Source organism: Carya illinoinensis, chromosome 11 (assembly GCF_018687715.1).
Source record: "Carya illinoinensis cultivar Pawnee chromosome 11, C.illinoinensisPawnee_v1, whole genome shotgun sequence".
NCBI lineage: Eukaryota > Viridiplantae > Streptophyta > Magnoliopsida > Fagales > Juglandaceae > Carya > Carya illinoinensis.
In genome coordinates this window covers 32,662,742-32,805,504 of record NC_056762.1, presented here as the reverse complement: position 1 = coordinate 32,805,504, position 142,763 = coordinate 32,662,742, and the positions used below count along the sequence as shown (strand labels likewise).

General features: G+C 35.0%; 10 protein-coding genes and 2 long non-coding RNA genes across 33 annotated transcripts; 4 read left to right on the top strand and 8 right to left on the bottom strand.

Annotated features, from left to right (window-relative positions):
* Window positions 1–1,784: 1,784 nt before the first annotated feature.
* LOC122281583 (probable cinnamyl alcohol dehydrogenase 1) lies at window positions 1,785–7,975 on the bottom strand. Of its 2 annotated transcripts, none has more exons than XM_043093201.1 (7): window positions 7,817–7,975; window positions 7,102–7,196; window positions 5,908–6,021; window positions 5,597–5,827; window positions 4,709–4,994; window positions 4,443–4,593; window positions 1,785–2,024 (listed from the first exon to the last, which is right to left on the bottom strand). In XM_043093201.1, exons 2-7 carry the CDS (start codon window positions 7,188–7,190, stop codon window positions 2,008–2,010), a joined length of 888 nt encoding a protein of 295 aa, XP_042949135.1. In that variant the 5' UTR covers window positions 7,191–7,196; window positions 7,817–7,975; the 3' UTR covers window positions 1,785–2,007. The 2 variants fall into 2 exon arrangements, with proteins under 2 accessions (XP_042949135.1, XP_042949134.1); XM_043093200.1 differs by lacking the exon at window positions 1,785–2,024 and adding an exon at window positions 3,554–4,122.
* Window positions 7,976–26,170: 18,195 nt separating this feature from the next.
* LOC122281572 lies at window positions 26,171–30,001 on the top strand. 9 transcript variants are annotated; one of them, XR_006230260.1, is made up of 8 exons: window positions 26,171–26,327; window positions 26,534–26,652; window positions 26,731–26,812; window positions 27,905–28,038; window positions 28,451–28,584; window positions 28,697–28,743; window positions 29,118–29,377; window positions 29,648–30,001. It is a non-coding gene; the product is annotated as an uncharacterized LOC122281572 (long non-coding RNA). The 9 variants fall into 9 exon arrangements; XR_006230261.1 differs by having other exon boundaries at window positions 26,192–26,350; XR_006230259.1 differs by lacking the exon at window positions 26,171–26,327 and adding an exon at window positions 26,328–26,457.
* Window positions 30,002–33,216: 3,215 nt separating this feature from the next.
* Window positions 33,217–37,629, bottom strand: LOC122280480 (probable cinnamyl alcohol dehydrogenase 1). Its single transcript, XM_043091381.1, has 7 exons — window positions 37,471–37,629; window positions 36,755–36,849; window positions 35,570–35,683; window positions 35,251–35,481; window positions 34,363–34,648; window positions 34,097–34,247; window positions 33,217–33,783 (listed from the first exon to the last, which is right to left on the bottom strand). Exons 1-7 carry the CDS (start codon window positions 37,528–37,530, stop codon window positions 33,587–33,589), a joined length of 1,134 nt encoding a protein of 377 aa, XP_042947315.1. The 5' UTR covers window positions 37,531–37,629; the 3' UTR covers window positions 33,217–33,586.
* A 4,758-nt stretch (window positions 37,630–42,387) lies between these two features.
* Window positions 42,388–44,114, bottom strand: LOC122282400 (probable cinnamyl alcohol dehydrogenase 1). Its single transcript, XM_043094353.1, has 3 exons — window positions 43,910–44,114; window positions 43,538–43,687; window positions 42,388–42,584 (listed from the first exon to the last, which is right to left on the bottom strand). Exons 1-3 carry the CDS (start codon window positions 44,112–44,114, stop codon window positions 42,388–42,390), a joined length of 552 nt encoding a protein of 183 aa, XP_042950287.1.
* Window positions 44,115–44,658: 544 nt separating this feature from the next.
* Window positions 44,659–46,816, bottom strand: LOC122282750. Its single transcript, XR_006230461.1, has 3 exons — window positions 46,730–46,816; window positions 46,139–46,236; window positions 44,659–45,087 (listed from the first exon to the last, which is right to left on the bottom strand). It is a non-coding gene; the product is annotated as an uncharacterized LOC122282750 (long non-coding RNA).
* A 2,139-nt stretch (window positions 46,817–48,955) lies between these two features.
* LOC122281676 lies at window positions 48,956–50,984 on the bottom strand. Its single transcript, XM_043093405.1, has 2 exons — window positions 50,590–50,984; window positions 48,956–49,520 (listed from the first exon to the last, which is right to left on the bottom strand). The coding sequence occupies exons 1-2, from the start codon at window positions 50,806–50,808 to the stop codon at window positions 49,293–49,295; spliced, it is 447 nt and encodes a 148-aa protein (XP_042949339.1). The 5' UTR covers window positions 50,809–50,984; the 3' UTR covers window positions 48,956–49,292.
* Window positions 50,985–51,339: 355 nt separating this feature from the next.
* LOC122281675 (dehydrogenase/reductase SDR family member on chromosome X-like) lies at window positions 51,340–56,076 on the bottom strand. Of its 3 annotated transcripts, none has more exons than XM_043093403.1 (9): window positions 55,723–56,076; window positions 55,571–55,637; window positions 55,108–55,136; window positions 54,814–55,022; window positions 54,157–54,275; window positions 53,577–53,672; window positions 53,420–53,495; window positions 52,739–52,892; window positions 51,340–51,809 (listed from the first exon to the last, which is right to left on the bottom strand). In XM_043093403.1, exons 1-9 carry the CDS (start codon window positions 55,927–55,929, stop codon window positions 51,657–51,659), a joined length of 1,110 nt encoding a protein of 369 aa, XP_042949337.1. In that variant the 5' UTR covers window positions 55,930–56,076; the 3' UTR covers window positions 51,340–51,656. The 3 variants fall into 3 exon arrangements, with proteins under 3 accessions (XP_042949337.1, XP_042949336.1, XP_042949338.1); XM_043093402.1 differs by having other exon boundaries at window positions 55,108–55,164; window positions 55,571–55,650; window positions 55,725–56,076; XM_043093404.1 differs by having other exon boundaries at window positions 55,108–55,164; window positions 55,725–56,075.
* Window positions 56,077–64,518: 8,442 nt separating this feature from the next.
* On the bottom strand, window positions 64,519–65,732 carry LOC122280589 (RING-H2 finger protein ATL79-like). Its single transcript, XM_043091551.1, has one exon. The coding sequence runs from the start codon at window positions 65,510–65,512 to the stop codon at window positions 64,910–64,912; it is 603 nt and encodes a 200-aa protein (XP_042947485.1). The 5' UTR covers window positions 65,513–65,732; the 3' UTR covers window positions 64,519–64,909.
* Window positions 65,733–83,632: 17,900 nt separating this feature from the next.
* Window positions 83,633–102,454, top strand: LOC122281040 (HEAT repeat-containing protein 6). Of its 7 annotated transcripts, none has more exons than XM_043092241.1 (27): window positions 83,633–83,997; window positions 84,143–84,238; window positions 84,335–84,516; window positions 84,813–85,086; window positions 85,158–85,225; window positions 85,333–85,402; window positions 85,505–85,921; window positions 86,780–86,859; window positions 86,962–87,013; window positions 87,899–88,052; window positions 88,191–88,278; window positions 88,868–88,970; window positions 89,068–89,155; window positions 90,776–90,873; window positions 90,992–91,174; window positions 92,332–92,577; window positions 93,684–93,779; window positions 93,891–93,985; window positions 94,095–94,158; window positions 94,238–94,325; window positions 94,426–94,499; window positions 95,212–95,478; window positions 95,599–95,672; window positions 99,098–99,186; window positions 99,404–99,522; window positions 100,630–100,707; window positions 101,811–102,454. In XM_043092241.1, the coding sequence occupies exons 1-27, from the start codon at window positions 83,791–83,793 to the stop codon at window positions 102,018–102,020; spliced, it is 3,660 nt and encodes a 1,219-aa protein (XP_042948175.1). In that variant the 5' UTR covers window positions 83,633–83,790; the 3' UTR covers window positions 102,021–102,454. The 7 variants fall into 7 exon arrangements, 5 of the variants coding, with proteins under 5 accessions (XP_042948175.1, XP_042948174.1, XP_042948177.1 ...); XM_043092240.1 differs by having other exon boundaries at window positions 99,080–99,186; XM_043092243.1 differs by having other exon boundaries at window positions 99,080–99,186; window positions 101,815–101,885.
* Window positions 102,455–106,509: 4,055 nt separating this feature from the next.
* Window positions 106,510–110,521, top strand: LOC122281839 (probable methyltransferase PMT18). 4 transcript variants are annotated; one of them, XR_006230327.1, is made up of 7 exons: window positions 106,510–106,813; window positions 107,765–108,456; window positions 108,681–108,891; window positions 109,069–109,366; window positions 109,474–109,938; window positions 110,046–110,388; window positions 110,471–110,521. XR_006230327.1 is itself a non-coding variant. In XM_043093645.1 (6 exons), exons 2-6 carry the CDS (start codon window positions 107,773–107,775, stop codon window positions 110,272–110,274), a joined length of 1,887 nt encoding a protein of 628 aa, XP_042949579.1. In that variant the 5' UTR covers window positions 106,510–106,813; window positions 107,765–107,772; the 3' UTR covers window positions 110,275–110,480. The 4 variants fall into 4 exon arrangements, 3 of the variants coding, with proteins under 3 accessions (XP_042949579.1, XP_042949582.1, XP_042949580.1); XM_043093645.1 differs by having other exon boundaries at window positions 110,046–110,480; XM_043093648.1 differs by lacking the exon at window positions 106,510–106,813 and adding an exon at window positions 106,844–107,058 and having other exon boundaries at window positions 110,046–110,480.
* A 3,363-nt stretch (window positions 110,522–113,884) lies between these two features.
* LOC122281076 (transmembrane protein 120 homolog) lies at window positions 113,885–123,315 on the top strand. Its single transcript, XM_043092328.1, has 10 exons — window positions 113,885–114,360; window positions 114,513–114,591; window positions 114,722–114,816; window positions 115,183–115,287; window positions 115,363–115,442; window positions 121,173–121,263; window positions 121,336–121,443; window positions 121,619–121,705; window positions 122,559–122,627; window positions 122,779–123,315. The coding sequence occupies exons 1-10, from the start codon at window positions 114,118–114,120 to the stop codon at window positions 122,908–122,910; spliced, it is 1,089 nt and encodes a 362-aa protein (XP_042948262.1). The 5' UTR covers window positions 113,885–114,117; the 3' UTR covers window positions 122,911–123,315.
* Window positions 123,316–132,617: 9,302 nt separating this feature from the next.
* LOC122281049 (trihelix transcription factor GTL1-like) lies at window positions 132,618–137,342 on the bottom strand. 2 transcript variants are annotated; one of them, XM_043092265.1, is made up of 3 exons: window positions 136,200–137,329; window positions 133,760–135,413; window positions 132,618–133,621 (listed from the first exon to the last, which is right to left on the bottom strand). In XM_043092265.1, exons 1-3 carry the CDS (start codon window positions 136,601–136,603, stop codon window positions 133,355–133,357), a joined length of 2,325 nt encoding a protein of 774 aa, XP_042948199.1. In that variant the 5' UTR covers window positions 136,604–137,329; the 3' UTR covers window positions 132,618–133,354. The 2 variants fall into 2 exon arrangements, with proteins under 2 accessions (XP_042948199.1, XP_042948200.1); XM_043092266.1 differs by having other exon boundaries at window positions 133,464–133,617; window positions 136,200–137,342.
* Between the last annotated feature and the right edge of the window lie 5,421 nt (window positions 137,343–142,763).

Below are 142,763 nucleotides of genomic sequence, written 5' to 3'. Positions count from 1 at the left end.
AATTGATATTTAATTGATGGGGTACAATTTAAACCTGAATTCAAATGCATTGTCCTGTAAAAGGTAATTTGACCTGATTTAACATAATATCTTAAATTTATTTTACAATTAAAAATTTATAATATAATAGATATTATACAAAAATGTTATAAAAAAGTCTTACACTATACATATTCATCTAATTAATATATAATTTATCATTTTTATTATGTTATTTAAACACATAGATATTTAAGTATTAAGATAGAATGATAAAATTGATAAATTATATGTTAATTAAGTGAAAATATGCGGTGTAAGGCTTTTATTTAGAATTTTTTTAAATTATATATAAAATATATTACTTAAAATTTCTATGAAAATTAAATATTTCTCAGTTATAAATTTAATTATTTTTAAAATAAAAAATTATTTTAATCAAAAATATATTTTATAAAAATAAATTTATAAATAACATTTTTTTACAAAAGTCTTGAACTATACACTACTTAGTTAGTATGTAATTTATTATTTTTATATTTATATCTTAATGTATGTATTTAAATAAAAGCAAAAAAATGATAAATTAAATTTATATGATTTAATATTATAAAATAAATATAAAAGGTATAAAGTCAAGTAAATTGAAAATAATATTTAAAGAGTGAAGCAGTATAATTTCTTTATTTAATAATGATAGTAATTAGTTTGAAATTTGAAAGGCCACTGTTGACGAACGCGCTGACGTCCTTTATGATGAAGTTTCCACTTACCTGTAAACTCTAAGAAGGGTAGGTGGCCCCAACCCAGCAGGGTAGTTGGCCCCGGTCCCCTTCCCCAGATTTTTCAAAAAATTATAAAAATTCTGGTTAGTGGGCCGCTCGCTCTGGACGTGTCGTTCAGTTTATTTTTTATTTTTTAATATATTTAAATATTTTTAAAAAATTAAAAAAAAATATTAATATATTTAAAATTACTTCCTTAATTATTAAATTAAATTTTTTTTACCAAACAGTACTGTCCAAGCAGTACAACAGCTCCCTGCAATTAAAAATAGAGTAATATTACATATAATTGTAGAGTGTGTAAACGTCCCGTAATTATTTTGAAAAAATGCGAGATCCACGATTAAAAAGTTAGTTCTTTTCCTGTGGATCCGTATTAATTCACTTTTTTTAAAGAGACTGCACGACGTTTACATAACTACGATTACAAATATTATTTCTCTTAAAAATATGTCACCAAAGTCCACCAACCACCCCCGACTGGATTTTTTTACTAGTGCATTTAATCTTTTTATTTTTTTTCTTATATATTTTTTATAATTTAAATATTTTTTTATTAAAAAAAATTCACAATATCATTAAAAACTATATTTTAATTATTAAATAAAAAAACAACCATCAAAAGAACCGAGACACAGCACTTCTCATGTCACTAAAAAGTTTGTAGTCCTCGTGTACTCTGTTACAAAACACCATCATACGCCCATTCACTTATTTCGGGGTGTCTGTCCACATGCAAAACACAGAAGCTGGAAGCCCAAACCCAGATGCCTTCTAATACACAAGTAAATTCCTAAAACCTAATCAAAGCCGACCATTGTGGGCTTTTGAGTTTAAATATTTGGTGAATGCATTCAACGTGCACATTTTCAGAAGAAGCATATCTCATTTCTTCAACAGTTCATTTAAGGGATTTTTCAATATCAATCAACAAATCAGCACTTCACATATCTTTTATTAGCCTCCCTAAATTCGATATATTATAATTAAAGGATATAGAAATATATGAATAAGGGGGTGAGAGACCTTGACAAACACCATTTATTAACTAGTGCAGCACTATAGAAATAGGAAAAAAAAAAAAGAGAAAAGAAATGGACACTAGAAACAAATAAATGTTTCCTACCATTCCCTGTTAAGAGGGAGCTGCACAAAGTGATTGTAGTGGCTGCATTTTGTCTTGAAGTGTTTGTTGGCGAAGTCCACTGCCTCATCTTTACGATCTTGTGACCAAGTAGGATAACTAGTCTAATAAAATGCCTGATAAAAAATTCTAATTTCATCGCATTATACATCATTGCAAAACTTCACTCTCCCAAACAAGTACAAGTGATTCTCGTGCCGGGGGTAAAAGTAAAAAAATTGAGACTTAAACAAGCATTAACACACTTTTGGTCTGGCATTTCTATAAAGCTTTTGGAATGGGTGGCGTGTGAGGCCTATGAAGATGTTGGTGGTGCACATGCGTGGTGTGTATCACAAAACCACCACTTCTTTCCAAAAGATTGGCAGCCTAGGAGCCTTCTCATATGATGCATGTCTCTCGGATGTTAACGGAAAACTACATATCTGTCTTTTTTTATCTTGGAGGAAACAAAACAATTAAGAAAGTAGAACTAACTTTATAGACAAATTAGGTAGATGGGAAAAAATGAGGAGGAGGAAGCCAAGTTTACCCTCATACTTTTAAATTATGTCTCATTCTAGCCAGAATAGTCGGAATTTTCCATTCCGATATAGTATCTAGTATGCTATACCTCCTAGTTCTGTTTTGCTCTAAATTCTGGCCCATTTCAAGCATTCTAGTAAAATTTTGTTTCAGACTATTTTAATGATAATTTTGTAATTGTCTTATACTTGGATGACATTTTTGTAAATTTTAAATTTAGATGATATTTAATTAATTCTTGAATATTAAAGGTACTTATATAATTATATTTTTTTTTTAACTTTAGATATGTCTCATCATTCTCTATTTTTTTTTTTAAATATCATTATCCTTAATAATTTATCTATTCTTTTTTATCTTTATTTTTTGTATCTCAACTCAAGTTTGTGATTTTTTCAACATATATTCATTTTATAAGTTGTCAATTCTTTCATACATATACACACATAAATGACATGCATTTACATATATATGTATTTATTATATTAGTTAGGTAATCTATACATATAAATATGTATAGTTAATATATAGTTATTCCCGAAACGGTACACCGAAACACACGGGTATCGAAATATTTTATTCTAGTACTTAAGCTGGAATGATCACCAAAATGGAATTTAACATATTGTTACCCCCTCCTCTCTGGCAACAGAAGGGGAAAAAAAAAAGATTAAGGCATTATTAATCGTTATTATAAGCACTTTATTAGATGTATTCTCCACATCGATTTATAAATAGAATTTTTCAAAATGATATGATGTTGTGTGTAAAATCAGATAAATAATAAATATTAAGGATGAAGTCAGGACACTTTTAAATATAATAATTAGAGTTTATTTCATATTTAAGGAATAAGTCTATTTATAGCCCTATTGTTTTGCGCACCTACACCTCATTAAAGTGAATTCAGTAATGTTGAATACGTACCATTAGTGTATAAACTTTTATATACCTATAATGAGTGCCAAAAGGTCGACAAATATGGGAAAGTGTCATTATAAATATAAAAATTCTATATGTAGTCACTTTTACGCACTCTTTTAGACATTATACTGATGTAATTGGCTTCGTATTAAAAAAAATTGATACAGTTAATCATATCAGGAGAGTGCGTTAGGAGTATGCAAAAGTAACCGTATGTAACATTAACAAAAAAATTCACTTGTAAACAAGACAAAATAAGGCAAATCCATTGTAAAATAGATTTGCCCAGCATACATGACAACAACACAAAATGACTAAGAATTTAGTAGTCCAAACTTCTAATTTTTAATGAACCATCCATGTCACAAAACACCACCTTACGCCCAGTTCACTTATTTTAGGATAGCTGCATGCTCACTTGCACAATACATGAGAAGATCAAACCCAGATGCCTTAATTTAATACACAAGTAAATTCCTAAAAACCTAATCAAAGTTAGCCACTGTAGACTTTTAAGACATTCAAAATGTGTGCATTCAGAAGAACCATTCCTCATTTCTTCAGCAATTCATTTAAGGGATTTCTCAATATCAATCACAAACCGGTACTTCACATCTCTCTTCAGTAGCCTTTCGATAGCTTCGTTTGCATACTTAATTGGAATTACTTCTATCATTGGGTAAATTTTACGAGCAGCACAAAAGTCTATCATTTCTTGTGTCACTTTTGTACCGGCAGTTACACTACCAGAAACAGGTCTCATTCTTGCCAAAAGTTCAATTCATGCAGCTCATTACACATGTTAAAAATTTGCGAAATCCTACTTGCAATAGTCTTAATACGTATGACATGGCTAGCAGCCACACTAATCATTTTTTATGGCTAATGCAACAACAAGATCATTAATGTAACAATATCATTTTTTATAATTAGATGAAAAAGTTGAAATTTTGAAATTAAAAAGTATTTGTATTTGAATTTGAATGATATTTAGATGTTGAGAAGATATGGATTGAGACCATATGTGAAACTAAATGAGGCCTAAGTAGAAGAGTACATGAATTTCATAAAGCTTATTTAAGTACCAGTATTTAGGCTTGCAGGGTTGAATTTGACTTCACTCGGGAACCCCACGAGAGTAAGTACACCACCAATCTTCAACAGTGACATGTATGGATCAAATGGGTGATCACCAGATGCCGCGTCGACTATAAAGTCAAAAGACTTAGCCAGGGCCTGCAAACATCGGGACAATCGTCAATCCAACAACACTCAGGATATGTCATTGATTTCAATATTGCTAATGTGAACAGAGCAACAGATGCTTTACAACAAGGTTATCTAATTCTACCTTTATCTGCTCTTGGTCAGATGAGATCACAAATCTGTCTGCACCAAGTATACTCAGGGCTTCCTCTTTTTTGGATAAGCTAGTGCTAAAAACTGTCACATTCAACCCAAAAGCCTTTCCAAACTTCACTGCCATGTGACCAAGACCTCCAAGCCCAATCACTCCTAAAGATTTACCAGGTTGGTTCATCTTGTGGCGTACCATGGGAGCATACACACTAATTCCAGCACAAAGCAAAGGAGCCGCTGAAGCCATTGGATAGTCGTCAGGTATGCTGAAGCAGTACCTATATTCCAACACTAAAATTGATATCCTTAATTTGTTGTCAAACCTTGACAAATTCCTTGGGTGCCAAGCTAGCTAATAGGTCAAAAGAATCTCAGCAATAAAAATTGTATCCACTTCCTAGAAGATTGCAAGCTCTAAAAACACAATCACAAGCAAGCAGATGTATATATTGATGTTGAGTAGCCAGACCTAACTACTTGATAAAGAAAATGCACTTAATTTCATAACCCTCTATAACTTATGTCTAGCCATTGGTGATTCTGACAATGGCATAGGTCCATGGGAAGCCTCAAGCCTTGTGTTACCAACATTAACAAGCTCCATGCGCGCAACATCACCACGAAACAAATGTCATATACATTGATAAGTAACTTCCACATTAATTATCACGTCAACTCTAGTTAGTCTGAATTTTGAATATTTCCTTCTACGCAAGTACATGAGGTCGAGAGTTTTAGATGTAAATACTTAAATGCAAATATGAGAAAAAGTATTATGCATTTAGCAGTAACTAGAAGGGGTTGATATTTTGTTCTATAATCGTGAACTTTATATTCCAAGGAAAATAAGATCAAGAAAATAGCTTCAGAGAACACTTACCTTTCATGCACAACAATATAACTTGAATATCCTCCTTTCGTAATAGTCCCATCCACATCCACACCATTAAAAGTGAATGTCATTCCTTTTGCACAATAAACTTCTTCATTATCATTGCAATACTCACAATCCCTGCATGAGTTGACATAGGTTCCCACTCCAATATGGTCACCAACCTTGAAGCGGTGAACATTGGAACCGACCTCTTTCACAATTCCAACAATCTCATGTCTGGTATGCAATTACAGATACATTAGTTCAAGGAAACCTAAGACAACGTACCCATGGTATACAATTAGTCCAGTAATTACCCAGGCACCAAAGGATACTTCGAATTCCCATGTTGATTCCTTGTCGAAGTTGCATCAGCATAACAAACTCCACAATGTGTAATTCTTATTGAAACATCATCAACTCCAAGAGTCCTGATAAGAAAGATTTCCAACAATATTGATTATCGATAAGAATATCATGTTAAACTAGAGAAAATGAAGCAAAATGTCTTCATGATGCAAATTTCGATTAATTTTCCGTCCTGGTTGCTCAAAATTGATAGAAAAAGGCATAAATGAGATGGTGATCATCAATAACTGATATGAGAAACCCATATCTGAGATTCACTTCCAACTCAAATTTTCAAATAATTTATATTAATTTAAGTAAAATTTCTCCTTCATGAACATCCATCCAAGACAATAAAAGACACCTCAATTTCTTTCAGCACACTTAGTTCTTTTTTTCTTTTTATTTCTTGTATGCCTATATTTCAAGAAAGGAATTGTCACATCTGGCGCACGTTGTATAGTTGTAATCTCTCATACTGGAATTAGACATTCTTTCTCAAAAAATGAAATCGGATATCTGTATAATTTGGGCAAAGAATAGAGTATAGAATAGCTCGATTATTTGGATAGTGGGATGGGATGAGATAAAATATTTTTATATGAAAATTAAAAGTTATATAAAATATTGTTAGAATATTATTTTTTTAATATTATTATTGTTTTGATATTTGAAAAAGTTGAATTAGAATTTGAAAATGTTGAATTGTTTATTATATTTTATGTAAAAATTTCATAAAGTTGTAATAATGAGATGAAATAAGATGAGCTGATATAGTTTTGATATTCAAACGAGCCCACATGTTGACAAAGTTGAGACTAGAACAAACACTAGTCAGGGCCACTCGCTCACATGATTTGATCTATACTTTTCGACGAACGAATATTATGGATTTGAATAATCCATCTTATACCATGAAAAGAAATTTTAAGTGAGATCATTTCATAAAATTAGAGATGGCCTATCCTTTCCATTAAAGTAATGCTTGGTTTTGAATGGCCCCATTGAAGATGATTGATCTATATGAATGGCAGGATTCAAATTCATGGATAACCACCCTTTATAGATTATGATGCCTGATGTTACGCAAATACGGGATTTTTCTTGTTTTCATTCCCTGATAAGAAGACCAATCCTCTGATCATCGGACTAAATAAACATACCTGCGGCTGAAGTTGTACGGTGATAGAACTCCAGACTCATCTCTTGCTGCCCATCCAAGGCAGTCAGCACTTGGACTTGAGGAGCTCATTGTTGACTGGTTAAGCACGAAACGATCAATCATCACTCATCAGTTTGTCCAAGAAGGAATAAATAATTGAAGAAAGAATCCCATGAAGGTTATAAAGCCAAGGCTCTGACCCAAAATAAAAAATAATGCATATATATATACACACACAAACTATAATTTAGTCTAATTTGTATATTTCCCTTCATTTTTTATACACTTGTTCTTGTTATTGTCCACAATTTAGAACTGGCATACTGGCTAGCTAATGCTTTTAAATGACCAGTCTTAAGAGATGTCTTGAGAATTGTCAATAATTTTTAATAGATTTTTCTTAGATCATCCAATTAGAATTTGGTCTCATTTAAAATTTTACGGGATTCTTTGTGCACAGCCGTTAATTAGGCAAATAATAGCTCAAACTGGGCAGAAACTGAGGTTCCTACGTAACTTCGATCAAACAAGAGATCGACTTTCAATATCAGCTAAGAAAAAATGCGACATATTTGGGTAAATATATTATAAAGACCCAAATCTTAAACTCTCGATTATCACTCATGTATTTGTCATGAGCTGATAAACACACAAAGAAGAAGCAACAGAGATGTACGTGGCCGGACATGAACTGCGAAGAGATTCTGTTGGCTTACCGGGGTTGATGGAGGAAGAACACGGAAAGTGATGAGAGACTCTCGATGATACTCCAGAAGCACAACCCCTGGCTGCAGCAGAACTGATTCGTACGAGCGGATGAATATCTGTTAGGCTGTTATCTCTATCTTTATTTATTGGTAGAGATTCGACTCGGATCCGTAGACTTTATTGCATTTAGAAGTTGTTTAGACATGGAGATAGAAGATGTGATTATGAATAAATGGAAAAAATAAAATAAAATATTATTAGAATATTTTTTTAATATTATTATTATTTTTAAATTAAAAAATTTAAATTATTTATTATATTTTATGTGAAAATATTAAAAATTTATAATAATAAAATGATATGATATGAATTAAGAGTATTTTTCAATCCAGATGACCTCTTTAATTAATCGCCTTTAATTTGTCAGTAATAATTTAAAAAAATGATTTTTTTTTTTTTTTTGTCTTTTTATACCACTTATTTTACTTTAATTAATATGTTCTCACGTACTTTATTAAAAAATTAAAATATAAATATTAAAAAGATAAAGTGAACTTAATATTTTAATATTTTATATGTTTTTAGATGTTATTTTATTTTAAATATAACTTTTTATTTTGTTTTAATAAACTATATCGCACCACATCGTAACGTTACAGACAAAATAAGCTATTAGTTAGAGGCATGATTGCAATTCTCAATTTTATTTATTTATTTATTTATTTTTTTGAGAAAACAATTCTCAATAATTTATTTGATAAGAGAAGTTTCAAATTGAGTTTTTTTTTTTTAACAAATTAAATCATAATACTTTCAAAAAGATGAGATGAGATAAGATGATTTTAGATAAAAAAAATAAAAATTAAATAAACTATTATTATTATTATTGTTTTGAGATTTAAAAAAATTGAATCGGGAGTAAAAAATTGAATTGTTTATTATATTTTATATAAAAATTTAAAAAAATTATAATAATGAGATGAGATGAATTAATATGAGATGAGATTACCTCCCAATCTGAACCAGGCAACATTGTCGTCCCCATCAACTTACAGATAGCATAAATCAATTACATCATGTTGAATGATGTTCATTATCTCAAATTATTTTTTCCCACGAGACTCGATATGTTTGAGTTGAGAGATATGGAAGGCGTGAATGAAATCTACTTCTTCCCTAGTAGTGTAGATCTTATATTCTAATAATTTTTAAAATTTCAATGTAATTTTAATTTTGTGTTATTGATTTACTATGAATTGCTTTGAATAAAAGTCACTTTATTCCCTTGTTACAATTTGTTTTTGTAATATCTAAAATTTATCATTCAGATACCCCTCTTGGCTTAGAATCATGATATGATATCATGTGATTTATTAAAAAATTTAAAAATATAAACACAAAAAATATATAAAGAATTTAGAGTTCCAGTCTTCTTCTTTTTATATTTTAATTTTTCAAATACCTTTTTGGCTTAAATATATTTTTTTGTATATTTTCTTAAAAAATTACATAATACTATATGATAGTGTCACGTTAAGAATGTCATCAAAGCGATAAGTTTCATATAACTTAGTACCAATACTCTTTGGATTACCAAATCATCAAAATTATGATAATGCAATAGTAAAATAATTTTCATAGTTTGAACTTTGGACTTCGGAGATGGCATTTAAAAATAATATCTTAGTAGTAAAATATAAATTCTTTTATTTAAAAATAAAATAATATCGTAGGCTGCGACGCCCTCGTGGCTGAGGTAAATGTCAGGATTAAGGCAGCATTATCACTCATTTGGTGATCTCATTCCAAGCCAGAATGAACTTTTCAACAAAGATAGTGATTGATTTTTAAGTTGAAGTTCTCATTTGGATAATAAATTATGGTAAAAGTTGAAAATTAAATAAAATATTATTATTTTTTAATATTAAATTATAAATATTAAATTATTTATTATATTTTATGTTAAAATTTAAAAAAATTATAATAATGAGATGACTTTACTATTTAAATTGGCTAAGGAAAGGCCAACCCCTGATGCATGCAATGACGTCTTTGAGATTAGAATAAGTTTTCCAGTCATTTAAAGAGAAGGTAAGAATAAGTGGGCAAGGCAATAAGTGAGGGATGCAGAGGAGGGAAAGCAGCTCCTACCAAACATATTTATTAGACGCATGGGCATGTCTGCAGCTGAATAAGACCCGGCCCCAGTCTTTCAAGTGCATTTGACATTAGTGTTCAGAAGATGAACTTGTCTGGTAATTAGTTACGTGTGATGCAGCAAATCTCCTTTTCTATGATCTATCTGCAATATATATATTGTCTGCTATATTATTTATCTGACACGAATGATAAATAACGAAAGTTCTAGTTCCAGAAGTAGGGCCTTTAAGGGGGCCAGTCTACGAATGATAATACATGGACCAGCGTCCTTGCACGGGGCCTCTGTTCTTTGCTCCAAGCTTGTAAGATGTCCGATTCTTCAAACACTTCCAGTAGCAAAGTATGGACATGGGGCATTAGAAGTGCCTACGTCTTTCTGAAATCTTTGATACCTTTCTCTCTCTCTAATGCGAACAAAAATGACTATGATCAGCTTCTGTTTGTTGAGCTTTAATGGTTTCGAAGCCCACTGGTTTATCAGCCTTTCGTTTCGACTGTTGACTTTAAAAAATAAAAAATAAAAAAAAAAGGAGAAAAAAAAAAAAAAATCCAAAACAGTGGCATATAAGGCTCACTTTACAATAAACGGTTTTTCACATTTAGTTTTAATATTGGCTTAAGCTGGATTGTTTATAAATTGTAATGAATTGAATAAATAAAATAAGTTATATAAAATTTATCTAAAATGAGTTTAAATATGTTTAAATGTTAAGATGAGTTTAGTAATATTTATAAAAATTTTAAAAAAATTGTGAGTCCTACGTATAAAGATATATTAAGTTAAAAAAAATTATAGATCTCACATGTAAGGAGATTTTAAGTTGAGATGAATTTAGTAATTTGATAATTGAGTATTTAAATGTTAGACTAGGTTTAAAATTAGACTAAATTGAGTTGATTTCAGTTGAGTATTATAACCAAATAAGGCCTAAAATATACATTCCTTGATGAGTTTTATTAACAATTAATTTATGTGCCGTTTGAATAATGAGTTAAGATGAAAGTTGAATAAAATATTATTTTTTAATATTATTATTATTTTAAAATTTTAAAAAAATTAAATTATTTATTATATTTTGTGTGAAATTTTAAAAAGATATTATAATAAAAAAATGGGATGAATAGAGATCTCTTCTCAATCTAAACGGGTACCAACAGAGACGGGATTTAGATGAATGAGAGTTGATGGACGACGAAAATGCATCCCTTTGGTTTTTTCCACCTCTTTACCAAAAAATGCAAAATTTGGTCGAACAAGGAAAACTGTTGTATAACAAATAGACCCAAAAAATAATAAAGGACAAAATAATTGTAAGTTGATTCTTCTAAGCATCCCATAGTGCTTAAAAGATGCTTGTTTCACGAGAAAGGCTTGCTTTTATCTAGGCTTGTTCATCCAGGCCGGTTTTTATCCGACCTGGACCAGAATCTGGATAACCGGGCGTCCGGTTGCAGTTTTCGGACCAGATTTAATCCGGTCCGAAACCCACAGTTTGAAACCCGGGTATACCCAGTCAGGGTACCGGATTTTAAACCCGATTTCGGGTTTAAAACTCGGTACCCATGTTTTTTTTTTCTTTTTTTTTTCTTTTTTTTCAAAAAACCGTAAAACTGTAAAACCCTCGTTCGATTCTCACCCCTCAGTCTCTACACCGAAAACCCAGTTGTCATCTTCATCCTCAATCTCTGCGAAAACCCAGCCATCGTCTTCATCCTCAGTCTCTGCGAAAACCCGGCTGTCGTCTTCACCGATATATGTAAGTAGAAGCTTCTGTAATGCCACCGTCTTCATCCTAGATGCTTTTGTTAGTTGATTTTATCTTGTTTTGGTTATCTGGTGCCTATAGTTTCCAAGTCAATTTACCTATTCTGGAAAGTTAAATGGGTTTGCTTTTAGGTTAGATCTGTTGTCTGTACATATGTAGTTTTATCTTATTGAAATTTTATATGACGATTATTAGAAATTATCTGGGACTGGTCTTGTGGGCTATTGTTTTAACTGATTTGGGAAGTGCTTTCTTCTTTCGACTTCTACTGTGAAATATGAATTTAAGCCGTATGGAGAGAGAGAACATTGAACGTTTGATCAACCAGTATTTTCACTCACTTCGGAGCTCTAATTAGATGGTCTACCAGGCTGGATCAAGGTCTCTTAAGTTTTTGGCTTGATTTGAGCTAATAGCTGTAAGACTATGCATCCGGACCAAATTTTTATCCAGTCCAGCCCGAAAACTGGATATCCGGTAGATCCGAGCGGTTAACCGCTCAAATTGTTACTGGGCGGTTAAAATAAATTTGTAACCGCCCGAATCAGTGTCCGGATTCGGTTTGGCCATGAGGTTTACCGTGACCACATTGTTTTAAAAAAAAATGCATTAGGTCAAGAAGCCTTTTTCGTCCCCGCCTCCAGCAACAATTACAAACCAACAAAGAGTAAAGACCATTTCCTCACTCTCTCCCTTGCTCTCTTTGGCCAAAACCCTAAGCAAAAGCTAAGCCATCTTCTATTTTGTATGCGCCCACCTTAAGCCATTTTCTCCCTCTCTTTAGTTTCGATCGTCTCTCCCTCTTTTAGAGTCATCAGCACAGACCCATCATGGCATGGGTTCACAACGACCAACTCATAAAGATGATGCTTGAAGGGGTTCACGATTGCAAGGGTGCTCAGAACAACGCCATCCTAGAGCACAACAAGAAAGAGGTCTGTCTTCTCCCCTTTCTGTTCCCCATCTGATTTGATTTCTTTATCTCGGGCCTCTATCTAGGTTTTTGTTTGTGCCGTCAGATTTAGTGGGTATTTCCTCTGTTTCCCATATCTTATTTTTGTTTTACATACACCTATGTGATGAACCGCCCAATATGCTTTCTTAAAAACATGAAAAAAATTGGAGATCTGGGTTCTCGATAATATTTTTTGAGTTCTAGATGTAGTTTTCCCAGATATAGGTTTTGTGTGCCCAGATCTGGGTTTACATTTTTGTTTTGAGTCCATATCCATATGAGCATCTCTCACTTTTTACATTTTTGTTTTGGTTTTTTGTTCTGTCCTTTCAATTTTTTGATAATCTTTTTGAGTTCTAAATGTGAATATGGGTTCTTGTGTTTAAGTTTAAATCTAGATGTAGTTTGCCCAAATCTGGGTATTGTGACTTTGATTGTAGTTGGAGGTTTGAAAAATATATTTTTTCATTGCAAGTATGTCTGTGGGTCTTTTTTCTATAAATTTCTTGCACTGAGGTTTGATTGTTCTCCTTTCCTCATATTCCTTACCAACATCATTGTTGTAATGGGTGGGGTAACTACTTGGAAGCTGGGATGTGATTGATCATGACCTTCACGGTAACGATTATAATTTTGTTACCATCGATTGTCCAAAATAATATGCTTGGAAGCTGGGATGTGATTGATCATGACCTTCACGGTAACGATTATAATTTTGTTACCATTGATTGTCCAAAATAATATGTTTGGAAGCTGGAATATTATCGATTGTCCAAAATAATTTGGTTTTAAAATATTGCGTGATTAGGTGTGATCCATAATTCATTGTAAAGTATGAATTAGTGAACCAGCTTCCTAATGGTCCTGTATATCAACTCCTCGATCCAAACCACCTTAATTTCTTTGACTCCACTCAACTACCACATTCCTGCTCAAATCCCCTCTGACCACTTTTCAATTTTCTTGGCCTTTATTTTTTGTCTTATCAATTCTAAGAGATGCAAAGTTATTGGGGGTAGACCTGTTTTTACATAGCATCAGTATTCTATTACAATTGCATATAATCAGTATCCTATTATAATTGTCTAACTCTGTACTCATTACAAGTCATAAGTCTTATCATGATTTGATCTTCTTGTCTTCATCCTAACTATATGTTTGATTTTTGGTTCCATTGAGTTCTCATACAACTCAATCTCTTCTAAATGACATGAGCTTAACCAGATCAACCAAACTTGAATCTACTTCATCTCCAAGTCAAGTTTTGAGAAGATCATGCAAGCATGCGTGGTAGGTGTTTGATTCATTACTAAAATGTTACTTTTTCTTTTCTTTTTTCCCATCCAATTGGATGTAATTAGTTTGAGTTTAGTTCTACTAGGAGTTGGATTTACTGGATAAGGAACATGTCTCTTGTTTTTCATTACGCATGTAACTTGTGTCTTTTATCTAATGATTCTTGGTATGTGGTTAATTAGCAGTTCATTCTTCACTTGCTTATAAGATAAAAATAACCCAGATTTGTTTTCATTTTGTTTTTCAAGAAAAGCTAGCACTAAGTCCTTCAAACAATGGAGCTACCTACAAATCTGCAGGATGATGGCTCTGAATTATGGGGGGCATTTCTTATTTGTTATTCGTTAAGTGGATTTTTTGCATTATGATGTAAACAATAATGTAATATGCAGTGTATTGTGTGTGTTGATATTTGTTATTAATTTTTTTTTAATAAAAATTTGAATGGGCAATAAAAAGTTTCAAATGCCTATAAAGATATTCATTATATAAAAAATGCTTAAAAAAAGTCAACATAATGGCCTATTAAAAAAAATCCTTTCAAAAAGTGTTCAAAAGATATTTTTAGAAGGCTTTTAAAAGTGTATGAAAGATATCTTTTAAAAAAAAAATCATTTTCAAAAGTGCTAAAAGAATATATTTTAGAAAGTGATAAAAAGGTTTTTTTTTTCAAAACAGTTTACAAAGTGTTAAAAAAATAATTGAAAAAAAAATCCGGATCCAGTTAAAATCCAGGTATCCGACATCAAATCCGATACCCACCTGTGTTTTTACTAGTTTATCCGGGCGGATATCCGCCCGGTTTTAAAAAGCCGGATTCGGATGCGGATGCACCACCCTAAATAGCTGATAGTTTTAGATGCCTTTTTTTTTTTCTTTTTTTTTTTCCTTTTCTGGGAAGAGGGGTTTAAAACTTACCCCTTTAATCTGTCTGCATTTTGTGGCTTTTCTCCAATGCTGCTCAAAATTAGTGAGCACATCATACGTAGCTGGCCCTTCTATTTTGCAATGCAAATCATGCAATGGTTGCCTAGGACCTTTACTTCCCGCTTGTGTTTTAAAAGAAATGAATGAGAAAGATCACTCATTTTTAAGGCATTCTCATGCTCCTAGTTATTATTAAAAAAAAATCCAGTTTCAACCCGGAATCTGGGTTTTTTAAAACCTGGATATATTCAAATTTCAGACCGGGTTAAGCCGCACTAGGTCTCACCTGGCTTAACCTGATCCAGGTTCCGGCCCGGATTTGAGACCCGGGTTCCGGTCCAGATGTACTTGTGTTTTCGAGTTGGAACCCGGATAAACAGTCCTACTTTTATCCGGATGGTAAATAAGTTTATAAAGCTAGGGGAAAAAAGGAAGAATGGTATATGCAGCCCCAATCCCACATAAGAAACGTTTTTGGAAATAAAAAAAAATTAAGTGCGGTCTGGATATTGAGTTGAAATTAAATAAAAGTTAAAATTTAATTAAAATATTATATTTTAATATTATTATTATTTTTAGAATTGAAAAAATTAAATTATTTATTATATTTTATATAAAATTTTAAAAAAATTATAATAATCAAATAAGATCAGATAAAACGAAACATTTCCACTATCCACCACATTTCCACTATCCACCTTTGTAGTGGCTACATTTTGTCTTGAAGTGGTTGTTGGGGAAGTCCACTACCTCATTTTCACGATCTTGTGGCCAAATAGGACAACTAGTCTGATAAAATGCCTAATAAAAAATTTTAATTTCATCACGTTATATGTCATTGCAAAACTTCACACTCTCCCAAACAAGTACAAGTTATTCTCGCGCCAGGGGTAAAATTAAAAAAGTTGGAGCTTAAACAAGCATTAACACACTTATGGTCTGGCATTTCTGTAACAATAGTTCTAGGTGCAACCGTGGTTGCGTCTCGGCTAAGCCACGTCAGCCAACTTATTGAAAAAAAAAATGAAACACAAAAGCCGAAAGTGAAAAATGAAATGGGTTTCACTTTCCACTTTCGTCTTTGTATTGATCGAGTCTTCAAAAGCATTCGTGCCAGAGCAAAGGGATCCAGTTGCCATCGGTCCAGATCTCCAAGTCGCGGTTGCCATCACCGTGGGACAGTCCAGATCATTGCTCAATAAACTTGTATTTACACTTCCCATTCTACTTTATCCCAATTGATTGGGGTTGGTTCATCAGTTCCTTTTATATGCATTTTCCAAACAAAAATCAATAATTTCCATCAAAAAATCAAATCTCAAGCACCTTCTTAGCCTCTTGCTATTCTCCATCTCCGTCCATATATATTTTTTTTTCTCCCTGATTTCAGCTTTCCTCATTTTTTATTTTTTATTTTCTTCTCCCAAACAAAAAAAAAAAAAAACAAGAGAAAGGAATGGCGCGCTTGTATAGTGAGTGCGGCATCTTCGTCGTAGTCTTGTCAATTATATGTTTCCAGTTGATCCTGTTTGGGCAAGTGGGTGCTGTGGGCACAATATGTGGCTGCCTTCGAAATTTTAATTTTTTTAAATATTTTCTTGGAGTTGTGTTTTGAGGAAGTGGATGGAGTAGTTCTTTTTGAGGTAGAAACTTTTTCACTTCAATGAAACGCCATTGTAGGGCGTGCAAAGTAGTCCCTATTAGAATTTTTCTAACAGTTCTATCATCAAGGAGATGAAATTTCGAGGAAGAAAGAGGGAGAACGAAATGGAGAGAAAGAGGAAGAGAGAAATGATATGGATGAAGGAAGGTGGGGCTAGATTGGTTGATTTGTCGATTTTGATGGTAAAAGATGGAATGGGTGAATCATATTAGGTCTAGAAATGGGGGGAAGGGGGGAAATAAGGGGGAAGGGAAGGAATCGGAGATGATAAAGGAAATGAGAAACAGGAAAGGGGGAAAGGAAGGAAATGGGGAAAACAAGAAAATGAAAAACGACGTCATTTTCTTTTTATACCTGGATGCGAGGCCGCGACGGAAACGCAAAAACGGTTGTCCATAGCATTTTTCTTTCTGTAAAGCTTCTAGAATGGGTGGCGTGTGAGGCCTATGCAAATGTTGGCGGTGCACACGTGTGGCGTGTATCACGAAACCACCACTTCTTTCCTAAAGATTGGCAGCCTAGGAGCCTTCTCATATGACACGTGTCTCTTGGATGTTAATGAAAAACTACATATATATCTTTTTTTTGCCTTGGAGTAAACAAAAAAATTAAGAAAGTGGAACTAACTTTATAGACAAATTAGGTAGATGAGAAAAAATGAGGAGGATGAGGAAGCCAAGGTTTTCCCCCATACTTTTAAATTATGTCTCATTCTAGCCAGAATAGCCAAAATTTTCTATTCCGGTATAATATCTAGTATGCGATGACCCGTTTTTGAGTGTATTTTCGCTGAAATATTTGTTTTTATTTTAATTAATATATTAGCTATTTATTTTAATTTATTCGCGTTTTTTAAAATTGGTTTTCAATTTAATTTAGTTTATTTGATGTTGTGTTTTATTTAGTTGTTTTGTGGTTTTTAATCTTTTTGGCGGGTTAGTTTTGCTTCCCGAAAAGAGGATTGGACCTCATCTTTTCCCTACATCTTTTCCCTTTTTCCTTTCTTTTTCTTTTTCCTTTTTCTTTTTTTTTTCTTCTTCTTTCTTTTTTCTTTTCTTTTCTTTTTTTTCTCTCTTTTTCTCTCTCCCCGATCGGCTCCCCCCCCGAGCTCTCTCTCTCCTCCCTCTCCCCCGCGTCGTCCCTCTCTCTCCTCCAGCCCAACGCCGTCCGGCCACCAACCGGACCCCCACCGGTCCCATTTTCTTCCCCTCCCTCCGGTGCGCCTCCCCACCGAAAACCACCCCCAACCGGCCGGCCATTTGGCCGGAAAAAGCCCAACAAGCCTCCACGGATTTCACTCCGATCCGCCGCCGTCGCTCCGCCTCCGGCCACCATTTCTTCACCACTTCATCACCGGTCCCTTGCCGTCCTAACCCACCCATTTTCGGCCTCCAACGACCACCGGAGCAGCTCCCACGAGCTTGTTTTCCGATTTGCTCTTTTTGGCCATTTCCGGCCATTCCGCCGCCACCCACGGCCGTCCGTCACTTCCTTTAGCTTTACAACCATCCCTTGACCACCCCCCATCAATCTCGTGTCCTAGTTTGTCCCCGTTCAAAAGTGGGTTTTTCAGACCCACGGCCACAGTGAATTTTCACTGTGACGTTGCTGTTTTTCCGCCGCTTGCAAAGCCGCTTGTTTTCTAAAATTGCCGTATAGCGCTGTAAGTATTTTCCAAACCCTATTTTCAGATTTTAATATATATTGCTCATTCAAATATTTTACTGTTGTTGGTTGTTGATTCCAGACTGAGTCCGAGGAGTTTCGGGGGTCGAATGGATGGAGGACGGAGTTGTCTGTTTAATTGATTATGTTGGTTGGTTATTTTATCATGCATTGATTTGGCATTTCATGGTGCATGCATGTGTGTTTTTGTTCACGTGTGAAAAGCCTGTGTATTGGCGTGAGTGGTTTTACGGGTGCGTGTGTATCACGAGCCCAAGCCGGGATGGGTTATTATCTCGGTGGAGCTCCTCTGGTCACTCGGGAGCGGAATAAACTGAGTGATGTCCCCTGAGTTGTCGAGAGAGATGACGGGAGCGGGGCTAGGGGATGCTTGGCTACGAATGCGCCGGGCGCGGAACCGGGCATCGCCCTACTCACCGACTCCGTGGCCCTTCGCTGGCGAGGGCTAGAGGATGCTTGGCTACGCACGCGCGGGAGGCGCGGAACTGGGCATCGCTCGTTAGGTGTCACATGCGTGGTGGTACTCTACGGTGTGACACCGGAGCCAGGGTGTGCGGGTGACCCCTAGGGGAGGTCATGGTGCATACGGTTAAAATTGGATAATGGTTTATGAGGCCAAATGGGACTTTTGGCGTGGGCCAGATGGACTTCTGGCGAGATATTGGGCCGGATGGACTTCCGGCGAGATATTGGGCCAAATGGACTTTTGGCGGCCAAATGTGACTTTTGGCGTGTTTTTTTGGAAAGGATATGCTTTTGGGCCAAATGGGTTTTTGGGCGTGTGTGGAAAACTTGGGTTTTTGTGGGCTTTGTGCATTGGGCATGTTTCATGCATCTTGTATGAGTTTTATGTGTTTTTATTTGGTAGTGTTTGGGTTTTACTTACCTGCGGTACCATTCGTGGTTCCGTAGCTTTTGGTGCAGAGTTAGAGGACGAAGAGGAGGAGGCTGAGCCCGAGGATGCGGCTCCGCCGGGTTGCTGATGCTATCCTTATATTTGTTTAAAACTGTATTCGTGTTTTGTAATATTTATCTATGTACGTTTTAAACAGCTTGTATTACGTTAAGAAAAATTCTGGTACCTAGTTATGACTTTCTTTATCAGCTGCGTGTTTCTCTATACACATCTGTTGCCTTGCACACACTCGGCACCCGTCGATGGGATGGTGACCCGGGTTGTCACCATCCGGACGTCTCAATTTCCCCGTGTTCGGACGTGGGGATTTGGGGGCGTCACATAGTATGCTATTCCTCTTAGTTCTGTTTTGCTCGAAATTTTGGCCCATTTCAAGTATTCTGGTAAAATTTTGTTTTAGACTATTTTAATGATAATTTTGTGATTTTCTTATGCTTGGATGACATTTTTATAAATTTTAAATTTATATAATATTTAATTAATTCTTGAATATTAAATGTACTTATATAATTATAATTTTTTTAACTTTAGATATGTCTCATCATTCTTTTTTTTTTTAAATATCATTATCCTTAATAATTTCTCTATTCTTTTTTTTTTCTTTATTTTTGTTGAACTCAAGGTTTCAAGTTTTGTGTAATTATATATCTACACATGAATTTTGATGATAACAAATGAATTCAAAGAATAAAGAAGTCTCAAGCTCAAGTTGTCTACACAATGGAGTCAATCACATCAAGGAAACAAGCATAAGCAAGAAGGGAACAAGTTCACATTAAAGTTATAGAGTAATGTTGTAAATCTCTTTAAAATTCGAAATAAGGATTAATGCTCAAAATTAATATTTTATCATAAAGCATTAAAATACATTTTCCACATGTGCATGAATATTTTTGAAAATTAAATTTGAAAATTTTGAAAGATGATTGATTGTCATCTTTTATATGTGCATGCCTTGATTAAATAGTTGAACTTTGAAAATATTAAAGATGATTGATTGTCATCTTTCACATGTGCATGTTTTATTTGAATATTTTCAAAAGTGATTGATGCTTTTTTAGACTTATACAAAAGGTAGATGATTTTGTTTGAAAATTTTGAAAAGTAAAGTGTGCTCATTTTGTCATATACAAAAAGTAAAAGATTAGGTTTGAATTTTTTGAAAAGGAAAGTGTGCTCCTTTTGTCATATGCCAAAAGTAAAAGATTAGATTTGATTTTTTTGAAAAAGTGAATGATGTTGTCTTTGACATGTGAATCTTTTTAAATTTGAATATGAAGTCTCATATGCCTATAAATAGATCATTTGAGAGCTTCACATTCACAACACCAAGAGCATACAACATTCATTCAAAACTTTCATTTTCTCTTCTCTAAACATTTATTAAGCTAGATACAATAACACCATAAAATAGTAAAGTTCTAGAAGAATTGTAAGAATTGTAGACAAGTTTCTCTACTGTTATGTAACGGATTTTGATTCCCTCTATACATGTATAAATACCACACACTGTGGCAATGAAATGTATTAGAAAATATTCCTCAAATACTCTCTCTCTGTTATGGTATCAGAGCAGCACGACTAGCTGTCTCTCTCTGATCCATGGCCGAATCTCCCTCTTCCCCCCCTTCTTCATCTTCCTCCCAACAATCACAGCCAACTACATCCATTATTTCTTCCTTCTCCCATATCGTCACAACAAAGCTTACAAATGACAATTATCCTCTATGGAAGGTGCAAATCAGCACCTATCTCAGAGGACAAGATCTATTTTATCTTCTAGATGGCTCACGCCACTCTCCACCTGAATTTCTTCCCGATAAACCAACCACTGTAAATCCGGAATACATGGTATGGAAACGTATCGATCAGTTGGTCCTCAGTATTCTTTTCTCCTCCATTTCAGATTCTCTTATTACTCATGTCCTTTCCTCAAGCACGTCTCGAGCTCTCTGGAACTCTCTTGCTGCAATGTTTTCCTCCAGATCTCAAGCACAAGAGTTCCACATCAAGTTTCAACTTACTCATCTATCACAAGGCAATCAAAATATCACAGAATATTTTGCGAAGGTTCGCTCACTAGCCGATACACTTGCAGCAACAGGAAGTCCTCTTCCTGATAAAGAGTTTGTCTCATATCTGCTTACTGGTTTAAATGCATCTTATGACACTCTCGTGACCTCCATCACAACTAGAACTGATCCTTTGTCTTCACATGAGTTATATCAAATGCTGTTAATACATGAAAGTAGGATACACCACAAGCTAAATCGGACCAACACTTAACCTTCTGCAAATTTTTCCTCTACACATGGTAGTAGTCGAGGCAGCGCTCCCCATCATGGTGGTCGACAAGGACGAAGCGGTCGTACTGGCAGATATGGCAACACTCGTGGTGGTGGTCGTCCCTACAATCATTTCCCAAATAGACCCACTTGTCAAGTCTGCAACAAGCAAGGCCATGTTGCTCTTCAATGCCGTTTTCGGTTTGATCATTCTTATCAACTTGATGCCCCACCATCATTCTCAGCTAACTTCACAGCTGCTCCAAGCTCCTTTTCTACTGAAGCATGGTACCCTGACTCGGCTGCAACTCATCATATCACAAATGACCTGAACAATCTCAACATATCTTCGGATCAGTATGCTGGCAGTGATCGAATTCACGTTGGTGATGGTAACACGTTGCCCATTCAACACTTCGGTGATTCCTCCTTCTCCACTCATTCTTCAACTTTCCGTTTGCAAAACTTACTTCATGTTCCCTCCATAAATAAGAATCTTATCTCTGTGTGTAAATTTTGTTCTGATAATCAGTGCTTTTTCGAATTTCATGACACCTTCTTTTCTGTGAAGGACAAAACCACGCAGAAGACCCTCCTCACCGGTCCCAACCATAACGGGCTTTATGTTTTCCCTCCAGCATTATCTGCACTTTCTTCAGCTCATCATCCCTCTGCCCAACTTGGAGAACGAGCCTCTTTCGCTAACTGGCATCATCGGCTCGGTCATCCATCACTTAAAATTGTGTCTCAAGTCTTGCACTCCAACCATTTGAAGTTTCTTCCCCGAGAGCATTCCTTCACCTGCCCAACCTGCCCACTTGCTAAGCTTCATCAACTTCCCTTTCGGCCCAGTCAGGCCCATTACACGAAACCCCTTCAATTACTTGTAGCAGACTTGTGGGGCCCATCTCCTCACATTTCTCGTAATGGCTTTAAGTATTATTTGTCTCTTGTTGATGCTTATACACGTTTTACATGGATATTCCCTATTAAGCTTAAATCGGATGTTCTCAATATTTTCACCAATTTCTTGCCATATATTGAACGTTTATTCAACTCTAAACTCATTACACTACAAACCGATGGTGGAGGCGAGTTCAAGGCTCTCACTCCTTTTTGTAAAAAAATTGGAATCACTCATCGTTTTTCGTGCCCTCACACGCATCAACAAAATGGACTTATTGAACGTAAACACCGTCATATCGTTGAGACTAGGCTAGCCCTCTTAGCTCATGCTTCCCTTCCCTTTTCCTTCTGGGCCGAAGCCTTTGAAATTGCTGTTTTCTTAATTAATCTCATGCCTAGCCCAATTCTTCAACATAAATCCCCTTATTTTTTAGTCCATAACAGAAGCCCAGACTACTCCTCCTTAAAAGTCTTTGGTTGTGAGTGCTGGCCCAACTTAAGACCATACAACACTCACAAAATGGCCTACCGTTCTGTCTCATGTCTGTTCTTGGGCTATAGCCCGACCCACAAAGGGTATAGATGTTTGGACCTTAAAACCCAACGTCTTTATACCTCACGGGACGTTCTCTTTAATGAAGAATCGTTCCCATTCCGAAATCACCCCCTAACATCCATTTCTTCCGCTAACCCCTCTTCAGCTCCCACTCCTACGGCCCATCTTCCTCTTCTTACTTCTTCTCTCCTCGGCCCAGGCCCATCCTCTCCACCACTTCCCTCCTTTACTTCTTCTCCTTCTCCTTCGCCTATTCCGTCTTCCAGCCCCTCCAGCACCTCTGTTTCTGTTCCCTCTCCTTCAATACCTCCTCGCCCTCCATTAATCCCTCCTCCATTAATTCCTCCTCGGTCTCCCATCATAACCAGATCTCAGACCCACTCATCCCGTCCCCGTATTCCCACCGACGGCACTGTCACCTATCCTTCCCGAAGTTGCTTCACTGCCACTATTACTGTTCCTGACTCTCCTTCTAGTTTTGCAATTGCCTCTAAATGGCCCGATTGGAAGCTGGCCATGTCTCAAGAATTCGAAGCCTTGCAGAACAACTCTACGTGGAGCCTTGTTCCCCCCGTTTCCTCAGCCAATCTCCTTGGCTGCCGTTGGGTCTACAAAACGAAGCTCAGGGCAGACAGGTCTCTTGAATGAAGGAAGGCCCGTTTGGTAGCAAAGGGCTACCATCAACAACCGGGAGTTGATTATGAAGATACCTTCAGCCCAGTAGTCAAAATGCCCACCATCCGTTTGATCCTTTCTCTGGCCGTTTCACAACATTGGAGTCTAAGACAAGTCGACATCCAAAATGCGTTTTTACATGGCTCCCTTACTGATACTGTCTACATGCAGCAGCCCCAGGGCTTTGTTGATCCGGTTCATCCCTCATATGTCTGTAAACTGCACAAAGCAATTTACGGACTGAAGCAAGCACCAAGGGTTTGGTTCGCCCAACTCAATTCGTGGCTCATTGCCTATGGGTTCCAGGCTTCCAGAGCTGATCCATCCCTTTTTATTCTTCACCAAGGTGATGTTCACATCTATCTACTTGTCTATGTAGATGATCTTGTGATTACATCGTCTATCCCCTCTCTTATTGATAAGATTGTTGCTGATATGGGATGTGCTTTCCCAGTTAAGGATCTAGGAAAATTATCCTATTTTTTAGGCCTTGAGGTTGATTATTTGCCATCTGGTTTACTCATTTCTCAACGAAAATATATCAAGGATCTCTTGCTTCGGAGTAACATGCTTAATTCTAAGCCCATATCTTCACCTATGGCAGCCTCTGTGAAATTATCCTTGCTTGACTCCCCTGACTTTGATGATATTCATCACTACCGTAGCATTGTGGGTGGGTTATAATACCTGTCTCTTACACGGCCCGATATTTCCTTTGCCGTGAACAAGGTGTGCCAGTTTATGCACAAACCGAAACAGCCTCATTGGACAGCTGTTAAGAGAATTCTTCGTTACCTCAAAAATACCATCAATTTTGGTCTGTTTTTCTCATCCAAGTCTTCTATTCAATTGCAAGCTTACTTGGATGTTGATTGGGCGGGATGCCCAAATGATCGGCGTTCCACAGGAGGATATAGTATCTTCCTTGGCAAAAATCTTGTTTCCTGGAGTTCAAAAAAATAGAAAACCGTGGCTCGTTCCAGCACAGAGGCTGAATACAAAGCCCTTGCTGCTTCTGCTGTAGAGGTTATTTGGCTTCAAACACTCCTTTCAGAACTTGGTATTCATCTGTCAACAGCTCCAATAATATTATGGTGTGATAATATTGGAGCCACCTTTTTGGCTGCTAACCCTGTGTACCATTCAAGGACAAAACATATGGAGGTTGATTTCCACTTCATTAGAGATCGAGTTGCTGCCAAGAGCCTTAGTGTCAACTACATCAGCTCCAAAGATCAAATTGCGGATGTTTTCACTAAACCCTTAGTGTCGGAGAAATTCTTTCATTTCAGATCGAGTCTCAATGTGTTAGATACCCCATTGGACTCGAGGGGGCGTATTAAGCTAGATACAATAACACCATAAAATAGTAAAGTTCTAGAAGAATTGTAAGAATTGTAGACAAGTTTCTCTACTGTTATGTAACGGATTTTGATTCCCTCTATACATGTATAAATACCACACACTGTGGCAATGAAATGTATTAGAAAATATTCCTCAAATACTCTCTCTCTGTTAACATTGAGCCTTAATCCTTGTTCATTTTTAGAGATATAGTTTGCACTGTATTGTTCTTATTTCACTCATTGATGAGTGTTTTCTGATAACCTACCCACTATCAGCTTTTGTACCAGAAAAAGGGTGTGTATAACCCTTGTGTGTGTAGAAAGTATTCTACACGGGGAATAGTTGAATCACCATGTGTAAGGTGATTGCAAGTGTAGAGGGTGTTCTACACGGATCCTTTGTAGCGGTGTTGTTCAAAGGTGTAATAGGTTTCTATCTCTACCTAAAGGAGGTTGAATAGTGAATTTGGAAATCCTCAGGGGGTAGCTTGAGGTGAGGACGTAGGCAGTGGGGCCGAACCTCATTAACATACTGAGTTTGCTTCTCTCTTACCCTTACTCTTTATATTTATTGCTATTTCATATTTTGTTTATATTTTATATTATATATTTGATTTATAATTGTTATTTTTTTAATACAACTCAATTCACCCTCCCTCTTATGTTAGTCATCTGGGCAACAATTTTTTATATCTCAACTCAAGTTTGTAATTTTTTCAACATATATTTATTTTATAAGCCATCAATTCTTTCATATATATACACACTTACATGACATACATTTACATATACATGTATTTATTATATTATTTAGGTTATATCTTATATTATATCTCCTATATTAATAAGTGCCAATACGCAGGCAACTGTTGTTCAATTTTTTTACCAGTTTTGCCCCTGCTTTATGTAACTATTTACTGTCACTCAGTCTAAGTTTTTGACAACTTTAACCCTGTTTTGTATTTACTTTACATTGGTGCCCTGTGCCATTCTTTTATGGAAAATTCTTTTTGTCATCCTCACACTTCACACACCATACTTATTCTATTTTTTTTTCATTTTTTTATAATAAATATGTAGTATGTAGATGATAAATAGAATAATTCAATTAGTTTAATAAGAATAAAATGAAATAAAAAATAAAAAAATAAAAAATAATATTTTAATATATAAAGTGTGTAGTGTAGGATGTTGTGTAGTTCTCTTCTTTTATTGTGTTTTACGCTTTTATTCTTACTTTTGTTCCCGTAGTTCTGGATTTTTTTGGGTTTCCCTCTTATCGGATTTCAGTTTGTTTAATTTTTCTTTGTTTTGTTTTTCCACCGCCTGCCGCTTGGGATAAGGTTCTTTTAAACCGCTTGGTGGATTTCCAGAACTGCTTGGTGAGCTCCATCTGTTAAATCACGTAATTCCAAAATCAACGCTTGCTCTCACCGACTGAAATCTGGAAACTAAATATTTTCTTCCACTTCTGCTCTTCTCCATTCTCACTTCTCTCACAGAAAAATCTCTGTATGTTTCAAATTGCTCCTTCGGATAGCTTATCTCTCATAGCTTATCTCTCTGCCTTGTCTTTTGGTTTTGGCAGGCTTGTGAATGTATTCCTAGGTTCGACGGAAACCACTTCTTCATGATCGACGGCAGCCAGCTCAACGGAAACTTTGCTCAGAGGCTTCAGAATTTTCATTGATGGAATCTTCGCTTAGCGTATCTCTCTCACCACCTCTCTCTCTCATAGCTTGTCTCTGTTTTTTTTTTCTAATCTGCTTGTGATTTGATGCTCAGAGACATGAAAATGCAAGACAATATGAAAAATCCTTAGCACGAGGAGATCAATAATTACAATGCAAGCATTCTTTGTTTTCAGGTAAATTACGAGCTTTTCATTGTTTATTCACATATGTATATGCAGAGTTATTGTTGTTTGGGTGGTTGTTAGTGAGCATTTTAAATTATTGAAAGGGAATTATTATAACGTTTTTTTTCTTGTTCTTTGACATTCGTTGTTTTAGCTTTCAAAGCAAAGGTATAGTGAACTATTATAACATTTATGCATGGGCTTTCGTAGAATTTATAGGTAATTCACTAAAATTCTTTTATGAGTGGTGGATGATATTAATCTCATACAGCTGCAAGAGTTGGATTCTAATTTCTTAACAGATCTAAAGCTATTGGCTTGATATCATGAGAAAGGAAATTACTGTTTCATGTGTTCCTTAATCCATTTTCATCAAGATTTTTCTATTTGAGTCGGCTGTTTGCAATACTATGAATGCTTCTCATTTTTTTGAAGGGAAAATAGGTGAGCCTTACTCTGTCATATGGCTTCTCTATCTTTTGAAAATTGCAAACTGGAAAGACAAATTGCAAGGTCTTGAATCTTTTGTAAATTGCAAAATCCTTTTGTCTTTTTGTACTCACTTATGGTGCTTCAACTAATTAGTTTTATCATGCAACTCATATGTTATTTATCTTATTGGAATTAACTTTTTCTTCACCTCTTTCCTTGCTTCTTTTATTACGGTAAATTCAAACTTCAAACATGTAAAAAGAAGCATGGTGGCACCTTCATTTTTTTATTTTGAGCATGCATCTCACCATCTTCGAACTTCAGTTTTATAGCTATGGAGCACATCTATAGTCTACCAAGCATGGTTATAACGTAGCCTGGAGATTATCATGTGGCTGCAATGTTTATAGAGTAGTTCCTTTTATTACCATGAAATTAATATCTCAAGTGGTACTGTTGAAAAAATAATAATTTCAAGTGGTGACTATCACTTCTGATATGTGGTTCTAAAGTGCTTGAATCTGTTGAAATAATGGTAAGACTAATAAGTTTTTCTAATTTGAATAAAAATTTTATCACGAGTATATTATGCCTAGAATGCTGACGAAGATGTTCTATGTTATTCCTTGAGGCATGAAAGTGCTTATGTCTGGATTAACTAACATGCAGTACAAGTTTTTATGTTGATGGTCAATGGCGATATGATGAATCCCAACATCATGAGCGGCGAATATCGTATGGTCAACACATTAATTTTGGGTATGGATTACATGGATGTTGGTAATGAAGCCTTTCAGCGTATGGTGAGTTGGTTATCCCATTTATTTGAAATCTTGGTGACTTGGCTACTTGTTACTCTTTTTGTTGTCTTGATGTCTTGTAAGGATTTTGTTGAAGTCAATGTCTTGGCTATATCAACCTGTGTTTATGGGCTTCACTTAATTAGTATGAACTGTGGTGTGCTTAATTCTTAGTGAATCTCCGCACATTTTGAAGACTAAAGCAAGCCTTTTTACTTTTTAGTCAATCATGGGAATTGAGTTCTTCAAGTACATGTGCATTTGTCATGGTTAAACATTTCTTTTGTGCTTTGCTATATCTTAATATTATGTTTTTGGCTCTTGTAGGATGTCTTTCTACTAAAATGTTGTTATTGTTGTCGTTCGTTTTTGTTATTATCTACCAACAACTTTGAACCAGACTGTTACAATTCAGGCCTGAGTTGCAGATGGTCCACCGACCGAGGTGGTGCCAGGTAGATCAACGCTGATTTATAGGCCTCCCATCAACGTATTTTTGTATTATTCTCTACTTACACTGCCAATGAGTTACTTCCTGACCCAGGCAAGGTTTGGATGCTTGACCATTTGCTTTCATTTGAGAGGCTCAAGTTCCTGTCTTTCTAATGGTAACGTGAATCAATTTCTAATCCAGAAACATTTTGCTTACATGTTGCCCTAGATGTTGATTTACCTGTGAAGCAAGCATTTAATATACTGCATGAACAGGTATTTTTTTCAAGTTTGAAATTAAGTTGAAATTGCTTTTGCTTAGTTTGAAATATTCTTTTAAGAAAATGAGATTTGTTATTGATAAAGGAAAATAATTATTAATCGATAAAAAAGGGAAAATACTTGTTCAAAAATTTATTCTCTTTCCCTCAAACCAATGTGCATTGATTATCTCAAATGGAAGAGAATGGCGGAAATATCTTAAATAAATCTATAGTGTTTTAAGTAGCATTCACTTTCTATTAAGCATTTTGGCATATGGTGAGTTCTTTTGCTTTTGGACACCTAAATCATGCATAAGTGTTGCTCTTGTATAATTAAACCCAAGTGTTGGTACAATTATGAAAATAATCAGTCCCTTGACTTTATAGTCGACACGGCATCTGGTGAAAATGCTTCAATTTAAAAAGCCTAAGAAAAAGAAATCCTTGTAGAAGAAAGATGAGCTGGATTTAGATGTCCTTGAAGCAGAGGCTCTTATCTGCTGGTCTGGGTGTTGAGGATCTTGGTTCCCAGAGGGATGAAAGGAGGCAAGCCACAAGAGAGGAGCAAGAAAGAGCTGAGGCTGAATTGAGAAACCATGCATACCAGTCAGCCTGTGCAAAAGCTAATGAGGCATCGCAATGATAATGTATTCTTCCATTTCGAAAATTTTACTTAATTTTGACACTTTTTTGGATGAACTGTAACTGCTATTGACTATGTATGTGAAGAGATTTTATTTTCTGTTGGGGTTTCTTCCATCTTCCATTGCATTACGTACATGGTGAATAACTTATTTAAAATTTTTTTATTCCATTTCTTATTTATATGCACTATAAATTTTATGTTGTTTTTTTCACTATAAATCTATCTTTGTTTGTTTTGATGTTTAACTTTAATTACTAATTCAAATTCTCAGGGCGGCACAAAACGATGCGTTACTGGAAGTAGTTTTGGATCAGCTTCAAACAGTTCTACCTATCCGATTACAAAAGTATCTGAAATCGCAGAAAGACTAATAATTGCTCTAGCAATGACAGTATAATTTCCTTTTTTTTAAGCCAAATATCTTATTTTAAAGAATAAAATTCGTTTTTTAACTCTTTTGAATGATTTTATTTTATTTTTTTGAGACATGGAGATTGGAGGTTGGTTGGGATGAAATGGAGGTTGGTTGGGATGAAATGAAGATGGAGGATGAGAATTTGTGAATTGTGGATTTGGAACTGTTCATATGCTTAAATTTAAAATATTGATTGTTTGTTGAGTTTAATTCATTTGGTAATAATGAATTTCGAATCCTTCTATACGGTATGATTTGGATGTTGGTTAATGCACGTAATTATTTTGTCTTAATGCAGAAATCCACATTTTTGGTTAAGGAAAACTCTGTTTGCAGTCTCCTGCCCTCAAGCGGCAGGTAAACGGTTGGCCCACTGCTGACATGGAAAAAAATAAAATGCAGTGTTTTGCGTTTCTTCCCTCTCCTTCGTTTGTACTTCAACCCGCAGTGCCCCTTCCCTCTCTCAGTCCCAACCCGCACGAGTCAGTGAATTTTTGAAGTCCCAAATCGAGCGACCAGGCCTCCCTCTTCTCAGTGAGTTTCGTTTTCCCCTTGCGTTTCACCTCCCTCTGCTCAAACCCACACGAGTCACTAACGGGCCTTAACGCCTGAATTACATTCAACCACAGGTGTAAAAGGCGGTCTAGGAGGAGTATGCACGGCCAAGTCATTTCCCGAAGGCGAGGGCACCTAATTCTCTGGCGTGTTCTCACCAACATCAGAACTGTTGGATCTTAAAGTGTCCTAGAACGAGGTTATAAACCTACTATTAGTGTTAACAATTGTGTTATTATTTCGATTATGCTCGTCTCCTCCACAGTTACCATTTTCATCAGCCCCGTTGCTGTTCCTGGGTCTTGTAGGTGTGTTATTGAGCCTGCTAATCTCGACGAAGCTGCCTTGGAGAGGGACAATCATGTCGGGGCAGAAGTAGTAAGCCCTTTCGCAATTGGGGCAGAGATTGGCGGAAGCTCCGGTGTTAGCATGAGCATCATCGAGAACATCAAGGGCACCTAGAGGAATCAGAGAAGCAAAATTGTGGCGATTGGGGAAGGAGAATAGAAGATCCATGTGTTTGAAGCATCGAGGGAAATTGGCATCCACACGAATCTTACGGATATTATGATGGTTGAGGCCATTGGAGTCGGAGCCACTGTGGCCCCACTTGTAACGCTCTTGGACTTTGATGAGGGATTCGCGCCAGCATTGAATGCCGAAATGGAGGTGGTTAAGGTGGGTCGAGATGGAGGACAATTGAGTGAAGCAGTGGGATAGGAAGGTATCTGAGGTCAGCAGCAGCGTCTTTCGCTCCACCTTGTTCCTCCATCGCAAAATTCTAGACATTTGATGAGAGAGAGAGAGAGAGAGAGAGAGAGAGAGAGAGAGAGAGAGAGAGAGAGAACCTTGGGACTGTGGGAGTTGGAACCTTCAGTCGCTGAGATTTTGGTCTCGCTGAGGAAGAAAAGCAGGTAAGAAACAACATGGGTTTCATTTCAATCCGCAGCTTTTTTTTTTTTTTAGCTGACATGGCATCAGCCGACTGCACAGCGTCTACGTGAGACGACTGTGCGTAGAAGAACTGTTTGGTTAAAGGCAAATTTAGAATAGTTGATTTTCATCAATCATTCCATTACATGTTATGCGAGAATTGTAATAAAGTAATTGGCTACGAGCACGGTGAAAACTTCCTATATTATAGTTGCAAGAATATGACGATTGCACAGTCAAGGTAAACATTTTCATCATATTTTGAAATTAAAAATTTTAAAATGATAATTAGAATATTTTAATTGCTTACATCAAAAAATAATAATTTATTCATTACTATCAGGTGTCTAGTTTACTTAGAGCATTGGCAATGGATTCTTTATCTTCATATATAAAATTACATGTTTTGAAGATTGATTTTGAATATGAAGAAAAATTCATATATTGGATTATGTATTTTTTGATCAAATAATAATAAAATAATAAAGAGAGAAGAGAAAAAAAAAAAAGAGAAAAGAGAGAGTTGGGAGGAGAGAAAAAAAAACAATGAAATAATGTTTGAAGAAGGAAAAGAACATCTTCAAAGATGAATAATCACTGTTTATAGTTATTTAAAATTATAAAGATATATAAGTCAATGCAGGTGATTTTAAGGCAACTTTATTCAAATTTGAGAATGAAAATGAAGATGAATAAACCATTGCTAGTGCTCGATGTGTATGATAACAGCACATCGACACCATTGGTTAGTTTTGAATTTTTGGTAGAGCAAATTTTGGGATGCACAACAATTGATCTGATAGAACATACAAGCGAGGTAAAATCTATACATTCAAATGCGTTTAAAAAATTTGATACACTATCATTTTATATGTTTTTCATCATTACAAGAATATCTACCTTATCTTGAAGATATTACAAATAACATTGAAAATAATGAATGGATCGTAGTGTTGGGCACACAGATGAATGAATCTGGGAGGCTACGTCAAAATAGACTTACTGTATTGTCTATTAATAACATCCCAAGAACAGAAGAATGAGTTTCCAGACCTTTCTTTTTAAACTTTCAACTGTTATAATATATAAGTACAAAGTACTCGTATATAATTGTAATTATGTTTATGGGAGTTTTGTATTGTAGCCATGAATATTTTGCAAACAGCATGTATAATGTTTATTATGAGCAAGAAAAAATTTGTTAGAATATAAATAAAACTCTGTCCGTTTATAGCTAAACTGGAAAATTTTAAAGTTGTGAAACCTAGGAAGAATATCAACTGGGCACACATGCATTGCACGTACTGCTTTACTAGTATACATATAAATATGTATAGTTAATATATAGTTATTCCCGAAATGGTACACCGGAACACACTGGTATTAAAATATTATGTTCCAGTACTTAAGCCAAAATGATCACCGGAACGGAATTTAACATATTGTTACCCCCTCCTCTCTGGAAACAGAAGAAAAAAAAAAGATTAAGGCATTGTTAATTGTTATTGTAAGCACTTTATTAGATGTATTCTCCACACCGATTTATAAATAGAATTTTTCAAAATGATTTGATGTTGTGTGTAAAATCAGATAAATAATAAATATTAAGGATGAAGTTAGGACACTTTTAAATGTAATAGTTAGTGTTTATTTCATATTTAAGGAATAAGTCTATTTATAGCCCTATTATTTTGTGAACCAACTCCTCATTAAAGTGAATTCGATAATGTTGAATAAGTACTATTAGTGCATAAACTTTTTATATACCTATGATGGGTGCCAAAAGGTCGACAAATATGGGGAAGTGTCATTATACATATAAAAATTTTATATGTAGTTATTTTTGCGCACTCTTTTAGCCACTATCCTGATGTAATTGGCTCCGTATTAAAAAAAATTGATGCAACTAATCATATCAGTAGAGTGCATAAAGAATATGCAAAAATAACTGTTTGTAGCATTAATAAAAAAATTCACTTGTAAACAAGACAAAATAAAACAAATCCATTGTAAAATAGATTTGCCCAGCATACATGACAAGAACACAAAATGACTAAGAATTTAGTAGTTCAAACTTCTAATTTTTAACGAACCATCCATGTCACAAAATACCACCCTACGCCCAGTTCACTTATTTTAGGATAGCTGCATGCCCACTTGCACAATACATGAGAAGATCAAACCCAGATGCCTTAATTTAATACACAAGTAAATTCCTAAAAACCTAATCAAAGTTGGCTACTGTGGACTTTTAAGACATTCAGAATGTGTGCATTTAGAAGAAGCATTCCTCATTTTTTCAGCAATTCATTTAAGGGATTTCTCAATATCAATCACAAACCGGTACTTCACATCTCTCTTCAGTAGCCTTTCGATAGCTTCGTTTGCATACTCAATTGGAATTACTTCTATCATTGGGTAAATTTTACGAGCAGCACAGAAGTCTATCATTTCTTGTGTCACTTTTGTACCAGCAGTTATGCTACCAGAAACAATTCTCATTCCTGCCAAAAGTTCAATTCATGCAGCTCATTACACATCTTAAAAACTCACATAATCCTACTTGCAATAGTCTTAATACCTATGACATGGCTAGCAGTCATACTAATAATTTTTTATGGCTAATGCAACAACAATATCATTAATGTAACAATATAACTTTTTATGATTAGATGAAAAGGCTGAAATTTTAAAATTGAAAAGTATTTGTATTTGAATGATATTTAGATGTTAAGAAGAGATGGATTAAGACCATATGTGAACCAAATAAGGCCTAAGTAGAAAAGTACATGAATTTCATAAAGCTTATTTAAGTACCAGTATTTAGGCTTGCAGGGCTGAATTTGACTTCACTTGGGAACCCCACAAGAGTAAGAACACCACCAATCTTCAACAGTGACATGTATGGATCAAATGGGTGATCACCAGATGCCGTGTCGACTATAAAGTCAAGGGACTTAGTCAGGGCCTACAAGCATTAAGACAGCCGTCAATCCAACAACACTCAGGATATGTTATTGATTTCAATATTGCTAATGTGAAAAGAACAACAGATACTTTACAACAAGGTTATCTAATTCTACCTTCATTTGCTCTTGGTCAGATGAGATCACAAATCTGTCTGCACCAAGTATACTCAGGGCTTCCTCTTTTTTGGATAAGCTAGTGCTAAAAACTGTCACATTCAACCCAAAAGCCTTCCCAAACTTTACTGCCATGTGACCAAGACCTCCAAGCCCAATCACTCCTAAAGATTTACCATGCTGGTTCATCTTGTGGCGCACCATGGGAGCATACACAGTAATTCCAGCACAAAGCAAAGGAGCTGCTGAAGCCAATGGATAATCGTCAGGTATGCTGAAGCAGTACCTATATTCCAACACTAAAATTGATATCCGTAATTTGTGGTAAAACCTTGACAAATTCCTCGAGTGCCAAGGTAGCTAATAGGTCAAAATAACCTCAGCAATGAAAATTGTATCCACTTCCCAGAAGCTTGCAAGCTCTAAAAACACAATCATAAACAAGCATATGTATATATTGATGTTGAGCAGCCAGACCTAGCTACTTGATAAAGAAAATGTACTTAATTTCATAACCCTCTATAACTTATGTCCAACCATTGGCGATTCTAACAATGGCATAGATCCATGGGAAGTCTCAAGCCTTGTGTCACCAACATTAACAAGTTCCATGCGCACAACATCACCATGAAACAAATGTCATATACATTGGCAAGTAACTTCCACATTAATTATCACGTCAACTCCAGTTAGTCTAAATTTTGAAGATTTCCTTTTACGCAAGTACATGAGGTCGAGAGTTTTAGATATAAATACTTAAATGCAAATATGAGAAAAAGCATCATGCATTTAGCAGTAACTAGAAGGGATTGATATTTTATTCTATAATCATGAACTTTATATTCCAAGGAAAATAAGATCAAGAAAATAGCTTCAGAGAACACTTACCTTTCATGCACAACAATATAACTTGAATATCCTCCTTTTGTAATAGTCCCATCCGCATCCACACCATTAAAAGTGAATGTCATTCCTTTTGCACAATAAACTTCTTCATTATCATTGCAATACTCACAATCCCTGCATGAGTTGACATAAGTTCCCACTCCAATATGGTCACCAACCTTGAAGCGGTGAACATTGGAACCAACCTCTTTCACAATTCCAGCAATCTCATGTCTGGTGTGCAATTACAAATACATTAGTTCAAGGAAACCTAAGACGTACAACATACCCAGGGTATATATACAATTAGTCCAATACTAACCCAGGCACCAAAGGATACTTCGAATCCCCATGTCCATTCCTTGTCCAGATTACATCAGCATAACAAACTCCACAATGTGTAATTCTTATCGAAACATCGTCAACTCCAGGAGTCCTGATAAGAAATATTTTGAAAAATATTGATTATCGATAAGAATATCATGTTAAACTGGAGAAAATGAAGCAAAATGTCTTCATGATGCAAATTTCAATTAATTTTCCGTCATAGTTGCTCAAAATTGATAAAAAAAAAAAAAAGGCATAAATATGATGATGATTATCAAGAACTGATATGAGAAACCCATATCTGAGATTCACTTTCAACTCAATTTTTCAAATAATTTATATTAATTTAAGCAAAATTTCTCCTTCATGAACATCCATCCAAGACAATAAAAGACACCTCAACAAAATTTCTTTCAGGGACAATTAGTTCTTTTTTTCTTGTATTTCTTGTATGCCTGTATTTTAAGAAAGGAATTGTCACATCTGGCGCACGCTGCATAGTTATAATCTCTCATACTGGAATTAGACATTCTTTCTTAAAAAATGAAATTGGATATTTGTATAATTTGGACAAAGAATACAGTATAGAATAGCTCGATCCTTTGGATAGTAAGATGAGATAGTTTTAGATGAAAATTGAAAGTTAAATAAAATATTATTAGAATATTATTTTTTAATATTATTATTATTTTTATATTTGAAAAGGTTGAATTATGATTTGAAAATGTTGAATTGTTTATTATATTTTGTGTAGAAATTTGATAAAATTATAATAATAAGATAAGCTAAGATGGTTTTGATATTCAAACGGGCCACATGTTGACAAAGTTGAGACTAGAACAAACACTAGTTGGGGCCACTCACTCACATGACTTGATCTATACTTTTCAGTGAACGAATATTCCGGATTTTGAATAATCCATCTTATACCATGAAAAGAAATTTTAAGTGAGATCATTTCATAAAAGTAGAAGTGGCCTATCCTTTCCATTAAAGTAATGCTTGGTTTTGTATGGCCCCATTGAAGATGATTGATTTATATGAATGGCAGTATTCAAATTCATGTATAACCACCCTTTATAGATTATGATGCATGATGTTACGTAAATACGGGATTTTTCTTGTTTTCATTCCCTGATGAGAGGACCAATCCTCTGATCATCGCATTAAATAAACATACCTGCGGCTGAAGTTGTATGGTGATAGAACTCCAGACTCATCTCTTGCCGCCCATCCAAGGCAGTCAGCACTTGCACTTGAGCAGCTCATTGTTGACTGGTTAAGCACAAACCGATCAATCATCAGTTTGTCCAAGAAGGAATAAATAATTGAAGAAAGAAACCCATGAAGGTTATAAAGCCAAGGCTCTGACCCAAAATAAAAAATAATGCACATTTACAACTAGTCTAATTTGTATATTTCCCTTCATTTTTTATACACTTGTTATCGTCCACAATTTACAACTGGCATACTGGCTAATGCTTTTAAATTACCAGTCTTAAGAGATGTCTTGAGAATTGTCAATAATTTTTAATAGATATTTCTTAGATCATCAAATTAAATTAGAATTTGGTCTCATTTAAAATTTTATGGTAACTACATGGTAACTAAATTTTACGGGATTCTTTGTGCACAGCCGTTAAGTAGGCAAATAATAGCTCAAACTGGGCAGAAACTGAGGTTCCTACGTACCTTTGATCAAACAAGAGATCGATCGACTTTCAGTATCAGCTCAGAAAAAATGAGACATCTTTGGGGAAATATATTATAAAGACTCAAATCTTAAACTCTCGATTATCACTCATGTATTTGTCATGAGCTGATAAACACACAAAAAAGAAGCAACAGAGATGTACGTGGCCGGACATGAGCAGCGAAGAGATTCTGTTGGCTTACCGGGGTTGATGGAGGAAGAACACGGAGAGTGAGAGACTGCCGAAGATACTCCAGAAGCATAACCCCAGCCTGCAAGACAAAAAGTCAGCAGAACTGATTCGTACGAGCGGATGAATATCTGTTAGGCTGTTATCTCTATCTTTATTTATTGGTAGAGATTCGACTCGGATCCGTGGACTTTATAAGCATTTAGAGTGGTTTAGGTAGTGAGATAGGTGAGGTGGTTTTAAATAAAAAATAAAAATTAAATAAAATATTATTAAAATATTAATTATTTAATATTATTATTTTATAATTAAAAAATAAATTATTTATTATATTTTATGTAAAAATTTTAAAAAATTATAATACTAAGATAATATGATATGATATTAATATGAGATGAATTAAGAATGTGTCTCAATCAGATGATCTCTTTGACTAATCTCCTTTAATTTGCCTGCAATAATTTAGACGAATGATATTTTGTTGTCTTTTTATATCACTTATTTTACTTTAATTAATACGTTCTCACGTAATTTATTTAAAAAATTAAAATATAAATATTAAAAAGATAAAGCTAACTTAATATTTTAATATTTTTTATGTTTTTAGATATTATTTTATTTTAAATATAATTTTTATTTATTTTTAATAAACTATATCGCACCACATCGTAATGTTACAGACAAAATAAGTTATATGAGTTAGAGGCATGATTGCAATTCTCAATTTTTTTTTTTTTTTTTGAGAAAACAATTCTCAATAATTTATTTGATAAGAGAAGTTCCAAATTGAGTTTCTTGACAAATTAAATCATAATACTTTCAAAAAGATGAGATGAGATAAGATGATTTTAGATAAAAGATAAAAGTTAAATAAAATATTATTATTATTATTATTATTTTGAGATTTGAAAAAATTAAATTAGGATTTGAAAAAGTTGAATTATTTATTATATTTTATATAGAAATTTAGAAAAATTGTTATGATAAAATAATATGAGTTACGATACGGTAAGATTACTTCTCAATCTAAACCAGGCAACATTATCATCCGTATCAACTTATAGATAGCATAAATCAATTACATCATGTTGAATGATATTCATTATATCAAATTATTTTTTCCTACGAAACTGGATCTGTTTGAGTTGAGAGATATGGAAGACGTGAATGAAATCCACTTCTTCCCGAGTAGTGTAGCTCTTATACTCTAATAATTTCTAAAATTTTGACGAAATTTTAGTTTTGTATCACTGATTTACTATGAATTGCTTTGAATAAAAGTCACTTTATTCCCTCATTACAATTTTTTTTTGTAATATCTAAAATTTACCGTTCAGATATTCCTCTTGGTGTGGAATCATCATGTGATATCACATGATTTATTAAAAAATTTAAAAATATAAACACAAAAAAGATATAAGAAATCTAGAGTTCCACTCTTCTTCTTTTTATATTTTAATTTTCAAATGTCCTTTTGGTTTGAATATATATTTTTTGTATATTTTCTTAATAAATCACATAATACTAAGTAATGGTGCCACGTTAAGAATGTCATCGAAGCGATAAGTTTCAGGTAATTTAGTAGCAATAGTCTTTGGATGACCAAATCATCAAAATTATGATAATGCAACAGTCAAATAATTTTCATAGTTTGAACTTTGGACTTTGGAGATGGCACTTAAAAATAATATCTTAGGAGTAAAATATAAATTCTTTTATTTAAAAAAATAATAATAAGGGCACTCGGCCTACGCAGGCTGTGACGTCCTCGTGGCTTAGGTAATGTCAGGATTAGGGTAGTATTATCACTCATATTTGGTGACCTCATTGCAAGCCAGAAAGAAGTTTTTTCAACAAAGATAGTGATTGGTTTTTAAGTTAAGCTCCGATTTGGATAGTGAATTAAGATAAAAGTTAAAAATTAAATAAAATATTATTATTTTAAAATTTAAAATATTAAATTATTTATTATATTTTATTTAAAAATTAAAAAAAATTATAACAGATCAAATATTTTTACTATTTAAACTGGCTAGCCAAGGGAAGGCCAACCCCTGATGCATGCAATGACGTCTTTGAGATTAGAATTAGTTTTCCAATCATTTAAAGGGAAGGCAATAAAAAGTGGGGAAGGCAATAAGTGGGGAAAGGGAAAGAAAATTGTATATAATAAAAAATACATATAATAATAATAATAAAAAAAGATAAGAATCCAGTTAATAACAGTCAATGTAACAATTATTATATGCATTATACTCTATGTCCATAGCAATCAAGATCTTTTTTTTTTTATTTGAAAGTGAAATGTTGTAAGAAAAAAAAATTATAAATTTGGACGAAAATTTCATCTCATGCTTGAAATTTTTTAGTTATAAGCTTATTTATTAACATATCAATACACGTTTGATGTGGAAGTCTGATATTCAATTAGCATAAAATTTTATATATATATTATTTACAAAATGAGAATTACTTAAAAAAGATCATATACAAATGCAAAAAATGGAAGAGTCAGGGCAGCTTCCCTGACCATAGGGTGGGATAAAGATGGAACGGCATGAGTGGGCCAAATCGTGGAAGCGGAGGTGGAGGTCCACCAACCACTTATAAGGATGTTGTGTAAAGATCTCACCGGATCAAGTTGAAAAAGTAAGAGCCGATATGTTGTTTGATGGTGGGCACAATTCAAAGGAGCACTAAGGGTAAAGAATACAAATCTACTCTCTAAATTATTTGTTCAATGTCACTCCCTCCATCTATGTTTATCAAAGAATTTAAATTTTTTTCAATTTGACGTACAACATTGCCGTTCGACTTAGGCTCCCACGCAGAACAAGTGACGCTCTGCTCGCACCTACTTTTCGCATGGTTCATGTATAAAAAGCTATTACAAGGGTTTTGTTTGCAAGATGAAATGGAAGTGTGTTTATGTGTGTGTGAGGAAAATAAATCAAATGAAAGAATTAAGGGTAATTTGGAAAGAAAACATTCCTACATAGTTTTGCAGTTTAAAATATGGATGGGGGCAACTTTTTCATATTTCCAACAGGAATGTGATTGCTGCCTCCTTGCTTGCTTCATTTAAACAGTGCCTTGGCAAAACCCAAATATTGGTATAAAGTTGGCAACAAAGTATTATATGATGTAAGCTCGACAAGATGTGGTTCTCTATCCGAATTGAACCATCTAATTCAAATAAGTAATCGGAGCATATCTCAAGTCTTCAAAATCTATCAACTTATATACATAGAAAAGGTATATTCTTACCTTCATTGCCTGTTGTTGGGCAAATCCCACGAGTTGTAAGTGAAAAATGAATAATAACTTAGAAAAGAAGTAGGACAAACCCTGAGTGAAGATATACAAAATGTACATTTAATCATGCTGCATTTCATAACATACGCACCCAAGTATTATTCAATAATCCAATTTCTTAATTCTAAATCCTACAACAGTATGATAATCAACACACTGGATCTTGGTAGTCCTTACTAGATGGATATGCATAGTGAAGGGAAGGGATATTTGGACGGCACTTAAAAGCATAAGATATTATTAGCCAGCTTCACAAGTTAATAATTTTACCAAAGATTTATATGCAGCACGTCAAGAAGTTAAGCAAATGAAGTCGAGACAACATGAGTTTGAGTCTCTATTATCGCGACAATCTGATTTAGAGATGTGTTTGTAGGAGTGACAGAGAGACTAGGAGGAAATAATTATATGTATTGAAGTTCAAGAACAAGTACAAAGTGAAATGATGGTCCAGATGGAGTGTATTATGTCACTGCAGCAGGATCACAGTGGACAAGGAAAGAAGAAGAAATAGTTTTATTAATACTATCATTTTTTATAATTTTTAATCTCTACTTTTGAAACTCTATAAGACATTATAGTTGTTAAATTTATGGTGTAATATGATAACAATTTGTATATTTTTTAATTTTATGAAATTATTATTTCTGATCTATACATTCGAATGTAAATCAGAAACGTTTAAACATAAGATACTTCGTTCAAACGTACTCACCCTTAAACGAACTATCTGTTTGAATGATTAAACTATAAACATTCGAACGACGGCCCAACATCTGAACGTTATAGACATTACATTTGAATGCTTTTTTATTAACATTCGAATGCGACATTCAAACGTCTAAGGCAGCTAATGTTCGAACGTAAATATTCAACGTTTGAAACATAACCAACGCACGTTAACTTTTGTAGTTCGAATGTCAATTGGTCGAGTTTACGTTTGAACATTCATTTGAACGTTTGAACGTTATTTTCTATGACAGATTTTAACTATCACAAAAAATTTTTACATTCAAATGTTACATCTCACGAAAGACTTCCCACCGTCACACCAAAAAAAAAAAAATTGTAACGGTTAAACAGTAAACCGTCACCAATTAGTTTATGTGATGCCTTTTACGTGACGCTTTCAAACCGTCACAAACTATTTTTAATGATGGTTTTGTTATTTTTAGTAACGGTTTTGTCCATCACAAAATTCAAATTCTGTTATAGTGAATATGGGAAAGTGTCATTATAAATATCCTAAACTAGTTGGTCAATTTTTTTTTTTTTTTTTTTAAATCACTAGTTTTAAACAAGACAAAATAAAGCAAATCCATTGCAAAATAGATTTGCCATGCAAGCATACATGACAACAATACAAAATGACTAAGAATTTAGTAGTCCAAACTTCCAATTTTTAATAAACCATCCACGTCGCAAAACACCACTCTACGCCCAGTTCACTTATTTTAGGCTAGCTGCCCACTTGCATAATACAGAAGATCAAACCCAAATGCCTTTTATTACACAAGTAAATTCCTAAAAACATAATCAAAGTTAGCCACTGTGGGCTTTTAAGGTATTCAGAATGTGTGCATTCAGAAGAAGCATTACTCATTTCTTCAGCAATTCATTTAAGGGATTTCTCAATATCAATCATAAATCGGTACTTCACATCTCTCTTCAGTACCCTCTCTATAGCTTTGTTTGCATACTCAATTGGAATTACTTCTATCATTGGATAAACTTTACGAGTAGCACAGAAGTCTATCATTTCTTGTGTCACTTTTGTACCCACGGCTATGCTACCAGAAACAGTTCTCATTCCTGCCAAAAGTTCAATTCATGCAGCTCATAACCGATGTTAAAAACTCACAAAATCCTACTTGTAGCACTCTTAGGCTACATTTAGATATTGAGCTGAGCTGAACTGAGTTCTTTATTATTAGTAATGAGTTGAGTTAGTGGAATAAGTTATGTGAGGTCTATCTAAGATAATTTTAGATATGTTTGAATGTTAAAATGAATTTAAATATATTTATAGAAAATTGAAAAAGGTTGTGGGTCTCACATATAAAGAGGTGTTGATTTGAAAAAGATTGTAGGCCACACATGTAAAGATGTTTTGAGTTGAGATGAGTTTAGTAATTTGAGAATTGAGTACTTGAAAATTAGACGCAGTTTAAAATTAGATTAAACTGAGCTCAGTCTAACAACCAAACAAGCCCTTAATGATAATACCTGTGACATGGCTAACAATCAAACAAATCATTTTTTATGGCTAATGCAACAACAATATCATTAATGACTATCATTTCAATGGTGTTACACTGGTAAGACGACTGACTTCATAAATTTAGAATGATACTAACCTTGCTTGGCTATATTTATAAGATAAGATGATATAAGAAATATGTGAATAGTAATGAGATAGTTTGTAAATAATAGTGAGATGATTTGAATTAAGATGTTTTATGGAGTTTTGAAAAATGAGAGAAAAAAAAGTTGAATAAAAATATTATAAAATAAAATTTTTGGTAGAATATAATTTTTTAATATTATTCTTGTTTTGAGATTTTAAAAAATTGAATTATTTTTTGTAGTTTATTTGAAAAGTTGAAAAAGTTGTAATGATTAAATAATGATTAGATGAAAAATTTAAAAATTTGAAATTGTAAAATATTTGTATTTGAATGATATTTGGTTGTTGAGACCATTTGTGAAACCATATGAGGCCTAAGTAAAAGAGTATATGAATTTCATAAATTTTATTTAAGTACCAATATTTAGATTTGCAGGGCTGAACTTGACTTCACCTGGGAATCCCGCAAGAGCAAGAACACCACCAATCTTTAACTGTGACATGTATGGATCAAATGGGTGATCACCAGATGCCGTGTCGACTATAAAGTCAAGGGACTTAGCCAGGGCTTGCAAACATCATAACAACCATCAATCCAACAACACTCAGGATATGTCATCGATTTTGATATCGCTAATGTGAACAGAGCAACAGATGCTTTACAACAAGGTTATCTAATTCTACCTCCATCTGCTCTTAGTCAGATGAGATCACAAATCTGTCCGCACCAAGTATACTCAAGGCTTCCTCTTTTTTGGATAAGCTAGTACTGAAAACTGTCACATTCAACCCAAAACCTTCCCAAACTTCACTTCCATGTGACCAAGACCTCCAAGCCCAATCACTCCTAAAGATTTACCAGGTTGGTTCATCTTGTGGCACACCATGGGAGCATACACGGTAATTCCAGCATAAAGCAAAGGAGCTGCTAAAGTCAATGGATAGTCATCAAGTATGCTGAAGCAGTACCTATATTCCAACACCAAAATTGACATTCGTAATTTGTGGTAAAACCTTGAAAAATTCCTCGAGTGCCAAGCTAGCTAATAGGTCAAAAGAACCTCAGCAATGAAAATTGTATTCGCTCTAAAAACACAATCACAAGCAAGCAGATGTATATATTGATGTTGAGCAGCCAGACCTAGCTACTAGATAAAGAAAATGTTCATAACTCTCTATAATTTATGTCCAGCCATCGGCGATTCTGGCAACGGCATAGATCCATGGGAAGCCTCAAGCCTTATGTTACCAATATTAACAAGCTCAATGCAACATCTCCATGAAACAAATGCTATATACATTGGCAAGTAACTTCCACATTAATTATCACGTCAACTCCAGTTAGTCTAAATTTCGAATATTTCCTTTTTTGTGAGTACATGAGATTGAGAGTTTTAGATGTAATTAAATACTTATATGCAAATATGAGAAATAGCATCATGCATTCGACAGTAACTGGAAGGTATTGATATTTTATTCTATACTTTATATTCCAAGGAAAATAAGATCAAGAAAATAGCATCAGAGAACACTTACCTTTCATGCACAACAATATAACTTGAATATCCTCCTTTTGTAATAGTACCATCCACACCCACTTTATTAAAAGTGAAAACTAGTCCTTTTACACAATAAACTTCTTCATCATCGTTGCAATACTCACAATTCCTGCATGAGTTGACATAGGTTCCCACTCCAATATGGTTACCAACCTTGAAGCGGGGAACATTGGAACCTACCTCTTTCACAATTCCAGCAATCTCATGTTTGGTGTGCAATTACAGATACATTAGATCAAGGAAACCTAAGACGTACAACATATCCTTGGTATACAATTAGTCTAGTATAACTTACCCAGGTACCAAAGGATACTTCGAATTCCCATGTCGATTCCTTGTCGAAATTACATCAGCATAACAAACTCCACAGTGTGTAATTCTTATTGAAACATCATCAACTCCAAGAATCCTGATCAGAAAGATTTCCAACAATATTTATTATCAATAAGAATATCATGTTAAATTGGAGAAAATGAAGCAAAATGTCTTCATGATGCAAATTTCGATTAATTTTCCGTCATAGTTGCTCAAAAGTTGTAGAAAAAGGCATACATGGGAATTGGGATGATGATTATCAATAACTGATATGAGAAATCCATATCTGGGATTCCCTTCCAACTCAGATTTTCAAATAATTTATATTAATTTAAGCAAAATTTCTCCTTCATGAACGTATCAATCCAAGACAATAAAGGACACCTAAAAAAAAACGTGTGTATATAGAACGTTACGGATGTTCTTTCAGGCACAATTAGTTTTTTTCTTCTTCTATTTCTTGTATGCCTATATTTCAAGAAAGGAATTGTCACATCTGGTGCATGTTGCAATGCTGCATAGTTATAATCTTTCATATCGGAATTAGACATATTCTTCCTAAAAAAATGAAACCGGATATTTGTATAATTTAAGCAAAGAATAGAGTATAGAATCAATCCTTTGGATAGTGAGATGAGATGAGATAGTTTTAAATGAAAATTAAAAGTTTAATAAAATATTGTTAGGATATTATTTTTTAATATTATTATTGTTTTGAGATTTGAAAAAATTATAATAATGAGATGAGATGAGTTAAGATAGTTTTGATATCCAACCAGGCCCACATGCAGTTGACAAAGTTGAGACTAGAACAAACACTAGTCAGGGCCACTCACTCACATGACTTGATCTATACTTTTCGATGAACGAATAATATTCCGGATTTTGAATAATCCAACTACCATGAAATGAAATTTTAAGTGAGGTCATTTCATAAAAGTAGAAATGGCCTATCCTTTCCATTAAAGTAATGCTTGGTTTTCTATGGCCCCATTGAAGATGATTGATTTATATGAATGGCAGCATTCAAATTCAAGGATAACCACCCTTTATAGATTATGATGCACGTTACATATAGGATTTTTCTTGTTTTCATTCCCCGATCAGAAGACCAATCCTCTGATCATCGGATTAAATAAACATACCTGCGGCTGAAGTTGTATGGTGATAGAACTCCAGACTCATCTCTTGCTGCCCATCCAAGGCAGTCAGCACTTGCACTTGAGGAGCTCATTGTTGAGTACTGGTTAAGCACAAAACGATCAATCATCAGTTTGTCCAAGCAGGAATAAATAATTGAAGAAAGAATCTCCACAATTTACAACTGGCATACTGGCTAATGCTTTTAAATGACCAGTCTTAAAGAGATGTCTTGAGAATTGTCAATAATTTTTAATAGATATTTCTTAGAACATCAAATTAGAATTTGATCTCATTTAAAATTTTATGGTAACTAAATATTACGGGATTCTGTGTGCACAGCCGTTAAGTACTAGGCAAATAATAACTCAAACTGGGCAGAAACTGAGGTTCCTACGTACCTTTGATCAAACAAGAGATCGACTTTCAATATCAGCTCCGAAAAAATGAGACATCTTTGGGTAAATATATATATAACGACAAATCTTAAACTCTCGATTACCACTCATGTATTTGTCATGAGCTGATAAACACACAAAAAAGAAGCAACGTACAGAGACGTGGACACGAGCAGCGAAGAGATTCTGTTGGCTTACCGGGGTTGACAGAGGAAGAACACGGAAAGTGAGAGACTCGCGCGCGAAGATACTCCAAAAGCACAACAATTCCAGTCTTCTTCTTTTTGTATTTTAATTTTTCAAATGCTCTTTTGATTTGAATATATTTTTGTTATATTTTTTAACAAATCACGTGGAAAGACTAAGAAGTAATCTAAGCGGTAAGTTTCAGATAATTTAGTAGAAATATTCTTTTGTAAAGGATGACCAAATCATCAAAATTATGATAATGCAACAGTAAAATAATTTTCATAGTTTGAACTTTGGACTTTGGAGATGGCATTTAAAAATAATATCTTAGGAGTAAAATATAAATTCTTTTATTCAAAAAAATAATAATAAGGGCACTCGGCCTACGTAGGTTGTGACGTCCTCGTGGCTTAGGTGAATGTCAGGATTAAGGTAGAATTATTACTCAGATTTGTTGAACTCATTGCAAGCCAAAATGAAATTTTTTTCAATAAAGATAGTGATTGGTTTTTATGTTAAGAGAAAAATTGAATAAAATATTATATTTTTAAAATATTATTATTATTTTAAAATTTGAAAAAATTGAATTATTTATTATATTTTGTATAAAAATTTAATAAATTTATAATAATGAAATTAAACACTTTTATTATTTTAATGGGACTAAGAAAAGGTCAACTCCTAAGGCATGCAATGACCTCCTTGAGATTGAATCAGTTTCACTCATTTAAAGGGAAGACAATAAGTGGGGAAGGAAAAGAAAAATTTATATAAAGTTATTCTATAAATTAAGATATTAAAAAATACATATAATAACAGTCAATATAATATTTATTATACAAAAATTTTATGTGCAGTCAATTTTACATACTCTTTTACGCACTCTATTGATGTTTTTGGTCGTGTATTAAAAAAATTACATCTAATCACATCAGTAGAGTGAGCAAAAAATATGTAAAAATAACTTTACATAGTATTACTCTTTATTATATGCATTATACTCTATGTCCAGAGCAATCGAGATCTTATTTTTATTTGAAAGCGAAATGTTGTAAATAAAAAAAATTATAGATTTCGACGAAAATTTCATTTTACGCTTGAAAATTCTTAGTTAAAAGCTTGTTTATTGACATATCAATACACGGTTGATGTGTAAGTCTGATATTCAATTAGCATAAAATTTTATATTTTGGTTTTTATTTTATATTTTTTTTTATTTTTTTTATTTTATAATTATAGTGGTTCCACGGTAAGCCAAAAATAAATATTATATGTACAAAATGATTTATAACCCAATAGAATTTTATTTAAAAATTTAAAAAAGATCATATGAAAATACAAAAAATGGAAGAGTAACAAAAGTTCCTCCTTCAGTCAGGGGAGCTGTGGGAAGAAGATGGAACGCCAGGAGTGGCTCAATTCGTGGTGGTGGAGTTGTGTAAAGATTTCACCGGATCAAGTTGAAAAAGTAAGAGCCGATATGTTGTTTGATGGTAGGCACAATTCAAAGGAGCACTAAGGGTAAAGAATACAAATCCAATCTCTAAATTATTTGTTCAATGTCACTCCCTCCATCTAAGTTTAGAAAAGAATTTAAAACTTTTCAATCTGATGTACAACATTGCCGTTTCACTTAGGCTCCCACTACTGAAATATATACGAGCATCAGCACCACCTTAAAGCAATTATCAAACAATAGCATCATCGCACCAACTCCTCGCGTGGTTCATGTATAAAAAACTACTACCTTTTTTGTAAGATGAAATGGAAGTGTGTTCATGTGTGTGCGAGGAAAATAAATCAAGTGAAATAATTAAGGGTAGTTGGGAAAGAAACATTCCTGCATGGTTTTGCAGTTTACAATATGAACGGGGACAACTTTTTCATATTTCCAACGGGAATGGGAGTGTTGCCTCCTTGCCTGCTTCTTTTAAAGAGAGCCCTGGCAAAACCCAAATATTGATATGAAGTTGGCAACAAAGTATTATACGATGTAAGCTCGACATGATGTAGTTCTCTCTATCCGAATTGAATCATCTAATTCAGATAAGTAATCGGAGCAAATCTCAAGTCTTAAAATCTATCAGTTTATATACATAGAAAAGTTGTATTCTTCCCTTCATTGCCTGTTGTTGGGCAAATCCCACGAGTTGTAAGTGAAAAATGAATAATAACTTACTTATAAAATAAAAATAAAAAATGAATAATAACTTAGAAAAGAAGTAGGACAAACCCTGAGTGAAGAGATACAAAATGTACATTTAATCATGCTGCATTTCATAACATATGCACCCAAGTATTATTCAATAATCCAATTTCTTGATTCTAAATCCTACGACAGTATGATAATCAACAGACTGGATCTTGGTAGTCCTTACCAGATGGAAATGCATTGTGAAGGGAAGGGACAAATTGGACGGCACTTAAAAGCATAAGATATTATTATAGCCAAAATGGTTTAAGACAACTACCACAGAAGATCAAAGATGTTCATTTGTGTCATGAAGGATCACAAGGGTATGCTCCCCGTTCGTATGTGGAATCCAAAGGAAAGGCCCTGGAACATACATTTTTATCCAGTTTTCTTTCTCCCCTTTATGGAAGGCTTCTCATTCTGAAGTTTCATTTCGGAGGGATGTTTCAACTGTTCAGTTTGTGGTTCTTCAGGCAAAGTGGACAGCAGAAATTTCTTGCTAGAACCAACATGGTTGCAGAATAGCTTCAGCATCTTCCTCCCCCTCATCCATTTGAGCATTAGTTTCATGTGTGTCTTGCTGTTCAATCCACTGATACCAGATTCCTGCAATGAACACAAGCGGGGTGAACTAACTGAAAGGCCTTTCTACAAATGCACAGGCATATAATTTTCATAAGAAATCTCATTAGAAAGTTATCTGTATTTAGACGTGCCATAATCATCAACATATGTTACCCTTCCAATCTATATATATATATATATATATATTTTGATAAATAACCCTTCCAATCTATATTAACTTGTATTTCACTAAAAGAGCTAGTTTGATTTGGCTTTGGAATTTTAAGAGAAATAACAATGACCAAAGAAAGCAATCAGCATTACTCTAAAAGGAAGAAAACATCAATCTTGATAGTAAGATAAGATCCAAAAGTACTAAACATACATACTGATGTTAGATTAACATTGGAGAAATGTGAAAATTGAAAGAGAACTCAAACAAGTGAAGTTCAGTAGTAAAAGACAAAGTTAGCACAACAGGCAAACCATTATTCATGAACAGCTTGGGTTCAGCTTCAGAAGGAATAAAAAAATGTTTATGATTGACAGTAAAGAATGAAACCAAGCTTAAATAAGTCTAAAATAAATGTTTCACGAACAAGCTTGTGATAAAAAGTATAGCTTGAGATTGGATTATCTATGCTAGTAAGTGGGATTACAAAGGCACATAAGTTTTTTGGTTCTAGTGAATTCAATTGATATTTCTGATTATAAAACCCAAGAAAATACAAAATTGATATTTGTATGAATTCTTTCATATTTAGAAATTAGTCTGCCTAACTAAGAGCATCTCAACTATAACTCAGGAGACAGAGAGGATGGATTTTGGTATAGGTCCAAAGATCAACTGTCAATGTTTAGAAATCAATACATTGGTGCAGTAATGGGTATTTTGCAGGTAGGACACATATCTGCATCTCCAAGTATATGCCACAAATTATTCAAATTATACAGAACACAATTGAACGTAGCTAACATGTTCTGGTTGGATAAGTATTTTAACACTTTTTTCATCGCAAACGACCTTCGCTACCCAAAGAGACAGATGATATCAGCACTAATATATAAATATAAAATATTTTTGAAGGAATGGAAATGGAAAGAAGAGGACCTGAACGTGAATCCAAGCATTGGAGACAGTAAGAGGACCGTTCTGCTTGATGAGATGGTAGATTTCTTGAGCAATGGAAGAGGCCTCTTGACGAGTCACCTTGGGGTTGATTTTCCTCAGATTCTCCGCGCGCTTTCGCGAGAAATGCCGCACGAACGTTGTAGCAGTAAGCATACCAGCACCACTGGTCCAAGAAGCTCCACCGCCTCCGAACCACATCTCTGCTCCGAGAGCGACACCTTCCCTCCCTATCCGCTCACTACCCACTATTTCTTCTACTTAGGGTTTATGGCTTTGGCACTGCACCGCCACCGGGACTCGCACTCGCACTCGCACAGCAGAGGATACAACAAAAAGAGTGAGGGAAAAACCCTTCGTAGGGAGGAGCACGTGATCACCACGCGGGATTCGCCACAATCTTGACGTGGTAATTCCGCCAGAGAAATACTTAATCCAATTTCAGTATTTCACCAAAGTAAAAATCAAGTCAGCACCTTCTAATATATTATATTAAACAAAAATAATAATAATCTCTTTTACATATTCTTTATATACTTCATTATTATGATAAATTATATCAATTTTTTTAATATAAAATAATTATTTTAACCACTCCCGTCAATTGAATACATACGTAAAACAACGTAAAAATAACTATATTAAATTATATTAATTTATTTTTATAAAAAAAAAATTATATCACTTTTCATTCCATTATCCGGACGGCTATACTCATTTTTTAGCTCCATGAAACAAGGAAGGGATATGTAAAATACATTGTAAAATAACATTTCCCTGACCGTTCGGACTTTTTTCATGTCTCTTTAGCCTTGGCTTTAGAGAACCATGACTCCTGAAAATTTCTCAAGGCTTTGACAAAGATTTCATCTTAACGAAGTTCCCATTGCATTTAACAAAACATCCATGAAGTAAAATAATTGAGAACACATCTCGTGGAACAGGCCATCAACCCACTTCACTCGGTACCAATTCACTGACACTGAAGGAACGCCCATCCTCTTTTCTTTTGGTTGATGAAGAGATTACTCCCTATTGCAATCCAATACTCAAGTGGAAATTGGCTCGACAACAAGCTGAGACTGCAAAAACAGATCACATGAAGTAGTCCAAAGCTCTTGTGCAAGTTTTGTGTTGTGCGACAGCACCGAAGAGTTGAGAGTTCTACCCTTTCCACCAAAAAAGTATACCCCAGATTTGTCCTTGAAAAAAAGAAAAGAAAAAGTAAACTAGTTAGCTCAGTAATCAACACATGACTTGGATAACAAATACAGTTTCAGAAAATGTTTATGCTAATGCTGCTTGCAAGGAGAAATGGAGAATCATACCCAACTCAGAAGTTCTCAACCTCAACAAAGGTAAATAATGTCACCACTCATCAAGAACTTTCTACAGACTCTCTGACTAATGTAACTCAAGAAAACATGCAGAGAAACTGAAATCTTCATTGCTATATACTCTAAGTGCTCAACAGCCGGTCATCGTCAATCTTATTTTGGATCTCTCATGTAAAAACTAAAAGAATAAAATGCAATCCACACTTGCCCTAAACAACAAGGGTTGCATAATCAGAACCAATAAACAATGACTCTTAAAGGCCATCACATCAATTCTCATTAACCTAAATGTTCAAGATATAAAAAGTAACAGTGAAATGCCAATTTCCCCTTTTTATAATATACTTGTATATTTAAACCCAAACGTTTTTAAACTTCTTGAACCCAAAATTTTCCCTTTTTGAATTTAATAAAAGAAAAGGAAGAAAAGAGGCCTGCCTGTTTGACCAGAGCCCAAGTCACTTTCCTTAATCTCACTAAAGAAAGAGCCTTTATGAAAATATGCAAGTGCTCCTTTATAGCTGTGGTAATATTACACCCTAGTATGCCAAATTCTGGAAATAGTTATTGCTTTGGCAGCACAACTAATTTTTTTTTTTTTTTTTTTATTGGCAGCACAATTAAATAGCTACACAAATACTGGCGGCGGCATTGGACTGATGCATGAGACAATAGGCACACAAGGTTTAATTAATTTATAAAGATATAAATAATTAATGACAACATATTTTTCTATTGAAGAATGTCAACATTCAATTAAAGAAGAAACAAAAATTGGTGCGTGTAAAACTCACTGGTGGGGCAAGGGCTGCATCAATGATAGAGCTGATGCCTTTTTCAGGTGATTGCAAAAGGCCCAGAAGTTTCAAGACCATAAAAGCTACATGGGAAAGACATGGAGGAACTTCACGCATAATATTGGTTTGCACTACTCCAGGATCCGCAGCACTTCAAATCAAACAGATCAGAATTCAGAAACAGAGATGAAGCAGAAACTATCATTAATAAAAGGATCTTGATTAGTATGATGGATGACAGCATAAAGCTAGAAATTCTTAAATATGGCTGATGAGAATAGGTCGCATTAGCATAACAAAAGAAAAAAATGTGAGTTGTAAGAGAGTGACAGACAATAAGTTCTTTATACAGTTCCTTCTATCGTTTCTAGTTCCTAAGTAAGTGTAATCTCTTGTATACTTTGTATGTATTTGGGCTATGCCTATTTCGATATCAATAAAATGTCTTCTTATAAAAAAATATATATATATATATCTACAGATAGTCAGAAGACAGATGTAGATAGAAAAAACAATTCTAGTTTCAATGCATGAAGACCAGAAAATATCGAAGATGAATTCCAAAAATTAAAATCAAATAAATTTTCCCATAAATATTAATTCAATATATTATGTTTTCAAATATATACGGAGCCCCAAAAAAATGAAAAATAACAGAAGAAGTTTGTAATCACATACATGACAGAGACCTGATGAGGTTTTTCCATCAAACCAAGTTGTCGGTGAAGCTCATAAGAGAACAACAGTAGGCATACTACAACAGACAATCAAGTGAGCATGTTAGGATTCAGATCAAAAGTGATGCAGCATGTCTGATGGGGCCTTTATAACTTACATTTGGAGTTCTCATAGATACGAGCACATGGGTATTGTTTTGGTCTTAAGAAGCACTTCCCAGTGACAGTTTCCTTGTCAACCTGCATATTAAAAACTGAAGAAGAACGAATTAACAAAATGTTTTATCATATAATCTGTTAGCATTCCAAATGTATCAAGCATTGGGTGGAAAATATAATACTGCAAGCACTCTCATCACAACATATCCTAATTTGATGGATGATCAAGATGCACTCAAGCACTGTCATCACAGCATATCTTATCTTGATGGACCATCAATATGCACTCTTCTTTGTCCATTTTTGGGGCAGGAAAACAATCATTTGTTAGTGAGTTAACACATAACATTGGTTTGCCACATCGTTGGAACTTTACAACTAAGCTTGGTGGCCTCTTTGACGCATCAACGAGTCAGAAAATTTTGGGCACTAACATTCTTCTACAAGGTTAAGCAAGTAGTAACAGACAGCAATTACAAAGTTTTTATCCTAATAAAGATAGTTCTGTTAAAGACTAAAAATTGCCACTAATTGTCTGATTGAAAATGTTTTGCATACGCAAACAGCAATCAATATTACCACTTCGATGCGTAAAGGATGTAACATTCACAATCCGGGAAGGAACAGGACTGTTTGTGAGGAGTGGAAGTAGAAGTTTGGCCAGGCAGAATGCACCAATGTAGTTCGTAGCCATCATCCTGGAAATCACAGGTAAACTTATCATTGAACAACCCAGGATTCTGCATCCAGACAGAGAACCGGGATGTAGCTCCAGGCACCAAGATGAATAAGATATTTGCTTCAACAATTTCTAATGAGATAAGATGCATATAAAACCAGAATATGCTGAAAAAGTAGCACAACTAAAACAAACATTTTCTGAAACAGAAAAGGATATGATACTGAAGATTAAAATACAAAAGAGAGAGAAAAAAAAAAAAAAAAAAAAAAAAAAGAGACTTCCGAGAAATCTTTAGGGTCTCAATTCCATGAAGGTCAAGTTTAATTGAGCACGGTAATGTTGCTTTTTTTACCTCATTAAAAAGGGAGCTGAGCTCACCAAGCAACTTATGCAAATTAGATCAAATTAGACAAATCAACACAAGAAACTCATCTAACTTGGCAGCATATGGTCCGCTAGTCCGATCAAATTAACATGGGCTTATCATAAACAATTCTTGTTTCAGGAGAGCAGCCAAAGTCCATTAAAAATAAATAGCAGGTATAGATATTTACTGATCATAGCCTTCAGCTGTGAGTCTATACGATGTTCCTAGTATCCCAGCATTGTTAATCAATAATTGGACTGAAGAATGCATTTTTGTATCTGAAAGCCACTGCTGAAGGGAGCGTTTGAAGTTCAATATTGACTGGAAAGATGATATGTCAACCCGAAAAGCTTTGAGTTGGGCATCTTTATTCGAACTTGTTATCTCAAGAACAGTCTGTCACACAACAAGTAAGAGAAAATGTAAGAAAAGGCTTGAAATGGAGGCGTGTTAAACAATAAACCTGATATAGAAGTTATACCTTCAATAACAAATCAGAGGACCGTCCAACTGCAGACAGAATGAATTCAGCTACACGCTGTTAAAATTGTCAAATAAAACTCGCTCCTTACTTAAAAATAGAGCAAAATGTTTCTCTCATGATCCAAAGAAAACAATTGTGATTTGGATATCCATTTACATTACTCAAAACATCAAAATAAATTATATGTTCAGAGATCTCACAGTGCCAAACTATCAACAGACAAGAAGTCGTGTCCCGTAACAAGTTTGTTCACTTGTGTGTCAGAACACGAAAGCGTTGAGCAAGTCTCGGAAAAACTTTGGTTGTAAATCAAAGACGAAGCATGCTTGAATGGTTTAAATATAAGGAAACTTAAAATAGGCACGTGTTTTTTTGGGTTAAACATGTCATCCGATTATACTTTGTGTGAGCAGCCACGCTAAGCTAAACAACATGTCAAATAACGAGAAGAGCAAAGTACCCAGAACAACGCAGAAACCTTCCTTTGAAAGAGCATAAGCAGCGGCCTTACCCAGCCCAGATGTAGCCTGCAGCCAAAAGCTAAACAACAATCACACAAAAAGTAACGAGTAAATCCATCAGGTCGGGAGAAAAATACGAAGATGAAATTACACCGGTGATAATGCAGACGGGCTTGTTATTGATAAGAGTTGCAGGAGGACATCGTGGGTAGGACTGGGATTTAGGAGCGAGCAATAAGCGGCAATAGGAGACGAGGAGAGAGAGCGTCCAAAACACCGACATCCTCCAGAATTCTACGGAGCAAATGAATTGCAGAGCGTTCCACAATTCCTTAATCGCCATCATTATACCCATCATCAACCCTCTTACTCATATATTAGATAAGCCAACTTCAGATTTCAATCAGCCTAACCCCGCCCCGGGGTGTCTCACTCACTCTCACCGTCTGTCCAGCGCTCTCCGCAGAATGGTTCTGTTTGCTGGGCCAGAGACGAAATAAGCCCCGTTTAGTTGCATAGGTGAGAGTGATATGATATTTTAAATAATAATAAATAAAATATTATTATAATATAATTTTTTAATATTAATTTTGTATTATGATTTGAAAAAATTAGATTGTTTATTATATTTTATATGAGAATTTGAAAAAATTGTAATAATGAATTAAGATGAAATGAGATGAAATTTTTTATTTTGGTTAAACAGGTTGGTTTGGTAACAAAATTTTTTTATCTCAAATTCAAAATTCTCATCTCATTATTACAATTTTATTAAATTTTCATACAAAATATAATAAATAATTCAAATTTTTTTAACTTTTTTAAATTTTAAAATAATAATAATATTAAAATATAATATTTTAATATTTTATCTTAAACTTAAAATTTTCATCCTATTTACCAAACAAAACCCGAAGAGTCAATGAGGAGAAAATCTTAAAAACAGGACCCAGTGTGCCCCCATCTTGCCCATTTGGTGTGAAGTCTAGTGTAAATGGTTTTTTTTTTCTTTTTTTTTTCAAATAATTTTTTAGATATGTTTAAACATTTTTAAAAAATATAAAATATATAAATACACTAATAGTCATTTCATTAATTAATAAATAAATAAATTTAAATACATGAGCGGACTAAATAAGTGGCATACATTATTCTTAGGGTCAATATTGTTCGAATTTGGGATCAAGGTGATTCTTGCTATGGTATCGAGGATTAAAAATTTAATCAAATTAATATTTAATAGTTTTAGAATTTTAAATTAATGGTTAGGTCTTTAATAATTAATATTAGAGCAAAGACGACACGAATTCAACTCACGGAGGTGGCTACCTATAACCTTAGATTAAAATGAATTGATACTATGTATGGGCATGAACCATAATGTTAAGTTATTGAATACTGATAGATGCTTGAAGTTGCCAAAAGGGAAAGAACTACTACCGGCTTATTGTCTATAGAGTGGGTTACGATAGATGTTGGTTTTAGAAGCGTGGTGGAATATTATAATCCTGAGGGCTAAAATTTTAACGAAATTAGCATCCAACAACCTTAAAACTTTTGGATCAATGGTTGAGTTTTTAACAATTTCCTTCCATTATCCCTTTCCTTTTCTCTTGAATTTTTAGTGGCAAGTAAGATTAGACCACCATGCTCGAACCAGATCAACAAATTGAAGAATAACATAAAGAAGGAAAAAAAATCTAAGTGATAACACAAAAGACTTCATTTCAATAACCAAAAACCACTAGAATTGTTCAACCCCTAGCACCTGGATAAGAGACCCCGTCCCGGTGTGCAAAGGTGGGATGCGGAAAGAGGGCAATCCCACTCCATAGGGTGCAGGCAATACCCCTACATTTATATAACCAAACGAGGCCTAATAATAATAGTAATATCAGTACTCATTCAATTTTTAGTTGAAACTTAGACTTTGGAGGAACGAAGGATATCAAATAAGATTTTTGCAAAAAGTGAAGTCCTGAATTGTTAGGATTTTCTAGACATTTCATGGATTTGAGGATACAGAGTTGTTTGCATCTCATGCAAATATTAGAAGCAACACGATTCGGCTTGCCTCCAGTTATATTTTTTAATATGATATCTTTGTTAAAATTCAACTGCCAGTAATGAATGTAACTTTAACCTTTGGGTAATAGTAACAAATGTAATAGTAATTAAATATTTATTTTTCTCCTAAATTGTTGTGTTTCACGTCCATCTCTTCCCAGATTTCTTTTTCTCCCCTTCTCTTTTGTACGTGCAATAGCAATGACAACTAAAACCATGACAAGAAGCAGTGTAGCAACCAATGGGAAGGATTATATCCCAGCAAAAAGTTGAGACCTACTGGGTTATAAAATCAAAAGCAACCAAGCTGAATACTCTCGAGAAAATCAATTAGAGGACATTACAATCGTAGGTGTTAGGTGTTCAAGAAGAAGCAGTGCTGCTATGGATTCCCAATAAGAGAATAATTTAAGGAAATATTACAATATTTTTACGTCGTGTTTGTAATCAGTTGTTTATTATGAAATAGTCTATATATTATGGTTGTCGATCTAGTTTTAATTGTAAGATCGGTGTTTGTAAAAAGTACTCTTAGAATGTAAAGTGTTCTTATTTGCAATATAATGTTGTTGAATGTGGTGATACTCTCAAAGGTGTAATTAATAGTTATATTTATCAAGTTTGACTTTCAAGAATTCACTTCTAAATAATACATATGTAAAGAATAATGATAGGGTTACTACTCTATTACTACCCATTTACTATTCTTTTGTATTTCATTTTTTTAATTTTTTATTTTACTTAATGATTAAAGAAGTGAGTATTAGTAAAGTTATATATTTCTTTTAATTTTTTCTTAATGATTAAAGATGTTAAAAAAATACTTAAAAGAAAATGATTAAAAAAAAATTGAAATGAACTTGGGTAGTAGATGTGTAGTAATAGGATAGTAATCCTATCACTGTCCATATGTAAAACCTATCTTGAGCATCAATACACTAGTACTCAAAAATTAATACTAAACCAAAATAAAATGTTCAATACTTGCTCCAATATATATACTGAAAAGAAAAAAGGCCTAAAATCTTCTCCATTGTATCCTTGAACCTAGCATGATTAAAGGGTCGTCTAATTGCCCATTTTTGAGCTGTGGCCATATTTCTTGGAAGCGAGACATCATTAATCTTGGAAGAAATCCCAAGTACTTGTGTCATTAATGTTCGAACTTGCATGAGGACATGATTTACTCTTGGTATCCTGTAATAATCCAAATTAGATTCCACAAAGTTGTAATTATTCAATGAAGATGAAGAAAATTACTAAGTCTAACAAAATATAATAAATAAGTTGGTTTTTGAAGGACACCTGATATAGTGATGAAGGGTAAGGATTATAAGAGTCATTAGCACTTGCAGAATGAGATATATACAAATCCTACGATATTTAGGCTTCCCATATATTGAGACAACATATTCATAAGATGAGTCTCTTTCACTACGCTCTTTAATAAAAGCTCCTTGCAACTCTTTAAGCTTTTGAAATTTCAAAAATAATTAAGAAGTATATGTATTTGTTGCTTGTATCAACATAGGTGATGCAATCTTAACTTTAGGCAACTTTTGCATTAAATTGTATTCTGCTTGCAACTCTTTGTAGCGTTTAGCATTGAGTAACCTTTCAAAATGTGTGAAGAATTTTACAATATCATAATCTGACTGTAAATAATCCTTCAGGCCAGAGTTCAAACTTTCACTCAATTGTATTGAAGTCATTCTTGTAGAAAATGACATCTTCACATATGCTTTTGGCCATTTTTCTTTCAATTCAAATAAATGTTGTGGCCAAGAATTGTCACATACATTGTACTTATGAAGCATAGAATTCCAAGCACCGGATAACTTCTTCCTATTCCAAAATTTTAAAACATGCATTGAGATCATGATTTAGTTCTAAAGCCACTGTCACCTCTTAATGAATGAACAACATGTTTCATAACATTTTGCATTAAATGCAACTTCCACAGCCGATGATAGTTACTTGGCATTTCCATTGAGATAGCTTTTGTCATTGCTGGATCTTGATCAGTACGGATGGTGTTTGGTTTCTTCCCTAACATTGCTTCAAAGAAAGTTTCAAACAACCATTTAAATGACCCTACGGTCTCGTCATAAAGAAGTGCAGCACCAAATATCACAATCTCTCTTTGATGATTAAACCCAACAAACATTGCAAGTGGTCAATACTCCTTGTTAATCCTATATGTCGTATAGAAAGAAACTGCATCACCAAATAAATTATAATCAACAATCATGCCCAAAATAGATTTGTTATCAACTTTTTAGCATCTAATTGTACAACATTATAAAATGAATGATTCTCTCATTTTTCGTAACACCCATACTCAACACCAAGCTCAGGCCAAGACCACATATTATAAAATTTTATTTATTATTCTATTTTTATATTTTTTTAATATTGGATTAATATATTAGGAAGCCCAAATTAGATTAGTCGATTGATTTTGGAAATACCCCTGGCCCATAAATTATTGCGGTAGAATAATCGAGTAATATTAGGCTCAATAATCGAATGGAAGCCCCATTTAGCATTCACAGATCAAGTGGGCCTTATTTAATTGGTGATAGGCTCAACTATTATTTTATAAATCAAGAATTTGTTTAAAGCCCAAGATTATTTTATTGGACAAGTTGAGTTCATTTTAGAAATTAAAATCGAACCATTAAAATTTGTTGAGTGATTAAGGTCATAAAACAAGCCCAATAAGAACCCAAGAGAAAACCCCAAGGCCGGTTTGTGTATAAATTCCAAGCCATGGATAGCCGCATCACCCCCAACAACTTCACAGGATCTTCTTCAGTTTCCCACGCTTGAAACCTCTGAGCCTCCACGTCCTCTGCCCGCAAATACCTACGTCTAGGAAGCGCCACAAGCAATCAACAACCAGTAGCCTCCTCCTGCAGCCACATTAGAGTAATACCTAACGAGCACTATGAACCAGCTGCATCCCGCATTCACATGCTAAGGCCATGTCTCACGTCAGCCAACCCCACACCCACCCAACGTTTTGTTAAGCTGCGATGTTTGGATAGAGGTCTCAAGCCAAATCCCAAATATCTAGGAGGAGGTTAGACGTGCAATGCAAAAGTGGATGTAAAGACATAGTGCATGGGGATGGCGTGCATGGATTGGGTCATAGCAGTTGGAGAAATTTATGCTTGATGTTATTTTTTGTTGCATTTTATTTCAGTTAGTACGTAGAGTCAATTTATGTTATTTCATATGTTAGGTGTTGGTTACTGGTGATAGTGACCTTACATTGTTCATTTGTTTTCGGCATTTTCTATTTTCAATATTATGAACATGGTTTGCTATTTAAGCAACGATGGGTTATCAATAGAGGCAGCAAAAAAATTATTCCATAAAACTGTGGTACATTCTCACCTGAAGAGAATATTTTCATGAGTGTTCTAATTACAATTACGCGGGACCTATCATGGTTGCTCATCCCCGTCACTTTCTCTCTCACGTTTTTATTTTTCTTCTCACCTAACATGTACATCTCTCTAATTTTTGTGAGTTCTGCCTCCCAAGCCATACCCTAGCCCAGCGCCTCTCTCTCCCGCCTCACTCATGTGCCTCCTGCCTACCAAGTCTGCCTTCCAACTCCTTCTTGCATAGCCATGCAGTGTTGCTTGACGGATACACCCATGAAGGAAGTAAACTTGTGACCCTACAACCAGTAGATGTGTAAGACCTGACAACCGTAAGCCCTCTTCCCATTACAAACCACCATGCCCAACCACTGCTCCTACACAACGGAAGTTGCCCTAGCACCGCCCAACACAAAAACACCATCCTCCACCCACGGTCAGCCAGTCTCCATGTTGCCACCAAGTCATATGTTCAACAATGTTGAAAACAGAGTGAGCTTTGCACTACCTTAAGCTCCGAATGGTTATTTTAGTATTTCAAGTTTAAGTATTGAAATACGTGTTTAATTGAAGTTTTACAAAAGTGATGTGACTATTTTTATAGGTGACAATTAATATTCGTTTGGCACTGTTGTGAAAAAATTCTAAAAAGTAAAACAGTGAAAATAAGCGGAGTTTCTACACTAGATTCTGAATAAAAGAAAATGACTTAGGTTGATTTTGAAAATATACATATTGATTTGAAAAAAAAAAAAAAAACCTAAAAACAACTTGAGGTATGTGTTTTGCATACTCATGAGATCTGTATAAAGAGAAAGTATTTTTATCAAAACTGATATAGACATAAGCAAGTTTTTGTTGACATTCTGTTTCTAAATTGTGCAAAAAATAGCAATTATGAATATGTAAGAATTTGTGCAAAGTTTATGAAGATGGTCTTGTTCTATTTATGAAAATGCGATAATGATCTGAATCTATTTTTTGTACTATGTTTGATATGATATGGCATATAAAAAGCTTTTGCTTAGATTCGATATGTGATTGTGATCTAGTTTTGATTCTGTTTCTAATCTGTTCCGTTAGGGTCTTACCACAAGTATAATAGTGGTATACGGCCCTACCATGAGTATAATATTGGTATACGGTCCCACTATGGGTATAATGGTGATTTGTAACCCTATCTCGAAGGTTAAACATAGTCTCTATCCTGATGTGATGCTTAATATGATATGAAGATGATGTCTCAGATTATAATATGCCAAAGGATTTTTTTAATAAGAATGTTTATCAAAGTTTCACTTTGACATTTTGATAATATGTTTTGATTTTGCATTCTGAAAGTAAATGTTTTGTTCTTGATTCTGAACTTTGTAAATGCTCATATTTACATACTAGATATGTTATCCACTTACTGAGTTATTGATAGCTCACACTTTATCTCCACAATATTTTTCAGATAATTTTGATGGATCAGTTGGAAATCAATACTAGAAAGCATGAGTAAGATTTGATGATCATAGAAGAATAAATGCCAAAGGGTACAAATAATTATTGGAGAGTCTTATTCAGTAGCTTTATTATTTTATGATGATTTGGGCTATTTGAGACGTGGATATTTTTTAGGCCTTATAGAGGTTTTACTATATTATGTTGAGGTCTATATTTGATATCCCTGTGGAAATACATTTATATTTGGTTTGAACAAGTAAATATATATTTGATCAAGTTTTTTGAGTATATATAATTGTGACACGAGAGATGATTTTAGGTGATAGGAGCTAACTCCCTAGACCTCCAGAATTGAGACGTGACATTTTTGCTTTTGTAAGTATCTCAATAAATTCCCTACCTCGCCATATTTTAGCTCTCGTTCTCGTTTGTTGTGAATGTAATTCTTCAAATCTTGCTTGGTGTAACCAAGAGCATCTTCCCCACCAATTTGCCTACCAATGAACTTATAGGAATCCTTCAGTTTTATACCACTATTATCTATCACATCAATTTCCAATGCTTGTGTTGTTGAGATCTTTCATTGTGATGGCATCATGTGGGTACATTGTGGAATATGGAGAGCATGATTATGATTGAGCTCAATACCATGTATGTAATATTTTTGTTTTTCCTTATTATGTCAAATTATCATATTTGCTTCGTAACTTGTGTTTCAGCTTGCTCATATCTTTTTTGTCTATCTCGGCTCGAATTCCCTCTTTTTGACATACAAATTTTCTTGAAGTCACCAAGCTATTTATTTTTCTTTTATTATATGGCCACTCTCTTCGAATACTAAATCTGTAGTTTCGTCCATGCTCATTATAGAAGTTGCATGCCTCTTGTTCAGAATCAAACTCAATTCCAAGCTTTGGCGAATGATCAGTAACCAAAGTTTGATCACTATTCTTGCTTATATCTTCCATGTGTATTTTGGTCTCATAAAAATTACTGCAAGCATATGAACTTTTGGATTCATATATAAGTACTTAAAATTGACGTATTTTTTCAAAAGAAAAAACAAAAAGAACTAAAAACCAGCAAAAACCATGTCTATAATAAGGTAGAATGGCTTATTGGCAAACACAAGCCACAGAAATACAATCAAAAAATAAAAGGCAAGCACAAGTGACAAGAAAATAAAAAAATGGCTTAATCATAGAGATTAGAAGACCAAATTGGCGATTTCAGTAATGTCACAGTCATGCAATGCGCAAGTGCTACGCTATTATTTTGAAAAAGAGTGAGATTCATTACTAAAAAATTAGTTTTTTTCATGTGAATATCATATTTACTCACTTTTTTAAAAATGAATTGTACGGCACTTCTATATTTCACGACTGCAAATATCATTTATCTAAAAATTATAAAGTCGCACATCTCACCAATATCGCCACCTAAATCAAACAACCTTACAAAGAATCACCTGATAAGAAGTCAAACGCGGTTAGGGCTCAAAATTCAGCTTCGTTACACAGTCAGTAATTTCTATGCCAAGTATATGTTACTGAAGCATTACAAAACATACGACACTGAGTTTTGAATGCCTTTCGAAGTTCAAAATTAGTGTTCCCCTTCTTAGTAAACTCGGTCTTAAAAGGCGTTCAAAACCTCAGCAAAATGGAACTTAAAAACAGAATTACGTTGCAACTTGTCTATGCTAGAAAGAGACGAAAATGAAGGACTACAATTACAAATATATATTATAAAAGTAGATTCACAAATTGATGTAATTTTATATTATATTTTAGATTTATTTTATAATAAAAATAACTTTACAATCTGATATATTATATGAGATCATGTTTATAAGTTAACTTTGATAAAATCTTATTGTGACTATAACAGATGTAAAATGAACATGACTGCTCTAGCATACGAGCAAAGTTTTACTGAAAATTGATATGGTATTAGATGATTGAATTTTTTTTATTATATTTTATTTATAAATTTATCATTTAATATCACGTTATGGCATAATGAGAAGATGATGAAAATAGAGATCAGGAATATATTTTTTACCTAAGAAATAATTGTTCAGAAACATCCAAAACGCTTATCTCTGTTACCCTGAAACGATTAAAACGATGGGGAAAGCAAGTTAATGTACACACCAGCCGGCAGCCGCAGAGGCGATGGCATGATGCTTGTAATTGATGATCAGATTCCATGTGGATGAGTCTGATTGTCATACTTCCTCAAAGACGCGAGAGAGAGAGAAGCTTGCTAATTTAACTATCTGTAGATATACGCATGTGAATTACTGCATCCCACCAAAGAAAAAAACATGACGAATTATAATTAATACTCCTGTTTTTGGCTATCTAGCCTAGCTGCAGCGGCGGCGCTTGGGAGTTTTTGCTGGGATGCTATATTCCTTTGGCAGGGTTACGTGGATGGTAGCTGTGAAGATGGCGAGGCAGGGAGACAGCTGCTGCGGCAAGTGGGGCACGAGGCTTGGGAGGAGAACCATTCCTCGATGCAGTGTGCGTGGAACCCATGCGTACACTTTCCCAACACCCGAATGCGCTCTCCGTCCACGAACTCTGACAAGCAAATGGCACACTCGGCCTCTGTACCAGCCAGCTTCATCCCAGCCGAGAACACCAGCGTGGGAGCTGCCACCAACGGATCATCAGCTGCCCCTTTCTCCATGGCATCCTTCCGTTGATGCCGTAGCTGTTGTTCTCTTTCGGGGAGGCTGCTGCTGTCATTTGGTGGTGGGTGGCGATCATTACCACCGCGTAGAAAGCAGCGGATGGCGCCATTGAGAGCCAGAGCACATATAAGTGCGCAGAGGAGGACGATGAGGACTATAGCCACGTTTGCTTCAAAATCTCCCGAAGAATTTGAGTGGGGTTGTCGCCTGCAAGCGTGTGTTTCACATCTTGATGTTGTCGTTGTTGTAGAGGAGATTGGTGGAGGGATGTGTATTACATATGGAGCTGCGGCTGCCGCAACTACTGCTACTGGTTCTGGTACTGGTCGCATTTTGGGTATGCGCCCTTCCGAGTTTTGACGGTTGAAACTGAGGAAAGAAGGTATCTTTCTGGACTTTCAGGCTTTTGGCTTTTGAGTTGAGGTACTTATGTTCGGAGAGAGAGAGAGATTGCGTAGGAGTAGAGGCATGGTATCATTTTAAATGCTCTGGATTCTGAAAGCATCAAGAAATGCATATCGTATACTTGAGGACCTGTGGTTGTTACCATCTTACTTTTCGAATTTGCCTAAAAGGAAGTTGATCTTTTATGATGATAAAGTAACTCAAAGGTGGATAGTGGAAATATTTCTTTTATCTAATCTAATGTAATTTTATCATTATAATTTTTTTAAAATTTTATATAAAATATAATAAATAATTTAATTTTTTTATTTTTAAAATAATAATAATATTAAAATATAATATTATAATAATATTTTATTTAATTTTTAATTTTTATCTCATTTTAACTCATTATCTAAACCGTATATTTTTTTTTTTCCTTAAAAACGTTTCTTATGTGGGACTGGGCCTGCATATACTGTTCTTCCTTATTTTTTTCCCTCTAGCTTTATAAACTTATTTACCAACCGGATAAAAGCAAGCCTTTCACGTGAAACAAGCACTTTTAAGCACTATGGGATGCTTAAAAGAATCAACTTACAATTATTTTGTCCTTTATTATTTTCTGCGGTATATTTGTTATATCGCAGTTTTCCCTGTTTGACCTTTAATCTTCAAATGCATTTTCTGGTCAAGAGGCGGAAAAAACCGAAGGGATGCATTTTCGTCGTCCATCAGCTCTCATTCATCTAAATCCCGTCTCTGTTGGTACATTATGGGACACTAATTGGGACTTGATGTGAACACTATAAGCCCCGTTTGGATTGAGAAGTAATCTTAATTCATCTTATCTCATCACATCTTTTTATTATAATTTTTTTAAAATTTTTACATAAAATATAATAAATAATTTAATTTTTTCAAATTTTAAAATAATAATAATATTAAAAAATAATATTTTATTCAACTTTCATCTTAACTCATTATTCAAAAGGTAGATAAATTAATCTTTAATAAAACTCATTAAAGAATATATATTTTAGGTCCCATTTAGTTACAAGACTCAATTGAGATCAACTTAGTTCCGTCTAAATTTAAGCCGAATTTAATATCCAAATACTCAATTTTCAAATTATTAAATTTATCTCAATTTAAAATCTTCTTACATATAAAATCTACAACTTTTTTTAACTTAACATATCTTTATACGTAAGACTCATAATGTTTTTTAATTTTTCCTAAATGATACTAAACTCATCTTAATATTTAAATATATCTAAACTCATTTTAAACAAATCTCAATAACTTACTATATCTATTCTATTGATGGTATTCAATTCATTACCATCAATAGAGAATTTAGCTTAACTCATCCTCCAAACGAAATCTAAAACACCGTTCATCTTGTAAAGTGAGCCTCATATGCCTATGTTTTGGATTTTTTTTTTTTTAAATGTCAACAGTCGAAACAAAAGGCTGATAAACCAGTGGGCTTCGAAAATCGAAACCATTAAAGCTCAACAAACAGAAGCCGATCATAGAGTCATTTTTGTTCGTTTTAGGAGAGAGAGAGAGAGAGAGAGAGAGAGAGACGTCTCAATATTTCAGAAAGACGTAGGCACTGATGCCCCATGAGAGAGAGAGAGAGACGTCTCAAAGATTTCAGAAAGACGTAGGCACTAATGCCCCATGTCCATATTTTGTCTGCTGCTAGAAGTGTTTGAAGAATCGGACATCTTACAAGCTCGAGGCAAAGAACAGAGGCCCCGTGCAAGGACGCTGGTCCATGTATTATCATTCGTAGACTGGCCCACTTAAAAAGGCCCTACTTCTGGGACTAGAACTTTCGTTATTTATCATTCGTATCAGAGAAATAATATAGCAGACAATATATATATATATATATATATTGCAGATAGAAAAGGAGATTGCCTGCATCACACGTAACTAATTACCAGACAAGTTCATCTTCTAAACACTAACGTCAAATGCACTTGAAAGACTGGGGCCGGGTCTTTTTCAGCTGCAGCCATGCCCATGCGTCTAATAAATATGTTTGGTAGGAGTTGCTTTCCCTCCTCAGCATCCCACATTCTGATTAGCAGATTGTTTATATTGTCAATGTTCGTTCTTAAATCGAATATGGAGTTACCCATCTTTGTGCATGTAAATAAAAGAAACTTTGGCCTTGTTTTTCCACCTAGTTTTGCAAATTGCCAATGGCCAACTCAGTTTTGAGCAAAGGATGGAAATGGGCAGAAAAGGCGTTACACAAAATTAATCTACATAGAGGGAGTTAAAGAACAAACAACCTATCGAGTCATGTCGGCTTGCAAATATAATATAATTTTTCGGGTTCTAAAGCCGAACGTGTTGATCAAGTGTTGGGATGCTGTTTATGCTGCCGATCTGTTCAGGAGGATGATGTAGTTTTGAATTATAGTGAACTTTGTCTGCACTTCTCCTCAATGGATGATAAGTCGTATTCATTAGAGATCTTCATGATGGTGGGCCTCTAAATTCATTCAGCACCCTTGGTTGTGGGTAACTTCTGCCGTTTGAGCAAAGGCGTTTCGGTTGCTCATCAAATGTTGGTTGGAATAGGAGCTAACCCCTCTTGCTGTCATTAAAGAAACTTCATTTATTTGCTTACCAAAATTTTGGCCCTGAAATTGACCTTGTGATTTATCCCAGACGGCATGCAGCTTGATCCAGTTTTCAGGTTTTTAAGGGTGGCCGTAGCTCTCTATCAAAGTATATATATAGGGAATTGTTTTCTCAATTGCATTTACCAAGAGGATCAGTGGCATAACAAGGAACTTTTACTAGGGGTGCCAACTTTTTTATTGTGTGACACGTTTATATAAAATAAAATAAAACTATAAAATTATAAAAATATAACTATATATAAAATTAAATCTCAATAATTTGTTATGTACATATAGAAATAAAATTTTAAAAATGCAACTTAATATATATTTTAAATTTTTGACTATAATATTTCATGAAATTATATTAATCCGTTATTATTTTTGTAATGAAATATTTAGAATTTATTTTCTTTATAGAAACTATCAAGCTATCTCTTAGAAGAATATCTTTTATTCTTGTATATAAGCTAGTTTATCAAGTTTCATACAAAATCTAGATATTTTCGTATCACATTAAGTATATAATACTATAATTAAGACCTTAATTAAGTTTTTTTTTTTTTCGCTCAATGAAGTTTAGAGGATAAAACTTTTCAACTATTTTTCATTTAAATCATCAATTTTAAATGATTTTTCTTATATTTTCACTTTAGATTCCATATTAAAAAGTCTAATATTGTACAACAAAAAAATTTAAGATCTATATTAATAAGTTTATTATTTTTCTTAAATTTAATTTTAATTTAATTTTAGTGAGGCCACATCTTTAAAAATAAGTAATACATAAAAATTATATAAAATTTTAGAACTACAGGAAAAAAATGGAGAAAAACATTTCTAATTATATTGAAATTTTAGAAAATCTGAAAGGACATATAGGGATTGTAAATTTTTTTAGGGTGGTCATTTGTTTTATTTATAGAATTATAAATAAAATATAGGATATATTTTAAATTTTTTAAAAATTTTGGGAGGCTTTAGTCATAACGTAGGTTCGCTGTTGAAAACGATACAGATAATTCATCAACAAAACTAACATTTATAGTGTTAGTCACACCAACACAATAAGATGTAAATAAAATGAAAGTATAACATACGTATCTATCTTTCAATTTTTATACAAAATAAGAAAACAGTTAGATATTGCACCTTTATCTCACTTCCATTCGACGTAGAACTGTCTATCAACTCTTAAATGAGCTATTGTCTCTTTAATATATGAAAATGCTATATACCATATGTCACAAGCGGATCCATGAAGGGTGTGGAAGCAGAGCAAGAAGGGTAGTGTATCGAGAGAAGTCTGCGGAAGTGAAGGAAGAATATCTCATCTGTCGGTCAAAGAGTCAAAGGGAGATATGTTTCAATTTAGTCCAAGTTCGTAGCCGTTGGATGATTCTGATCTAGAGCATCTGGTGAAGACATGTGGCATAATTATAATTTATTATATTTCCGTTTTGATTGCAAGTTGTGATTTTATTTTTATCATTTCCATATCGTCTCTAATTCCCGTTATATCCATTTAGCTGTCAATGGTTCATTGGTTGGGACCACTTGGATGGAACGTTCGGTTAGTTGTTACTGCTGTAGTAACAATATATCAGGGATCTGCATTAAGGTTGTTTTATGCGAAAATGAAATGGGTGTGTGTGAACTGTTACATTATACTGTCAACCTATTTATGTTATATTATGTTGATGTAACATTATACATTTATTTATGTAACAATTGATCTAATGATTGATGGACAATTTCATATTAACATAGTATAATAAAAGTGAAACCAGGGTCAACACATTAAGATTAAAAAAAAAAATAGTGAAGCACTCTTTTGCCCCAGTGATTTTTTTAAAGTATTTCCGACTTATGTCACATAATATATAATATTTTTTAAATAATTCATATGATAGTTGTGTATAAATTGTATTAATAATATGTGTTATAATTTGAGAAGTGATATAGCTACAAAGAATATTAAAAATATAATTCTACCATGGTAATTTGGAACCGGAAATGTGGGAGGAAACAAGAAAGCTTCGATAATAGGGATAACAGAGAGAGAGAGAATATCTTATTTTATTTCATTTGAGTAAAAAGTACTATCATCCTGAATGTACATGTGTTAATGTATTTATACTTACAACAAAGTAAAAGAAAGAGACCAAACTAATTGTTACATCATCACAAATGATAGTTACAAATGCACATTTAGAAAAATATACTTATAAAAGTCTCCCTCAAGATGGAGTATAGATATTTAGAACACCCAGCTTGCCAAGTAAAGAATAAAATTAAAGAGAGCCTAAAGCCTTGGTAAAAATGCCATTCAACTTGAGAAGTAACATGAAGTGTTTTGATGACGTTGTCTTGCAATTTTTCTCTCACAATGTGACAATTTATTTCTATGTATTTTGTTCTTCAAGGAAGACAGGATTTGCAGTAATTTGGAGTGCAGTCTTATTGTCACAAAATACAAGTGCTGGTTATGAATGCAATATATGAAAATCCTTCAACAAAATAAGCAACCATGTAAGTTCACAAGTAATAGAGGCCATAGCCCTATATTTTGCTATCTTGAAATAGTTTATTGCTTCTTTGACTTCCAAGAGATTAAGGAATCTCCAAGAAAGAAACAAAACCCAGTGGTTAACCTTCTAGTATCAACACATCGAGCCCAATTCAAATCACAAAATGCTTTGCGATGAAAATTAGAAGCTACAGGAAAAAAAAGATCTTGTCCAAGAGTGCCTTTCAAGTATCTAAGCACTATGTGGATAGCATCCAAGTGAGGTTGCCTTGGTTTATCTATGTATAGAATTAAGACTTGCACTGAATATGCAAGATCTGATCTTCATATAGTTAAGTGAATGAGTCTCCCAATCAGTCTGCAATAGCTAAAAGGATCTTCTAGAAGATCACCATCAGTTTTAGAGAACTTCACATTCTGCTCCATAGGAAATGTTACTGATTTTGCAATAAAGAAGCCCGAGTATTGTAAAATATCTAAGGCATATTTCCTTTGTCATAATGTAATGCCTTTAGAAGATCTAGCAAACTCCAACCCAAGAAAATATTCCAGATCACCCAAATCCTTTATTTTGAATCTTCTATCCAGAAAAGTTTTCAATTGAGAAATAGAATTAAGTCATTACTAGCTAGGATTATGTCATCAATATATACTAGTAAAGCATTGAAGGAACTATTTGTTGACTTGATGAATAAGGAATGATCAGATTTTGTGTGCTGAAATCCATAATCAACAATAGCAATAAACAATTTAGAAAACCAATGTCTAGAAGCTTGTCTTAGGCCATAAAGAGAATTATGCAATCTACAAACTCTTGAGTCCCCCTGCTGTGCATAGTCAGGTGGAATGACCATATAGACCTCTTCATTCAAATCCCATATAAAAATGCATTATTTACATTCAGTTGATGTAAACACCAGTTTTTAACAGCTGCTAGAGCCAAAAAGCATCTCATTGTAGTCAGTTTGCAATTAGAGAAAAAGTCTCCTGAAAATCAAGACCCTCAATTTGGTTGTAGCTCTTAGTAACTAAATGAGCTTTGTACCTTTCAATGGTACCATCAGCTTTGTACTTAATTCTACATACCCACTTATAGACTATCGGTTTCTTTCTTACAGGTAAAATAGTAAATGTCCAAGTCTCGTTTGCCTTAAGGGTTTTAATTTCAGCATTCTTTCCTTCTTGCCATTTAGAAAATTGTATAGCTTAAGAAAAAGATTGAGGTTAAGAATTAGAGGAGATAGCCAAGGAAAAATGTTTATGAGAATGAGAGAGTTTATAATAAGAAAGAAGATTAGAAAACATAAATTTGATTCTTGAAGAATTATTTGCCAAGGAAACAGATTGTAATGGAGAATGAGAAGCTAGTTGATAGTGATAATCTTGCAAATAACTTGGTGGTTTTCTTAATCTTGTAGACTGTAGAATGGGAGTTGAAATGGATTGATCTATGGGGTTTGGAGCAAGAAGAGAAGAAGAAGAATATGATGGAGAAGAGGGAGAAGAATTTACAGTGTTCAGAGAATAATTTACTATGATTGAAGGAGAAAAAATTGAGTCTAAAAAATCAAAAGCAGATTTTAGAAAGACAAATGAATTTGAAGAGGTGGGCAAAAGAGAAGAAAAGGAAAAATGAAAAACAGTTTCATGAAATATAACATCTTGGGATACAAATGTTTTGTGTGTTTCAAGGTCATACAATTTGTATGATTGTATCCTTTGATTGCAAAGGGGTAGCTAATGAATATGCATTTTCTGACTCTTGAATCAAACTTGAATCTGTCTCAAGTTAGGGTAGAGGCAAAGCAAAGGCAACTAAAGACTTTGAAGTGACTGTAATAAGGAGGTGTAGAGTACAAATTTTCATATGGAGATTAATTAGAAAATAATGGAATTGGTGTGAGATTGATCAAGTGAAGGGCAACTAGGATACAATCACCCCAAAAATTGAGTGGTAATGAAGCTTAAAATTCTAAGGTTCGAGCAACATTTAACAAATGTTGGCATTTTCTTTCAACTACACCATTTTATTGTGATTTTTTAAAACAACTTTTCTTATGTATAATACCTTTAGAAGATAAAAATTATGGCATGTGAAATTCAATCCCATTATCAGTTCTTATTTTCTTGATTTGGGTTTGAAATTGAGTCTGACCTAGATGAAATAAAGACTGCAAATAAGGTATAGTTTGAGACTTATTTTGCAGAAGGCACACCCAAATAGATTTGGAATAGTAATCCAATATGGTAGGAAAGTATTTGGTCTAGTTGGCCCTAATATTCTAGAGAGAGAAGCTCTCCCTTCTCTCTAGAAGTCCAAGCCGTAAACCACCTCAGAGAAGGGGGGGGGGGAGCTTTGGCTCCTCCTTCCAGTCAATGCATTTGGGTTTTAATTTTTTTTTTCCTGTCTAAGCATGGAGAAGTGGCGTTTGATGTTTCTAGTGACCAGCGAGCACCATGCACCCTACCGCAGGGTTCTTTAGCCGTTGATCTTCTAGACTACCAAAGAGTTAGCAAAAAGGAGAGGCACGTGCGCGCATGGTCTCCACATGCCACCACACAGAGGGCTTTGCTGCCACCACGCGCAGCATTTTTGGGGTCAACAAGTCTGGAAGTTTCAGGATTGACGGTTCGGCACACTCCTAGTGTGGCACGTGTCCTTCACGGGCCACTATAGTCTCCTTGTGTAGTGTTTTTTCGGTTTTATTTGTATTTCTAGTTTCTGTTTTGTTGTATTTCAGTTTTTTCGATATTTTCTGTGTATTTCCATTTTGTTATTTGTTGTTGTTTGAGTTTACGTTAAAATAATAAGAAATAGACTATTAGACTTGTGGTCTATAGCAGGAAAACCCTCTCCTCATTTGGAGAATGGGAGATGGTTGTCCCACTCTTCCTTAGAAGGATTGGAGTTGGTGTTATTTCTCCTCCTTTGGAGGATGGAGGATGAATATTTCTGTTTATACAGAGTGCTGTATTTTCAAATAGACCGGGATGGACACATCTGTTGTTATAAAGTCTCACATTTCAGAAGGCCTTGTCATGTGAGAGTTTATAGAAGCTAAGAAGATGCCTGTTACAAAGAAATTTGTATGCAAAAAAACCTCAAATAAAGTCTTATAAAGTCTTATAAACCTCAAATAAGAAGATGAGTAGTTTGGCTTATAATATGGATTTTTTTCCTGTATTTATCAGTTATAGCTGTAACTTTGGTTTTATTTGAATGAAATAAAGTCTATTTCCTATATATATATATATATATATATATATATATATTTGGCTAAATTTGGACCCCACAAATCACAGTGTATCAGATCAAAAGCAAAAGTAGAAACAGTTTCAATAGATGGAAAATGTAAGCATTTTTGTTTAGTTAATGGAAAAATTGTACAAATAGAAGAATCTGAAAATTTTGTTATGTTCAGATCTGGTACACAATTATTGAGAAGTTTCAACTTAGAAAAAGTAATATGACCTAGCCTACAATACCACATATTCAATTTTGATTTATTGAAGAAGAAACAGAACAACAAACCAAGGATCTTTACAGTCGTTGATATCAACAAGCTCTCTCTTCACCAATTCCAATCATTGTCCTTGTAGATAGGTCTTAAATGAAACAAAAATTTGATGCAAAAACAAGGCAATAGGAAGAATCATATGTTAGTTTGCTGGTAGAGATAAGATTGAAGAAAAATGAAAGAACACAAAGTATATTTTGTAGGATGAGTTGGTCAAATAGGTGAATAGTTCCAGTATGTGTTACTTAAACTGAATCACCATTTGGTAATTTAATAGAAGAACTAATTCAAGAATTTATAGAAGAAAAATAACTAGTGGGGTTAACCATGTGGTCTGTTGATTGAGTATCAATTAACCAGGGTATATATTTACTTGCAAAATTATCAGAGGGAGGCATTTGTGGATTTGGAATAATACCAGAGGTTGGAAGGGAAGTGACTTGATTGACAAAATGGTTGATGGTTTGTGGCTTTAGCATGGCAAGAAGTTTCTGGTATTGATCTTGAGTCAATGAGAGTTATAAGACATAATCACTTGCTTTACTAGTAGAAGAAGAAGTCTGATTTACTAAAGGAGTAACTCGTCTCTTTGACTTGAAACCATGAGGAAAACCATGAATTTGATAATACTTCTCAGATGTATGTCTTTTGTATACAAAATGACTACACACAGGTTTGTCCTTGCGAAAACTGATTTGCCTTGAGGTAAAATTTCCAGTTTTGGCTGGCTTTGCTGTCAAAGTAGCAATTGACTCAAGACTAGGCACAATAGTGTTTACAGTAATTTCTCATTATTTCTCTTCTTGTAATACTAAGACAAGCACTTTATTAATGGATTGAAAAGGATCAAGCAACAAAAGCTGACTTCTTATGCTGCACGATATATTCTTCGTGTTGTGTCTCCTACAAAAAATTGTGGCAAATTTAAGGGTTTCAACTGAACATTGTGGCAAATTATGTATGTAATTTGCCAACTCATCCTAATGAGACTTCAAATCTATTTAATAGTCATACACATATTTGTGTTCTTGCTTTAAATAACTAATGGCTTTTCTTAATTGAAAAATTCTCATACGGTTACCTTGCAAAAATCGATCCTTTAGATCCTTCCACATGTCTGCTGCGTTGTCAATGTAAATGCTCGAACCGATGTTCATAACAATTGGGTTTATGATCCACAAATCCACCATATCATTGCATAGGACCCACGCTGAAGAGAGAGGGTCAGCTTTATAAATCGGCTTCTTAAGGATTCCAGTAATAAATCCTATTTTGCTTTTGGCATTGAGGGCTTTTGACATCAATCTCATCCATGGATGATAGTTCTCATCAGTTAATCGTTCGGTCATGAGCAAAATCCTAGGATTTTCTCCATGATGAAGAAGATAGGGTTTGAAGGATATTTGAGTGAAATTTGAGAAATTATAGTCAAAGTTTATGGCAAAAATATTCCAGAACAATTAGATTACTCTAATACCATGACAAAAATGGAACTCTGCCATGGTGATTTGGGAACCTAAGATGTGGGAGGAAACAAGAAAGCTTCGAGAATAGAGATAACAGAGAGACAGAGAAAATATCTTATTTTATTTCATCTGAGTAAAAAAGTAATATCATCCTTAATGTACACGTGCCAATATATTTATACTTACAACAAAGTAAAAGAAAGATACCAACCTAATGGTTATATCATCATAATTGATAGTTACAAATGCACATTAGAAAAATATACTTTTAAGAAAGAGATCTCATAAAAGTAAATCTACAAATGAACATGGCATCATATGATATATTATATCTACTTTATAATAAAAGTAATTTTATAATCTAATGTATCACATCAAATCAAGTTTTTTATGAGGTTGAAAAGGGGTCCTCTCATTCTTTGAGGGGTGAGGTGCTGTCTTTGCCTTGGCAAAGGGCTGTCACTTAGACTTTGTTTGAAATGAAAGGATGAAAGAAGAACTAGAAAGATTGTGGGAAGGATTCGTTTTATCGAACAAGAGAAACATGAAGTATTGTTGGATCCAACAACAATGGACAGATCATTAACAAAAAGAAAGTCTTGTCTTTTAGCATTGATAATTGCAAACAAGATGATTAACAAAGAGGCTTTTAGGACAACTATGTCCAAAATATGGAGACCAAAAGAATGGATATAGCTTAAAGATGTTGGGGAAAATCGTGTCCTATTGAAGTTTCAATATAAATGTGACAAGTGCAAAGTTATAAAGGAAAGGCCTTGGTTTTTTAACAGATGTTGGTTTGCCTTTAGGAATTTGATGGTAACACTCCATTGAAGGATATTCCTTTCTCTACCAAAACATTTTAGATTCAAATCTATAATATGCTTCTTGCAAGTATGACAGTAAAGGTGGGATTTCAAACAGGTTCTAGTATGGGGAAGGTAATGTAAGTTGAGACAGATGAAAAATGGTTTGGCTGTAGAAAATTCCTACATGTCAAAGTGGAGATCGACATCTCCAAGCCATTAACAAGAGGAAATTTTTAATCATTGATCAGAAGCAAGTATGGATTTCATTCAAGTATGAAAGACTTCATTCGTTTTATTTTCAATGTGGTGTCATCAAACATATATAGAAGCATTGTTCAGGCATTAATCATGATAGAGACACTGCATAGGGGAAGAATCGGTATAGTCCTTGGTTACGTGCAAACCCTACTAAGTCAAATGAAAATGCAACTAGGAGGTACGATGGAGACACTGATCAGCAATCACAGCACAGTCGGCAGCAATGGAGCTGAGGGGAGGTGCTCAATAAGGAAATTTATTAAGCCAGAATTCCAGGGTTACTCACTAGAAAAGATGGATGAAATCCTTGTAAAGTAGGAATTGAGGGAACAGTTAAGAAAAGTTGCCAATATTGAAAAGTTGTCAAATAAGGATAGAGAGGGAATAGTTTTGACTTCCTTTCCCCCCATTATTGTGGATCTAGTACTTAATGGGAAGGAAATGAAGAAGAAAAGTCAACATAGTACGAGGGATAGTGACATTATGCATGAAGAGGAAATTGAGGAGATGGAGGATCAAGCACAAAGGGCAAATTCACCTACAATTGTCATCTCTAAACCAAGTTTGTCTATTGCAAATCAAGCAAGTTCTTTGGAAAAATTCCTCTGTCATCAAATCCAAGAACTTGCTAATTCCAAAAAACAAGCCAAATGGATAAAGAGAGCTAGAGATAAGTTCTTTAATAAATTGTTTTCTAATCCTATGACTAATAAATTGTATATTGTCACCTAGTTTTAACAAAAGATATGGTAGTAATTTTGTGGGGGAAGGTATCGATAGTAGCTATTGTTGAACCCAAGGTTTTAAATTTTGTGTAATTAGATATCTACACATGGATTTTGATAATAACAAATAAATTTAAAAAATAAAGAAGTTTCAAACTCAAGTTGTCTACACAATGGAGTCAAGTACATCAATGAAACAAGCATGAGCAAGAAGGAAACAAGTTCACATTAAAGTCATAGAGTAATGTTGTAAATCTCTTAAAAATTCGTAATTAGGATTAAGGCTCAAAATTAATATTTTATCATAAAGCATTAAAATATATTTTCTACATGTGCATGAATATTTTGAAAATTAAATTTGAAAATTTTGAAAGATGATTGATTGTCATCTTTCACATGTGCATACCTTGATTAAAGGGTTGAACTTTGAAAATATTAAAGATAATTGATTGTCATCTTTCACATGTGCAGATTTTATTTGAATATTTTTAAAAGTGATTGATTTTTTTTTTTACTTATGCAAAAGGTAGTTGATTTTGTTTGAAAATTTTGAAAAGTAAAGTGTGCTCCTTTTGTCATATGCAAAAAGTAAAAGATTAGGTTTGAATTTTTTTAAAAGTAAAGTGTGCTCATTTTGTCATATGTCAAAAGTAAAAGATTAGTTTTGAAATATTTGAAAAATGAATGATGTTGTCTTTGACAATTGAAAAAAAAGAATCTTTTATTTGAATTTTTTGAAAAAGTGAATGATATTGTCTTTGACATATGAATCTTTTTAAATTTGAATATGAAGTCTTATATGCCTATAAATAAATCATTTGAGAGCTTCACATTTACAACATTAAGAGCATACAACATTCATTCAAAGCTTTCATTCTCTCTTCTCTAAGTATTGAGCTTTAATTCTTGTTCATTTTGAGAGAAATAGTTTGTGCTGTATTGTTCTTATTCTACTCATTGATGAGTGTTTTTTGATAACCTACCCACTATCAGCTCTTGTATCAGTAAAAGGGTATGTATAACTCTTATGCGTGTGAAAGTGTTTTACACAGGGAATAGTTGAATCACCACGTGTAAGGTGATTGCAAGTGTAGAGGGTATTCTACACGGATCCTTTGTAGCGGTATTATTCAAAAGTGTAATAGGTTTTTATCTCCACCTGAAGGAAGTTGAATAGTGAATTTGGGAATCCTCAAGTGATAGCTTGAGACGAGGACGTAGGTAGTGGGGCCGAACCTCGTTAACATACTGAGTTTACTTCTCTCCTACCCTTATTCTTTATATTTATTACTATTTTGTATTTTGTTTATATTTTATATTGTATATTTGATTTATAATTGTTATTTTTTTAATACAACTCAATTCACGCCCCCTCTTGTGTTAGTCATCTGGGCAACAGCTATATTAAAAGACCCAAAACAATGGCTTCATCTAGTGAAAACTTGTACCAGGAAGAGTTGGTGGTGGCTACTAAGTAGCACTATCAACAACCATGAATTGTATAAGTTGAAATGACCGAGGGCTTGAAAACCCTCTGATAGTTCGAGAGCTTCACCTCATGGTGAAGAACTAATATCCAAAGTTCATTTTCCTTATTGAAACCAAGTGCGGTAGAAGCAAAGTTGAGAAAGTGAGAAATGTTTTAGGCCTAAAACCTAGTTTTGTGGTGGATAGTAAAAGTTTATGTGGTGGAATTGTTTTTCTATGGAAAGATGATAGGAAGGCAATGATAGAATCCTATTCTAAATACCATATTTAGAGTTTCTCACTCTGATGAGAGGGATTAGGGGTGAAAAAAAAACTGATGAACTAGTAAATCGGATTGATCGGACCGGTTTGGTCCGGTATCGAGTTCGGTCCAGTCTAGTATCAGTTTCTTTTTTCTCAAAATTGATCAAAATCAGTCCAGTTTCAATTTTCCTTTTTTTGACATCGAACCGATTCATATATATATTCTAATTTTTTATATTTTATAAAATGTTATATATATAATTATATATAATTTTTTTTTTGTATTATATGAAAAATTACCAATTAATATAGTATTAAATTTTAAAATCCTATATAAATAAATATATTTTATCATTATAGTCTAATGCTATATCACTATATATTATAACATACAATAATATAGCACTATATTATATATTATCACTATATTATTATAAAATATAATATATATAGTATATTATATATACTACGTAATAAATCGGAAGTGCTGGTTTAGGGTAGCCGATACAATATCGGTTCTTCAAATTTCATAACCGATATATATCGGTTTGGTTTTAAAATATGTCCAAAATCAAACCAAACTGGACCGATTACACTCCTAAGAGAGAGGAGTGCATGGATGTTAATTGGTTTTTATGGAAATCTAATGACTAATAAAAGAAAAGACAGTTGGAGACTACTTAGAGCTTTGAAACCAAAGTTGAGATGGCTTGGATTTGCATGGAAGATTTCAATGAGATTATGCATTAGAATGAGAAGTTTCAAGCAGCTGTGAGACCCTTTATAGTTAGATGGAAGATTTGAGATTAGCAATTAAAAAATGTGGCTTAAGCAACTTGGGCTTTCAAGGTGACAAATATACTTGGTACAACAATAGAGAAGGGTCCCAGTTTACTAAAGAAAGGCTTGAAAGAGCTTTTGGTAACTCTAGATGGCATGATTTATTTGCTAATACTACAGTGAGAATAGAAGCAACTCAGACCTCAGATCATAGATCTCTCATAATCACTATGGATTCTAGAGTGCAAGGTGAAAGAGGAGGAGAAAGGCCCTTTCGATATGAAGCCAAATGTGCCTAAAGAGAGGATTGTCACAAGCTGATCGAGGAAGTTGGGAAAAAGCCAATACTAGCAGCTAATAAGTTAAATATGACTCCTGAAAGTCTTCTCAGATGCAAAACAAAGCTAAAGAAGTGGAGTAAAAAGAGCTTTGGGAACTCTAAAAAGCTTATTAATTCCAAACTTCATCAGGTTTCAAATCTCCCGAAGTCTAACAAAGTTGATCAGGTAAACAACATCAAGGTTTTACAAACGGAGGTTGACAAGCTTCTTGAAGATAAGGATATAAACTGGAAACAAACGGCAAAGCAGAAGCAGTGAAGGGAATGAGATATAAATACAAAGTTCTTTCATCAATGTGCTAACCAAAAAGGGAAGACCAATTCTATAAAAAAAAATATTAAAGATGAAAGAGGAAAAGAAGTTGTATCTCCATAGGCTGAATAGTTCCAGAGCTATTTCCAGGAGCTCTTTTCCACATCTCAACCAGAAGGCATTGCTGACTGCTTGAGGACTTTGAATGTTAGAGTGAAAATTTACATAAATAACAACCTCATAAAGAAACTAATCACTTAGGAAGTTGAGGAGGCCATATTCCAAATGAACTCTTTTAACTCTTCTGGACCAGATGGATTTCCACCTGCCTTCTATCAGAATCATTGGAGCTTTATTGGCAAAGAGGTTAGTGAAGCTGCTCTGCATGTGGTGAACTCAGATGGTTTGGTTGCTAAGATCAATGAAACCCATATGGTTTTAATTCCCAAGATAAAATCTCATTCCAAAGTAACTAATTTTAGACCTATAAGTCTGTATAATGTCCTTTATAAAATCATATAGAAAACTCTTGCCAATACACTGAAAAAAATTCTTCCATAGATGATCTCCCATACTCAATCTGTATTTGTGCCTGACAGATTAATATCTACTAATGTTATTGTTCCTTTTGAGGCAATGCACACTATGAATAGCAAGCTCACAGGTAAGTCTGAACATATGGCCTTAAAACTGGACATGAGTAAAGCATATGATTGAATCGAGTGGAAGTTTCTCAAAGCAATAATGATCAAGTTGGGTTTTGCTTAAAGATGGGTTGATGTGGTAATGAATTGCATTGAGTCTGTTTCATACTCAATTATGATCAATGGTATACCTCAACAAGCCTTTAAACCATTAAGAGGAATTAGGCAAGGTGACCTCTTATCACCTTATCTATTCTTCTTATGTGCAAATGTGCTGAGTTCTATGCTAAACCATGTAGAAAGGACAGGAGCTATCACATATATTCCAATTGTTTGATGCAAATTACATATTAATCATCTTTTCTTTACAGATGATAGTTTGTTTTTTCTATAAAGCAAATTTTCTTGAATTGCAAATTGATTCATATTCTAAACTTGTGTGAAAAGGCATATGGACAAAGGTTAAATAAGAAGAAAACTTCCATCTAGTTTAACAGAAATACACCAGGAGAAGTTCAGGAAATCATTATGAACATAGCAAGAGTCAGATCAACTGCGTCTTATGATAAATATCTTGGTTTGCCAACTTTAGTTGGTAAATCTTGAGCCCATTCCTTTAAAAGTATCTTGGATAGAGTTAGATTCAGGATTTGCATCAACAAAGTCAAGACCCTTTCTTAGGCAGGCAAAGAAATCCTTCTTAAGTCAATAGTGCAAACTCTTCCTACATATAATATGGGAGTCTTTAAACTTCTTTGCAATCTTCTCAACAACATTAATGGAATTATTCAGAATTATTGGTGGGGTCAACAAGATCAAGGAGGAAAATTCATTGGAGTTCATGGAGTATAATAGGAAACGCAAAATCAGCGGGAGACATGAGATTTAGAGATCTAGAGAGCTTTCAATCTAGATATGCTTGCAAAGTAAGGTTGGTGCTTATTACAGTACCCTCAATCGCTAGCATATCAAGTTCTAAAGATGAAATATTTCCCAAAGGATACATTTCCAAGCTAGAATTGGCAGCACCTCTTTCATATGGAGAAGTATCATTGTTGCCAGACCATTACTGGAACAAGGCACAATTTGGAGAATAGGGAATGAAGATCATCCATCTCTAATTGATGAAATCATTTTTAGACAGGAAGCTGATATTATAAAAAAAAAAAAAGTCCTCAAGCTGCAGTATTAGCCTTGATAAACTAACTTGGAAAGGATTTGTGATAGGAAATTCACAGTAAGAAGTGCTTATCATTTTCATAAAGAATTGGAAGAACAATCAAAGGGCCAACCATCAAGTAGTGTTTATAGTAGACATGTGTGGTCTGACATACAGAAGCTGAATATTTCCACAACAGACAAAATTTTCTTGTGTAGAGCTTGCTGAGAAGGACTTCCTATCAATCCAAACTTGTTTAAGAAGAAGGTTGTGGAAAATCCTAATTGTCCTATTTACATAAAGGGGGAGGAATCAGTAGCTCATGCTTTATGAAGCTATCTAGTAGCACAATATATCTTGGGCCAATGTTAAAAAAAGATTCAAAAAAGTTATTTTTCTAAGAAGACTTTTATGGAACTGATAGAAGACATGTGGACTAATTCAGAAAAAGAAGTAATGGAGGATTTAGTTGTGGTGTCCAGAAGAATTTGGCAAAGAATAAATACTTGTCTTTCAAAGTGTTCAAGCATCCTAATGCAGTGGTGAAGTAGTCACTAGAAGATTTGCAAGAGATAAAGGCCTTACCCTCCATGAAAGTTAGTCATTCAAACATTACCATATCTATGGAATAAAGATGAACTCCTCCTTCTATGAACACTTTCAAGATAAATTGAGATGTTGCTATTAATAAGACTCATTGCAAAATTGTAATTGGAATCATAGTCCAAGATGAGAATGGATCAGTAGCTGCAACTACAAGAATGTGTCGATCCTTATTTCCTGATCCTCTATTGTCAGAATCTCTTGGTGTCCTTAAAGCTACCAATTTTGGTTTAAATTTGGGCCTTAATCACATCATGTTGGAGGGTGACTTACTACAAATTGTTAAAGACATAACAAAGGAAGAGGAATCCTAGGCTACAACAGGAATGCTTGTTGGTGATATCAAGAAGCAAATTTAAAACTGTGCAATGTGGTCAGTCCATCAAGTGAGACGAGCCACTAACAAAGCAGTTCATGCTTTAGTTCAAAATGCTTGAATCATCTCAGATGCAATTGTGTACACAGAGGATCCTCCTTCATGTAAAGAGTCATTTATCCAATATGTTTTGATGAATAATACAAGTTTATTTTTTAAAAAATTAATTTATTTTTTTATTTTTATAAAATCTATAGTGTATTTTTATTATAAGTTATGAAACTTCCTTACTTTTTTATTTTGAAACCTTAGCCGTAGGCCACGTTTGTTTCGTAACACGTTTCAAAACTGGTTTTTGGATTGGAACCAAGAAACCGATATCGTAGGTAAATGTCGCGAATGGTGTTCTTTACTATTCGGTAGTTCTGTCTTTGCTCCGGTAATGAATGGCGTCATCGTCTTCGTCGTCGGCAGCGGTCAGGTCATGGAGGACTGCGTTTCTGACACTGAGGGACGAAACCCTAACAAGTCCTCGTACCGCCACTGCAGTCGGCGCCACCTCTTCCTCTTCCATTCCCCAACTACTTCAGCATTTTGTCTTCTCCCATTCTCATTCTCTCGTCTCTGCCGCCCCGGAACTTCCTCCTCACGAGGTTCATTTTTTACCCCCACTCCAATTTCCCCCATTTCATTTTCTCTCCATCATTGCGTATTGCAATAACAAAGGAAATTCACATTGAACAAGGATTTCCATTTTTATCTCTATGAATATGAATACATGATCTACGATTGGTGTAGGTTGCATCCGACGTATTTTTCCTGCTGGAATTGGTTGCCAATAGTTGTCTCGGCCCGCAAGATATGACCGCTACGTTGTCTCATACGTCACAATTGGTATTTCTTCGGCACTTTTTCTTTTCGAACTCTCTGTTTCTTCTCGGTCGTTAATTCTTATTTTACATGATATGTTTCTTTTTTCGTTTGTTTCAGATTCGTGATTTATGTCATCGTGTTTACTTTGAGATAAATTCATCTTCTTGGACCCTCATGTTCGACTCTTTTGCAACGATGCTTGATTATCTTCTTGACAAAGCTGCTCCTATAGCTACCGCTGATTCTTCCGCTGATGCTGCTGTAATTACACCTATCATGGACTGCTTGGAGACCATAAGGTTAGTTTGCCCTTTGTCTTTGAAGTTGTCCTGCGAGTTGCTCTTCCTCATTTTTGGTCCAATAGATTTTATGCAATTATATTTGCTATTGCTAGTTGCACCGTTAATCAGGCGTCTTTTCTTTTCAAGCTTCTCTTTATTATGACCTCTGTTCACTTCCTTCTCTGATTCACTTACTTATGACCTCAGTTGCAAGTAGTAATTGCAACGGTTGCTAATTGCACTATCATACAATTCATATCACATAAAATGTGGTTGTAACAGTGATGGTCTAACTTCCCTTTTTCCCCGCTCAGACGTCTTATCATTGTTCATCATAAAAAAAGTTCACCACCTGACGATACCCAACTGGTGAAATTCCTTCTCCGTGTCATTGAGAGCTCTCATGCAGAGTTCATTAAGTCATTTCGTTCAATCACAAACCAAAGATTTGCTGCTGAAATAGGAAGGAGATTACCCAGATACAGCAGTTTATGGGAGCTCCAGACTCTCGCCTTTGCTATGCTTGGTGAAACTGTCTCAAGATATGGGCCATCCATTCCAGTTGATGTCTGGAGATCATTGATTGAGGTGGATATACTTTCTTTGCCTATTTGGTGATATATACGTGTATAAATGCTAAGGGTAATCTATATTGATAGATTCTTAGGAAAGTGATGGATTTCTTGGCATCTAAGAGCTTGCTTGTGGAAGACAGTGTCATGTCCAGGTATTCCTCCTCTCCATTATTTAGTCCCAGGAAAGGAAAAACAGAAAAAAATCCCTCAGGTTATTCATTCTTATGTAGCATTTAGTGGTGGTACTTCTGCTCTGCAGGTTTTATTCATCTCTCCTACATTGTCTGCATTTGGTTCTTATGGATCCTAAATATCCCCTTTCTGACCATGTAAGTCAATATCTTTGTGTCTTGGGATTTTAGATCAAAGTGAAAAACATTTCTGCTGCCATTCTGTTTTACAAACTCTGGCTCTGTGATTTTTTTTTCCAGGTGGCAAGTTTTGTAGCAGCATTAAGAATGTTCTTCACCTATGGTCTTAATAGTAGAACACAACTTACATATCCAGATGTTGGTCATCAGCAGAAGGACCTCCATATATTGAATAAGACAAGTTTGGAAGAACCTAAAAGAGTAGAACCTGGTCCGTATAGGCCTCCACACTTGCGCAAAAAGGAAATTTCAAATATGAAGCCGAAGAAATCTTGGAATCCTCAAAGTTCATCAGATTGTGAATCTTCTTTGGTTGATTTCATGTCATCGGATTCAGATTACAGTGACAGTGACGGATTTGTTCAAGACACTGAGACTGTTCGGAAAGCCAAGGTCAGAGTAGCTGCAATTGTTTGCATTCAGGTGAGCTCACAACATCATTTTTTAAAAAAAGTAGCTGCGATTGTTTGCATTCAGGTGAGCTCACAACATCATTTTTTCTTATTCCCATTCTTCTTCTGATGCTTGTGCTATACACTTTGGCATCTTGATTTTTGTATTTGTTATTTGTTTTTTTTTTCAAGATCATATGGCAATAGTAGCCTGCAAAATCAATAGCCCTCCCTCCTTTAGGTTGGACCCTACACCTCTTTTGGAGGAGAGGTGGCGCTTAAAATAATGTATAATATCCCATATCTATATGTGTCACTAAACTCGTTGATGTATTAAACGTGTTATTAAATTCTTAGATTGAGTAAATATGATGGGAATTGGTTAAGGTAGCTTAAGTTGTCCATTGCACCTGGAATGGCACTCGTGTGGTGGTTTCAATATAGGTTTGTTTCTCCTGTATCATATAAACCTATTTTAAATGAAGAAATTTGAAGAACTAGTCAAAAAAAAAAAAAATTGTCTGTTGTGAAGATAAGAGTCTCTAGCTGCCATGCACATATTTGGGTTTAATTCCTCGGATCATCCTCTTCTTATGAGAATGCTAACATGTGGACGTATTCATGTCAACCCTTCTGGAGTGGTTCTCTTTCTTCTTCTTCTTCTTCTTATTTTCAGTTCATTTGTATTTGTTACTTGATTTCTAGATGTCTCATTTGTGTGTTCGCTGCCTTTGATATTTTTATTACTACCCTCGGTGGGACCTTTTTAACAATGCGTCTTTTACCAATCTAAAAATATAATTTTATTACTACCTATCACGAAGCAGAAAAGTTGTGCTGTGCTGGTTAGCTTAGCTTCTTTTATAGTTTCTTTATCATTTCCTCTGGTCAAAGCTATTTTTTTAATCTATTAATAATTTAAACTTATACCATTGATGGGAAGGATCTCTGTCAAGCTGATTCCAAATCATTTACTACCCAGTGGACACTGCTTTTGCCAACCAGCGATGTACTACAACCGAGGTGAAGCCTTGGTTCTACTCCTTTCTTTGTTGACCTGTTTCTTTTTTTCTTCTACCCTCAAGTTCTCAACCCTCCACTTCATTGCTACTTTCTTATTTACAGGAAGTTTGAAGCAACTTTGATGACTTGCTTGATGTACGATCCTTATTTAAAGGTATTGTTATTTTGTTAATATGCAATCACCTTGTTGTTTCTTCTTTGGTCATTTAATTAGAACTAGGCCCCCGTTACTGACTGAATTTCTTTGTAATTGTGATATGATGTGAAAAGCTTCCTTTTCTATTATTTGCAGATTTGTAGATCTTTTAGGAATTATATGACTTCTTTTTATAATTAATGCATCTTAATAAAATCGCAAAGGGGGGCAACCCAAGTACACAGTATACAAAAGGAAATGCCCAACTAACAACAAGATGAAAAAGAGCTAACGTCTTTGAAGTCTAGAAAACTAAGAGATACAAAGTTGTGGTGAACAGCCATCCAAACATAGAGGGTGCTGAAGATTGTGGCTTTTAACTTTGACACAGTCCTTTCTCGGCCTTTGAAAGTTTGAGAATTGCGTTATTGCCAAATACACCACATTAAGTGTGGGGAGACCATCTTCCAAACATCTGAATTCTATGGCCTCCATAGAGATTCTGCTAACATGCCAACAACTCCACTTGGGCCATAACCCATTTATTTCCAAAAGTGCTAAAGATCGCCACCCACAGCTCCCTAGCCAACTCACAATGTAGCAAAAGATGATCGATGCTTTCCCCATTTTGCTTACACATGGTATGCCAAAAACTACAATGTTCCTCTTTCTCTGATTATTATTGGGATATTTCCAAAGTCTGCCAACCAAACAAAAAAAGCAACCTTCTACGGTGCATAGTTTCTCCAAATACACGTCTAAGTAAAAGAAGAGCCAATTGAAGGGATGAGCTCATTGAAACAAGACTTAACCTCAAAAATACATCTCATATGAATTAGATTATGATTCTAGTTAAGTGGTGCCCCTAACTAACACGCTCATGCATGCTGTTTTGCTGGCTAGGCTCGGATTGCTTCTGCCTCAGCTCTGGCAGTCATTTTGGACGGGCCTTCTTCCATTTTTCTTCAGGTAGCAGAATACAAAGGATCTTCTAAGTTTGGATCTTTTACTGCACTTTCAAGTTCCCTTGGACAGATACTAATGCAACTACATACAGGTATTGAAATATTGCACTCTTCATTTAAGTTGGTGAAAGTTGTACCTTCTTTTTGGTGTTGATTTCGATGTTTTTTGGTTCTTTCTATTCTATTTGCATGCTTGATTATTATTTATGTTCCAAATCTATGCTGTGTAGGGATTCTGCACTTAATCCAGCGGGAAACTCATAGTAGATTGCTGGCCTCCTTATTCAAGATTCTCACGCTTTTAGTAGCATCCACACCGTATGATTCTTCTCCTCCGTTTGATCATGTATTTGTTAAAATTTGCTTTTATTGCACTCGATACACTGCTTCTCATCTGGTCCATTTTGGTGCTCAACTTATTGCAAAACCTCATACGTGCAAAACATATGTCATTGCCAATCCATACCAAAATGTGGCATGCTTGATTCAAAATGCCACCTACTTGTTGGATTTGGATATCCTTTTGGAGCATGGGTTTCATTTGCCTATAATGATCCAGTGAAAATGTTGCTTCGCATTTAGAATGTTGTTACAATTCATCATTTGAAATATAAGTTACAAAAAGGAATAGGATCTTCTACCTAACTCGTTCCTTGTACAATAAGTGGGCCTAATGACAAGATTAAGCATATGATATCAATTTTCTTTTTTGAGTGATGGACTAGTGTTGGTGGGTGCTGAAATTTCTTGTTGATAGCATGCAATGAATCTAATTCGGCATTTCCAGACACCTGGAGGCTCTGATGCCGCATGTTTGAGACTTTCAATGTGATTGTACTTGGTCTCTTCTTTTGAGAAAATGTGCATACTTAGATGATTTTTGTTTTTATTCATGACTATTCTTCAGATATTCGAGAATGCCGGGAGAGTTGTTGCCAACAGTTATTACTTCTCTACAAGCAAGGATCAATGAAGGGTTTTCTTTCAAAAATTATCAGACTGGTCTTCTGGTTAGTCTCCTCATGTGCGTTGTGTAAGTATTTGATGAACCCCACATCTCCTTTCTCTGTCAGTAACGTCTCATCAATTTTCTGCATCCTTTAACAGGCTGCTGCTGTTGGTTGCTTGACAGCAGCTCTGTCTACTTCACCTTCCTTAGATGTCAGAGAAATGCTTTTAAAAGAGACATCCACAGGTTAGATTCACTTCCATTTTTGTTTAGGTAAATCAAAATTTATGGAAAGGTCAACATTGGTAGACTTCTTCAAAACTCTTCGAAAAGAGCCTCCAAAACCTTGGGATGGGGACCTCTGTAACACAATTGCCTAAACACAGTCTCTCCTCATTCAACAAAGCAAATCTTTAAGAGACTTAAGACTCTATAGCAGAACTTCTGAGCTTCAATGAATAAGAAACTCAAAATTCCCGGCACACTGCATTTAAAGCCAAAATCCACCCATCTCCATGAGTATCAAGGAGAATTCTGTGTCTCCAACATTGTTTCCATATAATTACCTTCTTGGCTTTGATATGCTTTATGATATCCTGAATGCTGCATTCATCTCCTTGCCCATGTCAACCAATTCCTAAAAATTCTAAATCAGCTAACCAATCAATCAATTATTTATTTAGTTAGAACTATCAACCTGGTGCACCTTTCATTTCTCCTCATTTCATCCTTCAAAGCTTTTGCTTTGTCCTTTATTGTGCGCTGCCTTTTCTCGTGACTGTATTCTGATTGGCAGTATCACTAACTGTTAAGCCAAGTTTGATAAAATTAACATTCTTCCAAGAGGCATAACTTTCCTCTTCACTCCCCATAGTTTTCATTGGGTTTGGGGACCATTCCCTTGAAATTTGAATCACTATTCATCAACAATTTGTCGAGCTTGAGTTCGAGCATTCTCATCTTCTTGCTTTCTATGAATGTTAATCATTTTGTTATTCAAACCAATGCTCAAATGTAAGGAATTATATATTTTTGGTGTGATAATTTTCTTAAACACATGAAAGTTATATTTGTCTATGTATAACCATGTATAGTTACCATGTCATGTCCGTGTCAGAAAGGACCATGGCCCTTTATCCAACACCTGTTTTTTCCCAAGTAAAAGTAAAACTTTATCGATGGTAAAAGGCACAGCTCAACACCTGTTTTGTGACCTTTATGATTCTCAAACAACTTTGCAAACTTATGTCAATTAAAATATCCATCTCGTTTTGTTTACTTATAAAAATAAGATGGTTTTGCTCCCAAAACATAACCTATTGAGGCATTTTCCCATGCTTGGATTTTTTATTCAACCTTCTACTCATTGAACCTAAAAGCATGCTAACATTTGCTTTGTCGGAATGTAATCCAATTTGCCAGTCTCATTTTTTTCTTTTTGCCTATTTATATCCTGGCTCAAGTGGTAAGGCCTTGGTCTTGGTGGTATGCTCCCTCCAAGATTCAAGGTTTGAATCCCACTGGGTGCAAACAATCTCTAGGGGCTATCAGATTGGGGGATTTTCCCCTTGAATTACCTGAGGTACACTTGCGTAAAACTCCTTGTCAAGAGTCTGTGCACCCTCAGGATTAGTTGAGATGCAGTTCCTGGACACCTGGTGCCAATAAAAAAAAGAAAGAAATATTACATATGTGGCTAGTATAGATTACCTCTCTCATTGCCACTGCCTATAGGGTTTTTTTTTTTTTGTGATTTCATTATGAATTTAACGAATTTTATTTAGTCCTTTGATGTTTTCTTTGTAATTACCTTTGAATTCAATTACCTTTGAATTACCTTTGAATTCAATTGATGCTTTTATTCAGGTTTCCCGGAGACTGAAAAGAAGTCAAGTGTTCTTTTTACATTATTACAGTACTCAGAACAACTAACCAGCCCAAATATATGCTTCGAATCTCTCCAGGTAATGTCTTAAGAAACCTAATATATTTAATTTGTGTTGATTGAATTCTAACAATTATGCTTACTGGTTATCATCTTGTCATCGTCTGTTCTTACCATTTTCTCCTTACTGGTTGCAGGCACTTAAAGCTGTATCACACAATTACCCAAACACTATGTTTGCATTTTGGGAACGAGTTTCTACCATTGTTTATGGCATATTGATGGTAGCAACTCCTGAATTTCCTTCAAGGCCATGGAAGGGTCACACTGGAGACCCTGTTGGGTTTATTGGGGAAAAAGTCATTACAGCTGCTGTCAAGGTAGAATTTACTTGTCAGTCTCCCCCCAGCCCGCCCCAAACACACACACAAAGGAAATAGAAGGCATAGCCTTAGTCTGTGTTTGTAAAGAAAAAAGGGCAGAAAGGATCGTTCAGTTTCAATCAGTTTCAAAATTCCCGTATGATTGGTAGATCGTGTAGTATTGTTACCAATGCTCAAAGCAAGCATGTCCTCCTTCAATTATATGTACAATGCATGCTAGTCTACTTGGGTTTGCCTACTCTTGTATTAATAATATTTTTACCCAGGAAGAGTTTTAGGAATGACTGGAATTTTTAGGATCGAGAGCACTCTTTGTAAGAGTTTTTTCTGGAAGACTATTTATGTGGACCATTGTTATAGACTTTAATGGCCTCAACTTTCATGATTTTTCCTTGTATTCATTTGTAGTTCCCAACTAGATGTGATCTCATGTATACTTCCTGTGTACTTGGGCTATGCCTATTTCAATATCAATATAATATCTTCTTACTTACAAAAAAATAAACTAATATTTTTACCTATAAAAAAAAGTAAGCACACTGCGTACTATATGCTTTCTTTTGCAGCTCATTTCTCTCTACTTGTAATCAAGTCTTCACCATTACAGCTCCTTCCAAGGGACTTTAATGCATGAATTTTGGCTGGTTTGAATGCAAACTTCTCAGTATTAGAAGTTATGAGGATATCTGGACATATAGAGTAGAACCTCAAGTTCCATTGAATGATTCTCATTTTAAATATGATAGAGATAACCCCAAGGGGTTGGCCCAAGTGGTTAAGGCTTTGGTCTTGAGGTCTCACTCCCTTCAACGTCCAAGGTTCAACACCTCATGGGTGCAAACAATCCTTTGGGGCCACACTCCCTGGTAAAAAGCCAGCGATTTAACCAGTTTCGTGTAGGGAAACTTCCGAGGATGCGGTGCATGGGACCGGGGTTTACTCTGCATGGGTGGGTCCAAAGGGCCCTACCTTGGAGAGGTTCCCAGACATCAAAAAAATATATATATATGATAGAGATACAGATGTCATATTTTCCCTCTTGGTGGAACGTCTCTTCTGGATGATCTGCTTGAAATATGTTTTTAATTTTCTATGACAAGGATACCTTCTTGTTCTCATCATCTTTTCATGGTTTTCTATGTTGATATTTTCAGCTTTTGGATGAATGTCTTCGTGCATTATCTGGATTTAAAGGAACTGAAGATCTCTCAGATGATAAACTTACCCCATTTACTTCTGACTGCATAAGGATGAAGAAGGTTTCATCAGCCCCATCTTACGAACTAGATAGCAAAGAATTTAACAACAACGAACCCAAAGCATGTCACTCGGGAATTGAGCAGTGGTCTGAGGCAATTGAGAAGCATCTGCCTTTAATTTTGCGGCATACTTCTGCAATGGTATGCTAGTTTCTTTTTTGTTCTCTCATCAGTCTTTTGAACAATTGAGTGTCATTAATATTTTTGGTTAATGAATTGTTTGAATGTTGTATTTGGCTATGCCTATTTTTTAATAAAGCTCATATTTACTGATAAAAAAAATTGTTTAAATGTTACGGTTGCTTGCTTTACAGCTGTTTAAAAATTGTTCTTATTTACGGTTGCTTTGCATAGACAGACCAGTGAATTTTTATACAGCTGTAACCTTTTTCAAAAGCAATCTCATTTTAACAATGATGGTAAAAGTTTCGTCAATGACTTTTCACAATCCTTGAAGCTACATTCATTTCTTCTCCAAAGACACCACAATACATAAAACAGGATTATTCTTCACAAGACAGGATCATTCTTTCAAGCTCTGAAGGACGTTCCCTATGTGATTTGTATTTATGTTCACTTTTATGTTACAAAGTGAAACATCAAGTGAAACCTATCTTCCTTTATGATGAGCTATTTGTAGCATTTCTTGCATCCTTCAACATTGCAAAGGAGAAATTATATAATAGTGGTGAAACTTGATGCTTTTGCTTCCATCATTTTTTAGCTTTTCATGGCTAGTTGGTGCAGTTTGATGCGTTATATCCATGTTGGACATTGACAGCAAGGTTATGAGATGCAGTTTAATGCTGAGAAAGATCAGGCACCATACTATTTTTATTGTTTTAATGCATGGACAAAGGCCATTGATCATGTTTTTGACAAGGATCTCCTCCAAATATCATTCGACCTGCCTCTTCTTTTACGTGCTCGTTCATTTTATTTTGTGAAAATGGGATTTATGTTTTCTTCTGTCTAATCTAAATCTATATGGATAATTTGATCCAGCATCAACTAATGTTGAACAAGGGATGAGAGCCTGTGCAAGGCGCAACTATTATAATGTTGAGACAGTGTAATTGACACTGCTCAAAAAGTCTCTCTGGACCCGATGAAACAATGGGCTTGTTATTTTCATAGAATGAAGTTTTTTAAGAATTTACTAAGGTGGCATCAGCTATTGATATGGGTGTTTCTATTTACCGTTATGTATCACTAAACTGTTTTTTTTTTTTTTTTTCTCTGGGAAGGTGAGAGGTGCATCAGTTACATGTTTTGCCGGTATAACTTCCCATGTGTTCTTCTCTCTTGTGAAGGAAAAACAAGATTTCATTCTCTCTTCATTAGTAAGTCTTGATGCGACATGTACTTAACTGTATTTGCTTTTTGTTTTAAGATGAATGGAACAGAATGCCTTTTCTAATTAGGCTATGGATTTAATTGTAAAATCTTTGTAGATTAATGCTTCTATATGTGATGAGGTGCCATCAGTTAGGTCTGCTGCCTGTCGAGCCATTGGTGTCATCGCATGTTTTCCTCAAGTTTCCCAGAGGTGATTCTGAAATATTGTTAGATGGCATTAAAATCTTATGATTTTTTATCCAACTTTTTTTGTTCAAGAACCATGGCTAACTATTTTAGTAAACGTTTAAACCATATAGTGCAGAGATCCGTGACAAATTTATCCGAGCTGTTGAGATTAATACTCGTGATCCCTTAGTCTCGGTATATATTTTTTCCTTTTAAATTTATATTTTGGAAAACACATTTGAAATCTGTTACTGATAAAAAGTACTTGTTTCAGGTAAGGATAACAGCCTCTTGGGCTTTGGCCAACATATGTGATTCAATCCATTCATCAATAGATGATCTTCCATCACAGCAGTCTAAAGGTGGGCTTGAGGTTACAACAGTGATTTTGTGAGTCAAGCTCTTGGTTTTTTGGGGGAGTATCAATTCACTTATTTTTTTTAATTGTTATTATCATGATAGAATCAAATGTGGACTCTCCATCAATTGCATCATTAACTGAGTGTGCTTTGCGTCTAACAAAGGATGGAGACAAGGTAAAAGTTGTTGTTGATTGGTAATTTTTTGTCTTTTACATCTTTTTCAATTATGTGTACTTGTAGAGGTAGCACCTAATCTCTCTCTCTCTCTCTCTCTCTCTCTCTCTCTCTCTCTATGTGGGAATGGATGAGTAATATTTATATTCCTTTTGGTCTTTCTTGGCCTGTTGTAGCCATTGAGTTATTTTTTAAAACAAGAGTTGATTCAAGAGCTAATGGGTGGTGTCACTTCATCATAGTGGGATGAAAGTAAGACGAGGATATGATATATAGTGTAACTCAAGCCAATATGGGGAGAGAAATGAGTTTTTTTCCTGGGAGGGGAGGGGGATTTGGAAGTCGCCCAAGTACAATTGCTTTGTACTAACATATTGATGCAGAACATCCGTCCTAAGCTACATATGCCACAAGATGGATATAGTATAAACACTTCAATTTCATTATACATTTGTCTTATCTGCCTGCTTGTCTCGCTTTTCAATGTTTAAATTATACGAGTTCTCCCTGGTGCTTGGTTTTCAGGTTTGTTGTTCTTTCTTTCTTCTTCTTTTCTGTCCTCAGCAGATACAATTTTAAGTTGAAAAGGATTTGACTGTAGCTACCAAAACTACTATATCGATTATTTTATTTTATTTTTGTTTTTTATTGTTCTATAATCTGTAGAATCGTTCATTTCCTTTATTAGCTCTTTCCTTTCCCTGCCCATCAGATAAAATCAAATGCTGTGAGGGCTCTTGGGAATCTCTCAAGATTTGTTAACTATACATGCTTATCTGGTTCTCATGATAAGCCAATGGATCGCATGCGGTTATCTATAAATACTAACAGTAATGAGGAGTCCACATCAAGCAATGATATGAAAGGCAGCCATGGAAATGCATCAAATTCATTTCGTCCAGGTTCTATGGGAGATTTATGCTGGCTTGATAGAATGGTCCAAGCTTTTATCTCTTGTGTCACAACTGGGAATGTTAAGGTATCACATCCTTCGTTGTTACGTTTGCAGAACCACCTTTCTAGTAGGACTGGAGAAGTATGCATTTCTTTTTTTAATATCAATTCTGTTGGGAAATCTTAGTGACTGCTTCTCTTACAGGTTCAGTGGAATGTTTGTCATGCATTGAGCAACCTATTTCTAAATGAGACATTAAGACTGCAAGACATGGATTGGTATGCTAATTATGCTTACATGATTGAGATGCTGTTTGTTTACATAGCTATGCTCCATATTGTATGTTAACTGAATATACATACATGCTGATGCTAAAAATAATTATAAGCTGAGTAAATTGTGACGATGAATTTACCTATAAAAAAAAACAAAAAACAAAATAAGTGATGGTGACTCGGTCTACTATTGGAAACTTTATCTTGATATAGGCAATATGTCACATACTTCATCTAGGTGTTTTCGGTTGCAAATCCTAGTTAGGTATTACTCATGTATACGTCTTGTGTACTTGGCTATGCCTATTATTATGAATAAAAGTAGAGTGCAGACTAGCAGGATGGAAGAGAATGTACCTATCGAAGGGTGGTAGGATTACCCTGATCAAGAGTACATTATCTAATCTACCAACTTATGTTTTGTCTCTTTTCCCTATCCCAGCAAGTGTGGCATTTCGTATCGAGAAACTTCAACGTGATTTCTTGTGGAGTGGAGTGGAGTGGAGTGGGTGAGGAGTTCAAATTCCACCTAGTCAAGTAGGAGAAGGTATGTAACGCTATATCCAATGGTGGTTTGGGAATTAGAAATATGAGAATTTTTAATCGGGTGTTACTTGGAAAATGGTTGTGGAGATACATTAAGGAATCAAAAGCCCTATGGAAGATGGTGATTGAGAGCAAATATGGAGGCTTTTTTTGTTTTTTTTTCTTTGGGGGGGGGGGGGGGGGGGGGGGTGGGGTGGTGTACTAAAGAAGTGAGAGGGGTGTATGGAGTGGGGTTGTGGAAACACATAAGAAGAGGGTGGGGGGTCTTTACTTGACACACAAGATTTTGTCTGGTAGAGGGTTCCAGGATTAAATTCTGGAATGATATTTGGTATGGTAACAATGCTCTAAAGGATTTATTTCTTTCACTTTTCCGGGTTGCAAGTGCGAAAGATGTTTCAGTGGTGGAAGTCACGGTGATATCGGGGGAGCAAATCCAGTGGAACATCAATTTTAGTCGAGCTGCACAAGATTGGGAAATGAGTAGTTTCAAAGCCTTTTTCAGCCTTTTGTACTCCATAAAACCAAGCAACCTGCAAGAAGATATGTTGTGGTGGATACCTATAGGTAAAGGCTCTTTCTCGGATCACTCTTTTTATAAGTCCCTCACACAAGTGCCCAATATTCAGTTTCCATGGAGAAGGCTTTGGAGACATAAGGCGCCTCCCAAAGCAGCTTTTTTTTTTTTTTGTGTGGACAGCTTCCTTGGGTAAGATCCTCACAACCAACAATTTGAGGAAGCGTACGGTGATCATCTCAGATTGGTGTTGTATGTGTAGGAACGGAGGTGAATCTGTGGACCATCTCCTACTACACTATGAGACAGCTAGAGGGTTGTGGAATGAGGTATTCAGTAGATTAGACTTGGCCTGGGTTATGCTTGAGACAGTGGTGGCAGTTCTGGCCAGCTGGACAAATCTAAGAGCATCTAACAGATTAAAGTTGTGTGTAAGATGATCCCTATTTGCATCATGGGGTGTTTGTGGTAGAAGCGCAATGAACGGATGTTCAAAGACAGAGAGATCGATGGAGGAACTAAAAGCTTTCTTTATTAGAACTCTATGTACTTGGGTCATTGGCGTTGATTTTAATGGCTTAGATCTACATGATTTTCTTGTCTCTATTGCGCCTACTTAGTTAGGGCATTCTTTGTACTGTACCTGCCTATTCTTTGATCAATAAAATTTGTTTACTTATATATATATAAAGAAGTTCTTGATTACCTATCAAAAAAATATATACTTCATCTAGGTGTGCAACTGTAAAACTTCTTGATTCAGCATTTAAGAAACTTACATGCACCTGTACCTGATGGTTGAATGTGGGGGGATAGGAACTTGCACAGTTTATGTATGTATATCTGCTGAGATGTTAATTAAATGATTTAAGTCACTATTTCCCTTTATATTGAGATTTTGGAGAAAATTAGTTATTTAACTTGATATCAAAGCAGAAATCCTGAGTTTGAACTCCAACTTCATATTATTCCTCCCATTTGAGTTAAATATCTCAAGTGATAGGCCCCACTTATTGAGGGGACTCTGGCTTACACGTAAAGGGAGTTTTGATGAAAATTATCAAGTTCATTGTTTCCCATAAGTTTTAAGTTTTTGAGATGATTGCTGATTTAAAAATAGAGAGACTGTAAATTTAAGTGCAAATTGGGGAATGGTTTCAGTGCTAGCTATATTTGTGTATGAAAAATTTGTTGGTGTATCCATGACCAGGTAGTGCAAGTGTCCCATTGGTTTCATTCCAATACTTGTCATTTTAGATATTTTGGTAACCAAAATTATCTTCTCTCTTCATCATTTGCCACTTGAAGTCATGGTTGTATTCAATGGTTTTCTATCTTGAGAATACGTGGGGCTAGATAACACCATGCAAAGTAGACTACACTAGTTTGCATGAAGAGAGCAGAAGCTAGTGCACTAAGTGAACGGCAGTATATTACACGAAACATTTGAGCCTTTTGTACATTTAAGTGGCAACTTGTGGGTCCCCATCATGCTACAGAAAATTAGTTTATCATGTTCACTGTTTGGCACGTTTTTTCTTGAGGTAGTGTCACTGATATATATCTCCTGATTATCTTTCCTCTGAATAGTTGTATGCTATAATGACAATAGACGCTAATAATTTGGGAAAAAAGTGGTGATGCAGACCTGCCTTAGGGACTATTTGGATACTTAGAATATCTCAATTACCTATGAATAGTAGTAAAATGGTTTGAGTTAAGATGCTTTATTGAATTTTGGGAAAGGAGAGAGAAAAAGTTGAATAAAATAGTTAAAATATTGTTTGTTTTGAAATTTGAAAAAGTAGTGGGGCCCATCACTTGAATAGTAGTAAAATATTTGCTTTTTGTGTTTTGTTTGGGAGTTTGGAAAAGTTGTAATGATTAGATGAAAAAGCTGAAGATTTGAAATTTTTTGTGTCTTGTGTTTTAGTGATGTTTGGGAAGGAAATATCTTAGATTATCTGAGAATACTTGAAAACAGTTGTGTTGCCAAACAGACCCTTAATTTGTGCTTGTAGTTGTCCCAAAACTTGGTAGATGGTTTGCCTGTCTCTATTTTCGTGTCTCTGTTGCTGCATTCCCTCCTGCCTTTTCTCTTCCCATTCAACGGTTTAATCAGATTGAAAATGTCTTATTTTCACAGTTCTGCCACTCATCCCCCCTTTGCCTTGAAAGTGGCACATTCAATTACGTTTTTGTTGTTCCTGAATTCTGTGGCAAGTTGCAAGTGTTTATGGTAAAATCAGTTGTAGTTAACATCTCGCCCACCCACTTAACGCGTCATTAATTTTCTTTTGAATATTGAATTAAAATTGTAATATAATATAGTTTTGCATACTGACAGGGCTCCATCTGTTTTTAGTATTCTTCTACTCTTATTGCGTGATTCTTCCAACTTTAAGATCAGGATACAAGCTGCTGCAGCTTTGGCTGTGCCGGCATCGATACATGGTGAGTGGTAGGCTTGATCCCTGCTTCCATTGTTGTGGTCAAACATGTGATTGTAGTTGAGGAGTAGTAACTCAAGAATTGCAACGGGTGATAACATTCTTGTACTTCCTGCTTTTAAAGACCTTGTTTTGTTAAATTTGACCTTGTCTGTCATCTTCTGAATTGAACTACTTGGATGGGAAGGTTACTTAAACTTTTCCCCATTTTTTTAATGCAGATTATGGGAAATCTTTCCCAGATGTCATCCAAGGTGTGGAGCATATAATAGAGAATCTAGGTTCAGACCAGATTTCAGCACCATCTAGTTTCAAATATAGGGTTGTGCTTGAGAAGCAGGTCAAGCTCCTTAATCTTTTGTATTTAAGAAATCTTTTATATTGATATTATGATGGGTCATCCTATTTGGTTTTAGTGTGGATTGACAATGAAGTCATATTTTAGTGTGTATAATTTGGGTAACTGACAATGTGGCTCGTATAGAGCTGAACCACTGAGCACCACTCTATTGCTGAGATGAATTCATATAGCCAATCCGTGGCAGCTCGGCTGAGTTGAGAGTGCGTTAAAAAGTTTTAGACAAGTTTCCAAAATAATAAATGGTGCATGGTATACATTCATAAGATTATACATATAAAAATTTGAACAATTTGAAAATTCAAATTGCTTGAAGTGTTGTTAGTTGGTATAAGAAAAACATTGTTCCACAATTTATTATATAATAGTTAGTATTTCTACACATTCTGAAGTTATTTTATTTGAAGTTTGAACATTTTATTATTTCAATTGTACGGGAAATTAAAATTTCTCTATTAGTAGGACTGTTATCTACTGTCAAACATTGTGCTGCATGTATCTGCAGATAAGCTGCATCATGTATTAGTATTGGTATCTGCAATCATAAACTGTAAACAAGATGGGTTATAATGTCGTACAGTATGAATAAAAAACACCTGCATTCATTTTGAAAGGTTTGATAAAAAAACTAAGAATCCAAATATTATCTATAAAAAAAGCTTAGAATCGAAATATTTCTTATTAGTAGAGATACCGCATTTAATTAAATAGCGCTAGGGGCACAACCTAAGTATATTGAGGCTATCCATAGGATCACAGCTAGTTAAGGAAGAGGAGAGGAACAAGAATTCAGAAAATCTAAAGAAAAGTGGGTATGGTTGGGTTGTTGTCCACTCATACAAAGGTTTAAGCATAAGGTTTAAAACTCTAGCAATGTTTTCTCATAATCTTCAAAGTTACAGGTGTTGTGCTCCTTTCAGATATTGCACATTAAAAAAAGGAGTCATACAAAATATGGTATTCTATGCTTGGCTAAGATATGTATTGAATCATGGAAAACTGTTATGTTTCTTGGTAAGCATTTTTCCTTCAATTTGTCTCTCTGTATTTAATCTTTATTTTTATTTTTGTTTTGTTTGCTTTCCACAGTTGACCTCGACCATGTTGCATGTTCTTACCCTTGCTTCAAGCACTGATCATGAACCTCTGAAAGATTTTCTTGTGAAAGTAAGTATTTCATATAGTTGGATAGTACTAACTCAATGTGCTGTTGAAATTTATATTGAATTATGTCACTTAATTCTTCTCTTTACATCTGGAACTTAATGTTTTTTTACACTTGTTGGACGTTTGTTTACGCTTCTCACCCGTGAGTCACGTCCTTAATATTTTAACGTCAATCATAATTTTGGACTGGTTGTTATTTCATTTTAGGCATAGAGTGCTTAATGGAAGTTATTCTCTAACTGTCTAGTGTGGGGGAAAGGGGTGGGAAAGGAAAAGGATGGAGGGAATTGGGAGGGGGATACCAGTTTTTCGATGTTTGATTCATATGGTGGGGTGAAAAGGGAGGGAAGGACCAGGCCCACCATTTTGTTTTCTCCCAAATTGAAAGGCAATTAAGGAACAAGAGAGAGAGACTACGGATGCCACAAAACAGTCTCTCCTTTCTGCACTTCCCTCTAGACAAACAAAAAACTAGAGGGAAGGTAGCATTCTCTTCCCATCGTTTTTTCCTTCCCTCCACTCTCATGCAACCAAAGACAACCTTAAGAACCTGTGTCTTTGTAAAGATTCAATGAAGTGATTTGTAAATTGTAATTATGGCACTATTGGAGGAGAAAAAGATGATGAGTGCGTGTCTGCACAACATTGATTTCTCAGCATGTTCGTTGCACATGTTAGTTTGACTATGGCTCAGACACGCATTGATTTCTCAGCATCTTTGTTGCATACGTTAGTTAACTATAAAAAATGGTTTTTTATATTAGAAAAAAACTGAACAATACAAATAGATGGAAATGCCCACCATGAATCTCGTTAGAGTTGTATCAAATGATCAGAACTTTAGGCCCTGTTAAATGATACCTGTGGCATTCTGAACTTGATGTATCCATTGGCTTTTTTCAAAATCTGCCTCGTTCACACGCTTGCATTTGGTTGTTTATGGGGTGTATCTCTGACACTGAGTAATCTAATCTTTACCAGAATGTCTGTAACTTTACGGGCAGAACTTGGCCACATTGCTTTTCATCGATTTATACTTACCCATCTTTTCTCATTGTGCGTGACAAAACTCTCTTTTTGGCTTCTAAACTTTTTCCATGTAGAAAGCTCCATTTCTTGAGGAGTGGTTGAAGACGCTATGCTCATCATTAGGGGAGACAAGTACCCAGTCTGACGTTGAAGACAAGTCTCTTGGGGACCAAAAGAAAGAGATGATATCCAAAGCAATACGATCACTTATTGAAGTATACAAAGACAGGAAGCATCGTTCAACTGTCCAGAAACTAGAGGAATTGGACAAAAGCATATGGTAAATTTCTCGGTTGTCCTGCTTGCTTGGTTACTATCAGTCTGTGGTTCCCAGCCATATGGCTTTAGTACCTTACAGAACCCTGCATGAAACGAAGAACACTGATTCCTATTGAGGATCCTGAGAATGCAGCATTGAAGGGTTAGGAGGGGTTGTGTCCAGGCATCAGTTAGGTAATATCAGCCACGAGCAGCCTCAAAGACAATGTCGATAGAATTTTGGCGCCTGATTCGCTTACGCAGCTCGGGTACTGAGTTTGATGGGAATTGAATCCGAGTAGATGGTAGGGGTCTTGCTGTTTCTAAATTATCACGAGACAATTAATTTGATCCTCTTATGGTGTGGCCGTAAAACACAAAACCTCCCTATATTTTCAATTTGTAAAGCACATCCTCACTCGTGGTCATTATTCAAAGTAAATTTCCTGCGTTTAAATCATCCTAATTAGTATTAAAATTGAATTGATCATTTCTTTTATGCCCATTTAGTAATATGCTAATCATCTGGGAAATGTTCTGGGTAAGCTGCCTTCAAACTCCAAGATGAAAATCTGTCAGTGTCTCTGTAACAACCATATCTGCACATTTATTCTACTTGTTGTCGACAGTGTGATGAGGGGAGTAATAGGATTCTTTCTGTGTCTCCTGTACTTACGAGATATTAAGGTCCCGTTTGTTGGATATGATGAGTTGATATCTTTATAAATAATAATGATGAGTTAAAATGGTGGAGTGAGTTTTGTAAGGTTCATTTAAGATAAGTTTAAATGTGTTTAGATATATTTATAAAAAATTAAAAAAAGTTGTGGGTCTTGTATATAAAATAATGTTAAATTGAAAAAGATTGTGAGTTTTACGTATAAAAATATTATGAATATCATGAGTTTGGATGAATTTATTAATTTAGAATTAGGTTTTTAAATATTAAATTTAATTTAAAGTGAGATTAAACTGAATTATATGTTAGGGTAAGAATTTTAGGAAATATAAATGAGAGAGAGAGAGAGAGAGAGAGAGAGAGAGAGAGAGAGAGAGAGAGAGAGAGAGGGGGGGGGGGGGGGGACGACAAAACATGCATCGTCTTTTGACTGAACATGTGAAAAGTACCCACGCGACAACCAACTTCCAACCCATCCCTTAAAATTATTAATCGTCAAATCTATGTCCCTTGGCTTTTCCGTCTTTCTTGACGCATTTGTTTGGTCCATATTGGGTGACTGTCCCACCGGGCGGGAGATTTCAGCTTTGTACGCTATTTCACTTTAACAAATCCACAAGTTGTGTAAAAAAGATATGCAATTCAACAGGCGCCCCCATCCTTTTCAATGATGGAGTAATGTTACCTTTTATTTTAGGTTTTTTTTTTTATCCTTAATTAGAACTATTTGTATATAAATTTGCTTTAAAAAAGAAGTGTTATAGCAACTGCAATTAAAGATGACAAATTTAAGATAAAGAAAATCTCTCCATTCAAATACCTTTTGAGTGCAAAAGATTTTCTATCTTTATAGATATCACATGATGAGAAAGCTCTTTAAATCATTATCTTAAGCGAATAAATTTATATAAAAATTTAATATTTTACAAAGTGTAAGGAATAATGATGAACTTCTTTAGATTTAGAAATGAGATAAAATAATTTTAAATGAAAGTTAAATAAAATATTATTAAAATAATATTTTTTAATATTAATTTTATTTTAAATAATTAAATTATTTATTATATTTTGTATGAAAATTTAAAAAAATTATAATAATAAAATGATACGAGACTTACACTGAACCTTAGAATTAGAAATAGGGCATAGAATATTTCTCTCGGTAATTATCTTGGTAAGTTGATGGCCTAGCATTTTTTTTTGTTCCCACTTCCCACTCCTTTAGGACTGAAAGGACAACCTCAAGCGGGGTCCAAATTTGCAGCAAAATGAGATGTATGCCACTCAGAAATTTCACGTGAAATGTAACAAATGTTAATAGGTAATGGAGTAATGTGTCGTCATCCTGCAGGATTCCTTTCAGGCTTCTTCCCATAAGCGAGTATGGAGCTAGGAATAATATCACCCCCAACTCCCAAGTATACCAAAAACTATTCTTTGAGAGCTGATGAAAGAGATACATATTTTGGGAGACCCATTTTTTTCATATCTTTTGGGGACAAACCCTTTATTAAGGTAGTAGGTAGCCGTTTGTTTACGAATTTCATTGGATTAGTTAATGTATGTATTGACTTTGAGGTAAGCTTTAACCTTTTATGAAAGAGGAAGCTTAGGATTCGCCATTCGGTGGAAAATGTCTCGGCCAATTCTCTTCAAAGTTGAAAACAGTTAGGCAAATATGGATTTGGTTTATCTAGTACCTACCATGTACACCCTAAATCAACTTCCCAACAACCTTGATACTGTAGAGCAAAGTTAGATCTAAATCCTAGGTCTCGTTAAATGCTGTTATCAATAATAGTACTATAAGAACTTATAATTACTTTTATGTAAAATTATAGGATCCCTCTACAGCCACCGCAGGGAGCTCCCGCTTGGTTTAGAAATTTTTTTTTTTTGTTTTTTTTTTCATACCATTTTTTAATATTTTTAAATATTTAAAAAAAATAAAAAAATTCATAACAATATTAAACAAAATTTTCTTAATCACTAAGAAAAAGAAAAAAAATAAAAAAAATAAAACACTGAGAGCGGTAGCTCCCAGCAAGATCCCCAGTGGGGGAGGATCCCCAGTGGGGGATCTAGTATTTATCCAAAATTATATGCATTGATGATTACTGTAAACGTTAGCTAGTTACAGTGTATGGTTTTTTTTTTTTTTTCAATTTTAAGATGTCCTAATATAAAGATAATCCCTCAAAAATAAATATTTTCAAAAATCTTACCAAGTACTTAGTTGTTTAGGTTTCTTTTAATTTTTTTAAAAATCTTACATTCTCATTTTTTTTTTTCAGGTCTCATAAGAGGCAAGAATATATCTGGTCTATTTTTATAAACTATTTGGTAAATTTACAATCTTTATTATTTATTTACACTTTTACCCTTTCAAGCCTTCCGCCAGCTGGCTTATTTTGGATTTTGTCGGTAAGTATATTCACTTGAGTCCGGTGGAGCTTAAGTGAAAGGTTTAGAACTTTAAAATGGCAGTTTTTAATAATTTAGTTTGTATTTTATATGATTAATGTTGAGTGTAAGTAGCATTCTTTACTACATTGACTCTCGGTTAGTTGCGCCCCCCACCCAACCCGCACACATACACAAAATCCTAGTTTCGCCTGAGATCTTCCAAATCCTAGTTGTGCCTGAGATCTTCATCTAAGTTGTCTTGACGTATTGTATTTGTGACTGCTGTCCACCGTAGTCGTGGGGGGTGGGGTTTCTGCACTGCATGTCCCGCTAGACGCGTCAAGCCATTACTAGACATTACTTTTACACTAGTCCAGACTCCAGAGGCTGGAAGATCCCAGCTTTCATGAATATTAAATACGGGGAGAATTCTAGCAATTTAATGCAGGCCAAAGATCATTTCCAATTTTCTATTTACATCGGGTGGCTTTTTTGGATCTAAGAGACCAAAACAGAAGTTGTGTTTCCAGTGATAAATAAGAAATGTTTTTATTTTTATTTTTAATTTATATTAAATGATCTAACATATTCTGATATTAATATTCTTGTTAGGTGGTTGAGAAAATTATACTCTTTAACATGTCGGAGGTGATATCAGCGTAGTACTGGTGACATTCAAGAGCCGTTAGGTGTTTTTTTTTTTTTTTTTTGACCTTTTCTTACGACTGATATCATACGGCAAAAGTTATAAACAGGATCAAGTGTTTGGAATAATAGATACGTTAAAGCACATCAGAGAAATGGTACGTGTGATTGAGAAAATGATGGAAATGGCATGGAAATAGAAATTGAGGGATGGGAGTAAAAGGAGGCTGGTCAGTCTCCTTTAAATACTCTTTACAAATACAATGCCGTTGGCCATATCTTCTTGTAGACTGAATCCACTTTCCTCAATTCCTCTCTCTCTACCGTTATTTTTTAAGCGAGAGACAAAAGAATGAATAGATAGAAAACATTGCCATGATCCAAACTTTTTTTTTTTTTTTAATAATATTACGTATAGTCGTAAAATATATAAATATCATGCAATTATTTTAAAATAAAATAAAATTTATAATTAAAAAATTAATTTTTTTTATATAAATTTTATATTAATTTATTTTTTAAAAAAAAACTGCACTATATTTGTAAAATCATAATTATAAATATAATTTCTTTTTTTGAATCTTTTTATTCTTTTTAATTCGTGTACGCATGTATGCTTGTGGGGAAAATTTAGTTATAAATATAATTATAGATTAATATGTGTATTAATTTAATATGATTGATAAAAAATAAATTTTATTAAAAACGATAATAATTTAAATTTTGAACAGGGAAGATTAGTACAAATTTTACATTCTTGCCACTCAACACTTCCTCCTCTAATGGCGGAGGCTTTCCACCTTCCCTTTTAGCATTACCCATCACTGAGTCTCTGACCTTTTAGCCTCTCCCACTCTCTCTCTATCTGGCAGCTGGCTGCCTCCTTCTATACCCCCCTTCCGGCTCCCAAGCTTCATTCATGTTTCGTCTTCGAGTTTTATAATGTGTAGCTATTAATTAATAACTTTTAAACAAAAGGAAAAGTAGGGAGAAAACTCGAATACCGAGGAGTTCCATGTGTACCTCACATCGTAACAATAACATTTCACTTGCAGAATCTGGGAGTCTTTAGCTGATAATCGCCATCAGGTGTGCTTCTTCTCGATCTTCTTAATGTTTTAAAGATCCAGAACTTGATCTTTCCTGTGGCTTTCCCTGCGAATCCAGGGAGGCGATTTTTTGTGGGTTTATAACAATAGAAAAAAAAGAAGAAGAAGGGAAAATAATGAAAAAGGGTTTCTGCAAAGTTCATTTCTGGTTAGAGCTTTATAAAGTTTGAAGAAGCGCACACCTTTTCCTGGTTTTTGGGTTTTCGTTTCTTTCGTTGGAAAGAGGTACATTTCGATTTTTTTTTTTTTTTTTTTAGTTCTTGCTTTCCTTTGTTATCAGTGTCGATTTTTTTTATTTTTTGTTTAACTTCGTAATGTTTTCAGTTCCTTACACGCTTCAGTAGCTTAGTTGGTAGTGGGATCTAATGTTACTTGACATTTTATGTTATTTTTGTCTTTAAGTTTTAGTCTTTACTGTTTTTAACCGTTCTTTTTCCACTGGCGTTTTTGACTTCATTTCTCTGTGGGGTTTTTGGACTGCCTTGCATTGTTTGTCCTTCCCTGACTGACTATCCCTGTTGCTGTTTCCTCTGCTCTGTCACCTCCATATCCCTGCGAAGCGTCTTCTTCTTTTCTCTTGATTTCTCTTTTTTTCCCTTTATTATGGAGGTGGTAGAACGTGAAATTAGCTTGTGATTTTCGTTCTTTTTGATGATTTAACTCACTAATCGATTCCTTTCTTCATTTCTGGTTTTGCTTTTCAAAAGAGAAGAAAAATTGTAAGGTGACAAGAGAGTGTTATTGTGAAAGTAATATTCTGCCTGTCGCCTATTTTCGTGAGAATTAACCCTACAACACTTCCTTGGTTCATGGTAGCATTGCAGCTTCCTCTGTTTCAAATCTTATTTTCTGAAGAAAAGTGAACAAGTGAATGAATTTCTCTTGAGATTCTTTTTTTTTTTGTTCTATTTTTTCCCCTCTTTTTTGGCAGAAGTAAAAATGGCAAAGGAATACAGTGGATCCCCAAAGCTTCATCATCTGGAATCCAAGAGGAAGCGCCTCACTTGGATCTTAGGAGTTAGTGCGCTCTGCATTTTGTCCTACATTTTTGGGGCTTGGCAGAATACTTCTTCCCCCACAAATCGAGCCAAGGTCTTCGATAAAGGCAGTTGTGATAGTGGTTCGCCTCCAGCAGGCAACAGCCTACCGTCATCGATGTCTTCATCTGCATTGGACTTTCAAAGTCATCATCAAGTTGAGATCAACAAATCCGTGGAAGCCCAGAAGTTCCCACCTTGTGATATGTCCCTTAGTGAGTACACTCCTTGCCAAGATCCAGTGAGGGGAAGGAAATTCGAGCGGAACATGTTGAAATACAGAGAGCGGCATTGCCCCAGAAAGGAAGAACTTCTCCGTTGCCTTGTACCTGCTCCACCAAGATATAAGTCTCCTTTCAAGTGGCCTCAGAGCCGAGACTATGCCTGGTATGACAATATACCTCATAGAGAGCTCAGCATTGAGAAGGCTGTTCAGAATTGGATTCAAGTCGACGGTAACCGTTTCAGATTTCCCGGAGGAGGCACCATGTTCCCCCGAGGAGCTGATGCATATATTGATGACATCAACGAGCTCATTCCTCTCAAAAGTGGAAGTATCCGAACTGCAATAGATACTGGCTGTGGTGTAAGTACTCGATATTTCAATTCAACTATTTTTACTTCTTTCTTGGGACGGCCAATGATGTAGGATGACATCTCCACATTGGCCAACGACTTCCACACTATGCCGTATATATAAGATACCTGTCTTTTGTTGTAATTTGTGACTTTTAAATAAATGTACATTAGACGGCATGCAATTTGCTAACATGTTTTCCCCTGTGCCTTGTCTTGGCTGTGGGTATTAAGGTAGCAAGTTGGGGTGCTTACCTGCTGAAGAGGGACATCTTGGCAATGTCTTTTGCACCAAGGGACACACACGAAGCTCAGGTCCAGTTTGCATTGGAGCGGGGAGTTCCTGCCATGATTGGCGTCATGGCTTCACAGAGGCTTCCTTACCCAGCAAGGGCATTTGATATGGCTCATTGTTCCCGTTGCTTGATTCCCTGGCAGAAATATGGTAAGAGTTCATGCATGTTGTCAATTTACTACTTAAACATTCAGGCAATGAGTAAAACAAATTATCCTTCATGCCTAACAATTACAAATTGCAAAAAGAGTATGACTCATCAAACATCCTCAGTACCCTTGTGGTAAGAATAATACGAATTTGTCTGAGATCTTTCGATTTTTACAGATGGTATGTATCTAATTGAAGTGGACAGAGTTCTAAGGCCTGGTGGTTACTGGATTCTTTCCGGCCCTCCTATCTACTGGAAGAGACACTGGAGAGGATGGGAAAGAACTCAAGAAGATTTGAAACGAGAGCAAGATTCAATTGAGGATGTTGCCAAGCGCCTGTGCTGGAAGAAAGTTATTGAAAATCATGATCTTGCAATTTGGCAAAAGCCCATCAACCACATTGAATGCATTAAGAGTAGGAAGGTTTACAAAACGCCACATATTTGCCAGTCAGACAATCCAGACACTGCTTGGTACTCCCACAGCATCTTTCATGCTATCATTCATTACTTTGATAACACAAAAACTATCGTGGTTACTGGTTGACTCTATTTCCATTTGCATTGTTTGTGCTGAAAAGGTACAGAAACATGGAAACTTGCATAACCCCGCTACCAGAGGTAAGCAGCTCAGATGAAGTTGCTGGTGGAGCAGTGGAGAAGTGGCCCCAGCGCGCATATGCCATCCCTCCTAGAATTATTAGCGGTTCAATACCAGGCATTACTACTGAGAAATTCCGTGAGGACAATGAACTATGGAAAGACAGGGTGACACATTACAATGGGATCATTCCCCTATCGAAGGGACGATACAGGAACATAATGGACATGAATGCCTACCTTGGTGGATTTGCTGCAGCCTTGATGAAGTACCCTGTGTGGGTTATGAATGTGGTTCCTGCCAATTCGAACCAGGACACTCTAGGTGTGATATATGAGCGTGGTTTCATTGGGACATACCAGGATTGGTGCGAGGCATTCTCGACATATCCAAGAACATATGATCTCATTCATGCAGGCGGTTTGTTCAGCATATATCAAGACAGGTAAAATTTTTACATACCGATTTGCACAATTGCACACTCTATGCTCAATGATCATTGGTCTTGTAATTTAAAAATATTGTGGTTGAATTTGTGTATCTGTATGGAAGGTGCGACATCGCCTACATTCTGATAGAAATGGATAGGATCCTGAGGCCGGAAGGGACAGTTATATTTAGGGATACAGTAGAGGTTCTCGTGAAGATTCAGGGTATAACTGACGGAATGAGATGGAAGAGCCGGATTATGGACCACGAAAGCGGACCCTTCAATCCGGAGAAAATTCTTGTTGCTGTCAAAACCTACTGGACCGGTGAAGCTACTAAAAAACAAAGCTAGTCCCTCCCCTCCCCCCTTCCTCTCTCTCTTTCTTCTGTGACTTCTTTTCTCCTTTGGGAATTACTAGGTTTACTTGAATTTTGCCAGCATACTGTTCTATTAAAAGAGAAAAAGGTTAGTTTTGCTTACCCATCATGTATTTGGAGATAAGTATTTCCTTTGTATTATTTTCATCACAGTAGTCATCTTCTTCCAGGTGCATGTTATTACTGGCTTAGTGGGAATGCACGTCTTTAGTATGGTGCAATGGGGCTTTGTGGTTCCAATATTGCGAACTGATAGCAGTATATTACAAGTTGAAACGTGTAGGAACAAGGTTATTGTACTGCAAATAGAAATAGTATTGGTCGTACAATACAGAGCAAAGGATATCGAACCTTTGACTCATTTTAGAGTTCCACACTTCCCTTTTCAGCCTACACAAACCACTGCTTGTCCTGCTTGAATAGTTTTTATAATTTATTGCATTTCACCTCACACTACTATTAAACCTGGCCCCTGGGAATTCAGTATCGTACTGAGTTGGCTGGCATTCATGGCTAGTAATTTAGCACGGAAACAGCCAAATTCCCATTTTCCACTACTCCCCACAGATTGCGATTTCTAAAAGTCCTATCCGAATTCTAGAGTCTAGAGCGAGCCAAACTCAAGCTACTCTGTAGGGAGAACCTCAACGACCCCCCCACCCATCTCTAAAGTCACCATATTTAAGCCGGAAAAGTATAGTTAAAAATATAATTGTGCATTAATTTGTGCATGATGTGATTGGTCAAAAAGTAGATTTTATTAAAATTAATGTTAATTTAAATTTTAAATATGAATAAATCAATATTAATACACAAATTAATACATGCAAAACTCATTTAAGCCTAACTTGGAAACGAGGTAAATAAACAGACATCACATCAGCAATTACTTTTTAAAGGGGATATATTCAGCAGATTTTCCACCTTTTTCAATACAAATACTTTAAATCATAATTCTTGCTTTACATCTCAAAAAAATAAATAACTAAATACAAAAAAATATTTATTAAATAACATAATTTGACATGATAAATTAAATTATACTATAAAATAAATTCATACGTGTTATATAAGATTATATTAATTCATGAATTTATTTTTATAAAACTTATTTATAGACGTAGAATTTCTCAACTTTTCATTGCAAACTTATTTTAGATGGCATTATTTATTTATTTTTATAACACTTTTTTTTAAAAGAATTATTACATACACAAAAAAATTATATAAAGTAAATTCAAAAATTAATTTGATTTAATAAAATTGTTATATCTATTTTATAATAAAAATAATTTTATAATATAATGTATTATATTAAATTATTAAATTACATCTATTTAAGAGTTTTTTTTTTATGTAATTATACTTAGTTAAATTATTTTTTATTTCTTAATATATGTCATGATCCACCGGCATGCAAAGAAATCTCATCCACAAGAAGTGAGTGGTAGTGGAAATCTCAATTATTTTACGCAGATCTTCATTGGATTCCAAGGGCTCTTTCTGTCAAGACACTGTAACAATTTTTGTTTCATGTTTTTCTTTTGTACTGTGATTTTAGGAGTTAACAAAGAATGACGTCAAGGTTGGTATAGTTTGTGGACTTGTTCAAAGGGGAATATGCGAAGGAGTGAAAGGATTCGGTTTCGGTTCCCTACCATACTCATATGAATGAGAGACTTAATGCCATAGCCGCCATTTTTTAAGCAAAGTGTAATATGGTATTATTAAAATAAGAATAACACAAATAAAGGGAATCGCCTCTCAACAACCTCCAAATATGGTTGATACCAATATTAATAAAGAATGAAAGTAAATTGATGCAACTTTAATTAAGAATTTTGGGAATTAAGATTAAAGTCTGCAAGTCCATGCATAGTTATAAATGATTATTGTTGTTACAACGAACTTTAATCTAATTGTATATTGTGAATAAGAATATTTTCTTATTTTTCTTTTATTTGTTATTTATTTTTTAAAATTTAGAAATTTATTTAAAAAAAATGATAAACAAGTTGAGTTGGGCCAAATGTTCAATTGTAGCTGGGTTTGATTTTTAGTCAAGTTCCAAGTTGAGTCGAAATATAAAAATGTCTTATTCTAATCAATTTCCAACATAAAAAAGAGTACTGCTTGACATCAAGTAAAGCTCAAATCTACATATGACCGAGCATTACTCGCTTGAACTCGGCTTGATTACAACTCTACATATGAGTTAACGAATTAGTACGATGATTTCATCTCCTTTCCTCACCTCCCTTCTCCATTTTGGAATCACCATATCTCACCATTGTCAATGCATAGACCTCACATATTGATACAATTCTCTTGTGCCCGATGTGTTAGATAATTTTTAACTGGTCCAGTTCTTCATATCAATCTATCTTATTCCTCCAAAGAGACATGAGTCGAGCTACTCCTTTACTAGGGGCAAAGGAAGTAGGAGGAAGTAGGGGTTCTCTATGTTATCCATGCAAGTTGTTCATGAATGTAATGAGCATAATTTCCCTCTAGACTTGGCTGTTGCTAAAGTTCTATCGTAAATCTACATTTCTATCTTGCAATAATTCTCGATAACAACAGTCTACAAAGCTCCAATTCTTGTGTCGCGGTGCCTCATTGCAACAAGCAAACCAAAAGTGTTCGTTATACGCTAGATCGACTGCAACTGCTCTTGTGATGTGATGATGGTGTTTTCCTTTGCATGGAAGTAGCCAAGGAAATAGATATAATGCATTTTGGCATCACGATTCACTTCCTAATTTTCTATATTTTACTTGCACCATTGTGACAAGTATTATATGTTAGATTGACTAAATATTATTTTTATTTTGAAATTTGAAAATGTTAAATTATTTATTATATTTTATATGAAAAATTAAAAAAATTATAATGATGAGATAAAATGAGTTCAGATCAACTCTGAATCTAAACGAGATCGAACTATTTTCGATCATATTTTCAAATTTAGAGAAAGAAAGATATTACACATAATATAGACTTACATGAAAATTTAATGTAATAGTACCTCAATACATTGGACCATCAAATAGAGAGCATGTTCTTCCCATTTACATATACACCAAAAAAAGAGAAGTATGAAAAATGGTAAATATTTAAGGAGAAGAAGTAAAAGAAAAGAAAGGGGTAAGGGAGGTTGGTTTGGCTTGGCTTGGCTTTGGTTACACACATAGATAAACATTACGAAAAATTATATATACAATACTATCATCTCACTTATATCCTACTAAGTAAAAGGTGACATATTTATTATTATTAAATGATCATTTACATTATACACTATTACATTGTAAACAAAACGATGGTGGATATTATATTCTAACATTTCACTAAATAAGATGTAAGACATTTATTAATAATCATTTACATTATATATTAGGAAAAATATAGTTACAAGTACAATTGTACACTAATCTATACACTAATATGATGTGATTGGTCAAAAAGTAGATTTTATTGAAAATAATATTAATTTAAATTTTAAGTATAAATAAATCAATATTAGTATATAAATTAATACGTAATTGTGCTTGTATATACAAAACTCTATATACTATTACATTGTGAACAAAACGGTGGTGGGTATTGTTTTCTGATTCTCCACCTCCAGTCCAAGCTATCAGTTCCCCAAAAGAAAACGAAGGCACAACTCGAGAAAAGTAAGTGCGTAGAAGCTGAATAGGCCAGGAAGATTTTCTTGGCTTCCTTTCCTTTCTTGATGCCGCGTGGTGTGGTTTTGTGAATTGTTGAATACGTGAGAGAAAAGAATTGGGTTGGGCTGAGAAGAGAGAAAGAGATGGCGGACTCGAAGGCTGCGTTGGAGGATTCGGCCAAGAATGTAGAGGAAGAAGTCGGGAGAGTGGTGGAGCTGGCGAAGGAGCTCCAAGATTCGGCCTCGTCTTTCATGTCCAAGAGCTCCTCCGATGAGCAAACTCTTCGTCACAGCGCACTTTCCCTCGACTCTTCCATCCGCCGCCTCTGTTCGTTGCTACGTTCTCTCCTCTCCCATAACCTTATCGATCCTAAGTTAGCTGACAAGGCATTTCTTTTCCTCTTTGTCTCACGCCTCTGCATGTCTCACCGTTCAATTGGATCGGATTCGTCTTGGATTGGTTTTAAATTTTATTGTTTGGGTTTTTAATCTTTGATTCGATTGAGACTATTTATTTATTTATTACCCTCTCTGAACAGCTCCAAGAAGAATTGGAGAGAGCGAGATGTATCATGGTTGATGGAGACGCCGCTTCCTTCCTTCCTGGCAAAACTCAGGGTGCTTTACCCATTTTGTTCTCTTTTCCTCCCTGTATTGTATTTTCGTTAGTAGTAGTATGAATTCAGTTCAAGTCTGTTAATTTCTATCCCAATTTGATTCTTTGTTTTGATATGGTATATGAGGGCAGGCGGGTTTCTGAGGATGTTTCTGGGTCCAATTAATGTGCGTGCCTCTCGTAAAGACGTTCAGTTGAAGGTTAAAGAGGAGTACAACAGTTACAGAGTATTGCTTCTATCTGTCTCCCGTGTCTCATTTCTTGTTTATTCTTAAACGCATCATGTGTTTTTCTTATGTTTAAAATATGTTTGCATGATATCCTCCTCTTTCAAAGTACGATATTTCGAAAGAACGCAATATTCTTTTCTTTCCATCCATCATCATGTGATTGATCTATACCAGCAGAACTTGAGTTCACCTTTATACAGATAAAGCTTCTCCTACTACTTGTTGGAGTACCATCAAACTTTTCTATTATCTTTTTTCTGCATTTTTAATGTAGCTCGAACCTGAATATATGGTAACTGTACTTTTGTGTGATTCTCGAAGAAGCTTAACTCGCATAAATTTCTCTTTCTCTCTTTGGTTCAGGATAGAACCGCCCTTCTGTTTCTCCTTTTCCCCTCAATTCTACTTATTCTAAGATCTTGGATTTGGGATGGGTGCCTGCCAGCATTTCCTGTTCAGCTGTACCAGGTATCTCCTGAAAAATTGTCCACGTCTGGTTTTAAAGATTCGTTTGTGATTTAACATTGGACCATATTTTATCAGGCTTGGCTTTTGTTCCTCTACACTGGTTTGGCATTGCGAGAAAACATTTTGAGAGTGAACGGAAGTGATATTCGTTCATGGTAAATATGCCTACAGATTTTCCTGCCCTTGAAATTTTCCTTAAAAATGAGCTTGCTTTTATCATATTCATCTGCTCTCAAAACATGTTTCTTGTGTTTTATGTTCTTTTGACCTGTATACAAAAGTTAAAGCATGTTACTTTTGTGATGCATTGACTGGAATTTAATATTATGTGTTATGAATTCTATGTTGTGATGGTAGAACCTTGTGGATCCAAATTCTAGTGACAAAAGGAAGGTTGTGATGGTAGAACCATGTGAATCCAAATTCTAGTGACAAAAGGGCAGATGGGCCAAACCTATTGTTGTAGTTTCCCATCATAGGGGTTTTTATATAGATTTATAGTTATGATACAGACATGTAATCTGGTTTAACCGTGCTGTTTGTTTTGTTGAGACGTAGTCCATTAAATTGATTGGGTACACCTCTAATGTTGTAGGTACCAGGCTAAATGTTTGTTTCTGTAGGTCAATCCTGTGATCTTGTTGATAGAACTGATGATGCTTGACTCAGGTTGACTTATGAAAAGATATGTTAGAATCAATGTGATATCAAGAATCAAGAGAAGAACATTTATACTGAAGTGATTGCATGTATTTCTGGTTTTAGCTTAAGTTGTTAGCTAGTGGTAGTCTTGACAAGTAGTTAGCCCAGGTCCCTAAATTTAAGCTTTTGGAAATCATACTTCATGAATGTAGACTGTTACTTGACGAGCAAGATCTTTGATTTGTCTTGGTTCTTACCCCATTTGGATAATTAGTCTCTTTTTGCAAGTGCTAGGCCTGTATTTAAATCAGGTTTTCTGGTTGTCTGCAATTTTTTTATTTATTTTTTGGTAAAGAGGGCAGGAGTTGTAAGTATGTGATATGATAGACATATATGGTTGGTCATTTGGGACTAATGGTCCACCAAAACATGATTAGGGGCCTTGTTGTGTAGTGAGGTCTTTGATTTATGTCTTGGTGACCCCCCAATTTGCTAATTTCTTTCGTTTTTTCAGTGCAAGGCCTCCATTTGGGTCAGGATTCAGGGTTGTTGGACAGTCTGTATGTCTTTGGGGAGCTGTCAGCATGTGTTATATTTGAGATACTTGATCAATCCGCCTAGACTTTTCAGAAGTAGGCTGTATTCTCTTGCCAAGCTGCTTTTTCTTTTTTCTTTTTTTCTTTTTTCATTTTTTCTTTATTCACCGCTAAAAGCCATGCACTTTTCATTAATAATAAAATTGCTCTTGTTATTTTTGATTGGCACCGAGTATCCAGAAACAACGTTCTGACTAATCCCGGGGGTGCTCAGTCCCTCGACAAGGAGTTTTCCGCAAGTGCACAGCGAGTAATTCAAGGAGAAAATCCCCCAGTCCGATGGCCCCTAGAGATTGTTTGCACCCAAGGGGATTTGAACCTTAGACCTGGGGGAGCATACCACCAAGCCTAAGGCCTTTACCACTTAAGCCAACCCCTAGGGGTTTGCTCTTGTTATTAAAAAGTTTTGCTATCTTATTTGTATTTGTAGTTTGGAGGACTAGAGGGTATCAAGCAAATCTCTTCCTTCATGCACTTTTCCAAATTTTCTGTCTCCTCTTGTCCCACCATGATCTCTCGTCTCAAGTCTGACATCAAATATTTTTTTTCTTCATTCTATTACGTCCTGAATGTGTTATGAAGGGATTGCCGCTGATTTTGTTTGTTTCATGCATATTGATTCATGGTCAATGCTTGGTTTAATTTATTAGATACTGTCATAACTGGCTGACAGTTTTGAGTTCATCCAATCCCAAAGTTGATTTGGATTGATATACTCAGCTTTTAGCTACCTGACAAGTATAGAGGCTTAAAAGCTTGGTCGGAAACTCAAAGCATGAATCAAAGTGATTGAATGAGATAGTTTGGGAGCAAACTAGCCATCATTGTCCCTTCATTTGCTCACTTTGGTTTTTGAATTTTTAGTTTTGAGTTTGGACACAGTTCACACCCTTTCAGCACAGATGTTTGTTGCACAACCCTGACTATGATCCTCTATAGTGCGTATAGGTGGTGAACAAGATCCCACATTGCATAGGAGGGAGAAGTGCTTAATCTTTATAATAATTCTATGGGGCTCCAATTGTACCATCGATTAGTCATTTTAGATTATGGGCCTAGATGTGGCTTGAGGCTTCATTCAGCTGTTACAAATGGCATTAGAATTAATTTCAAGCATAAGTGTGGGACTTGAGTCGTGTCACCTATATGATAGAATGGCTCGATGAGGACATTGAGAATTTAAGGGAGAGATTGCGTTTCACCGTAGCAAGAGTAGGTGGTGAATGAGATCTCATGTTCTTGGGAAAGAGAAGTTCATGTGATTTATGATGAATTTATGGGGCCAGTTGTACTATTGACTTGTCCTTTTGGAATATGGGCCCAGATATGGTTTGTGAATTAATTAAGTGATTTATATTGTTATTCTTGTATCGTATACGAAATTATATTAATTGGGTTAAAAAAATAAATAAACGGGTCAGCTCAACCCATTTATGAGAAGCGGGTTGAAATGGGTTATGTCCAAGTTAGCCCTATAAAAGATAATTATTACACTGGTTAAGCGGGTCATGTCTTGTCACCTGTTATTTATATGGGTCATGTTAGGATTTTAGGTTCTGACTCGTTTAATTTCATTTTCGGGTTAACTCATATATTCTGATACTCATAACTTGAAACAACACAAACACAATTTGTGACCATGAATTGCCATGGTGCCACCCCATTGAAACCCTTCTGACCACCTCCATACTCTGCAAGAGCCAAGTATCTTTTGAAAACTATTCCGCTTCTTGCCCCTTGAAGAGGATTTCCATGTATGACAATGGCCAATCATGCTAGCTTTTTCTAGAGAAACTAAATGGACAACACCCCTGCTCCTCTCAATGATGCTTGCTACTGAGAGCTTCCCCTCTGCCAAGAAAACTTCCATCTAATCATGACCTGGTTGAGAAGACCCATTTGAGACCACTAACACCTAAACAATGAACACCAACATGAAACGACACAGAATGCTAGTGTTTACTCATGAGAATTACTGAAAAGACCATGAGAGAGAGAGAGAGAGAGAGAGAGAGAGAGAGAGAGAGAGAGAGAGAGAGAGAGAGAGAGAGAGAGAGAGAGAGAGCATTGAGAAACAAATTTGTGGATCAAAGTCTAATGTCATAGATGTGAGTAAGCCTGATCTGAAGCAATCATTTGTTAGGAAAATGCATCTATTTAGAAAAAGATTGCCTCAAAATTTCATAATAATGCTAGAAACAAAGTATAAGCTAAAAGAATGATGGGTCATGACCTGATCATCAGGGCTAACACCCGTTTGCAAACTTTCAACAGCATCCAAATGCCTTTGGAGACATCCACAGAAGAAAATCATCAAGACATGAAGCATCTAGCTTAGTAATGTAAGTTGTCTGGTGCGAAAGATTCTCTTACAATCTACAGAAAACAAGTAATTTATCAACCTTTTGTAATCTATTAGGATGAGAGGTGTTGATGAGGATAGGATCTCCTGGGTTTCATCCAAAAATGGAAGTTTTGAGGTAAAACTTTTGATCTTGCACTGTCACGTGTGGGTACCTATTTTGGTTGGAAAAGCATTTGGCTGAAGAAAATTCCATCACAGGTGGCTTTTTTGCTTGGGCCAGCTGCATTAGGGATAATTCTAACTACAGATAATTTGAGGAGGAGAATTGTAGTGATGGATTGATGTTGTATGTACAAGAGGAGCGGAGAAATGATTGATCATCTTTTGCTGCATTGTGAGTTGGCTAGAATAGTATGGTTCTGCGTTTTTCATTGTTTTGGTGAATGGGTGATACCCCAAAGGGTAGTAGGAGTCATTAGCTTGCTGAAGAGGTCCGAATGTAGGTCAATGATTGCTGAAAGATTGGTGGATGATTCCTTTTTGTGTAATGTGCTGCATGTGGAAGGAATGTAGAAGGAATGTAATGCTCGGAACTTGGAAGATTGTGAGAAGACGAGAGGGATGAGCTTAGATTCACGGTGCTAAAATCTCTTTATGTCTGGGTGTTGGATTATATCTGGCCTTTTCCAATCATCCGGATCTGATATCCTAGCCAAGCACCTCTCTTGTATACACCATGTACTATGGTTGCTCAATTGTGCTTTTAATAAAATTGACTCACTTATTAAAAGGAAAAAAAAAATTCTTGTCTTGGTCTTTTCAAACTATTCATTGTCGAGCTTGTTCAAATCGTTTGCATGTTGGCTTCTGCCAGGAATTTAACTAGGTATGGCCCCCAAGTTGAAGGAAAAATCTGTGCTATGTCTGTAGATATGCTGCATCCATTATGTAAATGGATATAAAGTGACCGCAAATTACAATACAGGATGCTATTATGCATGTGTGGGTCTTCCATTGGGAGGGAGGATGGCGGGGGTGACATTAGAAGTAAGATCACCAGTAGCCATTGCCATTACTCTGGCTTGGTGTGAAACAAATCTTACAAAGTGAAAGTTCACATGGGGTTTAGCATTCGAAAAGGGGTGAGGATAGGTTTGGATGTGTTTCTCAGTATGTTAGATTCAATGTTGGGATGGTCTGATTTTGGTTTTGGCATGATGTTTCAGTTTTAGATACTTCCTTAGAACTTTTGGCTCAAGAATTAATGGATTAAGCTCTATATAACTTTGAATTAGGCTGAGTTCAGACAATAAAGCTGTTCAATTGTGTTCATTGTGGATGTAAATGGTGCAGGAGGTAAATTGTACCTTTAAGAACGTTAGTCATCCCGTGCATGGCTCTGATTTTGGATTAATTGACTCAACTTTCAGAAATTTGACAAGTTTTGAGGCCCTCATACAAAGTCTAGATCAAAGGCTTGAATCAAAGGGGTTAATTGAGGAGGTTTCTAAACAAACTTCACTTTGTTTTGTGTATGTTCAGTGTTTAGGATAAAGAAACTTTGTGTGCGGCTATCACGCCTACTACATTACTTGGTACACGCATGTTTTTCTTGTTATGTGTTGGTTATCTCCAGTTATTCTTGGTAAAGAATGTTCAAATTCATAATGTCAAAGTTTTGGCTTGTGTGAAACTATTTTGGTTGGAACCCACGATTTCTCAAGCAGTGAAACATTGGAAGTTGGAAAGGTTGGTATCTTTTCTTATTTTTTCTGTGTTTGAGAAAGGCCATGAAGATATATTGAGGATGAGATGATTTCGAGGCTTTCAAGGAATTAGAAGTTTGAGGTCAAGTATTGTTATGTACTGATGTCAATGACACTAAATGGTCTGAAGCCCCCTTTTTTGGCTCAAACTATAATGGTTGAGCTCCGTTGAGTTCAGACGTGAAAGTTGTTCCATTGTACTTTTTGAGAGTATTAAACATGCACAACCTGAAGTTTCTTTTTCTGAGATCTTTTTTAATTTGTCTTGCTTGTTTCCACTGGCTTTTATTCTTGGTGTTGTGAATACCTGGAGCTTTTAGAGCTCACATGGTGTTTTTTCATATTTTAGGGGGTTTCCTTGTATACTTCCTCGGATTAGGGCTTCACCTGTTTCTTCTTATAATATTTGCTATCCTTAACTGAAAAGAAAAACCAACATGATACTTTTGTCTAACTCTATATTTCTTGGCATAGAGTTCTAGCTTTTCCGCACTGTCATCCTTAATGTGTCACCTTTCGTTTTGGCTGTGTTGCAATGCCCCTGAATGTTTATAAGATTGCTGTTTGATTTTACAGGTGGATATACCATCACTACTGTGCTATGGTTATGGCCCTTGTTAGTCTCACATGGGAGATTAAAGGACAACCTGATTGTGCACAAAAGCAGGTTATTCTTGTTTGCTTAAGTGCTAATTATAACATTTTCTCTGTACATAATTATCTATAAAATTTTGTGCAGAGAGGGGTTCAACTTTTCCTACAATGGGCTATGATGCAAGGAGTTGCGATGCTTTTGCAAAATAGATATCAACGCCAAAGACTTTACACTCGTATTGCATTGGGAAAGGTGTCAATTCAAACTGTCTCTGCATCTAAAACATATGCCTGTCTTCCTCATTCTCCATTTTATCTTTATTTTAATTATAGATCAAAGATAGAGTGATTTATGCATGTTGGGAATGCCTTTGCATCCAATATATATGAACATATGGTTTCAATCTTTGTTTTGCTGTTATTTTCAGGCTAAGAGGATGGATGTTGTCTGGGGAGAGACGGCCGGCGTGGATGGCCAACTGTTGCTCTTGTGTCCCATACTTTTTATTTTACAGGTGATTTACATAAAGGTTGAAGCCCAATTTTATTTAATTACCCTCACTTGTGGCAGAATAATACCTTATACAGAAGTTCAAACTACTATTAAGAAATAAGCGAAGGAAATACAATCAAATGATCATTTCCTGAGAGTGGGTAGTCCAGATCAATCAAGAGTACGAAGTCCCATTAAGTGTTGAGGCAACAAAGATGTTTCTAGCATTATTCATTTGAAGAGGAATATAGCCCGTAACCTGATGTACCCACTTATTTTTCACACCTTGATGTGTTTTGCATGACATGCATTGTTGTGAATTGATAATTAAAATCTCAAGTGGATTGCAGGTGTCTTCCATTGAGCTAGTTGAACTTTGAATCATACCAATCAGTGGAATCTATGGTTTGTTGGAACAGTCAAGTCAACCATTCGTGTTTATGAAAAATGTTTTTTTTTCCTTGGCATTATGTATTATTTGCTAAGTGGAAATCTAACGTACAGCATGACCTATACCCACCTATTAAGAAAAAAACAAAAAAATACATACAGCATGACCTATACCCAGCTGCAGTGAGTAGGCTTGTTTTGGGGACCTAAAAGTCTTGTCAGCTGAAGCTGGGTCAACTGAGTCCTTTTTTCCCTCTTTCCATGTGCTTGTCTGCATCTGTGATTTGGTGATTTTGGTAGGGGTGAGGGGTAGGAACCAATTCGAATTTTTGCTCAAAAAATATGTCAAGATGAACAATGAAACATGGTTTCCTGGGTGGTTATAACATTATGAAGAAATTCTCATCTTTGTTATACGAAATTTGATAAGTTAGCATCCTAACATGTGTTTATTTGTCGCATTTGTGTGTGTTAACTTTATTTAGGGATTTGAGGCGTATGTGGGGCTACTGTTGCTCAGGACCGCATTGAATGGGGTTGTTTCTGAATGGCAGGTAATTGGAGTCGAAATCTTCCCATCTTCACAGTATAACCTAATGAAATTTAAAAAAAAAAAAAAAAAAAAAAAAAAAAAAAAAAACTGAGAAAATTACTTTGTTGCATGTGCTGAAGTAGTATTTAGTGATGGAAATCTGTTATTGGCAGGTATTTTTTTGTGGGATCCTTTTCGTTACAATGGCTGTTGTGAACTTTGCAAATACAGTACAGACGCTCATTGTCAAGTCAAGGTTTAAGGCAAAGATGAAAAGAAGCAAGAGCAAGCAGGACCTGCGGTAGATCATCCTAACTATCAGGATTATTCTTTTTCCTAAAGCTTTTTTTAACAAAATTCCATTTCGGATCCTTTTTCCTGGGTCTCAAACGTGTTTTCTTGAAGGCTAAGGCAGTAGAAGTTGCTCCATAAATCATCATTTTGACTTGTATGATGTAGGATTTGAGAACCTCTTTCAAAAAAAAGTCTTGAGAATGAATGCGTTTGACAGAAGCGTGTAAAGGTTGTTGCAATTTTTAATGATTTTCATGTAGTACAATTCGGCCCACATGATCTGCCCCACTCTGTAATTATTATATGTTCTTCTCTTTGCATAAAGTTGGGAGCCAAAGTTAAAGATCCTTTTATGTGAAATCAGATTGTACCCTTCACTCATTAATATAGTGTTGCTGCTATCACGTTTTATGAAACCTTTGGAAGACTCTTTATTTTTTTGGGTCGATCTCTTTCATTTCCTGATAATGCATTATCTATCAGTCGTGAACCTGTTACTGTTGGTCGGGAAGAAGAAACTTCTGTATAAAGTCTCCATTCCTTTTGTCTTTTTAAGAATTTGGAGACACTGGAGAAAAGAACGTGTCTCAAATTGCAGCTGCGTCTTAGAAACGTTGTCAAGGTCTTATTAATTGATATATTTGCTTGCTAGAATTTCAAATATTTTTCATTTGAATGAGATTGTTACGTTGAGATTTACACCTCTCACGCATTCATGCAATTTGGGCTCTCCATTTTTCCAGGACTGGAAAAATAAAAGACAGGCATTGTTTGCCTGCGATCAGCTTGGAAAAAAATAGATGGGCATTGTTTCTCTTCTGAAAAAGAAAAGAGCTTGTGAGCTACCATATTCGCTTCTTTGTAGTTGAATATGACACTCTAATTTGGTCTTCCAACTAGCAATCTTCTAGTATCATCAATCAAATGTCCATAATCTGTCCAATGTTCTACCTGACCGTGGGTTGCTTTGATCACATTGAGAATCTCCTTCAAACACAACATTTGAAAAACCCAACTCTAAACATAGTTTCATTACCCTTCTCAATGCAAGAGCTTCAGCTATGATAGGTTTCATGAGGTGACAAAATTTTGTGAATAGAGCGGCCAAAATAACCCCTGCTGCATCTCTAATGATTACTCCAATTCCCATATTCCTTGCCGAATATCAACAGCTACATCCCAATTTGCTTTCACTTCCTTATCGTTTGGTTTTTTTACATCTGATCATATGTCTTTGGGTCCTTCCTGAATGTTGGTGATCTTTTTGCTGACTCTAAGCTGAAATAAATTTTTCTAGTCCCTTACTAGTAGCTTGAACCACCATTTTTGGATCATTTAAACTTATTTTAAAAAAAAATAGAGCACTTCTTCTAATCCAAATCCTTCTCATTATAGATACTACCAACTCTACCTCCTTAGACTTCAACTTCAAGTTCAATTTCTTCCATAGTTCCAAGCAGTCTACCTCTGAATTAGCCACTTTTGCAATGGACTATTAGTTTCAGCCCATACATCATTTGCTACAGGACAACTCCGAAGTGCATTGACAATTGATTCCACTTCTCTTTCACAAATTGGACACAAGGGGGTATTTGTAGAGTATAACGGGTCTGATTTGATCCAGTTTTGAAAAAATTTGAGACCGAGTTAGTATGAACCGGTTTTACATTTCAAAGAATTGATTCTGCACCAGTTACTTTTCTAAACCGGTTCTTTCGATTTTAATATCTTATATAATATATATAATATAGTATATTATAATATATAATACTATAGTGATAATAATTGTATTATAGACTATAGTAATATATTATAATATATAATATAGTAATATATCATAATATATAGTAATATAGTATTAGTATAACTATTAACATAATAAACTGTAGTGATATAAGATTTTAAAATTTAATATTATATTAATTAGTAATTTATCATATGATACCAAATTATTTTATATATAATTATATATTATATATAAAAATTATATACAATATAAAAAATTAATATATATATATATATATAAACCGGTCCGGTCTGGTCCGATTTTAAAAAAAGAAAAATCGAAACCAGACCAATTTTGACCGATTTTAAAAAAAATAAAACCAGTACCAAACCAAACTCATTTGTTTAGTCCAGTTCACCATTTTTTTTTTTTTTACACTTCTTGGTATCAGTGAAATGTTTCTTGACGAGGTTTTGCCTGGTTGAAAGTAAATCATGTTCAACTTTCCATATAAAAGGCTTCACCATCCCTGGGACTTTTAGGTCCCTGATCAGATTCCATCTTGTCTCTTCTTCAAATAACTTTGAAGACTCCAATCTTAGAAGTCTCATTCTTGTATACTTCAGATAATAGGTACTTTTGACAAAGAATGTCCCTTTTTGGTGTGACCCTAAATCAACTTGTCTTTAACTCCCAAGTTGCTAAGGGGAATACTACAAATAACTTTAGCCTCTTTTGTACAAAAAGTATCATTTATAAATCCATCATTCCATCTACCTATATCTGCATCAATTATCTCTTGCACTTTTGATTTTGTCTAAGTTTTTAATAGAGGATTGCACTCCATATGAAGTAGATCTTGGTATCCATTTATCGTTCCAGATTTAAATCTTGTTACCATTCCCTACCCTCTATATCATCCATTCTTTAGTTAGGTCTAGACATAAACATAGACCTCTCCGTATCAATGATGGCCATAAGCCCAGTTTTGCTTCTAGCAAGTTTCATGCTTAAAATATTTTTCCTTCCTTATTTTTTCCACCAAGGATAAAGGATTATTTAAAATCCTCCAACATTGCTTTTCTGACATGGCTGTGTTGAGCATTCAATATCTCTAAAGAGAATTCTTTAAGATCGGTCTGGCTATAACAGCCTACCAATCACATAGTAACACGTATGACTTCTAACACACTTATCCTAAACCATCAAACATCAGAAGGAACTCCTCGAAGGCACTCTCCTCACATCCGAAGGAACTCATGTGCAATTTCAACCCGAAGGAACTCCCCTAGCACCCCCCTTCTTCGAATCTCAACCCAAAGGAACTCTCCACGAATCGCACTCCCATCGTTGAAGCCCAACCTGAAGGAAATCTAGAACCCCTCTTTATCGAAACTCAGCCCCCATCGTACGGGGATAACCATTTTTGGAATGTCCAATTTCTTCAATTTTGCTTGTTCTATAAACTTAAACCAGTGGTGGGTAGTCTCGCGATGATCTTTGGGATCTATATTAGCCGATTGGACTTACCTAGTTTGTTGGCAAATTGATTGTGCAAGAAATGAAGTTTTTGCATTTTACATGTTTGATAAAAGTTCTAAAATTACATGTTTAATTGCGGCAGTGCAAAGAGAGCCAGAAAGGAAGAAAGGGGCAAAGAGGGGCGATGCAAATGAGAAGGAAGAAAGGAGCAGCGAGGAAGAGAGGGGTGCAATTTGAGGGGCACTTTCTGAGCTGTGTCGGCATTGGCATCAGACTGAGATGCTTGAGTCGGCATCAATGTTGGACTGAGATGCTTGCGTCGGCATCTGACTAAGGGCAGTGCACAAAGAGCAGCAAGGAAGAGAAGGGCAGAGGGTGGTGCAAATGAGAAAGGGGCTATCATACGTCTCGACCTTGATTCTCTGTGACGGAGTGTATTTCTCTTACAGTGTTTTTTCCTATGTGGCTTGAGTTGAATATAGGGTTGTTTTGTGGGATTTGCAGCTAGACTGCTGTGAAGCGGTTCTCATCTCTAAAAGCCCAAGCCTCATTTCTTATTTGATTTTCTCATCTTTGACCAACTTCACCATTACATTCTCTTATCACCATGCCTGTGATCTCACCAAAATCTGGTATTAGTAAGGTAATCTCTTTGCACGGCATTCTTGGCAACTTGAATACACTCATAAAGAATATTGGTATTGCTTGTATAATAGCCTTTATTAGTATTTCCTTCCCTACCTGAGACAAAAAGTTGTTCTTCCAACTGTTAGTTTTAGCCCATATTTTCTCCTTAAAAATCCTAAATGTATTGTACTCTGATTTACCCACCAAAGATGGCAATCTCAAGTACCTTACAAGTTGAAACTCCAGCCACTTGCAAACTTTGTCTTGTCTTATAAGCCTATTAGAGTCGAGAAATTTGAGGTTTTTTGCTTTTTTAAGCATTAACCCGATGATTGCTCATACTTATCCAGGAGCCCTTGAAGCTTTGACCATTCAATGACTATTTCCCTACAAAATAGAACACAGTTATCTACAAAAAGTAGGTAATTTACCATGGTCCCTCCCCTTGACACTTCTACTCCCCTTGTATCACCACATCCTTTTGATGAATCTAGCAAGGAACTCAATCCTTTAGCACACAAAATGACCAGGTAGAGTAGAGTGAGATAGGGTCTCCCTGCTTTATTCCTTTAGTAGGCATAAATTTATTTCTAGCCTAGCCATTGACAAGCATTGAGTATGTTACTAAGGTAACACACTTCATAATCAAAGAAATCCACATATCTCCAAGTCTCATCTTTCTCATCATTGCTTTCAAGTAAACCCATACAATTTTATCATAGACTTTTAACATTTACAGGTTAAGTGTCATACTTTCTATTTTTTCTTTTTGTCTGGTCTTCATGGTATGTAATGCTTCATATGTCCCCATGACATTGTCAATGATGAACTTACCAGGGAAAAAAGCATATTGGTTGCTGGAAATGATAGTTAGGTGCACATTCTTTAACCCGCTAACACACACTTCGGAAACAAATTTATGCAAAATATTCCATAAGCTGATGGGTCGAAACTTACTAACAACAGAAAGATTTTTTACTTTTGGGATTAAGGATCTATAGGTATAATTAATATAATGATCCCACCCCTTCCCATTTAAAAAGCTTGAAGTAGCATTCCATACCTCCTCTCCCATTGTATTTTAGTATGACTGGGAAAAAAAAAATGCCCTGTAGCCATGAGGGCCTAGAGACTTTAATGGTGCAAGTTATTGTAAATTCCTTTTAAAGATCATTGTTCGTTATATTAGTGACTTTTGGCTCTATAGAACTTAAGCAATTTTCTATTGCCTCTAAAGATGGGTTTGAGGAAGTTAAAATATTTTGGAAGTATTGCTGAAAAGCCCTTTCTATCGCAATCTGTTTAGTCAGTAGTCTTCCTTGGGAGTCATTGATTTGTTTTATCCAATTCTTTTTCCTTCTCTGACTAGCACAAATATGAAAATATTCTGTGTTCTTGTCCCCAAACTTATATTAGTTTCTCTTAGTCTGATGTTTCCATTTGATATTTCTTGCTCAAGTAGTAATCGCAACTCTTATTATCTTTGATTGTAGTAGCATTGTGGAGGCCTCCATCCTCCTGCTCTTGTTTTAGTCTATCAATCTTTAGCACAATTTCCTTCTTAGCATCTCGATCTTTCTTATAGCTCCACCTAATCAAAGCCCCACAACAAGACTTTAATTTTTCTTGCACCCTTCTCAAACGATTTTGGTCTACAATAGCTCCTGGCCAAGCCTCTTTGACAACCATATCACCTTCTTCCTCCATAGCCCATTTGGCTTCAAATATGAAAATCTTCGTCCTTTTTCTTAGTCCTTGTTTGCTCTCATTCAACTCTAGCAGGATAAGCTTATGGTTTGATCTTCTTGCAACCAAAACTTCCACCCCACCACTTCTATATAACTCTAATAACTGAGGAGTAGCAACAGTCCTATCAAGCCTCTCATTTGTAAAAGACTCATCTTCATGCTTGTTGCCCCATGTGAATTTATCATCTTACCACCCCAAATCATAAAGATTGTTAATATCCAAGGCTTGTTTAAACTCTTCTATTCGACTTGCTAATATTTGCATGGCTCCTCTCTTTTTCAGATTGAGAAATTACCTCATTAAAATCATCAATCACACACCAAGCTTAGTTTGTGGTTGATTTTAACAAGGACAATAGCTTCCAAGACTCTTTTCTTTTAAAAAACCAAGACAAGGCTTGTCTGTGTTACTAAGTATGTATATTGGAAGATCTGTGCCTTTCCTTATTTAGTAAAATGGGCCTGCTATCATCACACCCATCACAAAGGTCCATTAACTTATTACTATAAGAGTTTAGCTTTCTATATCCAATACAACCCCTATCATCTTCATTTTCAAATATTTGAGATTTTGTTTGCCTCTCTACCCCCATCATCATCTCCTTGATTTTGTACCAAGTAGGACCATATCTTATTTTACCCATATCCACCATATCCTTCTCAGATCTCGTTCCTTCATTTACATATTTTGAATTCCCATGAATCTCACATTCTGCTATGTTATTCCCTAAAAACAAGTTGTGCCTTGTCTTACCAGCCGTCGCCGAAGCATGTTGGGTTTTTAAGCACCACCCGTTTCAAATTTTCCCTGTTGCGACTCCTAATCACTTCCTTTAGGTGTAACATGTTCAAGTCTACTATGCTACTCAGAGTTTCTCCTCCTAGTATTAGTATCAACATAGAACCATGATCCAAACAAGTTCTCACCTTCATTGGTTCTCGAGATTGCTACAACCCTATGCCCCCATGTATTATTCTCCCACAAAGCATAGTCTAGGGAATTCTTCATACTTCAATGGCACCTAGATCATGTTCCACAACAAATTAACTGTTCTTCCACATGAAATCACCTTCTTCAGATCAATCTCTATTTTAACTCTTATAAAATTTCCTCATCTAATCCCATCTTCCTGAACATCTACTTCCTTAACATTGACATTGGTTGGTCCAATCTGTTGCCCAATTTCAAGAATCATTCACGCCAGTGGGAGGTTATGCAGTTGGATCCAAAACACCTCATAACTGAAGCTCATTTTTTGTGGAAGTGTAAAACCATCAAATGGTTTAAGAATAAATAGAAGATTATCAAACAACCACAGTTTCCCTTCTAGTACTTTGCATTTGTCATCTTGCTTCTCAAACATTTGCATTTGTCATCTTGCTTCTCAAACATTATCACAAATGAATTTGGGCTTATATCCTGAAAAGAAAAAGACTTGCCCACTTTCCAGGTCCTTGGCATTGTTGTCTGTACCACAACCTTGCCCATTTTGCTAATTTTACGATCCCATGACCATAAAGAAATAAGGTTGCCAAATAGAATGCAATGAATATGATTAAAGATATATATTTCATAACAAATAAAATATGCATCCCCCCCCCCCCCCTAACACACACACGTGTAAAGGACCCATGGACTCCAAGTGAAGCAAAGTGAGAGAGAGAGAGAGAGAGAGAGAGAGAGAGAGAGAGAGAGAGAGAGAGAGAGAGAGAGAGAGAGAGTTTTTCACATGGCTTTCTAATTAACCTTTATTATTTCATCCTTTAACTCCAACTCCATTTCCTAAATACGTACATTATCACTTGAAATTAATGCTTGATAAAGATTAGAAAAGTAGTATGTAGGAGTTATCTAGGACCATCCTCGAATATAATATAATAATATATATATTCAATAGCATGCACCTGCCACTTAAGCTTCTACTCCCCAGCTCCCATGTGCTGCAGCCTGCCTACTGCCATTAAACTAATCTAATTCTTTTACATGATAATTTATTACAAGATCGATCAGAGATGTATTAAAGCATGCATGCAGCCCCTAAGTACCCATCAAAATGTCCTTAAATATATATATATATATATAGATCCTATTATATATATATATATATAGAGATGCAGATAATTAATTGCTGTACATGATGATAATCAATGCAGCATATATATATATATATATAGTTCTGAAAAGTCGGTTAAAGACTGTACAGTAATTAATTAAAAGGTTCGATCGTGTGATATTAATGGTGGGGATCGAATTAAGTTGGCCAATTGCCCAAGCTCGCTGGGACTGTTAAATTAATATATATATATATATATATATATATATGAAAAAGCCATGCACATGGTAGGGCACTTATTCATTGCAGGTTGATATGAGTTGGATCATTATTATTGAGAGAGAGAGAGAGAGAGATGTTGTATTTGCAGATAAGAAACCAACCCATGTTGCTGTGTAAATTGGCAGAGATTATTTTATTTTTTCCAATAAAAAGGGCCATAGGATGGGGGTGGGATGGCCCTCCTACTCAATTAGACATGCACCTATATATATATATATAATCCCCAGAATATCAAAGAAATTCAATCCCTGCTAATTAATTACTATATATATATATATATATATCATGATTTTAGTAGAAATATTAGTTTGAAATTAACTTGAAATTAAGCATTTTATCTGTCATTTTTTTAAAATAAAAATAAAAGGAAAACATTTATCTTTATTTAACAGCATAAGCCACGTGGATCTGCTTGCCATATGGGGGAAAAAAGATGAAAGTTGGACCACGAAATGAGGTATAATTCACTAGAAAATTAAAGCTACATGTACACTCATAGCCATGATATATTTTTTGTGGATCGAAGGTCATAAATAATTAATATATAGTAAGCTGAAGGCCGGCTATCGAGCAGCAAGTTGCTATAACATTTAAGTTTCAAGCTGCGCGCATGCATATATGCCACCAAGCAAAATCAGAAACATTATTATATTTTTTTTTTCTTCTCTTGTAAGTGGATGCATGCGTTTATTTTCTAATAAACTATAATATTATACATAAATATATATTAATTAATAATATATATCATGGGTTTTTATATATCTTATTAATCATAAAGCCTTGTGAATTAAGCAGCTTGCAGTAGTACTTCATGTAGTACGTGATAATTGGAATACTAGCTATATAAGATCTGCTAGGTTGATGATCTTATACACCAAAAAACCTAACATCTTGAGACACCATTAATAAGAGAGTACTAGTACTACATCTACAAAGAATATACACAAAATTAATCCTACAAACTGGCGTAACTTCAACTGATTCATTAGATATTATTCTTTACAATAAAGTCACATCAGTTTGTGATATTATTTTTATATAATCGATCTCAGCATTAATTGTGCAGTAGAATATAGATCGATTGAGTTATTCTATTTTAAATTTGGTGTGCAGAGTATATTATTGATCTCATTTAAATAATAAAATCTTATTTATAAAATATTAAATTATATCATAATATAAACAATTCATTAAATTAGCTGGTCGAGAATGAGGACAATATTACCCTAAAGCAATTAATAATGGTGAATTTTCTCGTGCGTGAGTATCTGATCAGGCAGAGATTGTATATAAAATAATGATGATGATGATTATTGATAAGATATATAGGTACAATAATAGAGATTTATCAACATCAGATAATTACAATTCATGTTTCTATCTTTATCATCACGTGAAGTACTACTACTACTACTACTCTATATTACCTGTATCCATCTCTTCACGAGCTAATTCAGGGCTAGCTAGCTTGGTTTTAAAGAATTTTTACAGATTCATGATAATATTTTCTTATCTATTGATCATCTAAAAGAACATAAAACATATGAGAGAGAGAGAGAGAGAGAGAGAGAGAGAGAGAGAGCCAATGACTAATGTATTGGCAATTTGATCATTTTCATCAGCACCAAGAATCTCTTTTATTTCACCACTAATGCATGATATCTTTACCCTCTTTCTTTACAATTTTTTTTTTTTTTTTTATGAGTTGTTTCAATCTATAAATTAACATAATTTTATATATGATCCGTCAATCAGGAGATGAAAGGTACTGAAGATAATGGAAACACCACAATAAATAATGTAGGAAATGATTTTTTTAGGGAAATTAGGAACTGAAATTGGCAACTGGAGTTATTACAAATTGAATAACAAGGATGAATATCTGGATACGTACCCACTTTCTTTCTTCGTCCAAACCAAGCATGGAAGAAAAAAAGCGAAGTTTAAAAAAATAAAATAAATAGAAAATTAGAAACCTGAAAGTACATGATGATCTGCTTCTTCTGCTTTCAAACCAATCTGCCTTTCATTCTCTTGACTCCCCATGCTCGTGTGTAATACATGCATTGATGACGATGAAGATGGTGACGCAGCAGCTGCATGCTGGGCAAGCTTATTTCTCTCTCAATTCAAATATTGCTCCCGTTTGCCTTTCGAAACGGTTTATTCACCAACAAATCAATAAATTAGAAAAATCTGGTACACTGCCATCGATCCAAGCTGGTTTCCCTCCTTAACAAAGCTACTAACAAATGGAAGAAGGTAATGGTGATGGAAGTTAGAAAGAATTAAAATTATCAAGCTTTCCTCTCGGAAGTTAGGGATCTTCTTGATGTGAACTTCTGAACCTCTCTCTCTCTCTCTCTCTCTCTCTCTCTCTCTCTCTCTCTCTCTCTCTCTCTCTCTCTCTCTATATATATATATATATATATGCACATATATATATATATGAATGTATACATATATATGTATATATATTATACAGTTTTGGCGAGGAGGACCTGATCACCATTGGCCATGGATGCGGATCGAAGCTCTATTGAACCACGGCCAAAAAGGAGGGTGCTCCATTTCCTCCACCATTAGGGGGCCCTGCATTCTGTCTTTGAAACTCTATCTTATAATCCATTTTCCCCTCCTCTTCCAAGTCTTCGTCCTCGTCTTCATCCTCGTCTTCCTCTTGATCAATATTGTCGCTTTCAGCTTCCTCAATTTTATCATATTCATCTACAATTTGTTGTTGTTGTTGTGGTTGACGATGTTGCTCCTGCACCTCCATTAACTCCTTCACAATGTCTTCTGGCTTCAAATTGGAAAACAAGAATCAGCTTTTTCTCTTGGTGTCACGTAAGGTGCTGATCATCAGCGAGAAATTAAGCAAGAATATCCCTAATAATGGAATTACTATATTTGATAAAACTATAGGGATTAATGAGTTTACCTTTTTGGGAGCCCCTCCAATCGCTTCTCCAAATAGGCCTTCTGGCAAAGCAATGTTGCTTGCCTGGGCCTGTACATCTGTACTAGCTCCATTTTTGTTATCTGATCCCGCACTGGCAAGTGTAGTTTGTGGTTGTGGCAGTGGTACAATTTCTGGGGCAACGCTTGGATCCAATTCTATTTTCTCTGATTGTTGCTGCTGCTGCTGCGGCCTGTTCTGGTCAAGGAAACTGCTGTTGCCGCTGCCACCACTGCTAGAGCTGCCAAGTATCTTTTTCCGATAAAGAGCATCTAGTTCGTGAAAGTAAGGACAGGTTTTGGCATCTTCGGGACGTTTCTTGTTGCTTTCCTTTACCTTCTTGTAGTACTTATTGATGTTCTCCCATTTTTCCTTGCACCTCTTGGCATTCCTCTTGTAGCCCATCCGCTGCATCCCTGCGGAAATTTCTTCCCAAAGTGGGCCCTTGGGCCCTGCCTCTTGATACCTCGATTCAAGTCCACTCCTCAACTTTATAAGTGCAAGAACCTCTACCTTAGGCCATCTCGAGGAAGCAGCTTCAAAGCTCCCTCCTCCGCCACTAATTATTTCCTGTGGGAGTACCTGTTGTTCTGGGATTGCCATCACTACTTGGGTATGTCGATGAGAATGTTGTAGAGCTTGCTGCTGCTGTTGTTGCTTTTGTTGTTGTTGCTGCTGTTGCTGTTGTGACGGTTGTGGTGGTTGTGTCGCCGCCGGCACTGGCGAGGGGACATGAGAAGGTGGCACATCCGGTGGTGGGGCAGCAGGACTGTTGCTTGCAGGTGTAGGTAGTTGGATGGTCTGGCCAGTAATCTTTTGTAGAAAAGCAACTATAGCGGCATCTCTGGAAGTAGAGATGGCCCGGTCCTGAGCAATGAGCTCGTGCTCGCGGGCCAGCCTAACCATCTCTTGTCTCTTCCAAGCTTCTTCCCTTATCATCCTGTCTTGCTCTCTCTTCTCTATTGCCTCCAGAAATCTCTGCTGCATGACTTCTTGTTTGTGCATTACCTGTTTCATTAGATTCTCGAAGAACTCCATCATTCTGCGGGTGTCACTGCTGCCGCCAGCTTTTGTGGACCCCCGTTTACGCTTGCGGCTGCTTCCTACGTTCGATGGCTCCGCCTCTAGGCTCTCCTCCTCGTCATCATCGTCTTCATCGGAGCCAGGAGAAGATGAAGAGCTGTTAGATGAGAAGCTGACACCGATAGGCTGGGCTGCTTGTGCTATGACAGATCCAGAAACGACAGCCGGTGCAACCACTGCCGCACTTGGATCAGGAGGAAACATGCCGAGACCTGGAAGGACTTGGGGAAGTCTGATATTGGATGAGATCGGATTGGGGCTGCTGATCATGCCGCCGATGCCGGTCCCAGTGGAAGCAGGAGTAACCACTGGGTTAATTGTGACGGTAGCTGTCGCGGGCGGCTCTACGAGGGAAGCCGAGGCGTTATTGCCGGCGACGCTACTACTGGCAGCTGAGCTATGGAGAGCCTCAAGCTCGCTGAAAAACTTGTAGCTTTTCCCATCTTGACGACCAGCTCGGCCTTCCTTTGTTCGCTTGTAGTACTTGTGAACGTTCTCGAATTTTTCCTTGCATTTCTTTGCATTCCTTTTGTATCCCAGCTCCGCCAGCTTCCTGGCACCAACCCAGATCTATCTTACTTAAATTTATTCACAAAAAACCGTATCACAATTCAGGTTATACAAAGATCATATCTTTCAACTGCAAGGAAATTAAAAAGAAAACAAACCCAGACCGGACTTCTTCTTTCCCTCTGATACATAATCTAATCGATCGGTTTTATCAGGGACCAAAAAAAGAACTCCATAAATAAAGAGCGAAGAGAGAGAAAGTTGGGGGAAAAAACCTACAGCTGCTGTCTCCTTTTCCTTTTTTTTCTTTTATCTCACAACTAGAAAATACAAAGGAGAGAAAAATTCCTCTTGGGATTTTCAATCACTGGCAGAAAAATAATAAACTAAGTGAATTTTTTTCTTTTTCTTTTTACTGTTTACAAGGGGATTGGCTGCGATTCATGCAGCGGATCTGGGCCGTTCTGAAAAAGTAAAAAGGACAGAGAGAGAGAGGGGAGGATGGATGGCTAGCTATCTCGTGAATCGTGAGGGAAAGAGATAAGAAGCCATGTGCGCTTTTGTACAGGGAATGAGAGTGCGTGTGTGAGAGGGATCTTGCGAAGAATACCAGCAAGCCCATCAGTCCATTCCATGAATAAACCACTACCACAAAAGCTTTATATCTAAGCTTTTGGCTCACAATGCGTTTTGAGAAAGAAAAGGATTTTTTTTCTGTTTTTAGCTGAAAGATTTTTGGGTGCATGTTTATGTTTATGTGCTTTGTGGAAATGGAAGAAACGATATTGGGTTTGAAGAAATTGATCATGATTCATGTATATATGATTACCTAGAAACATCTTCCCAGAGGGGACCCTTGAGTGTGGCATCACGGAAGACTGCGTCCATCTCCGACCTAATCTTGAGAAGTGCTAAGGTCTCTTGACGAGGCCACCGATTTCCGCCGCCAACACCTCCTCCATCTCCGGTAGAGGCAGCGAGTGCATCCTCATCTGCACCCGCACCACCGCCCTGTAGAGGCATCAGCTCATCCAAAGTCATCGCTGGAGAGGCAGGAGGCCGGCTGCTAATGGGCGAGGCGGCTTCTACCAGCTGGGCTTGCTCGCTTTCCAGGTCCATCGGCTGACCTATTGATGTTGCTGCAGCGGCAGTAGTAGCAGCCATGGCAGGAGTACTACTGCCCATCTCGGCTGACACTCCGTACTGGGATTTAGATACTCCTCCTCCTTGCATCTTTAATCTTCCAATGGACTTGTGCTTCGATTTCCAAATTCTGAAAGATTGTTCAATTTAAAAGTCCTCGTAGTGATAAATGATCCAGCGGATCTTCCTCGACTTCTTCTATACAATTCACTTGATTTCTCTCTACTTTCTTCCTCCCTCATTCACACTCAATCGTCATGAGAGGGACGAAAGTGGCTTCTGCGGGAGAGAGAGACAGACAACAGACAGAGAGAAAGCACAAAGACAAGTTCTGGTGAAAGACGAAGGTTATGGGATGTAAATAAGAGGGAGAAAAGAAAGGACAGTCGACAACTGGAAAGATAGAAAGCCCAGAAAGTGAATTTCTATGAGTTAGTGCTGCCCCTTCAGATTTGATCTTAATTCCTTTGTTTATTCACTATAATTTCTGGAACGCAAAATCCCAAGAAAAAAGAAAATAAGATTCAAAGAAAAGCAGGCAGTAAAGAAGAAAGAGAAGATAAGCAGACGAGCGTAATCATCAACATCATCAACTGCACTGGCACTGCCCCTGCCTTGCCCTGGCTCTGCTCTGCCCTGCCCTGAAAAAAAAAAACAAAAAAGAATTGACTGGGATGGGAGAGCAAAGTGAAAGAGAAGATGGGGCTGTGTGGGAAAGAAAGAGATAAATGTAGAGAGAGAGAGAGAGAGAGAGAGAGAGAGAGAGAGAGGGGGAGACAAAGAAATGAATGGAGGTGACGATTATGAGGATTATGATGATTAAGAGAGACAGAGAGAGAGAGAGAGAAATGATAAGACAAAGGAGACGCTGTGTTGTCAGCAGAGCTCTCACTTTGCAGCTAATAATTGTTAGAACCATTTACCAACAATTTAATATTACTTTCAAAACACTAAAAGAAGAAAAAGAAAGACTTTTTTTTTTAATTTCTTCGAAAGAAAATTAAAAATGGCAAAACAATCCTTCACAGACACAACCACACGCACTCACAGGTACTCCACCCATCACCTCCTCTCGGAATAAAATTGCAGTCCTTCCCGTTCCAATCATTTTCTCCAAGGAATTTACTAAAACCTCCATCTTCTGTCCACCCGGCGTTTCCTTATTGGTTTTTTGTCTTGGCTTTGTCAGGTCTAGCGTACTGTAGCCCATACCATATTCTTTTTCTCTTTTTTTTTTTCCTAAAAATTTTTTAGCGTTCGAAGTTGATAGTTTTATTTTTTTATTTACTTTATCTTTTTCTTTTTTTTCAAAAAAAGAATTCTTTAGTTTCATTGATTCGTTATTTTCTGGGTCGGAACAAACTCGAAGATTGAAGTCTGAGGCCTTTAGGAATCAGAATATCTACGCTCCGACTTGACCAGAGTTAAAATTTAACCCTAATGGAACCACATGATACCGTTACCATCCATCACTCGCGGCTACTGTTTCCTCTATAATTAATGCTGCACTCCCAATGTAATATACAGATTTTAAATACATAAAGTTTTATAAAAAGTTAATTTTATTTTTAAAAAAGCGTAAAAAAATTATTATCTATAAGATGAATTCATTTTGTACAAGTAATTACATAAAATTTACCTATTTAAGGCTTATACTTAATATTATTTAAATTTATTTTATTTAAAAAAAAATATTTGTAAAATGTGTGCATTTTTCTATTAAAAAGAACTACTACAGATACAAAAAGATTAAATAAAATAAACTCACAAACTTATATAATTTTATGAAATTTGTTAGATTTATTTTATAATAAAAGTAACTTTACAATATGATATACCATGTCAAGTACGTCAACTTGTAAGTTTAATTTTATGATTAAAGTATTTCTTCCATTAAAATGTTCAAAATACTTTATTTATAACTCCATATAGAAAAACATATTTCTCTACATCATTAGTAAGTTAAGTAATGTTAGTTTTCATCCTGATGATACAAATTTTAAGTAATGTGATTAGAAATAACAAAATTTAGAAAGGAAACAAATAGTTGTATATATTAAATAATTCTGAAATTTAAAATTCTTTTATGAGATAATTTTAGTATATTAATAATTTTAAAATAGAGATTTAGAGTAAAGAATGACAAATATATCAAATGAGTCTTATAAAAATTATTAAATATTTAATATTGTCCAAAGATTTACTCAAATAATTAAAAATTAAAAATATTAATATTATCTAAAGTCATAAATTTACAAACGACTTATTTAAAAAAAAAATAGTATTTATTATTACAAAATTAATCATCTCTCAAAATGGAAAAATGGAGATGCAGTGCGAGGACAAGAGGGAGTTAGGTAGAGAAGCAAGAAGGTTAAAAGGCATAAACCAGTGGTGGTGTCAGAGATGACTTTAGTTTAGTTTTTAACAAAGTTAAGAGTTGCGGATCGAAAAAGGTTTTTATAACAAAGTTGAAGTTGTCGGACCCATCTATTTCTGACAGCCTTGAATAAGTTACATGTGATTGGACTGTCTTTAGATTCCGTATTACCTCTTCCTTTCCCAGCTAAACAATCACTCATGCTGCTCATAGCTGCTGTTTCATGGCCCTTTTTCGTACTCCAACCGCAACCGCAACCACAACTCCCAATTACTGCTTCCCTTCAAAATCTCGCCTTCTTTAAATTGGAAATTATTATTAATACAAGAAAAATAAATATTTATAACTAATTTTTTACAATAAAAAAAATTATTTGTGATGAAAATATATTTATTTTAATTAAAAATAATCATTTCGTTAGAAATAATTTATCTGAAATAAATAATTTTCTTATAATATATATATATGTTTTGTCTCTTAAATATGTCGCTTAAAGTTATATATATTGTAAAGTAACTTGTGTACTGATAAAGTTTTAAATTTAATAGTTAATTTGTGATATGAGAATTTTTTTATATATATACGATTATAGATATAATTTTTTTTATGAACGAATGAAATGATTTTTCTATTAAAAAAATGCGGTATTTGTGAGCTGTACCAAGTATGGTTAAACAAAAGTGGAAAGAAAAGAATAATAAAATGCCACCGCCGAGTGGTAGAAAGGTTAGGCCCCCTTGGAAATCTTCGAGCTGTATTTTTAATGGTACGAATCACACGTTGTATTATTCCTACATTCGGGACTCTCTTCCCACAAAAGTCACATTCCCATCTCTTTAGAATCGACTATGTTTTGTCTATCAAGTTTAGTTTTTCTATCCTTTTACTTTTTTAATTTTAATTTTTATTATTTCAAGAGAAATACTTTTAAACATAAACAGATTTCATAAAAATAAATTTATAAATTGACATGATTTGACGTGATATATTAAATTATAAAATTATTTTTATTATATATAAAATAGATCTAACATACTATATAAAATTATAACAATTAATAAATTTTTTATGATATCTATTTGTGATTGTAATATTTCTCTTATTTCAGTGCATTAACGTATAATACTAATATTCCATATGTATTACCAAAGTTCTATTATTTGCTTGCCTTCACGCGTTGGATCAAGTGACAAGGAATAAAACATGACAACAATTTGAGTTAGATTCAAATATTCTCAACTAAAATTAAATATTTATTAACACGTATCATGAATTTCCCATCACCTTGTTAGAAATTCATACACGCAATCTTCAAATTATTAATTTCGATAATTGATATTTTTCCTCTTAATCAATATCCTTAATAATAAAATGATATTATGTCACGTAATTTTCATGCATCTTAATAATTAAATAAATTGTAATGAATTATAGTTCCAATTCACATTGAAAATGAAAAAAGAAAGAAAGGGAAGGCGGGGAAATGGAGATAAGAGGCAGACAAGAACAGAAAGGTACAGCTGTAGGAGAGGGGAGGAGGGGGGCCCAAATCGTGAGGTGGTGGTAAGAACGTGCGTGGCGTTTCTCCAGGATTTGTGAAGAAAAGACCCTAACTGCCAGCCATCTACTGCCCCCCATGCCCACATCACTCCACATGCCTCTTGCTTCTCCCTTCTCACCTCTTCTTTATTTTTTTCACTCCTCTCTCTCTCTCCATATATTTATATTAAAAATAAATATTTTATAATAAATTTAACTATAAAACTTTTTTACCGTAATATAATATTTTATTAAATGAATTATATAAAAATATATTAATAAAATAACGTAATTTGATGTAATAAATTAAATTATTAAATTATTTTACGATATTTTCATAAATTATATAAAATTACTTCAATTGATATATTTATATTTATTTAATTCTTTTACGCATCCATCAATTCTCTTATAATTAATAACTGTACTCGTTGTTTTAAGACCTGTATTATTTTGTGTTTTTACGTGTCAGATCTATGTAATAACAGCGCAGTGAAGTGCAGAGGCAGGCATGGCAGTTTTTGGAGTTTACTGAGAACGGGGCTTTGGAAGGATTCGTGCGTGTAGGTTGAAAAGTGCTCGGCTTCAGCCCACCAAAATGGCAACTTTGGGGGGGTTTTGAATGGGAAGTACGCAACGCCTCCCTCCCTCTGTGGGGGGTGCAAGGCCTTTAAAGTGTTGCAGCAGCCCATGTTCATTACTCGGCTTCTAAATTCTTTACATTCAATACTTTTATATATCATATATATTTAGTACCATAACATATTTTTTGATGGTTTGACTAATCAATCAAAATACTTTTATATTTTTTAACTTTTGAGTGATGCTACACTCGTTTTGAAAAAGTTAAAAAATTAATTTTTTTTATATGATTTTCGTATTTATTTTTTTTAACACAATTATACGGTATTTGCACACTCATAACTACAATTATCATTTTACTTAATTTAAACATGGCTTCTTCTAGTAACTTATATATCCACCCCTAATTTAAACTCAAGGTGAGAGCAATGGTAGATGGGCATGTGTTGATGTGCGTGTCAATAATTCAAGTTGTTTTGATCGATCGCTCCTCCACCAGATGAAACAAAGACTAATATTTTTTAACCATTATTTAAATTTAAGTTATTGTTTTCTTGAACTTTGAAATTAAGTAAAAACAACCTTACTATTGTAAAGAATTATAAACAATTCGACCCATTTGTTCAACCCACAGACTTGCATTGATCATCTCGATCAAGTAGGTTTTTAGGGATTCAAATCATTTGAAGTTTCTATTGGAAACTACATGGTATAGAGTATAAGAGAAACATGCACAACATGAATCCTACATCATTTATAACTTTTCGAAGAAATTTTTTAAATAAGATTAAATACCCAATTATAAATATTATGTCATGTGTCAAGACCTCTCCCGCTCTAAACTATACGAACTCTCTAGGAGATCCGAATCAGTATTCACAAGACCTTTGTTTACTTCCTATTTCAATGGAAGTTTTTCTCTGAAAATTACCTGTTGCATGGGGTCATGCATGCATGCAGTTAGCTTTGCTCACCAGCAGGCACCAGAACAACCCACGGTCATGTTCAACCTCGGGGCAGACACCGAATCTGACATTCAAATGACAAATACTATTCAAGAGTCAAAAAAAAAAAAAAAATGTCCAACGTCCCATATATACACTGTTCAAACATCAAAGTACGCAGTTCCCAAATTCTGAGACCCCTCCTCACCTCAAAACAAGGTCCAAAAAGTACAATGCCAGATGACCTGCTACACAGCATGGAGTCGTCTTTTTTAACCGAACTTCGATAATATTGAGGTCATTTCATCCCTACAATATTAACAAGAGGAGATGCATGTTAGGAAATTTTCTTTTGTTTACAATAAGGATGTTCCAAGTTCATTTTCTTGACTAATTCTTCTAGCTATGATCATGTAAGTGGGATTTTATAGTTTTAAACTATAATATATAAAGTTTAATTATAATTTTAAAAGATGCTATCACCAAACGGTGTATCCCTTAGAATAACATTATCTTCACAATGATGGTTCTCATAGTATTAGGGCGATGGATGAGAAAGTATCAATAGACACAACTTTTTTATATAGAATTAGTCAAAAGATTGTGTCAGTACTTATTAATGGTTGTGTATTTTGTCAACCTTTATCTTATCAATAGTTATGTCTCTTATCAACCAGTACCTCATAGTCTATAAATAGAGATCATTTGTACACAATGAAGATACTCGATTTTCTTTTGTCTATCACCAACTTATAAAATAAATATCTTGAGTGTTATCATATTGTCTAAAATTTGTTCGACTTTT

What these genes read in the sequence shown, in the direction of transcription:
- LOC122280589 (XM_043091551.1), bottom strand. Translation starts at nt 65,512, where the DNA reads ATGCGACCAGTACCAGAACCAGTAGCAGTAGTTGCGGCAGCCGCAGCT.
- LOC122280480 (XM_043091381.1), bottom strand. Translation starts at nt 37,530, where the DNA reads ATGCTTCTGGAGTATCTTCGGCAGTCTCTCACTCTCCGTGTTCTTCCT. An exon ending in TATATTGTTGTGCATGAAAG is followed by an intron (nt 34,649 to 35,250) that starts GTAAGTGTTCTC and finishes GTTGGAATATAG; the next exon opens with GTACTGCTTCAGCATACCTG. An exon ending in CTGACCAAGAGCAAATGAAG is followed by an intron (nt 34,248 to 34,362) that starts GTAGAATTAGAT and finishes TAATGCTTGTAG; the next exon opens with GCCCTGACTAAGTCCCTTGA.
- LOC122281839 (XM_043093645.1), top strand. Translation starts at nt 107,773, where the DNA reads ATGGCAAAGGAATACAGTGGATCCCCAAAGCTTCATCATCTGGAATCC. An exon ending in CAATAGATACTGGCTGTGGT is followed by an intron (nt 108,457 to 108,680) that starts GTAAGTACTCGA and finishes GTGGGTATTAAG; the next exon opens with GTAGCAAGTTGGGGTGCTTA. An exon ending in GATTCCCTGGCAGAAATATG is followed by an intron (nt 108,892 to 109,068) that starts GTAAGAGTTCAT and finishes CGATTTTTACAG; the next exon opens with ATGGTATGTATCTAATTGAA.
- LOC122281675 (XM_043093402.1), bottom strand. Translation starts at nt 55,929, where the DNA reads ATGATGGGTATAATGATGGCGATTAAGGAATTGTGGAACGCTCTGCAA. An exon ending in GCCCGTCTGCATTATCACCG is followed by an intron (nt 55,651 to 55,724) that starts GTGTAATTTCAT and finishes ATTGTTGTTTAG; the next exon opens with CTTTTGGCTGCAGGCTACAT. An exon ending in ATGCAGCCCTTGCCCCACCA is followed by an intron (nt 51,810 to 52,738) that starts GTGAGTTTTACA and finishes CTTTTTTTCAAG; the next exon opens with GACAAATCTGGGGTATACTT.
- LOC122281049 (XM_043092265.1), bottom strand. Translation starts at nt 136,603, where the DNA reads ATGCAAGGAGGAGGAGTATCTAAATCCCAGTACGGAGTGTCAGCCGAG. An exon ending in CTCTGGGAAGATGTTTCTAG is followed by an intron (nt 135,414 to 136,199) that starts GTAATCATATAT and finishes GGTTGGTGCCAG; the next exon opens with GAAGCTGGCGGAGCTGGGAT. An exon ending in TTGGAGGGGCTCCCAAAAAG is followed by an intron (nt 133,622 to 133,759) that starts GTAAACTCATTA and finishes TCCAATTTGAAG; the next exon opens with CCAGAAGACATTGTGAAGGA.
- LOC122281583 (XM_043093200.1), bottom strand. Translation starts at nt 7,190, where the DNA reads ATGAGCTCCTCAAGTCCAAGTGCTGACTGCCTTGGATGGGCAGCAAGA. An exon ending in CCGTACAACTTCAGCCGCAG is followed by an intron (nt 6,022 to 7,101) that starts GTATGTTTATTT and finishes CTTTCTTATCAG; the next exon opens with GACTCTTGGAGTTGATGATG. An exon ending in CTGACCAAGAGCAGATAAAG is followed by an intron (nt 4,594 to 4,708) that starts GTAGAATTAGAT and finishes CGATGTTTGCAG; the next exon opens with GCCCTGGCTAAGTCTTTTGA.
- LOC122281076 (XM_043092328.1), top strand. Translation starts at nt 114,118, where the DNA reads ATGGCGGACTCGAAGGCTGCGTTGGAGGATTCGGCCAAGAATGTAGAG. An exon ending in AGGAGTACAACAGTTACAGA is followed by an intron (nt 114,817 to 115,182) that starts GTATTGCTTCTA and finishes TCTTTGGTTCAG; the next exon opens with GATAGAACCGCCCTTCTGTT. An exon ending in CCATACTTTTTATTTTACAG is followed by an intron (nt 121,706 to 122,558) that starts GTGATTTACATA and finishes AACTTTATTTAG; the next exon opens with GGATTTGAGGCGTATGTGGG.
- LOC122281676 (XM_043093405.1), bottom strand. Translation starts at nt 50,808, where the DNA reads ATGTGGTTCGGAGGCGGTGGAGCTTCTTGGACCAGTGGTGCTGGTATG. An exon ending in ATGCTTGGATTCACGTTCAG is followed by an intron (nt 49,521 to 50,589) that starts GTCCTCTTCTTT and finishes TGTTCATTGCAG; the next exon opens with GAATCTGGTATCAGTGGATT.
- LOC122281040 (XM_043092240.1), top strand. Translation starts at nt 83,791, where the DNA reads ATGGCGTCATCGTCTTCGTCGTCGGCAGCGGTCAGGTCATGGAGGACT. An exon ending in ATTTCATTCTCTCTTCATTA is followed by an intron (nt 93,780 to 93,890) that starts GTAAGTCTTGAT and finishes AAATCTTTGTAG; the next exon opens with ATTAATGCTTCTATATGTGA. An exon ending in TTTCCTCAAGTTTCCCAGAG is followed by an intron (nt 93,986 to 94,094) that starts GTGATTCTGAAA and finishes TAAACCATATAG; the next exon opens with TGCAGAGATCCGTGACAAAT.
- LOC122282400 (XM_043094353.1), bottom strand. Translation starts at nt 44,114, where the DNA reads ATGTCAATTTTGGTGTTGGAATATAGGTACTGCTTCAGCATACTTGAT. An exon ending in GAAGTTTGGGAAGGTTTTGG is followed by an intron (nt 43,688 to 43,909) that starts GTTGAATGTGAC and finishes GATGTTTGCAAG; the next exon opens with CCCTGGCTAAGTCCCTTGAC. An exon ending in CCCTGCAAATCTAAATATTG is followed by an intron (nt 42,585 to 43,537) that starts GTACTTAAATAA and finishes AACTTTTGGCAG; the next exon opens with GAATGAGAACTGTTTCTGGT.